We start from the raw sequence: 104684 nt of genomic DNA on the forward strand, positions 1-104684 counted from the left end.
GTGTGTGTGTGTGTGTGTGTCTATGTGTGTATATGCTTTGGGTCAAAAAAAAAAAAAAAATGAGCAGCTCCTCCCATCAGTCAAGGATAAATAGATTATTGATCTGTGCTTGTTAAAGCAAGACACTTTCCTTTAAAACCACTGAAACTGACTCAGAGATTTAAAGAAGCTACTTTCAGCAGTAATAACAATAAATAAATATGAGTCCTGTGTATGTAAAAGATCTCACAAAGATAAAGACTGATTTCTCTCTCCCTCTCTGTCTCTTTTTAGATTCAGAAAAATATGTTTTATTGACATGTCAGATATTCAGCCACAGGGAAAATGTAACATTAATAAATGTCAAACGCCAAATTACTCAAATGCAAGTTTTCCTCAGAAATGTTTCAAACTATTAAGCATTAAACTATTAAAACAGAGCAGTATGCCCCTTGGCACAACCTGACCTGCACTTCTTCTTACCCTTTTTTTTTCACCTTACCCTTTTGTATTTTTTTTCATTATCTCTCCCTGCTGTTTAGTTTTGTGTGTTGTGGTAATTGGAGTGACTCAATCTGGTGACAAACTTTCCAAACTGCTGTGACAAAGCTGAATAATTTGCTAACCTTAGAAACAATTTATGGTTCCATCAGTATATAAATATTTTACTTGAATTATTAAACATGATTTTATGAGTGCGAATGTATTTCCAGTTGAAACATTTGACAACAAAATGTTTTTGGTTAAAATTAGATATTTGAGAGCTAATGAACAGTTTGCTGTTAAACTGTTTTATTATAATTCCAGTTATTTTTCTTTTTCCAAATCACAATAATAGATCATATTTATAGCACTGTAATAAAATCATCTTGCTGAAATATCAGTTTTTAAATCAATTTGTTTATTGTCACTTGACATATCACGCTTTGCCCAGGGTGTTTCTGAATAGACATTTTCCCAGCCAATTTAGCACATTTTCTCAGTCTGCCTTGAGCAGATCAATATCAGTACAGAAGACTCCTTCATAATTCTGCATACTTTTCTAATTGAAATATACTGGTGTCTGCAATAAAAAATAAATAAATAAATAAATAAAAAAAAGTTAAAATTTTTTGAATGTTTGAATGTTGATAAAAATGTACATATAGTTTGTCACAAGAACTGTCCACATGCACTATTAACATTTACACAAACTGTCACACTATTTAATGGGATAATTTCCAGGAATATTTTGATTTCAGTTAAATACAGATATATCCAATTAGTATCCAGATTCTCCTGGCCTTTTCCTTTCCTTCAGAGATAATGAACTTTCCCGTGGCCAGTCTTAAATATGGTGAGTTGTCAGATAAGAAGAGCAGCAGCTCCGGCTTACGGAAGCGTCAGTGGTTATTAATGAGTTCCGGGTGAGAGCGGGTCAGTGTAACGACTGCTTAATGAGCACAAGAGGTTCTGTTTGTCTTCAGTTTCTGCTAATGGTAGACTCTAAACAAAAGAAATTCACAACAGTGCTGGAGCATTTTTAGATCAGAGCCAAGTCTGACGCCAGCGAGGTATTTATGAGCCCCAGAGACGAAATTTTAGACTTTTGTGAAAATGTATAGAAAAAAAAAAAAAAAACAGCAGAGAGACAAGATCATTGTAGCTAAAATTCTGTGAACAAACTTGTTCCAAACCCTTGTGCACCATGCAAATGTACATAATTTTGAGACTTTATTCTCAACAGATGCACAGGCTGTTTTGAAATGTAGTATGAAGTAGCATTATTCTGTATCAATATTGAAAATGTCCTTAAGATCTCATTAAAGATAATGTTTTAAATAAAGCAACATGCTAACATTAGACTCAAAGTAATCTACGTGAACATGCATAAAATGGACGCATTTGACTATTGTTTCAGAGTTTAATGCCATTAACTGCTCAACTAAAAAAAAAAAAAAAAAAAAAAAAACATACACTAACAGTTTAGAATAGGGAATACATATTCACAATTAACTATGACTTTTCCCTCAAACTACTAATGTGATGCTTATTAATTAGTACGGTAGTTGTTACTTTTAGAAATGGGATCTATAATATTGTCAGAATAAGGCATTCATATGTGTTTTATATATACTAGTAAAGGGCCAATATGCTGGTAATGTGCATGCTAATAAGCAACTAATGTAGCAAGAGTAGGTCCTTAAAATAAACTGTTAACAGACATTCTGGTCCATTCTATTGTGTGTTTCTGAACAACAGAAACGATGTTCCTCCTTAGAAAGTTAGTTTAAGGTGATTGTTAATATATTATAAAGGCAAATAAAAGATAAATGTAGTAATATGCCTTTATTAACATTATTTCAGTTAAGGGGTTGTTGCCGTATTGTTGCCACAAATTGTATCACTTTACTTCAGGGACCAATTTGCACTGACTAGTTGCTTAGAATGGCTATTATTAGCATATTAGCTATTTATTAGTACTTACAAAGCACATAATCTGTATTCTACATCCGTAACCCTACCCAATACCTAAATTAACCAGCTACCTCACTAACTATTAATAAGCAGCAAATTTGGAGTTTATTGAGGCAAAAGTCCTGGTTAATAGTCATTTAACATTGAGAATTGGACCTTAAAATAAAGCGTGACACCACAAATTTAATAGATTTAAGGTAGAAGACAAGCAGCATGAAAAGAATGACAAGAATCTCAGGTTTCTAGTTACTTTGTGGCAATAGGTCAAACACAGTATGACACACTGTACCCCCCCCACCCCCCCCCCCCCCCCCCCCGCACACACACATTCCATCAAAGTAAAACAAACACAACACATTTCCTGGCAAGACTTCCCATATCACCTTGACCTTTGTAATGCTCAAAAACAAATGTAATTTAACCGCTGTTATCTCTGAGCTTCACTCTTAAGTGGTGCATAAGGACAGTCTAAACTGATGCGGTCCCCTCTGAGCTCGGCAGCATAAGGCGAGGAGCATCTTGCTATTTATGGCCAGCCTCCTGCAAGAGCTGTGAAAGAGGACTCTTCGGGCACAGCTCCAGCAGAACAATTATTTTAATTGTGCATATTATCTCCAACCAGCGAGGTGCAATTAATGCATTTTAAACTTTCGCTGTTAACACAGGAGCCAAAAAATCTTCCAGTGATGAGGCAGTGTGGTGGGTGAAGAAGGATTCTGTGGTACAGACAAGCTTTGTAAATGATTACATATTTGATTCTGTCAGAAACATGTTATGAACTATTTGCCAGACAAGAAAAGAACATAAAATGAGACAGATTGATTTCGCAGAAAAAATAAACAGAACTAGAACTAGATTTTAATGGTGCTTGTGCATCACAATACTTTTCTGATTGGGGGTCAAAAAAAATGTGACCACATTCTAAGAACACTTTAGAAGCTACATAGCAACACCCTGACCATCAGGGTGTTGCTATGTAGCTTCTAAAGTGTTCTTAGAATGTGGTCACATTTTTTTTTTCTCAATATAAAAACAGGTCCAGTGTCTATTGTCGATAGTGTAGTGATGTATGAAGCATTGCATGCACAAGTCACTTTCCAAGCAGCTTTATGTTGATCAGTGTGGTGAATATTAGCATGATAAACTCGAACATAAGCTATATCTGTGTGTCAAACCTTTCCATCCTAACACGAAACTCCCAATTGCACGGATCCCTACTGGGGTGACTGGATTTCTCCTGCAAAATGTTGTGACCACACTTTTACTGGTTGGAGGCCACCTCAAGTCTATAGTATAGTCTAGTTTATAGATATGCTCGGATTATTTGCATATTCATGGAAATGTTTCACCCATTGCATCATCCACCAGGAAAAGAAACTAAACACTCTGCTTGTCAAGCCGCATGATTTGAGGGATCATTTATGTCCGTAGCAAACACCACTAATTAGGTCTTCGTCACTCTGGGGCAGAACTGGCTACCCCAATTCTATTTATTTCTGACTTTGATTTGCCGCCCCATTTCTATCTATTTCCAATCACTGACAAATCCCATGAGAGCAATGACCCTTTATACCTCCTCTCCAAAACTGATAATCTGCTCTCCAGAGGCCAGTGAAAGAGATTTGTGTAACCCATTTCATAAAAATAGTCGGGTTAAGGCCTGGTGGGGGATCTTGGATTTATCTTATTAATATAATCAGCAAGGAAAGGGGACACAAAATGCAGCACTTCCATGCAGGGTCACTCAGCCAATCATTCCAGACAATCATCCTCTCGTTTCCCACCATGTGCCTTAATCACTCTCATCAGAGTTATTGCATGAGGTTGTTTGCCTCCATTGTGAGCTCAGAAAACGTCTATTAGAGTCTTCCCTAGTGCCTCTCAGAGACTGGTTGGGGTAGTGTGGGAGTAGCTATTTCACATATATTGGAATCTGTTGTTCTGTTGTGAAGGTATTGATTACCAATAACAGATTTCTGGATCACAATTTCTCATTTTCAGAGAGGAAATGCCGTAGAAAACCCATTTACGAACCTCTTCGAACCGTTATTGGCTGTTTTGCTGACCCTGATTTGTGAAGCCGAGTAAACAGACGGTTTTCTGAGACAAGTAAAAGACACTGCATCTGTGGCAAATTATTGTGGGTATAAAACTTTCGCATGTCACAGAGTTCAGTCATGGATTTGTGTGAACAAAGCATGCCTTTTGTGTATGTCTGAGCACATGCACTTTGATCGGTGAGGAATAGATGCAAGTACATTGTTTACATGCCTGTTTTTTTGTTTTTGTTTTTTTGTGATTAAAACTAGCATACACCACATATTTTAATACGATTATGGTTACTACGAGTTTGATGGAATTATAGCTGCTAAATATGTAAACGTTTAATTGCAGTTTTGCCTAAATCACATTATGATGGTGCATATAAACATAGTCATTGCAATGTGACCTAACAGCATCAATCAGATGAATGCTTCAGAATCTCACTGGAAGTAGTAAGTCTTCCAGGTTCTTTTCATCTACAATATACAGTTGTAGAGTAGTATGCAATTTTGGATGCAGTACAAAATTCAGTAGAAAGGTAACATGCCTTATTCTATTTCTGTTTGTACATTGCACAGCATTCACTGTAGTGCCCAGGGTGCCCGAAATTGTGCTCACTATCATTTATTCCAAAAATGTGAGAGGTTATGTTAAATATGTATGATTAGCACCATCTGGCACACTTTACTTGGACTGTAAAGCATCATCCTAAATGTTTAGATTTTATCCTCATATATAAACATTTTTGCCACTGTTAAGATTAACTTGCATTAAGTCTGGCTCCATTCTGGTTTGACAATTTTCTCAAATCCAGTATGAAAATACACAGCTATGAAAACAGTGCATGAGGAAATGGCTCAGCAGTCTTAATGAGTTTCTTAGTGGGCTACTTTTGGAGAAGCAGCCTCACAGTGGTCCATATCTAGAGCAGTGGGCAGTTTGTTTATCACAGTGCCCAAAGAACCACAGATGTTCGGTCTTTTCAGTTGACTGTGAACTGATATACTCTGTGAAACAATATTATATCCATTAAGAGCTCACATAAATGCTAGTTTTTTGCTACACTGAGGATATAGAGAATGTGTCCAGCTATAACCCTTCACTGTCGCTCAGAATCTGCCTTTCCCATGAGACTCGTGCTTGTAACACCCAATAATTAAAATGCTTTTGTTCTCTGGAGAAACAGAACCACAACACCCCACCCCCAAATAAGACCAGCAACATTTCTGAGATCAGCAGAAGAGAGAGAAAGATAGAGAGAGAGATGAGACAAGATGAGACACTGACCTGCCTCGGCTTCTTTTACACTTTGACAATCATCTCACATTTATGAAATCACATTACCTAAGGTAGACACAAACACACACATTTTTTATAATTTATCCCTCTGCCTTTCACTGTCTTTCTCTCTGGAGAAATAATCTATAGCAGTTATTTTGCAGTGTTATTTAAAGAAATACAAAACAAGTCTAAACATGAAGCAAAGGGTCTTATTTACAGCCTGATTTAGAGAGAAGGTTCAACCCAGTCTCATCAATCTGTGTATAAATAATTCGAGTTTACACTTTCCAATTCCACGTAATGCATATGCCAAAGTCCAATTTTGCGTGAATATGAGATGCCAAACCTTCCCATTAACTTTGGTGGAGAGTAGAAGCGTAAAAATACCACACGTCATCTTCAGCCAGTGAGGCTCAGCTCGCCCAGTTCACCTGATGCGTGTACACCTTCAAACAGGTAAGTGAGAAATGAGAACAGTATGGGGTTAACAGTATAATTTTAATTATATCAGTGTTTCTGCATTACGTTAGGTAGGGTCAAGTATTAAATGGCAGCATATGCATTCAAATGAGTTGTTATTGGAACAGTGGGCTGCTCAGTTAGCACAGCTGGTAGCCTACCCTTCACATTATCCTAAGCTAACTTCTACTGTATATTATAGATATTTTGCAGTTATAAATAAATCAATAAACCCATTTTTAATCATGTTGTGTCATGGGTATTCAGATTTTAGACATGGCTGATGACAGCACAACAAAACAACAACCCAGTATTGGATGATAAGCATGGTTAGGTAAAAAGTCCACACATTTACCATATTTTTACCATAGTAACAGATACTCGACCATAATATGTGTAGTCAATACACAGAAACTACAACATATACCATGACTCTCCCTCCGTAACTGTAGTTTTACTGTGGTATTTGTAGGAATGGTAACTACAACACCTTTTTATGATTTTACTATAGTAAATTGACTGTGTTTACTATCTACTCAGTAAGCACTGAAACACAAGTAACTGTAGTTTTAGTTTTAACCACAACACTTACTATGGGTTTACCACATTAACCGTCATTTTACTTTGGTGTTTGTAGTGAAAGCACAGTAACCACAATGCTTACCATGCTTTTACTACAGTAAGTATACACTGTTTACATTATATATTAGAATAACTAAAAAAACATACATAACAAAGACAAATCTGTTGTACATTGTTGTTACTAATTTTAGGCCTTGGAAAATAATACTATGTTTTGGTCTCATATAAGGCATTAACATGTATTCATTTATCAGATGCTTTTATTAAAAATTAGGCAAAAATAAAACTGTTTATAAAGTAGAACTAAATTTAACACTACTTGAAGATGTGGCCACATTAGTTTTCTGCAACCAAAAAGTTCCATTGGCAATATTATAGCAATGTTTGAAGCACATCTCACAGTCCCTTACAAAACTAATCAGCTTTCTGTTGATCAACTTGGCAAATTTGAATGACCAATTTGAGCCCATTGTAAAATCTGCACAGGGAAAACATTGTCCTTCTAATTATATTCCTGAATGCATAAACTGCTGTTGAGATGACTGGATATTGCCCTGAAAATTTTCTGAACAATGGTAAATGGAAATGCAGAAGAAAAGAGGGAAAAATGTGTTTGTTAAAGTTATCGAAAGTTGAAATAATCGGCAGATCATGGGTGAAGGCTGGAACACTGTGCTGATAGAAGGATGCGTTGATAAAGAAAATAAATAAATAAAAATGAGTGGTGGTGTTGTATATATATATATATATATATATATATATATATATATATATATATATATATATATATATATATATATGGAGATGAAGAGGGTGCCCAGCAATTAACCCTGAGGCATCCAAGTGGTTAGCTAATGTGACTTAGACACCAACCATTCAGAAATCTTTAAAGGATCTTGAACTTGGACTCAAACCAATAAAAGCAAAGATGGTAAATTTAGAGAAGGTGGACAGGAAGATGTGGTAGCAAAGAAAGTCAGGTACCAGGCAGGTCTAGAAGGATGAGGACGAATGATTTGAAATTAACTCTTGTCACAGAGTTTGACAGACAGCAAGCAAATAAACTACTTTTGGTCCAGTTTGGCTGTGTGTGTTTTCTTCCCCAAGAATTGTGGGTTCTGTCTGGAAAATATTGTTAAATTACAACAGCTAGTTTTAACCATTTAGCTCCTGGGTCTTTGGGACATGTGTCTATGTGTGCATCATGCAGCATGATGAATAATACATACTGTATAATGTTCCTGTAGTCTTGTGTAATAGATGTTTGAACAGACTTTATAGGGATTGTTCAATACCAGGGTTCATCAAATTCTTTCGCCAAGCTTTAACTGTGATTTTTCTAAGGATCCTAAAGACCTTGGTGAGCTTGCTCAGGTGTGTTTCATTAGGGTTGAATTAAACCCTGCAGGGTATTGGCCCTCTAGGCCAAGATTTGAGAAACCCTGGTCTATACTTATTCTAATTACCAATTAATTTGTTTTTCCATGGCCGTCCCCTCATTTAAATTTCATATAAACTTACATAAGTATGAAAACAAAATGTTCATGCCAAGTTACATGTCAGTCAGACAATCTCAAAATAAGCTGGATCAGACTTCACACAGAACAGGATAGAAGACTAAACTCTATAAAGCAAATTCACTGCAGTAAATAGTTTGCAACTATATCACACAGTAGAAGTGCTCAGTTAGAGTTTCAGAAATCCTGCTGATGATAACATACCTGTACCTCCAGTTGAGTTGATTATGGACTTTAGCTGACTGATTCTGAAGCCTTAAAGTTGGCACAGAATGTTAAGAATGATATTAATGCCACGTCTCCATGGAGAAATGGTTTTAAGGCTGGATAATCATGGATAAGAGGACGAAAAACGCTGGGCTTCCATGATCAAAATGTTTGGCACAGGGGGATGTTGAAAACCATCAGATGAAAGAAATGTTACAATTCCCTCCTAAACAGACTTTTGATTTCTTTCAGGGAGCTTTTATGAGATTTATGTGTGTGTGTGTGTGTGTGTGTGTGTGTGTGTATGTGTGTATGTGTGTGTGTGTAAGAGGGAGAGAGAGAGAGCTGTCACAGTGGAGTGTGTGTTAATCATTATGGATAGATTGGGGAATTGGATTGTATGAGCACTCCTGCAACGAGTTAGTGAGCATGTGTATATGTGTGTGTGTGCTTCAACAGTCATTTTATCTCTAAATTGTATATCGTAAGGGAAACAGGTCAATTTAGCTCAAAGGGAATCATTTAAGATTTTAAAGGGAATTTGGACAGAATCGCTGGTTTATGGCTGATCACTGAGATGGCCAGCGATTCATTGAATGAGCTGTATAACATCAACTCTGCAATGGATATTAATATCCAAAGTATAGTGAAATTAGCACAGTATTAATTAGCACAGTAACAAGATCAGCAGTTTAAGACTAACTTGTAAGAACAAAACACAAGATACTTCATTTTTCAATGTAAATAAGGCTTTATTAGATAAATCTAAGACATATAAACTAATCTAACACATAAGCACACAAGTTGCAGGAAGAGCGAAAGTTAGGAAAGAACATGTTCAAAATAATAGAAATGTGAAATCCCAAGTTTACAGCAATATGTGAAATTGCATAGACATGAACAACCATCAATCACTTAATTAACCCTTGCATTGAGTTCCTCAATGAGGTTAAAATTATATTAGATATCTACAATAGTTTAGATCAGAGTCTGGAGGTAATTTACTTGTATTGCCTGTGGAAGGGGGCTTCTCTATTTGTCGGTTACTATAAGTTATGTCTAACGACATATGGGGTCTCACTTGGGAGGCCAATGGCTAGTGGATTTAACATTCCTGAGCCACTCCCCGTGCCCACAGGTATAAATAGGCCACAGGTGCATCCACTCATTCAGATTCAAATTCAGATTCAGGGAAATTGCTCTTTTATTGAAAATGAGCAATTTTGGCGGAACAAAAATTATTCTCCACCTGGCTCTCTTCCGGGTGAAGGAGTGGCACTGTCTCCACCACCTCCTGAAGAGCAGTCTCCCACATCTCTGAGTTGCCTGTGTCAGGGCCACTTCGTCATCTTCTTGGACGATTTCGCAGCTGGATGTGACACAAGGGGGTGGGGTTGTGCGCCACTCTTCAGCACAGGGCTCGATGCCATGCGCTGACCATGAAGAAATCTCAGTACGGGGCGGAGCCAATGTGGACAGTGCAGTCGGGCGCCAACGGCAATGAGCAGGCTAAGGCACAGGCCACAATGGAACGGTGGCAGCCAGAGGATCGTGTAAGAGCAAGATGCAATGTATGGCCTCAGTCTGCTGTTGTACTGTCAGGAACTGCTGGGCACAGTCCTCAACAGCATCGTCGTACAGGTCTGCCTGGGAGACGGGAGTGTTGAGAAAGTTCACTTTGCCACATCTCTCATCCTGACAAGGCTGAACCAGAGATGGCACTACTGGACCACCAGAGTGGACATCGCCTTTCCGAGGGACTGCGTTGTGACTTCCGTCACCCGGAAGGATGAGGTCAGTCACCATGGGCAGCTCCTGCATCAACCTCGGGTTTGATCTACCCTCGTGCATTTGTCAAGGCCATTGCATGCAGGGCAGAGGCAGCTTGGCCCGCAGCACTGTAAGCCTTGGGAGCTAGAGTGGCTGACACCTTACAGGCCTTGGACGGGAGTTGCGGGCTATTCCTCCCAGTGGCTGCATTTTGCAGACACAAGTTCACCACAATCAAGGTTTGTGAGGACGGAGGAAGGAAATGAGCGGATTCTGGCTGTAAAAAGAGGCCATCCATGACTATGTAACTTCCCCATGCACATCCGGGAAGAAAGGAACCAGAGCAAAATGTGGTTGTGAGCCACGCTCTACACCGAGAACCAATCGAAAAGCCATGAGCATTCAGGGCTGGGCAGTATATTCACCTCAAACCTTATGCTCACAGCTGCCCGGGTAAGCACAGCTGTCAACTCTGGGTGTAATTCGTCAGTAGCGACAACACCAAGGAGGGGGCAGCCCCGCACCAATCTTCATCCACAGAGGCCAATAGTCCATCCCCCGATGCTGCAATCAACATCTGATACTTGGCAGCAAACAGAATGACCAGTTGAGACTGCCGTAAGACAGCCCAGCAGAATCACCCAGCAGCTGCACAGGATAAGCACTGTGGAAGGGGTGAGGGGTCTGTGGGACGTGGCCCGGCAGAGAAGCTCTCACTGTCACCTTCAAATCTCCCAGAGCACTAGCCGGCAGCAGAGGAACCAAAAAGGGTAGTGACAGAGGGGTCTGTATCTCCTTTCTTAAAGGGAAAGGAGCAGACCCCTCTGTCACTACCCTTTCCGGCCACGTCCCACAGACCTCTCACCCCTTCCGCAGTGCTTGTGGCTGTGACACTCCTGAATCAAATGTACTCACCTGTCTACGATCCATTCTCCTGTGTTCATCGTACTGCCAGCACTTGAGAACAATAAATATTCACCGAGCACTTGAATCACTAATAAACACTTCACCTACCTTTGTCTCCCATGTATATCCTGACAGAAGGCTCGACGCAAACCGATATAAATTCAGCACAATCAAGATGGCACTTCTGCAAACGCCGCTCCCATGCTGGTGTACATGGTAAACTCTCGTCTCTCGACCAGCGCCCTTCTCCTGCCTGGAGGAGGACAGCAATGGATTCCTATTACAATGCTTGCTCATCCTGGATCAACACACACATCAATACCCTACAGAAAGGGTGAAAATCTCATTCATTATCCTGCAATTATGCGGGGCTGCGTTAAGATCAGCTGAAGCATTGTGGTTTAAGGAGACTGCAGTCACCTCGTCCCTACCGAATTTCAGTCACCATTTTAGAGAGGTTTTTGGGGAACCCATAGACGATGACTCTTCCACAGATCTTCCCCCCATAGACCCCCAGTCAAGCCCAAGATGGGCTCCCGATCCCCAGTTAAGCCCCGAAGAGGTTCCCGATCTCCCGTCAGACTCCGAAGAGGTTCCCAGTCTCCCATCAGGCCACAAAGAGGCTCCCGATCTTCTGTTAGGCTCCGAAGAGGCTCCCAATGTCCCGACAGACCCAGAAGAGGTTTCCCTTTCACCAGCTCAGGATTGTGCAGAATCCCCTGCTGCACTGCAGCCCTCCAGACCCATGTCTCCACCTCGGCCCATCAGCCCGCCAACTCTGCGCTGGCTCTGCATCCCTTTGGCTCCACTGAGGCCCGTCTGCCCAAGGACTCCTCTGGGCTCCCTCATACATCCAGACAAACCTCGAACAGTCGTCGCTCAGCTGGCATGGACCATGGGGGGGTAGTGTCAGGATCCTGCCAAGCTTTTCACCCACACCTGTTCCTTATCAGCATTAACGATCTCATCAAGGAACTATAAAGCAGTCACCTCAGCCCCAGTTCTAGGTCGAGCCTCCAACAGGAACAGACCCTCCACACTTGTCTCCTGAGCTCCTGACACTTCACTGCCAACCAAATGTAGCGTATACTCACCCTTTTGTAACACTTACCTGTGTCCTTGTTCTGCTGCCCCCAGGACCCCGGAACACTCTATCATTACCTGTGATCCAACGGTCTCTGTAGTCTCCTGTGTATGTCACCAGCTGGTATAAACTTCGTCCTATGTAAAGGAAGAGAACATATATGAGCGATCTGTGGCTGTGACACTCCTGAATCAGATATACTCACCTGTCTATGATCCAGTCTCCTGAGTTCATCGTACTGCCCGCACTTGAAATCACAAAGTATTCACCAAGCACTTGAATCACTAATAAACACTGTGTACTGAATTCACCTACCTTTATCTCCCGTGCATATCCTGACAGCTTGGAAGAAGCATGACAATTTTTAACTCCAAATGGACTCATCTGAAAGAAGAAAGTCATATACATCTATGATGACTTGAGAGTGAGTAAATTATTGGCTAATTTTCATTTTTGTGTAAACTAACCTTTTAACATCGCACCAGATGAGGATCTTCAGAAGTTTATGATGATGTCATCTATCTCTCTACATCAAATCCTCTCACTTCAAGGTGCCATCTGTCATGTCTGGCAAAAAAAATCAAGTCATACTCCACATTCCATACCAGATGGGGGCAGTATGCCTCACTAAAGTGAATTGGTCTACTCTAGAGTAACAAACGAGAAACGGCATAGTCTCTATACTCCGCCCCTACCTTCACAACAACCCTAGAGCCAGAGCCGAAGCCTAAGAGGACGTTTTGCCTCCAGAGGAACGTTGGGTGATGTCAAGTGATTTTGAAACATGACATCTTCAAGCTACTCCCCTACACTTTTACCAGTGAACATGTTCATATTTGTTTTGTTCATATTACATTTTGAGTTGTATACACACATTATTTAAATTAAATTAATTTGACAGACAGCATTCTGTCAACATCATTGGTCAACATCAGACAGCTGATGTTGACCAAGCTAGCGCCAACCAACATAACCAGAGCTGCCAACTCTCAAGCATTCACCGTGAGACACACGCAATTGACTCTTTTCACACGCTTTCACGCCACACATAAATTTTTTCACGCACAGAAAAACCACGAAGCAAAGAGGACACGGAGACCAACAGACTAAACAGAGCAGGTTAGATATGATATAAAAAAATGGGTAAGTTAAAGCTAGCTAATTATCAAACACAGCTACGGTTAGCCTTTGCTAACATTAGCACGTTTATAGAACAGCCTTCGATACATTTCTATGTTATAACTTCCCGGAAAAAAAAATACACAAACATTTAAAACAAACTTCTAGCGAAATACTAACAGCATCTAACTTACCAATACAAAATAAATTTTGCAAGTTCGGAGTCGAACCTCATTTATTTCAGGTCCATCAGTTGTCTCCAGCGATTGAAAGCAGTGCCGATGTTTACTCTGGTTCGGCTCCTTTTCTTATCGGATTTGATTTGTGATTCCGAGCGTTGTTGTTTCCCTGTAGCGGGTGGTGGTCTCTTGCCAAGGGCTTCAGCTATCCTTCCGCTCTCTTCCCTGAACTGAAAGTAGTGGGCTGTACTTTCCACACGATTGATATCAGGTTCAAGTACGCCCACAAGCCGTGCGAGTTATTCGTGTATTGCAGGTTGGCTGGTGGTTATGTTGCCTGCATACCGCCTCCCATGGCCGAAACTGGTATTACGACACCTGTCGGGCCGGGGCTAGTAATGCTAATGTTAATTAGGTTGATATCTTTGCAGCACTATAACTTGACTTTTTTAATGACATCATCGCCCTTTTTTCTTCTCATTCTTTTGATGTGTGTAGGTCATTTTCTGGATAATTTTACCTCAAGTTTTGCACATGGCACCTTTAATGGCCCCATGCAACAGTTTGAAGAACACAATTTTCACAATTGTGACCCGTCACGGAAACCAGTGACACAAGTCGGCAGCACAACTTTCGAGCAAAATGAGAAAGAAGCATTTTTTCAAAATTTGTGATTTTCGTTTTTTTGCAGAATCTGTTAGTTGAGATCACGAAGAAGCCTCTCCGTGTTTGAGATAGCAGTATTGGTATATTTAAAAGCGTACATTTTGAGGTTGAAATCGGCTTGTTTTTCAAAGATTCTAGCATGCAAAAGGGGCGTATCATTGTCTCTGTGTATTTCCATACTGGATAAGCCGGCTTTTGTTTCTTTTGTTATTGCCCCCACCGTCCGAGGGAAGCGTGGCTACTTATTATGCAGCGCTCTGGCCGGCTCTAACTGATGTCAAAAATCAATGAAGATGGACGCCGCAAAGATGATCGCAGACGAGCTGAACCGTGGCCGTTACACCGAAAATGTTTTGAAGTACTTCTTCGACAGGCCGGATGCTTATGAACAAGCGCTCACTGATTCTGAAGACCATCTGAGCGATGATGAAAGCGGCATAATAAGACTGTATAATATCCCTAATCTACAACTGAGCGAAGATGAAGACGAGGAAGAATGTATCGGACTGGTGTCAGACAAGTTGGACCGTAAGCTATCAGAGGCTATATCGATAGCAACATTTGATGGGGATAAAGACAGAGAAATGGGGAAAATCCGTGAATTTGACTGTAAATGCTACACGAGGAGAAAGGTGGCCAGAAGCTTTTTCCAGACATTATGTACAACATACGGCTGGATTCTTTAGCTGCAGAAAAAGAGTGGCAGGACATGCAAATTATTGGACATTTAGTGGCAAACAGACGCACAGTGCAAACTTTGGAGATGGTTACTTATTTCATTGAAGGCAACAAGATCTGCAAGAATACTTTTCTGTTTCTTATGGGGTGAGTTTCCATAAACATCAAAGTTTGTCGTTTTGTGTTCATTCTAAGAACACATACAGATTATTTCATGTTTCTGTCAGGTATTGGTAAGGGAGGAACTCAGGTGCAGACAGGGATTCTCAAACAAAGGGTTTATTACAAAAAGGGGAAACAAAAACCCACGAGGGGGAAAACACGGAGCAAGGTAAAGACTAAATAACTAAAACAGGACTGGACTGACAAGATAAACAAGGACTCTAAATACTAACTATAAACAAACACTCACGGTAATACAAACACTTCTTAAGGAACAATCACAGAGTGGAACAATCACAATCACAGGTACAAATCTCAATGACAATGAACCGACGCAAGACAGAGCACACTAGGAGATCTAAATAGGGGTACTAATCAAGACGCGACAGGTGTTACAGATAGGACAATCAAGACACGACTAGGTTAACAAGGGGGGCGGGGCAAGGGAACGAGACAACACAAGCACATGGCCCAAAGACAAGGCCATGCGCTTGTACACAAAACATGGGTCTGTCATGATCCTGCCTCAAGACTAGGAAAAATCAAGGACACGAGGGCAGAATCATGACAGTTTAGTCCATATTTAGACCTTACATTAGTTACTTGCATTTACGCATTACGTTAAGTGTTTCCCGCATGAGGTAATTTTTTGTTGTGTGTTGCCATGGTGTTCACGCTTGCACAAAACTACTACGGTACCTCAGCATTTCACAGACGCACTGTGAAATGACTGGTTACATGAGCCTAAGCTTTTTTCAATAAAATCCAGGCAAAAGTTAACATCAGATCATTTTAGAATACAGCATAGGATGTACCGAATATTCTTCAGTTTTATGCAAAACAGAAATATGACGTTATTTACAATGCACAAGTTCAAATAGAGTTTTGAAAAAAAGGTTTTATAAAAAGAGAAAACTCACATATTTCAGCTTCTAAATCATTTTTATAAAAGTCAAAAAAGATAAATATACATTTAAAATTTATTTTAAATTAAAGATACATTTACAATGCACATTATCATTTATTATTAATAGTATGCGGTCACATTTTTCCCATTGTGTCTGTCTTTGCTATGCAAACATGCAGCATTACAGGGGGGAGCTTTACAGGGGGTATGGCTTATGTAAATGAGATGTAATTAGATGTAAATGAGCCCTATTGTCACTCCCAGCAGTGAGAACAGGTGAGAACTGCACAATCTTTAGAGGCTATTTTCTGCTTTTTGAGCTTTTTTGAGTAACTACCTTCAAATGGCCACAACTTCTTCAAATATTATCAGATTTCCATATCAGATTTCCATGTGTTATTTCCATGATTGTTGGAAAGCTTGGAGACTACACTTTCAGAATCTGCGAATAACTCAAAATGCCCCAGAACCGACTTGTGTCCCCACTTTCCGTGATTGGTCACAATTTTGTGTCCCATTTAAAAAAAGTAACCAAAGTAGCATGTGCCAAAAGTGGAGGGTGGGAGATATGTTAGCTAAAACCAATTCCCTATAAAGAACCGGCCTAAAGTAACCTTAGCTAAATTACAGAATCAAACAAATTCAGTTTTGGTCAAATATTTATCTCTCCTCATTTCTGAAACCACAATACTCTCATGGCATACCAAACAGCCCCCACCCAAAGAGTGAATCAAAAGATAAATCAGCCCTATTAGATGCATATTTATGATTTTCAGTGCTAATCATAATAATAACAAGATGATACATTACACAACAATGGTTTATTAGATTTAACAGTTATTAATCTATTAAACATGAGGTCAGTTGAGACTTTAAAAAAAGAAAGTACAAACACTTAACATTAAGACCAGTACAAAGTCACGCATTTTCAGTTTTTATGAAGCTGAAAAAATACAGAAAGGTGCAGACTGTAACATGCATGTGAAGATGATAATAGCTCATATTATTAAGTTATACTTTCATAAAACTGCTTAAAATTATGTTCAGTTTTAATTAGTTTTAACTAAGTTCATTCATTTTGTGAATGCATTAAACATGTGCATGTTAAACTTATCAAATAACTAAGAGAGATTACAAATCTGTAAACCCCCCTAAGAATTTATATTGATTGAGTGCATTATAACAGACATTGATATAACATTTTGGATTGATTAGATGTGTACATACAGTAGCAATGCATAGAGCTGTACAGTATTTTTTAAACATATTTTATATACACCAAGCAGTATCACACAATTTTTCCTCTGGAGTTTTTGGATTTCATCTTAAAAAAATATTTCATTTAATATGTACATTAATGGTCAAAAAGGCCTAGTTCATAATTTGTACAGATGTGTCCATGACCATCCATTAATAACAGCTCTATTGTGGAAATGATGAATGTGGGAGGTTGGTAACACTTTAGAATAATGTTGCACTAGTTAATGGTAGTTAACTACTTTAGTTAACATGAACTAAGCAAGAAAAATAATTCTACAGTAATTACTAATCTTAGTTAATGTTAATTTCAACATTTACTAATGCATTTTTTAAATCAAATGTTGTGCTTTTTAACATTAGTTAATGCACTGTGAATAAGTGTGAACTAACAATGATTAACTGTATTTTGATTAACTAGCATTAACAAAATGTAATAAATGCAGTAATAAATTTATTGTTCATTGTTTGCTCATGTTAATTAAAACATTAACTATCATTAATGGAACCTTATTCTAAAGTGTTACCAATTTGTTTTAGTCATAACACTTTACAATAAGGTTCATCAGTCAGTGTTAGTTAATGCATTAACTAACATGAACAAACAATGAACAATATATTACAGTATTTATTATTCTTTGTAAACGATATTTAATGCTAATGCAGTCATTTGTTTTTAGTTCATGTAATCCACATTGCATTAACTAATGTTAACAAGCGCAACTATTGATTTGAACAATGCATTAGTAAATGTTAAAGTTAACATTAAGTAAGATTAATAAATGCTGTAGAAGTATTGTTCATTCTTTGTTCATGGTAACTCAAATAGTTAACTAACATTAACCTTATTGTAAAGTGTTACCATTTTAATTTCTATAAATTAATATTAAATATAAAATCACCACTTGAAGGATGAATCATCAGGTCTTATTGTAACCCAAAATAAAACATAAAACAACAACAACAACAACAACAACAACAACAACAACAACAATAATAATAATAATAATAATAATAATAATATGATGATGATGATGATGGTGATATTTTGATTCATTAGGCATTATGACATTATATTAATTAAGCAGTGTATTAAAATGAAAAAATGAAAAAAATAAATAAATCCCCCAATATTCTAATATTCTAATTTACATCTAAATTCAGATTCAGAGAAGTAGATACAACACAGATAAATCCTCCATGAACTAATGAAATGCACTTCAGTACAGTGGAAGCTGACACAATCACTCCATCTCCAAAAAAATAAATAAGGGCTACTGTCAAAGATATGATGTGTGGGATATTAAGAGGCACCAGAACTTCCACACAGGATGAGCAGCTTAGGTAGCCAGTGACACATGCTCAGATCAGAGACGGCAAGCGTTTAAACTTCACCAAGAGCTGGTCATGGGCTGTGTTCTGACCCCAGTCTAGATAATCTGAGAGCTAAAGGAAGCAGTCCAGACATGAACAGAGACACAAGCCTGGTCACAAATGGGTCAGAAAATGTGCTGTGTGTGGTTCTTCAGATCAAAGCCTTGCTGAACTTGATCATGAACCAGAAAATGACATGACTCCAGGTCCCATGTTGTGTGGTTTGTGATGAGATTCAGGACTGAGCTGGTTATTGCCGGCTCTGTCAGACACTCAGTGTCATGTTCCTCAGGATCCACTGCTGTGATCGCCTGCCGCTGCAGTCTCTGAGAGTGGGAACCATCTTATCCTCTTCAGAAGGCATGTCCAGACACTGGTTACTGTTCACATGGAGCAGAGTCAGCCGCTGTGGGCAGACACAGATTTACAGAGAAATTAAAAACAAACAACACTTGAAAAATAACATGTTGTGGATAAATCTCACACTTTAAATATATTAAAATAAAAAAAATATGTATTTTATATTTTACAATCAAACCATGGCTTTATGATTGGTCAGATCACCTGTCAATCAAGCTTCCTGTGAAGGGTCGATGGATGCATCACAGATTTTGCTATTTTGTTTAAATCGCAGTATGTCAATGTATCTGCAGGACTCAAAGTAATGATGGGTGCTTTCCAGGCACTGCTTCATGAAGCTTCAAAACCTTTGCAAATCATTTGTTTTGAATGGTTAACATCAACTGGCTAACATTATTTAAATACTGTATTTAAACAAAGAAAGAAAGAAAGAAAGAAAGAAAGAAAGAAAGAAAGAAAGAAAGAAAGAAAGAAAGAAAGAAAGAAAGAATCAATTGCAAAGTATAAGAATTTCCATGAATTTCCAAAAGCAGTCACACTGTAAAATCTAATAGTTTCAAAATGACAGGGAACATACAATAAGTATATTTTTTCCAATTCTCTAATTGTGTAGTAAAGGATCTTGCATCTTTAAAGATGAGTAAAACATAATTTGGGTTTGTGATTTTTGCCGCATGTTAAATTTGAGCCCCATTTTAACTCTGTTTAGCTATTTGAGCCTTCAGAGTAGCTATTTTGCACAGTCTCTGAAAGCATCGTGCCATCCAGAGGCGGATAATGAGAGCTGCTGCCCTGCTGAGTCCAGACACCCTTCCAAAAAGCCTGGAGACTGCGGGTGACTGCTCCTCGACAGCTCTGAATGAAAGTAATCAGTCACTGTCGCACACTGAAAGATAGGTGAGAATATGCTGTTCTGCCTCTACTCAACTGTAGGCTGCTCAGACTCTGATGCTATTTTACAGTTCATCCAGCAGACAGCATGACAAATGAGTTGACCGCATGCAGTCTCGTGTCTGGTATGAATCACTGAGCATTTTGAGTTCATAATGAACAGCAGCTTTTCAGCAAACAAGAATCCTTGATTCCTCGATAGCTATTGTATAAAGCTTAGATTTGTAATACAGCACACAAGTCAAAGACTTTTATTATACTTTTATGGTGCTTTTTGAAGCTTGACAACCCTTGCTTGCTGTCTGCTTTACCTGTATTTATAGTGAAGTATTAGTTTGGAAAGAGTGTGATAACAAGTAGTGACAGAATTAAACGTTTTACTAGATAAACTATTAATTCAACATTTTAACCTACTTACACCCCCCTCCCCCATCAAACACACACACACACATGTTTTGAGTAATAATAACTACATTTAAACTCATTTTGACCATGTGAGGAAAATTATTGTAGCCATTCATGTAAAACCATAGTTTTAAGTTTAAAAAAAATATTCATGAGCCCCACAGCCTGTCAAGCAAAAGCATGACAGACATGGATATGCTGACAAAATGTATTATAAGGCCATAATCCACAATTTGCAATCAACCAGCTCACAATTCTGAAAATAGTTTGAAAAGTATGTATTTTAATTCATGTTTGCAATCAGATCATTGCAGTTCTATTATAATAAAATGGTTGCTTTACTGATGTTTTCTTAAACAGTTTCTTTAGGTGTTATGCTTTCAAATTAAATTCCATATAAATGTATCATACTGCATGCATTTAACCCTCTGTATTTTGGGGGCCTGGAGAAGTTTTGTCATGCCCTGACATTTGTGCCTTTTTTCAGTTTTTTATAAATATCTAAATGGGCAAAGTCTAATATCACTGTAATCAGCACAAACTGGGCTTTAATAATATGTGAAATGCATGCATGTACATGATTGTATTTTTGAGAAAAAAAAAATGTGTGGTTAGTGAAAAACTAAAAATGTTAAATCACTTGAATAAGTCCCTAAAACACATACAGAACTGTTCCCGGGATTTTTGAGAACTGGAGCTTGTACTGTGCTGTGTTGTGAAACAATGCCTGATGAGATTTAAAATCACTTTTCACATCATTCTGATGCTTCTGTATCCAGCTGCACATCAGTGGCTCTGTTACATATACAATAGCTAAATGCATACTTTTATAACTCAATTTATCTCTTCCCTATACTTCTTAATTTTTCATTACATTCTTCTTCATTCTTAATTTTTACTATTAACTTGAAGTAATGAAGTAAACTGTTGCTGCAAGCCAAAAAATTAAAATAAATAAAACAATTTAATTTGTATTTATCATAAAAAAAATAATAAAAAAACTCCATTACAAAAACTCAATTATATCATAACAGCTGAAATATTTCCACCCATTGGAATAACTCAGATTCAAATTAGGTCCCTTACCTATTATATCTGACCACTGCAATCAACAATTACAGACTCTATTAAGTACAACATGCGCAATAAATGAATCAAGTCTGCATCATGAGCAAAGTGTTTCTAAAATCTTACATTTTTTATAATTCTGTTTAGCATATCAAAGAAAGTATTCCTACATGACAGTAGCTCAAACACAAAACAACAACATAAAAAAATAAAATAATAATAATAATACTAATTTTCCATCTGACATAATGTGGACAGAAGATAAAATACTATCTGGGCATAAACATAATTTACCACCAAATGATGCCAATGCCCAGATCAATTTCTTTGTGTATTTATTTGCATACTACTTAAAGGGATAGCTCACATAAACATTTTAATTCTGTTAGTAATTACTCACCCTAAAGTCTTTCCAAATCTGTAAGACCTTCGTTCATCTTCAGAATACAAATTAAGATTTTTTTTTTCATGAAATCTGTGAGCTCTCTGACCTTCTCATAGACAACAAGGATCCTAACATGTTCAAGGTACAGAAATGTAGCAAGGACATCGGTAAAATAATTCATGTGATATCATGGGTTCAACAGTAATTTTACAAAGCTTAATATTTTAGTGCGTATTTTTGAAAGTAGTGCATAGATACGATGTTTATGTTTTATCTGATTGAAAACAACAATTTATTTCACTATATTTCGTTGTAATTACATTGCTGTCTATGGGAGGGTCAAAGAGCTCTCTGAGTGCATCAAAATAATATCTTTATTTGTGTTCTGAAGATGAATGATGGTCTTATAGATTTTGATTTATTATTATTATTATTATTTTTACTACATATTTAAGATAACATCTACTTGGTAACACCTATTTATATGGAGAAAAATAAAAGTTATGGACAATATTAATATTAATAAAAATACCAATTAAACACTGATAAAATGGGTTATCCATTTCCAGTTTTTTTTACCTGTACTGAAAACAGTCCAGTATGCTGCTTGATACTGCAAACTGGTAGTTGTTATATCATTTTATGTATCATGGTAATCCTAAATTCTTTGGTTTTTGTACAAATCATTGTCCCATTATCCCATTAGAAACAATTGTGTGAATCTGAGTAGCAAAATAAGCTGGATATAGTGACGATCTATTGAACTGGCCAAAAATAGAATGTGTTGGAAATGTGTTAATGCTGTATGTTTGAGAGTAACACAATGTCCTTTGTCACAGTAGGGTGGAGAAATGGATGGGGGTGAGGAAAATATTAAGCAGTAATATATGGAGCTATTAGATTAGATATGTTTTTGCTACAATGGCTGTCAAAGGCTGGGTAGTTCTCAGTGATTGACGTTGGATCAGTGTGAGGGGGTTGCAGAGATCTCTGTGTGAGGTGCTTTTATCTGTGTGCATCTGAGCAGACACAGACAGCTGTGAGCTCTTCACTAAAGTCAATAACACTCCTCCAAACTCGTGCCTCTTTTACCAATAACATAAAACATATATCATTCCTATATAATGATGGGGTGTTTGAAGAGGAGGTTGATTATAGCCTTCAGAACAGGACAGCTAAGATAAATTTGCAAATAGGTAGTTTAAACAACTACTCTTTTTAAAAGTTACATGTTTTCATAAGCTTATATCAATGCATATTATATAAATATATATACTGTATATATATATATATATATATATATATATATATATATATATATATATATATATGTGTGTGTATATATATATATATATATATATATACACACACACACACACACACACACACACACACACACACACACAGTACAACTTTACGGTAACACTTTAGAATAAGGTTCCATTAGTTAATGTTAGTTAATGTATTAATTAACATGAACAAACAATGAATAATACATTTATTACTGTATTTATTCATCTTCGTTAATGTTAGTTAATGAAAATACAGTTATTCATTGTTAGTTCATGGTAATTCACAGTGCATTAACTAATGTTAACAAGCACAACTTTTGAATTAGATAATGCATTAGTAAATGTTGAAATTAACATGAACTAAGACTTATAAATGCTGTAGAAGGATTGTTCTTGCTTAGTTCATGTTAACGAAAGTAGTTAACTAACATTAACTAATGGAACCTTATTCTAAAGTGTTACCAACTTTACTTTTAAAATCGATACTATTAGAGATAAAATTGTAACCATTCAGCCGTCAGCTACAGTATCACATCAGATCAGACAGTGAGGAACCTGAGGATCAGTTCCACTCATTCTCTACTAAAGGAGAGGAAGAATTGTATAAACTTGTTAAATCATCTAAACCAACATGTTCAACATGTATGTTCAACAGCTAGTCCAAAATGCAGCAGCAAGAGTTCTTACTAGAACCAGGAAGTATGACCATATTAGCCCGGTCCTGTCCACACTGCACTGGCTCCCTATCAAACATTGTATAGATTTTAAAATATTGCTTATTACTTATAAAGCCCTGAATGGTTTAGCACCTCAGTATTTGAATGAGCTCCTTTTACATTAATAATCCTCTACGTCCGCTACGTTCTCAAAACTCAGGCAATTTGATAATACCTAGAATATCAAAATCAATCATATCCTTTTCCTATTTGGCGCCTAAACTCTGGAATAACCTACCTAACATTGTTCGGGAGGCAGACACACTCTTGCAGTTTAAATCTACCCAGAGCCCCAGATACAGATCCCCTGTAAAGACCTTGTCTCAGAGGAGCACCAGGACAAGACCACAGGAAACAGATGATTCTTCTGCACAATCTGACTTTGCTGCAGCCTGGAATTGAACTACTGGTTTTCGTCTGGTCAGAGGAGAACTGGCCCCCCAACTGAGTCTGGTTTCTCCCAAGGTTTTTTTCTCCATTCTGTCACCGATGGAGTTTCGGTTCCTTGCTGCTGGCTTGCTTAGTTGGGGTCACTTCATCTACAGCGATATCATTGACTTGATTGCAAATAAATGCACAGACACTGTTTAAACTGAACAGGGATGACATAACTAAATTCAATGATGAACTGCTTTAACTATCATTTTGCATTATTGACACACTGTTTTCCAAATGAATGTTGTTCAGTTGCTTTGACGCAATGTATTTTGTTTAAAGCGCTATATAAATAAAGGTGACTTGACTTGACAGTAGTCAACATTTGAAGTGGATCAAAAGCATTCATCAGTTGTCCTAAAGCCTAAAACCGAAAGGTGTTTTTGTATTAGGATAATTTTAATTTACCTTTTTTATCCACTTCAAATGCTGACTATTGTATATATAAACAAAAAAGTGGATATGGGTATGAATGTGTGATATATCTGACATGAATGTGTGATATATTAAATGTACTGTAAATTCAGAAATTCAAACCAATAAATGTTGTATCCTTTGGAAGATAGTATCTATGTGTAGAAAGTATACTGTACTGCCATCATTCATTTGCTAATCCTTGGTGAAACGAAAAAACCTCTGAGTGTAAAATACTTAAAGACACAGGCATGAATGAAACGTTGGTTGCCAAACAGATGCAAAAAAGAAAAAAGAAAAAAAAAAAGAAAATGCAGATTAAAAATGATGAAGTGGCCATTCAAATTCAGGGTTTAGACAATGAAAGCCCTTCATTCTGTCTTTGCTGAGCCCAGCTGCCATGTAAGCGTGACAGCGTATTAATGCAAAGGGTCCGTCTTCACAAGCCCGGGCCATGAAAGAAACATTCACAATGAGATCACTTCAAAAGAGCTGGTAAACAAAGACAGACCCATTTCAATCCACCACGGACAGATAATCAAGCCGCCTTCTCTGATCTGATGCTAAATAAAAGCTGGAAAGGGTGGCCATGCTGGCTGCCAGTAAATATTCATTTCACCATAATTCCACTATGTTTATGTAATAAAAACACATATGAAATTTAATTTGACAAAAAGGTGCTCTGAAGGTCCTTGAAATAGCGTTATATATCTAGCAGCTCTTGTGATGTCTGTTATTGCATTTGTGTGTCTCTGAGTTGCTGTCCCATTTCTCTCAAAAGGTCAGCAATAATTGCTCCTAAACGCATGGAAGCCTGCGTTGAATTTGGACTCACAGGAAAGCCTGAGCTCCATAAACCAATTTCACATCAAAAGGCCTCACATTCAATAAATACTATAACCACAAAACTATTTCACAATTTAATATTAAATTAATTTATGTGAGGTTCATTCTCAGGAAGCCATCAGCATCCCGTGCTTCTTCCCATGATTTGGGATTTTATTTTAAAATGAAATATATTGTGTTACATTTAAATTATACAGGATTTTAAATAAATTTATTTCAGCTAACATTAGTTACAAGTTACAATTGTTAAAAAAAAAAAAAAAAAACAAAAAAAAACACTTCAACATCAGATAAACATGTAAACAAGCTACAGGTAGTCCAAAATGCAGTGGCTAGAGTCCTTACCAGGTCAAGAAAATATGATCATATGACCGCCAAGCATTTGAATAATGCATCTCATAATTTTGGACTGCAATTAGATCTGATCAAATGCACATTATTATGCTTTAGCTTGGGTTAAACTAATTAATTTTACTTGGTTGGAACAGCAGCGACCCTAATTATGTCTCTATTTGTTTCTCTGTTTTGCCACGGGATGTAACTTGGATTTACACAAGCTCCAGTCTGGATCCAGAACACCTGAGAAGAGATGATGCTGACCATTCAGAGGACCTCAGATGATGCTAAACCTGAATCAACATACACAACTAACAAATATTGCTATAAGTGTGATTGCATCACATAATAATTGCTGTTAATAGTGTTCATCGTCTGGTTGACTATGTCTTGTATAAATTTTTCTGAAAATTCCTGTCATTTGCACATAAACTGATCACCACATATAATCTACTATTAAATATTGTAAATATTTATAAGCTACTTATTTTCTGTAAAGTTGCTTTGCAATGATTTGTATCGTAAAAAGCGCTATACAAATAAACTTGAATTGAATGCGTTCCCACTTCTGTGTGACAAAATAAGGAGTAATTAAGAACTTTGCTGAATCTAGTCCTTTATGTGTGTGTGTTTGTTCAGGTGGCAAACTTAGGAAAAGTAGCCAAGTCTTGAACTGCTCAGATTACGGAAACTATATATATAGTCATATATAGTGAAGTGAAGTGACATACAGCCAAGTACGGTGACCCATACTCAGAATTTGTGCTCTGCATTTAACCCATTCAGATTGCACACACACACACACACACACACACACACTCTCTCTCTCTCTCTCTCTCTCTCTCTCTCTCTCTAAATATATATATATATATATATATCAAACTAAATAATTGTATCCAAGTTAGTTTTGATGTTTGAGGGTTGAATGATACACCATTTCCTGAGAATGGCCCTTGCATTGCATCTTTACATATCCAAATCTCAAAAACACTAAAGAGAGACAAATTAAAGTAGCAGGCAAACTAAACCCACAATGATGTGCAAGATACTCAGGCTTTTCAGATACACCTGTTAGTTCCCTCAACAACATGTGGTGTAAAGCACACTATTCACTACGGCAGTTCTAATAACTATCTACACCCTCCTCACCTCTACAGACTGATTTTGGATTGGGCTACTGAGACTTTCAAAACTGACCTGCCATCATCAGGGAATTGTGGTAGTTACAGAAAGTAATCAGTTGGGCTGTAGTAGAGCTTCTGAAAAACCTCCTGTCGGGTGAAGTTTCGCAGGATCCAGGCCTGAAGGGGACTATCGTCACAGTACTCCACCGTTGGGCCGTATGTCCCGTCCTCCAGCCGACTGATGGTCAGACATGACTGGGTGATGATGTGCAGGAAGGTGTGTTTCTGATGGTTTCCATGAAAACACGATGACAATAAACCAGGGATGGGTATTGATGATAATGAAGTCAAAATGTGTCCCAGTCTTTAACCTTATAAATCTTAGTTTTAATAGAAGAACACTTTCTTTAAAGTCTGACTAAAACATTAAAGCACATGCAAAATATTTGATTATAATTATACTTGATTATAAAAAAAATAGTATGTTTCAGTATTACATTTAAAGACAATATATTTTAATACTAAATTCATCATTACAAATGTGTAATTACAATTATGTTACAAATACATGAGATTACATTAAAGTATGTTTTAGTTTCCAAAAAAACACTTGACAGCACAATTGGCACTTTACACCATATTACAAAGACAACAGAAGTTATAATGATGAAATCAGGTATGAAAATGTACTTAAGTCCTAATTTTGAGGATCGAAAATCATTCTACAGGTCAGCTAACTGGATTTTATATACATTTAAAACTATACTGTAATTAATTTGTATTTAATTACAATTAATATGGAATTAAGTGTCCAAAGGGTATATAAACTATATTGAGGCCACAAATGAAAATTATTTTAAAGGGTTGTTCAAACAGTTGGTGGTTTCCATCAGTGAAAACAGGAAAATAAATACTATGGAAGTCAATGGGAACCACTAACTGTTTGATTACCAGCAATCTTCAAAATTTCTTCTTTTATGTTCAACAAAAGAAAGCAACTCATACAGGTTTGGAATGACATGAGGATGAGTAAATGATGACAGAATTTTAATTTTAGTTAAATCTATCCCTTTAATGCATACAAATCATTAAATCTTAAAGTAAATGAAATGATTTTGCATTAATGGCAGCGGTACTTGAGCTGACATGGACAAAGCCTGATGATCCATGTTAACTTGTTTATTTCCAGGTTTAAATTTGGCCTTTGAATCCAGATTTTCAATGTGGTCTCAGACTCCACTGTACACTATATACACACAGAGGCTCTAAACAAAGGCACAAACTAATGGGGGTCACAGGAAAGGGTCAGATGCGGAAATTTAAATGTAGGGCTGGATTGTCAGGCAATAAGTGTGGGTGTGTAGTTTGTGTCCACTGGTGTCTGGTAATGACAGAAATAAACTGGAATGGGGCTGACTTAGGTGAAGCAAGGCTGCATTGATGTCTCTGTACCTTCTAAAACAGCTATTTAATTGGAAACCAGAAAACTGAGCAACTGGCTCAATCTCAGTAAACCCAAATCATCAATTTCCACATGCAGTACGAAAAACCTGAGAGCTATTTTTAAAGCAAATGCCTATCTATCTGGTTGCCAGTAGTTTATGGATTAATGGGAAAAATAATCACAATTTAATAATGGGAGATTCTAGAATGTGGAATGTTGTCAGTATCATCTTTCTTTATATTTTGATCATTAAGTCCTGCAGCACAAGCCTCCAAGTGGTAGAATAAATACAATGCCCTGCCTTACAGACAGCTGAGAGGTAGAAACCAAGCACTGGATACGTCTTTGTGTCCAGCATCAAAATCGAAGCCACCGAGGAGATGGAGATCTATTTTTAGACGGCTTCTGATTTCTTGAGCCCCTTTGTTTTTCCAACACTAAGGTCCCTTATGGCTCAAGTGTGATGTCCTCTTTTAAGTCAAATAACTAATTTATTTGGAAATATAAGCACTGGAATCAACCCAGCTGACAAAGAAAAGAAATATGAACAGCACCAATAATCTCTAAAGCTTCTTCTTTATTCAGCTTGTATGTGATTCTTGATATCTTGAGAATGCTGTAATGAATCTCAAAATCAATTTCTGCAGAGGCTTAAGAAAATGTTATAGGGCTGTATAGTAAACAAATATATAGTACCTCCTTGCTATGTATCTACAAGTAAAGGGCTATAAGTGTATGTCTGTATTTACGCAAATGTGTTTCTAAACCACTCACAGTGTGACTCAATTACAGCAGGGATCTACTTCACAAACACCTCTATTACAACATACAGCAAAACACAGTTCAGATGATCTTACCTTAAAGTCATACTCCCATTTGCCAACATACTAAGACATGTTAAGAGAGAATAGTTCATCAATTTCCAGTTAAATTCACAGTGTTTCAAATACACAGTACTACACCAGGATGATCAATATTCAGAGAAGAAAGAAATATAAGATAAATTCACAGTGTTTCAAATACACAGTACTACACCAGGATGATGTAGTAATATTCAAAGAAAGAAAGAAATATAAGATATTCCCAAAATATAGAAGCACACAAAGTGGATAATAATGTGATATGCAGCACCATCTGGTGGTTAAGAACATATATATATATATATATATATATATATATATATATATATATATATATATATATATATATATATATATATATATAATTTTTTTTTTTTTTTTTTTTTTAACTAGCTGCAGTCTAATGTGATAGGTAACACTTTATTTTTGAGAACCAATTCTCACTATTAAATATCATGCTAGCACACTGGCTGTTTATTAGTACTTATAAAGCACATATTAATGCACAATTCTGCATGACTTGGCTATATTTTGGATCCCTTAATCCTACCACATACCTAAAGTTAACAATAAGCAGCAAATTAGGAGCAATTATGTTCATTAATAATGTACTGCTAATTGACTAATTACCTCATCGAGTCACCAGGTAAGCAAGTGAATGATTTTACTTCATATTTGAAAGAAAACATAGCCTATTTACTGAACAAATCAAATATCAAAATATGCAGAAAATAGTACAAAATGTGCTAAAAGTATTGTTTTGAACAAGTATTAACTTACACATTATTAATATATAGATACAAGAGCCAAGATTGTATTGGTCATGTACAAGTTATAGAACATACAACAAGCAGTGAACTGTACGTCTGGCATACTCTTTTTAGACTGTGTGAAAAAATAAATAAGAGAAAATTAAATACAAATAATGAAATATCCGGAAAAAAAGGAGAAAAAAATAAATAATAAGAATTAGATATAAATAATCAACTATACACAATATATTTAACTACTACACAGATGCTGTGTAGCAATGCTACAAGAACTGCTATACAGATGATGTGCAGATGAGTTGCATAGTTGTCATAAAAAGTGCAGTGTGCAAAGAGTTATTGGGTAACCCTACACAACCAGAGTCTCTAAAGTGTAGTGTGGTTAATGTCGATTGTTTAGTAATCTGTGAGGGAAGAAATTCCTCCTGTGCTTCTCTGTTTTTGCAATCAGACTGAGGTAGCGTCTGTCACGTACGGTGATACAAGAAACACAGGAGAGATACAAATGCAGGTACAAGTTTTATTGAGGGGGCAATCCAAAAGGGGTAAACAGTCCAGGCAGGGTCAAAACCAGGATATCCAATACACATAACAAGAACATACAGCAAGAGCAGACTCAGGGAAGTATCACGCATACAACAAGGACTCCGTGACAAAGACTCAGACAGACCGGGTATTTATACACAGAAGGATAATGGGGAAACAGGAGACAGGTGGGGGAACAATCAATTAACTAAAACAAGGAGGAAGGTGACCAAATAAGGGAACAGGAAGTGATAAGATGACAGACACCGTGGGAACGGAGGACACCTAGTGGGCACCCAGGGAACACAACCCAGACACTGTGACAGAACCCCCCCCCAGACACTGTGACAGAACCCCCCCCCCCCCCTCACCCCCCCTCTACGGAGCGGCTTTCAGACGCCCCACGATAGACCACACAGAGACCAGGAGGGAGGCGGATAGGCGGAGGCTCAGGGGGAGGGACGGAGGGCCAGAAAAGAAAAACATGGGGAACAGGTACCAGAATGTAACACAACACAGGGAGACCAGGAGGGAGGAGGACAGGTGGAGGCTCAGTGGGAGGGAAGGAGGGCCAGACTAACAGAGGGGAACAGAGACAGGAGTGAAGACACAAAACAAAAAACAAACAGTAACATGAAGCCCCCCTCCCCAGGGCAGAGCAGCAGACCACCCAGTGACTTGACTTGACTCTGGAAGTTCAACGGTGACCCGCCTTGTCTCTGGAAGGTCCCCGGTGACTGGCCCCGGCTCTGGAGGGTCATCGGTGACTGGCCCTGACTCTGGAGGGTCATCTGTGACTGGCCCTGACTCAGGAGGGTCCACAAACACCTGACTCGACTCTGGAGGGTCCGCTGGCACCTGACTCTACTCTGGAGGGTCCGCTGGCACCTGACTCGACTCTGGAGGGTCCACTGGAACCTGACTCGACTCTGGAGGGTCAACTGGAACCTGACTCGACTCTGAAGGGTCCACTGGAACCTGACTCGACTCTGGAGGGTCAACTGGAACCTGACTCGACTCTGGAGGGTCAACTGGAACCTGACTCGACTCTGGAGGGTCAACTGGAACCTGACTCGACTCTGGAGAGTTCACTGGAACCTGACTCGACTCTGTAGAGTTCACTGGAACCTGAATCGACATCTGGCACCGCCTCGGCCTCCGGAACAGCATCGGGATCCTTGATAGCATCTCGAAGTAATCGAGAAGGGTGTCAGCGGCCATCTTGGGCGTTGGTGCTGAGCTGGCAGCCATCTTGCACTGTGGGGTGAGGCTGGCTTCCATCTTGCCTCGTGGTGCGGGGTTGGTGGTCATGCACCGCAGCGGCGCTGGGTTGGCGGCCATCTTGGGCAGTGGTGTTGGCTTTCTTCTTCTGCCCTGGCGAGATGGCAGCTCTGGTCACTCCCACGTGAGCCCCGAGTCGAAGGGGGGCCATGGTGGAGAGCGATGCTGAACTTCCTCTCGCCCACCTCCTCCTCGGCGACCTCCCCTGGTCCCGCGAAACACGACCAGGCGGGTTCCCTCAAACCGACTATCTCTCTCCCACTCGGTGGCTGGGGAAGAAGCATTAGTCGACATACCGCTGGATCTCAAGGTTGTGTCGGAGTCCTTCTGTCACGTACGGTGATACAAGAAACACAGGAGAGATCCAAATGCAGGTACAAGGTTTATTGAGGGGCAACCCAATAGGGGTAAACAGTCCAGGCAGGGTCAAAACCAGGATATCCAATACACATAACAAGAACAAGAACATACAGCAAGAGCAGACTCAGGGAAGTATCTTGCATTCGACAAGGACTCCGTGACAAAGACAAACCGGGTATTTATACACAGAAGGATAATGGGGAAACAGGAGACAGGTGGGGGAACAATCAATTAACTAAAACAAGGAGGAAGGTGACCAAATAAGGGAACAGGAAGTGATAAGATGACAGACACCGTGGGAACGGAGGACACCTAGTGGACACCCAGGGAACACAACCTGTGACAGCGTCTCCCTGACTGTAGCAGATGAAACAGTGGATTTCTAGGGTGGGTGGGGATCTTTAAGGATCTTTACAGCCCTAGATTTACATCTCCTGGTGTGGATGTCTTGCAAAGAGTGGAGAGATGATCTGGCGATAGCACACTACTCTTTGCAGGGCTTTAAGATTCTGGGCTGAACTGTTCCATACCACGATGAGATGCACTGAGTCCAGATAATTTCTATAGCCCCGATATATAAAGTTTTCAGGATTCTAGGGGAAACCTTGAATTTTCTCAGGAGTGTCAGATGGTACAGTCGTTGTTTGGCTTTTTTTAACTTGAGCTTGAATGTGGTTAGTACAAGTCAGTTCCTCGGAAATGTGTACACCAAGGTATTTGAAGCAGATCACTCTCTCAACTGGAGTCCCGTTAATGATGAGTGGGGTATAGATCCGCTGCTAACTCCTCCTGAAGTCCACAACCAGCTTTTGCTGTCATTCAGAGAGAGACAGTTTGTTTGGCATCATGATGTCAGACTCTCTACCTCATCAAGATAGGCAGCCTAATTGTTGTTGGAGATGAGGCCCATCACTACTGTACCATCCGCAAACTTGATGACAGAAGTGGAGGTGTGAGTGGACACGCAGTCATATGTGTAGAGCAGTGGTTTTCAACCTGTGGGCCGTGGTATTACAGGTGGGCCGCCAATTACTAATACAATATATATATATATATATATATATATATATATATATATATATATATATATATATATATATATATATATATAATTAAATAACAAAAAATAAATATTAAACTGTAACTATGCTTCCACTATTCGAGCTTGCTGATTGGTTTAAGAATAAACCGCCAATTTATATTAGATATTTTTGCTGCATATGCTACAGAACAACAAATTTTAAACATGCATAAATGGCAGTTGTGTTTCCTCCTGACTTCTTGGTCCGCTGACTGTCTACCCACTGCCGAGCTCTGCCTGGATCTGGTTTTCCCGTTTTGCTGAGCGGTGCCAGTCTGAGTTATTTTCTGTTCATTTCCAGTCCATTCTAGGGCTGTGCGATTAATAGAAATTGTCATAAAATAACGATTTTGGTCTGCGTGATTTCTAAATCACTTTATAGCACATTTTTTTTTGCGGCCCTGACCTCCCGCAGTATGCTATCCGATCCAATCAGAATGAAACGCGCCTAGCACGAGAACAGAGCAGACTGGGCATATGCCTAACTCCAGGTTATGATTGACGGATCAGAGCGTTCACACTGCACGCGGTAAAAGGCTAGAAATAAAAACGTGCGAAAATAATTAATGTCTAGCACATGAGCATAGATAGTGGAGTGCACAGGACGCAGTTTAAGTGAGAGGAGACATGTTTTAAGTGTGCACACTCTCTCCGGGTGAGAGCAGCTTGCATCTGAGCAATCACGTGTGGTTTTGTGACAGAGCAAAAGGAAATCTGCGTGCGAACAGAGAGATTCGCTCTCGTGCATTATTTTAATGTGCTTTCGCGCAACAATAAGGTGCTCTCGCTGCTGCTTCTGCCCCGCACACACATACTGTATATATTTATATTTTATTAATTTTTTTGCCATAAGTCTATAAATGTTGTTACACCTTTACTATAGTGATTATTTTGACTTATGTCTGTTCAAGAGACGTTACAACTTTTTGATAAAGCTCTAAATGGTTTTCTTTTGGAAATATGTTTCAAATTCATCCTGTTTTGTCCATATAGCACAGCCCTAGTTCATTCAATAAATACAGTTAACAATCTAGCTTCTGAGTACTAAGTTATTAACCCAACAATAGCCGGGTCAATTATTTATTTCTTTTTTTTTGCAGTGGGCCATGCAAACATATATGTTTGGTTGTATGGGCCACGAGTTGAACAAGGTTGGGAACCACTGGTGTAGAGCAAGTAGAGCAGTGGGCTCAAAACTTATCCTTTTGGGGCTCCTGTACTCAGGTGGATGATGTTGGAGGTTGTCTGACCCACCATCACTACCTGAGGTCTGCATGATAGAAAATCAAGAACCCAGTCACAGAGCTTGGAGACTAGATTGTGGGGGACTTTAGTGTTGAAGGCTGAGCTATAATCTATAAACAGCAGCCTCACATAGTTCCCTTTATTGCTGTCGATGTGGGTGAGAGTGGCGTGCGGGAGATGGGACACAGCATCCCCAGTAGACCTATTAGGGCGATAGGCGAACTGAAGTGGGTCAATGTTGTTAGGGATAGAGGAGCAGATGGTGTTCTTGATAAGCCTCTCAAAAACCTTCATAATTAGTGATGTGAGTGCCACCGGTCGATAATCATTTAGGCAAGATGGATTGTTGCTTTTTGGTACAGGACCGATAATAATTTTTTAAAGCATGTAAGGACGACCGACTGCGCAAGGGACTAATTAAAGATGGATGTTAACAATCCATCCAGCTGATCAGCGCATGATCTTAATACACGACTGGAAATCCTGTCTGGGCCAGCCACTTTCCTTTTTTTTGCAACATATTTTTATTGAATACTGAATCGAGTTACATAGAATTTACAACTTTTTCAATTTAGATTTTAAACACAATAATAGAAAACAAGAAAAGAAAAAGACATAACCAAACCACCCCACCCCACCTCACCCCGGCTTACTTAAAATCATATACAAATATAAAGTATAACAGGACTTAGTCTGGTAAGACTTGCAAGTCTGCAAAATATGATAGAAAAGGCTGCCAAACATAAAAAAATTGTCAGTGTTTCCCTTCATTGCGTACTTGATTTTCTCAAGTTTTAAGAAATGCATAGCATCAGTAAGCCACTGTGAAACTGATGGAGAATTTGGAGATTTCCACTGTAAGAGAATTCGACGTCTGGCCAATAAAGATGTGAATTTGAGAATTTCTTTCTGCGCCCAATTAAATTGATCTGATTTGTCTGGGGTCCCAAAAATAGCAATTAAGGGGCAAGGTTGAAGGTGTATTCCTAATATAATTGAAATTATGTTGAAGAAACCAGACCAAAAGTTGTGTAACAGTGGACAAAGTAAAATCATGTGGCTCAAATGACAACATGTGTTAAGACATCGTTCATCTTCTACTCCAGGGAAAATTGCAGATAATCTTGCTTTGGAGAAATGGACCCTGTGTACAACCTTGAAATGAATCAGTACAAGCCGTGCACAAGATGATACAGTACTCAGTCTATCAATGACCTCTTGCCACCACTCCTCACTGAATTGTTGTCCCAGTTCCTCCTCCCAAGCAGTCTTTGTTTTTGAGTTTGAGTAGTTACAAAGATCCAGAATACAATTGTACATTTCTGAGACAATCCCTCTTTGTTGTGGCTTAAAGTCAAGCAATCTATCCCATGGTTGTTGAGGAGGTAAGAAGGGAAAATTAGTAAAACTTTTTGAAACAAAGGGTCGAACTTGGAGGTACCTAAAAAAATGGTTCACAGGTAGTCCATACAATGATGACACATTGGTAAAACTTCCAAAGATACCACTGGAATACAAATCAGCGAAACAATGTATACCTTTGCTATGCCATATTAAAAAAGTAGAATCAAGAGATGAGGGAGGGAACAAATGATTCCTACACAGTGGACCAACTGGAGATGGTGTTACAAATTTGAAATGTTTCCTTAATTGATACCAAACTTTTAAAGTGTTAAGCACCACAGGGTTTTTTAACATACAGCGAAATTTTGGTTGGAAGAGAGGAGTATATGAGGGCAGATATAGAGGATTTCGGACAGCAAGAAAGAGCTTCCAGTTTGCACCAAGGTAAATAAGGAAACTCATTCCAGCATCGTATTCTATGAATATGAATAGCCCAGTAGTAAAATTGGAAGTTCGGTAGAGCAAGACCACCACCAAACTTACATTGCTGAAGTAATGACCTGCGGACCCATGGAGGCTTCGCGCACCATATAAAGGAACTTATCATTTTGTCTAAGGAGTCAAATAAATATTTACGTAAAAATAGAGGGATTGATTGAACCAAAAAAAGAAATGTAGGTAAAACATTCATTTTAATAACATTGATCTCCCAATAAGGGAAAGAGATAGATTATTCCATCTCTGGAGATCGGATTTAATTTTAGCCAAAAGCGGGGAAAAGTTAGCAGACAGAAGACCGGAAAATGTCAGAGTCAGATTAATACCGAGATATTTGAAGCCAGAGTGACTGATATTAAAGGGCAAGTCAGTTTGTTGAAGTAATAAACCCGCTGTATTCATAGGATAACATTCGCTTTTTTGTAAATATATTTTATATCCAGAAAAAGAACTAAACGCTTTAAGAGTGGACACAATGGTAGGAAGACAGGATACTGGGTCGGATACATATAACAATAAATCGTCCGCATATAAAGATAAACGATGTTCAATGTCATTGCGAAAAACACCTTTAAAACAGGTAGAGGATCGTAACATAATGGAGAGCGGTTCAATAGCCAAGGCGAACAAAGATGGTGACAGGGGACAACCCTGACGAGTCCCTCGTTCTAATGGAAAATATTCAGAGCGGATGTCATTTGTTTGAACATAAGCTTGTGGTGATGTATATAATAATCTCACCCAATTTATAAATTTATCTCCAAAGCCAATTTTTTTTAATACGGCAAATAAATATCCCCACTCTACCCTGTCAAAAGCCTTCTTCGCATCTAATGATATTACAAGCTCAGGTAAATCTGTTGTTTGTGCCGAATAAATTATGTTTAATAGAGTACGAATATTATAAAATAAATGGCGTCCTTTAATAAAGCCATTCTGTTCTTCAGAAATAATACTAGGCAAAACCTTTTCCAAACGAAGAGCAATAGTCTTAGCCAATACCTTTACATCCACATTTAGTAATGAAAGAGGTCTATAAGAACCACAGAGGTTAGGGTCCTTGTCAGGCTTTAAGAGAAGAGATATTGATGCTTGAGTAAGTGTGGGAGGTAGTAAACCGTTTTCCAAAGATTCATTATACATCTGCAAAAGTAAAGGGGCCAATTTATCACTGAATTTCTTAAAAAACTCTACTGTAAATCCATCAGGACCAGGGGCTTTATTTGACTGCATTGCTTTGATAGAAAGCAGTAATTCTTCCAAGGAAAGAGGAGCATCCAATTCCTTCACACGGTCACAATCAATAGTAGGATTTTCAAGGTTATCCAGAAACTGATTCATCTTAGTGGTATTTGTCGGAAATTCGGATTTGTACAGAGCAGAATGGAATGACTTAAACGACGCATTAATTTCCTTAGCATCTGCGACAAGTATACCAGAAGAATTCTTAATTTGGGGTATGAGACGTGAGGTGGATTGCCTTTTTTAATGGTGTGCCAATAACCGATTAGCTTTAGCACCGTGTTCATAAAAAGTACCATGAGTTAATATTAACATTCGCTCTGCGCTGTTAGATGAAATTAGATCGAACTCTGTCTGGAGATCAAGACGCTTCTTAAATAGCTCGGGGGAGGGGTCAGATGCACATTCTTTATCAAGGTTACCGATAGCTACTAAAAGTTATGACAGCCTTGTTTTATGTTTTTTATTGGAGTAGGAGGAATACGAGATAATCTGTCCCCTGAGAAATGCTTTCAATGACTCCCAAAGCAGTGAATATGATGTATCCTCATTCTGATTAAAAGAGAGAAACTCATCAATAGAATTGGAAATAAAATCACAAATTGTTTTATCTGCCAGTAATAAAGAATTTAGTCTCCAAAGCGGTGCAGTACATTTATGTATGGATAATTGAACATCAAGAAACAATGGAGCATGATTGGATATTAGAATGGCTGAATAATCAGTGGAAACTTTTTAGCTGAGGGATTACGATGCCTCCAAGGATCCACCAAACCACTCTGAGTCATGAAATCAGCGAAGGATCTGGACATAGAAGATTGGGATATTGTGCGGGGACTAGATCTGTCTAACACTGGGTCAAACACACAATTCAGATCACCTCCAAAAATCAACAAATGGGTGTTTAAATGAGGTATGCTGCTAAGTAGTCTATTGGCAAAATCAACATCATCAAAATTAGGTGCATAAACATTAACAAGCAACACCTTGGTCTGCATTAATGTGCCTGCCACTATGCAATACTGTATCTGACATTTTTATCTGCAATAACCTCACTAGATAGAAATTTAACTTTTTTACCAATTAAAATAGCAACTCCTCTGGCTTTGGAGTTAAAATTGGAATGGTGGATCTGCCCTATCCAGGAAGACCAGAGCCTATGATGGTCTTTAAGTCTAAGATGGGTTCCCTTTCAGTCGGTCACTCTCGACGCCACGTCGGATGACCGACGAATATGGGATATCGCTTCGATAGACCAATCTACTTCGAGTGTAAACTAAACGAGCCAATGCACATTGGCATGCAATTATTACATCCAGCTGCCGCTGATCACTGCGTGAGTATAAGAGGGCAGCAGGTGCAATGCATACCAGCTTTTCGCTTCGGAGCCGAGCACTAGTATCGCTCTGCTCAACTGTGTCTGTTGTGAACTACGAGTTCAGCACGCTCTCGGAAGCTTCGTGTGTTGGCGAGACGGCGCTTCAGCGGCAGTCGTTCCTGTGTCGAGTGGATTGCACACTTCAGGTTGCACTACCCCTGTCGTGTTGCAAGCGGCCAATTCCCCTGTGCGCCTCAGCACTAAAAGAGCATTTCCTAAAAGAGCAAATTTCTCTAAAAGAGCTTCACGGGTGCGTCTTTATAAAGACGACGGATCGTCCTTATAAGGATGCCGTTTCACCCGTGCATTTCTGGGTGCGGTCGTTACCTGGCAACGGGTGATGGTCACGATCGCTGCCTCACGTGTCTGGGCGTCGAGCACGCTGAGGTGGCTTTCGTGGATGAGTCATGTTCTCACTGCGGGAATATGACCATCTCGGAGCTGCAAACCAGGCTCCGCTACCTTCAGGGCAGTAGCGCGAGTGGTTTGAGGGTCACAGTGCCACACCGCCACTGACCTTGCGCTTCGAAAGACGAAGGTCACCGCGAGTTCGCTGGGTCGCGCGATGTCCACATAGTGGTCCAGGAGCGCCATCTGTGGCTGGGTCTGGCAGACATGAGGGACACCGACAAGGTCCGGTTTCTTAATGCCCCAGTGTCCCAGACCGGCCTCTTCGGCGACGCAGTCGAGGTCTTGGCCCAGCAAGCCTCGGCTGCCCAGAAGCAGACTGAGGCGATCCGACACATCCTGCCCCGGCACGCACACGCACCCTCTGCCAACCTGTGGAACCAGGTGAGCCCTGCACCCCACACTCGCACCACACTCCGGCCTGCTCACAAGCCGCCCGAGTTGGGTCCCTGTGTTCCACCGCGCTGCCCCACTGCGGGTACGGCTGTGGTTCCGCTGGTTCCGCTTGTACGGTTCTTAGGCACCTGGTCAGCGCTACCCAGCCCGTCTCGCAGGCTTCTGCGAACCATCAGCCTCGGCTATGCGATTCAGATCGCCCGGCTTCCCCCCAAGCTCTGCGGTGTCCGCTACACTACAGTGAAAGCGTCCGATGCCCCTGTCTTGCGGAAGGAGATCGCAGTCCTACTGGCGAAGGCCGCGATAGAGCCGGTCCCTCCAGCCAATATGAGGATGGGGCTCTACAGCCCGTACCTCATTGTACCCAAGAAAAGCGGTGGGTTATGACCGATCTTGGATCTGCGAGTTTTGAATCGGGCCCTCCATCGGCTACAGTTCAAAATGTTGACACAGAAACGCATTTTCAGGTGCGTCGGTCCCCAAGATTGGTTTGCAGCAATCGACCTGAAGGACGTGTACTTTCATGTGTCCATACTTCCGCGCCACAGACCTTTTCTGCGGTTTGCGTTCGAAGGACTAGCATATCAGTACAAGGTCCTGCCCTTCCGGCTGTCCCAGTCTCCCTGTGTCTTCATGGAGTTGGATTCGGTTGAACAGACAGCACGCCTTACAGAGGAACGTGCGCGGTCGGTGCTAGCCTGCTTGAATACGTTCAAGAGCAGGACAGCGGCCCCACTGAAACTCTTTCAGAGGCTCCTGGGGCATATGGTGGCCACAGCGGCACTTACACCGCTCGGCCTATTACATATGAGACCGCTCCAGCACTGGCTTTATGGCTGAGTCCTGAGGTGGGCGTGGAAGCGCGGCACTCACCGGGTCCAAGTTACACCGCCCTGTCGCCAAACCCTCACTCCGTGGTCAGATCTGACATTCCTATGGGCAGGGGTGCCCCTAGAGCAGATCTCCAGGCATGCTGTGGTTTACACGCATGCCTCCACCACCGCCGGGGGGCCACGTACAACGGGCATGCAGTCTCAGGGGTTTGGACGGGCCCGCAGCTGCAGTGGCACATCAATTGCCTGGAGTTTTTAGCAACGCACCTTGCCTTGAACCGTCTCAAAGGTCTCTTACGAGGCAAGCCTGTGCTGGTCCGATTGGACAACACTGCGAATGTTGCGTACATCAACCTCCAAGGTGGTCTGCGCTCTCGTCGCATCACGCAACTCGCCCGACACCTCCTCCTTTGGAGTCAGAAGGTTCTGAGGTCACTTCGTGCCGTTCACATTCCAGGCCTGCTCAGTCGTACAACCGATGAGCTGTCTTGAGCAATGCTCCCGGGAGAATGGCGACTCCATCCCCTGACGGTCCAGCTGATTTGGAGGCGGTTCAGAGCCGCTCAGGTAGACCTGTTTGCTGCTCCAGAGACCTCTCACTGCCAGGTTTTCTACTCCCTGACCGTGGGAACTCTCGGCACGGACGCACTGGCACACAGCTGGCCGCGGAGCCTACGCAAGTATGCGTTTCCCCCAGTGAGCCTTTCTCGCACAGACATTGTGCAAAGTCCGGGAGGACGAGGAGCAAGTCTTGCTAGTAGTGCCATATTGGCCTACTCGGACCTGGTTCCCCAAACTAGTGCTCCTCTCGACAGCCCCTCCTTGGCCAGTTCCTCTGAGGAGGGATTTACTGACTCAGAGATGGGGCACCATTTGTCACCCACGTCCAGACCTTTGGAAACTCCATGTTTGGTCCCTGGACGGGACGCGGAGGTTCTAGGTGACCTACCCCAAGAGGTAGTTAACACCATCACTTCGGCAAGAGCACCGTCTACGAGACACGCCTATGCCTTGAAGTGGATTGCGGTCGTGCTATCCTTTCTGCAGCAAGGGTTGGAGCGAAGGCTGTCTCCCTCCACCCTCAAAGTCCAGGTTGCCGCTATTGCTGCGTACCATGACCCTGTGAATGGGAAGTCTTTGGGTAAGCATGACCTCATCATCAGGTTCCTTAGAGGGGCCAGGAGGTTAAATCCATCCCGGTCCCCCTGTATACCCTCTTGGGACCTGTCTCTAGTGCTTAAATCACTACAGCAGGCCCCATTCGAGCCTTTGCATTCAGTTGAGCTAAAGTTTCTTTCATTTAAAACTGTGCTCCTGCTTGCACTGGCCTCCATCAAGAGGGTAGGGGACCTGCATGCATTTTCGGTCGACGATTCATGCCTAGAGTTCGGGCCGGCTGACTCCCAGGTAATCCTGAGGCCCCGGCCTGGCTACGTGCCCAAGGTTCCCACTACACCCTTCAAAGACCAAGTGGTGAACCTGCAAGCGCTGCCCCTGGAGGAGGCAGACCCAGCCCTGGCTTTGCTTTGACCTGTTCGAGCATTAAGGTGCTACGTGGACCGGACGCAAAGCTTCAGGACCTCAGACCAGCTCTTTGTCTGTTACGGAGGCCGGCAGAAGGGGAATGCCGTCTCTAAGCAGAGGATGGCCCACTGGATTGTGGATGCCATAACCCTGGCTTATCAGGCTCAGGATGTGCCCTGCCCGTTCAGGTTGCGAGCTCACTCAACTAGAAGTGTTGCATCCTCCTGGGCGCTGGCTCGTGGCGCCTCGCTGACAGATATTTGTAGAGCTGCGGGCTGGGCGACCCCTAACACGTTCGCTAGGTTCTATAGCCTTCGTGTATCCTCCTGTGTTCTCACCTCAGACGGGTAGTGGCACTGAGAGGCCCCGGTTAGTGTTGGCTTGCTAAAACTGCTCCAGAGTGTCCGTACTGTAGACCCTGTTGAGATCCTCCATCACCCTAGGCAGCTGGACGCGGCGGAACGTCCGGCGCCAGGCCTTCATGATGAATCTGTGAGAACCATGGAAGGCTGGGCTCCATATTGAGACCTAAGCGGTACTCGTATGTGTATAGTCCACGGTATAGCCTTAGAGCCTGTGTTTCCCCGGCAGACTTCTGCCTTCCCAAGAGGGTTTTAATCACCTCAAATTTCTCCGTATACTCCTAAACGGATGCTATATGTGTATTTGCCTCCGAGACCTCCTTCGGGAAGGATGGGGCTTCCGCAGCTTCCCGGCTCCAAGCGGACCGGGTACGTTTTCCCAGTGTTATCCAATCTCACCCAGTGAGGTAGTGCTTTGACAATGGTGAGTGGAGCTACTTGTTCTGAACCCCGGCCTACACCTAATAGGGGCGCAGGCGGCTCGCACAGGGCACTGGAAGGGGCAGCACCCATGGCGCTTTGATAGGGATCCCATATTCGTCGGTCATCTGACGTGGCGTCGAGAGTGACCGACTGAAAGGGAACGTCTCGGTTACGTATGGTAACCCTCGTTCCCTGAAGGAGGGAACGGAGACGCCACGTCCCGTCGCCATGGTTGCTGTACCGCCGCTGAGCTGCCGGGTTCGAAGCGAAAAGCTGGTATGCATTGCACCTGCTGCCCTCTTATACTCACGCAGTGATCAGCGGCAGCTGGATGCAATAATTGCATGCCAATGTGCATTGGCTCGTTTAGTTTACACTCGAAGTAGATTGGTCTATCGAAGCGATATCCCATATTCGTTGGTCATCCGACGTGGCATCTCCGTTCCCTCCTTCAGGGAACGAGGGTTACCATACGTAACCGAGACGTTTCCTGCAAAAACACAATGTCAGCGCTAAGCCGCTTCAGATGGGTAAAAACCCTGGATCTTTTAACAGGATTGCTCATACCTCGTATATTCCAAGTGAGAAAACGAATTGGCTTGCCCGTATTGGGATTCAAATTAACATTAGCAGAACACATTTAGAATAAATAAGAAAACCAAAAAGCCAGGGTGAGTGACCTCCCCAAATTCCCACCCATACACACACATAACCCCATGTACCCACAAACACCAAAACAAAGTCTCCATAAGGGAAAACCAGGAAAAACTGTCGCCACAACAGTGACAACTCGGAGAATCACTTAAGGTAAACCTAAGAGACACTCCCACGGACTAAATTGGCATTAAGGTTCAGCTAATACTGATATACCCCATAACGGGTCGATTTAACAGTAATAAAATATCAAGTGCGTTTGGTAACTAGGCCTAATTTAAATTGTAAAAAAAAAATATAAACACTTGGCTCATCATAACTAAACTTATATTATAAACATAACATTGAGCTAAAGTAGAGCGTTATTGCACCTCGATTTAAATTCTCCAAAGAAATTATAAAGAGAGATGAAGGAATCTTAAATTAAGAAATAAATAGGCCTAACCTAACGTTAAATATATAAACACAGAATGTAAACAATATTCGAATGTTCTAATTAAAGATGGACGTTAAGAATCCATCCAGCTGATCAGCGCATGATCTTAATACACGACTGGAAATCCTGTCTGGGCCAGCCACTTTCCTGATGTTTACACACTTCAGACCTCGACGAACATCGTCCTCCGATACAGTGATTGTGCTCGCGTCACTGACGCCGCTGTTGTCTTCCTTCGTGCACGTCGGCAGACGGTTGATATTGCCAGAGTCGTTTGCTACGAAACATGCATACAAGTTGATTGATGACTAATATGAGGCAGGACAACAACTTACTGCATGATGGAGCCTAGAGAATATCCCTAAAATGCAAGATATGGGACAAAATGCCAGTTTGCTATTGTGTCCCATATTTACATCACATAGTTAAGAAATATCACACTGATAGAGCTGTGCAATATCACACTAGTGCAATTATGGTACTCATCTTATACAAGAGTTCATTAAGAAGTTAATATTGTGTTATTTTGTTGTCTGTTTTGCTCAGTTTTGCCAACCAAAATATAAAGACAAATCAGAACTGTTCGTCCCTGAGCAACCCACAGCGGCATTTCATTTCTTAATCCACATTTTGAACAAATTTGGTGAACCATTTGGCACGCTGAACCATTGGCATTTGCGTTGGCTTTGAAGTGGCGCTGCACAGACCGATCGGAGTATGACTAAAAAGTACCGTGAAAGCAATTAAAAAGCACAAGGAGTCGTCCGCTCCCTAAACTCTTGTGGTTCACATCGATCAGTCTGATGGTGATGATCCACTTCAAGTCGAACAAGCCTAATGATTCAATGAACCATTCATAAAGAACCATTTACTTCACTCCTGAATGAATCAGCCATTTGAATGAATCGAATGAATAAATTACTTAATCATTAAGCAGTTTTAAATTATTAAAGTTATAGTTCACCCAACAAAATATGACAATTCTGTCATCATTTACATAAGAGTATATGTAATACATTTTATCAAACAAAATATTTCTTGCTGAATCTACTTTTGTGATCTCTGTTTGATGCTTTGCACAACAATGACCATAAATGATCTTTTCAGAGAAATTTCTCCAAATTGATATGTGATTAATCATCCTGTAATTAATTAGATTAAAAATGTTAATCGCTTACTAGCCCTAATAAAGTATTTGTATCTGTCATGATCTGTTCTTCGAACTGACATTAATTAACCACACAGACTTTCACACTACACAGTACACCCTGGACAACATTTCCCATGATCCACTGCACCAATCACAAATTTACCTGATAACAATGCACCTCAGAACAATCACACACACAGCACAATCATCAGACACGCTTTATAAGCACTGGACTTCTCACACACTACAGAGTATTGTTCTCCACATATCCCTTCTCTAGCGATAGCTGTGATACCAAGACATTCTGTGTTTGTTTTCATTGTCTTGTCTTAGTTTCTAGTTTTCATAGGCTTGTTTTAGTTTATAGTTTTCATAGTTTAGTCTTTTTCTTGCTTTGCCCTGTTACTTGTGTTTTCACCCTTTGCTCTGGATTCTGGATTACCCCTCTTGCTTAGCCCTCTGGATATTGTTCACTCATTGAAGACCCACACTTGACCTAGGATTATTCTTGTGTCTTGCCCTTTATATACCTGTTGACCATTGTTTGACCAATTAAAAAACTTGCACATGGATCCGCACATCTCGTGTCTCTCTTTTTTTTGTACCAAATTAGACATTTGTGTGATTTATTTTCACACAAAATGTGTTGCTCCATATATGTCATAGATGTTCAATACAAACCTATATATTTTTTCTTCAATCATACATGAAAAGCACATGTCTTGTTTGGTTCGACTGAATTGAACTCTTCTGGGCATGTGTGAATACAGCAATCAAACCAAAGACTGCATGACCTTAGCACATGTGTAGTTTTGTTTACAATTTCTGGTTCATTTGCAAGAAGGGCCGTGTGAAAGCGAACCACACCAGACAAAATGAAATAAAATTATGTATTTGGTCTGGACCAAAGCAAGTGAAATAGCTTGGAGAAAATTTCTGGTGCGAATAAAACCTTCAAGTCTAACAGAAGTTAAATTTGGATACATAACTAGTTTGCATCTTAAACATCTCACATCTTAAATTAGTTTTTTTATTTTTTTATGTGGTTTTACTGTGAACTACAAGGTATACTGTTAACTACTGTATACTGTTACTGTTAGCTATAAATGTCTAGCCCACTTTTTACTTTATATAAGTAAACTTTGAAGTATACTCTGAAGGTTTAATATTATTTGACACTGCAGATATACTTTATTTATTTATTTATTTATTTATTTATTTAAGTAATCTTATATTTTTTTTTCCTGTACAGTTTTCTATTTAAGTAAGTAGACTTTCAGTAAACTCGTGTTCAAAACCAGTGGATTTATACCTTTGATTTATGTAGTACATAAAAAGTGTAAATTCTTTGTAACTAAATTTAGTAGAAGTCAGAATTAATCAATATATAATATATAATATATAATAAATATATATTCTATATTTTTTGTTACATAAACAGTGAACTAAAATATACAGTCTTATTTAAAAAAGTGTACTAACATCACAATTGAAATATCTTATTTTTTCTGTAAGGGAACCCATGTGTAATTTGATATTTTTATTGCATTGATTTATCGGTGTGCAAGAGTGATGTTGCTGGTATGTGTGATATTTTCCGTGTGATATGTACCTCTGCATCGTACTCAAACATCTGGTTTCCTTTCATGTGGTGGCACTTCAGCATAACAACAGGTCCATTAAGCCGCGATGCATCCAGACACAGGTCATCGGTTCGGATCTCTTTGTCAGCCGTATATGAGAACACCTGCAAACAGATTCATCAGCTGGGAATTAATTACTGATTGTTAATTTGTGGGAAATTACTGACTTTATTTATTTTTATACTTTATTACTTTCATATATAATCTACATTTCAGCACTTGTGTTACCCAATCTTTAAATTTAGCAACAAGAATTAAAAGGATTAACCAAAAATTCAGCTATCAAGCTGCACTGTCCACTCTGTTGTGTGATATTTATTTATATACATTGCCATACTGTAGACTGGTTTAGATCGCTATGACTAATGTTGACCAACAATTTCCATTTTTGGTCGAACTAATCTGTTTAGTACATTTTTTTATTAGTTTTATGTTACATTTTAAAAGTGTTTGTACAGTAACCCTTTAATTTGACAACCTTTTTACCTGGTTTCCGCCCATTCCATGACAGTTGAAGAAGCCAACCTTTTCATTCTCTTTCCGGCCCATGTTATCCACACACTGATTTGTCTCAACATTTCTGATCTAATAAGATAAAAGGAAAAAGTCTGATGATTTCATACAATGCACTGTTGTTTTAATCAAGTGCTGTGTGTAAGTCATAATTTTTTTACAGTTGAACATTAGGGATTTATGAGACAATAGAACTGGTGAAAAGAACTGCTCAACATAACTATAACAACATTGGCTGGACAGAAAGTTTTGTATTGCAGAGGTCTTGGCATAACCACACTCTTAAAGCTGCCTATTCAGTGTTCAAAATGACAAACTCAAGCAATTTATTAACAACTCTGATTATTTTAATGGCCATGTCAAACAAGAAAAGTGAAACTCTCTTACCTCCCCGAGTGAGTAGTATCTGCGTGGAATCTGAGAGTCGGGGTAGATGTTTTCCAGGTACCATGAGAAGGGTTTACACTTCAGTGATTCTCTTAAAGCCTTCCGCGAAGAAACATCACCATAATCCACTCGAACCACACCTGGAGAAACACACATCATCAGCCTCCATAACATTCATCATATACAGGCCTTTCAAATCAGTGAAATGTGAACGCATGACCCTCTTTTGCAAGTCATTTGGGATAAAAGCGTCTACTAAATGAATAGGTTTAAATATACCTACAAACATGACCCAGGGAAAACAATGAAGAGATAGAAGAGGTCATATATAGAAATAATGAATTCACAGAAGCATCTGAAAGACCATGATCCATATTCAACCCAAATTAAACATGTTTAAATCATGGGACGGGGGGTGTTGATGGGTCTTGAACTGTTAATTCAAACATTCCCCAATGTTTTTCTTAGACTCATATTATATGCCTAAAATACAATGCAATGACATATTAAACCATTTTCTGTCTCAATTCAAAAGCAATAGATCTTTCAGTACAGACACTAGAGGGAGCTTCAACATCACGTTTTATCACGTTTCTCAGTAAATGCTAAATTGATATAAATTGATGGAATAAAATTACACCCATCCAAACTGCATATCCTCTTGAAGGTCGCAATGATAGCAGAGCCTTTCCCAGTGTTACAGTAAAACTGTGCGTGTGTATACGTGTATGTATACATTCAGACCCATCAGCAACCAAATTTAATTCTGTTTTTCATTTAATTTCATATTAAACAAACATGCACATTTTGGGATGATGTAGATGGCTGGTCTCTTCTATGTATGCGACTGCAGAGAGGGTAACACCCCCCCCCCCCCCCACACACACACACACATCCACAGAGAGAGAGCTGCCTCGGCGATCAGAGCACACACTGATAGCTGAAGCGTCAGGCATTTGCGTCTTTCTGCTGAGTGTTGTCTTTCTGCATTTCTTCCTCAGTCTGGTGTTTTCTCTCTTCATATCTTTGCTGCTTTGTTTTGTGACCTCTTCTCTCTCTGTCTGTCTTTGTCTGTGGTGCAGATGATAAATGATCTTGTGTATTTCAGTAGAAGCCTTGGGGCAGAGCTGCTCTCATATGCGGTCACTGGGTCTAAGGTATGTGCTATCTCTCCCCTCTGAGCTCAGTCCACATTTAAAAGAATACTTCATACACACATTTCACAATAATTTACAAACCCGATTCCAAGAAAGTTGAGACACTGTACAAATTGTGAATAAAAACAGAATGGAATGATGTGGAAGTTTCAAATTTCAATATTTTATTCAGAATACAACATAGATGACATATCAAATGTTTAAACTGAGAACATTTATTATTTTAAGGGAAAAATAAGTTGATTTTAAATTTCATGGCATCACCACATATCAAAAAAGTTGGGACAAGGCCATGTTTACCACTGTGTGGCATCCTCTCTTCTTTTTATAACAGTCTGCAAACGTCTGGGGAGTGAGGAGACAAGTTGCTCAAGTTTAGGAATAGTAATGTTGTCCCATTCTTGTCTAATACAGGATTCTATTTGCTCAACTGTCTTAGGTCTTCTTTGTTACATCTTCCTCTTTATAATGCACCAAATGTTTTATATGAGTGATCTGGACTGCAGGCTGGCCATTTCAGTACCCGGATCCTTCTTCTACACAGCCATGATGTTGTAATTGATGCAGTTTGAGGTCTGGCATTGAAAATGCAAGGTCTTCTCTGAAAGTGACGACGTCTGGATGGGAGCATATGTTGTTCTAGAATTTATATATACCTTTCAGCATTGATGGTGCATTTCCAGATGTGTAAGCTTCCCATCACACACACACTCATGTAACCCCATACCACCAGAGATGCAGGCTTCTGAACTGAGCACTGATAACAACTGGGGATGTCCTTGTCCTCTTTAGTCCGGATGACATGGCGTCCCAGTTTTCCAAAAAGAACTTCAAATTTTGACTTGTCTGACACAGAACAGTTTTCCATTTTAGCACAGTCCATTTTAAATGAGCCTTGGCCCAGAGAAAACACCTGTGCTTCTGGATCATGTTTAGTTATGGCTTCTTTTTTGACCTGTAGAGTTTTAGCCAGCAACGGCGAATGAAACGGTGGATTGTGTTCACCGACAGTGTTTTCTGGAAGTATTCCTGAGCCCATGTTGTGATTTCCATTACAGTAGCATTCCTGTATGTGATGCAGTGCTGTCTAAGGGACAGAAGATCACAAGCATTAACTGACAGAGATGTCAGTTCCATCCAGTATGGTTTTCCAGCCTTGACCCTTACGCACAGAGATTGTTCCAGATTCTCTGAATCTCTGGATGATGTTATGTACTGTAGAAGATGATAACTTTTCAAACTCTTCACAATTTTTTTTCTGAGAAACTCCTTTCTGATATTGCTCCACTATTTTTAACCACAGCATTGGGGGAACTGGTGATCCTCTGCCCATCTTGACTTCTGAGAGACACTGCCTCTCTGAGAGGCTCTTTTTATACCCAATCATGTTCCCAATTGATCTAATAAGTTGCAAATTTGTCCTCCGGCTTTTCCTTAACTTTTCCAGCCTCTTATTGCTACCTGTCCCAACTTTTTTGGAATGTGTAGCTCTCATGAAATCCAAAATGAGCCAATATTTGGCATGACATTTCAAAATGTTGCATTTTCAACATTTGATATGTTATCTATATGTTGTATTGTTAATAAAATATAAGTTTATGAGATTTGTAAATTATTCCATTCCTTTTTTACTCACGATTTGTACAGTATCCCAACTTTATTGGAATCTAGGTTTGTACTTACTCTCACTGTGTGTGTGTGTGTGTGTGTGTGTGTGTGTGTGTGTATATATATATATATATATATATATATATATATATATATATATATATATATATATATATATATATATATATATATATATATATATATATGAATAATTACTTGTATATTTCAATCTGTTCTTTTCGGAAAGCCATCATATGGGTTCAGAATACTTTAATATTGTCCATGAATTATATAAACAACTTAAATACTGGTTTAACGGTGCTGTTTAGTCCTTTTTATAGCTTGACTGCATAAATAACTATTTTATTGTATGAAAAATACTGTGAATAAACTGTCTTCATAGGTATTCTTGTACAGAACTTTGACAGGTGCCTCAGACAAAGTGCAGCCTTGTGTCTTTGGGTGTTTTAAATAAATGTGTTTTAGACCCAATAAGACCTTTTTTTTTTGTCCTATATTGACTGATTACAGAAAATCATTCGAAGCGTGACAACATGGGTAAAAAAAATTTGCTAACATAAAATATTAAAAAGAAGTATGATTGTGTAAAAAATATAAAAAAATATTATCTATAAAAGATAAAGCATACATTTAGAGGGCATCATTTGAAAAGATGTGCATAATAAGACATAATTTTACATCTTTGCTTGTAATTTTTAATTTGTCATCTCTGACTCTGATCTTGTTTTTCTTTAAAAAAAATAAATAAATAAATAAATTGTGATTAATGAAATGGAGCAAAAAACAACGGAGCATGCTGTTGCCAGATAATGAATAGAGAAAACAATCTAAATGCAACTGATACCATACTACTCAGATAAATCAACCATAACTGTATTTTTAATAATTAATTAAATTAATGCATGGGGGGAAATCTCCCAAAATTGTGACATACACAAAGGCAACATTATCTGGAAACATGGGTTAAAATGTAGCTAAAATACGTACATGCAATGAGTCTACAAATAATTTAAAAAAAGATATGCATACTTTTACATATAATTTGTCAATATTTTTTAATTTTTCATCTCTAATTTTGGGATCTAATTTTGTGTTATATCTGGTTGAAAAAGTCTCTACTTGCCAGGCTTTAGGTTTCCTTTTTAAAAATGTACTAATGCACCAGGGGTTCAGCTGAAAAGTGATTCTGGTAGAAGATTTTACACAATACACATCTAGTGTGAATATTGTTCTAAACATCTGCTTGTGTAATCCAAGTGCTGAATACAGGATGTCTTAAACATTAGAAATAGCTTTCAGGTACATGCAGGTAAATATTGACTGAACCTTCTTTGTCAGGTGGGCTATTCCTATAAATGTGTAAAATTTGACACAAAAAATCTCTTCAAATCATTTTTTTTTTTCAGAACAGCCATTGCCATAGACTGACCACACTATTTATTCATCACACACATACACACACACCTCAGTCCGCAGACCACGACACAGCACCACTGGGATAACTTTCCAGGAACAAGCTCCGCCTGTGCTCCACATTACCACAGAGTTCCTCCTGAATCTTACCCTCTCAAGTGAACTGACAGAGGTTTCAGTAAAGACTAATCTCATTATTGCCCTTGTAAAGGATACTGAGGCTTTCTAACCCCACTATAGCACTACATTTCCCAGTCTCCCTAGGGGCGAGATGCAGATAGAAAAGCAGAATGATCATGAATACGTGAGCAGGAGAGCAGAACTCCGACACTTAGCACAATGCCAGGCATGAATAAAAAAGGGAAAATCTCTCATCAGGGTGAAATATCTGTCCCTATAGCAGAACTGCTTGTGGACTGTCATCAAAACGTCCGTATCAGCAAATATGAGCAAGTAAAATTGTTTTAGGGGGATGTGGCACTGTAGTCACTGTTAAAGTTGAATGGGGATAAAATATTGATGTTTCATGGTAGGAAAGATGTTTTGTAGAAGAACTATATATATAAATTATATACGAAATATATTTATTTATTTTTCCCCATTGTTCTTCAAAAGAAATATGAATAAAACTTTCACTTCTGTCTTTCATTTAAATAGCTTGCAAGGATCATATTTTATTCAATTTCACTTTTAAATTATGTTTTTACTTTTAACTTTTATCTTAACTGTTTTATTTACTTATTAAATCTTGCTTGGTAAATGTTATTTTCAGACCTTGATAGTAAATAAACCTGAACATTTGTTTGCATATTGTTTGCGTATTGTTGTGTCATCAACAATAAAGAACCATCAAGCTGGCACTTATTCTGGCACTGACTTACACACTATAGCATATGTATACTTGATTCAAATGTAAACCGCAGATTTATTTGTTATAATTTCTAATATTTCTTTGTTTCTAAGTTGGTAGAAAATGCGCCTCTGGGCGGGTCCATGGTGTGCGATGATTTGCTTATTACACACAACATGACAAATATTATAAACGAGGATTGCAGTGTAAAAGAATATTATTGTGTAGGCTACATACATATAAAAATGTAATGATGGATAATTTGTGTATTAGAATTAGGCTACCTATTTGCAATTCAGCCTATTACTACTTATAATGATGAATGAAATTGGCTAATTAATTGAACAATCGTGCCAATACACACACATACTGTATATATTAACTGACTCATCGCGCCGAGCTATTTGAAAGCCAGAAAGATTGACTGGCCACTTAACAGGTAATTTCAGCAAAACATCACTCGTTGTACTCCTCAGTTTAATGTGTTTAATAAGTCAGTGTATTTTATAATGTTATGCATTTTCAAAGATGAGGACACAATCACTGCTACTTCATCCCACGCCTTCTTCACCTCGGGAAGCTTTGGTGGATGCCTGCTTGTCCCGTAGATGATCTGCTCGCGCGCTTTAACTTTACGCAAGAGCAATCCGATTTCTTCGCTTGAGAAGCATTCAGCTTTTCCACCAACAAATTCCACCTTGTAAATAGCGATCCGCCCTGGCGCAAGTGCATGTTGCTCTTAGAGGGAATGTGAGATGACACTCTGATTGGTGTATTGAACGTTACTCAATAAGAGAATAGGGACAACCTATTCTAAAACAGACCGTTTTTCCATCATTAAAATAGCAAAAGTGGATTTGGACACGCCCTGAGTGCACCTGCGCCGTGCGGCTTTACACTTTGCATTTAGATCGTTAAAATAGGGCCCCTAGACTGAGAGACCTTTAAAGGCTTTGCAGGTGAGTTAATTAGCTGATTAGAGTGTGGCACCAGGTGTCTTCAATATTGAATCTTTTTAAAATATTCTAATTTTTTAAGATACTGATTTTGGGATTTTCCTTAGTTGTCAGCTATAAACATCAAAATTAAACGAAATAAACATTTGAAATATATCAGTCTGTGTGTAATGAATGAATATAATATACAAGTTTCACTTTTTGAATGAAATAAATCAACTTTTTGATGATATTCTAATTATATGACCAGCACCTGTATATAATCTTTTTTTCTTTTTTTTTTTTTTTTCTTTTTTTTACGTTTTCTGTAAGGGTTAGGTTTAGGAGTAGGGTTGTTGTAGGCCTGTGAGAACACATTTAGCTTTAACGGGTCATATTCTGAATTCACTAGCTCACAATTGTGAAAGAATTGGCTTGGCAGAATTGTTGTGTCATCTCAATTTCACTTTTACCCTTTATTTTACATTTATCTATAAAGATATACTTGAAAGTAGTCAAAACAACCAAACGTAAAGCCACAAAGATTATGTGATGCTGCATCTCAGTAAATGAAATGTCATTCATCGAGTATCACCTGGTGAGATGATGTAGAAGAAATCTTTGAACTCATCCATCCAGACTTCAGCCAATCGTCTGTTGTTCTTGTTGATCACCTGACCAGTTCCACCAGGAAAGCTGTACGGTGTGGCCTTCCTGAACACATGGCCTACATGAGAACACGTGACTATCTCCAGAGATCCTCCACACTGCCAGATCTATTCACAGACAAACAAAGGAAAAACAGAATTAAGATTCATCAAGAATCTTGTCCACATACAATTACAACATACAAATTCCAGCATGTATTTAAGAATATAATATTGCAGAACATCATAGTTATGTAAGACACTTATGACCCCTGCTACTTTAAAATGTTTTAAACTACTGAAAAATGTAGCTCTCACCCTAAAAGACATCTCAAGGTTTTCCCCTCCCCATATGTCCATGCCTGAATCATAGGTGCCAATCTCTTCAAAATAAGTCCTGTCAATAGAGAACAGACCTCCTGCCATTGTGGGAGTTCTGTGGAAAAGATTCAAACAAAACCTAATTAGTGAGTGACATAACATTCAGCCAAGTATGGTGACCCATACTCAGAATTCATGCTCTGCATTTAACCCATCCAAAGTGCACACACACAGCAGTAAACACACAACCGGAGGAGTGGGCAGCCATTTATGCTGCAGCACCCAGGGAGCAGTGCCTTACTCAAGGGCAACTGAGTCATGGTATTGCCAGCCCAAGACTCCAATCCACAACCTTAGGTTAGGAGTCTAACCATAAGGCCATAACTTCCCAACAAACAATTTTTGGTTCCACTGGGGCTCAAACCCACAAACTTCTGCATGTAAAGCAGATATGATAACCACTACAATATGGAGCCACTTACATCACAACTAAAAGAACCTTACACTTATATATATATTATACCCACCATCAAGTGATGTGAACCACTGTAGCTTGTGTAAGAGAATCCTCTGATCAACAACCTTCTTTATATGGTTATTTATTCTTTGTAGAGGATCAATAAATATCAATCAAATGACTACTAATATGATGTATAGATGCAATGTGTAATATACAGGTGCATGTCAAAAAATTATATTGTGGAAAAGTTGATTTACAGTATTTCAGTAATTCAACTCAAATTGTGAAACTTGTGTAAAAAATAAATTAAATGCACACAGACTGAAGTAGTTTAAGTCTTTGGTTATTTTAATTGTGATGATTTTGGTTCAAATTTATCAAAAACACACCAATTCACAAAATTAATTCTCAAAAAATTAGAATATGGTGACATACCAATCAGCTAATCAACTCAAAACACCTGCAAGGGATTGATTCCTGAGCCTTGAAAATGATCTCTCAGTGAGGTTCACTAGGCTACACAATCATAAGGGAAGACTGCTGACAGTTGTCCTGAAGACAATCATTGACACCCTTCACAAGGAGTGTAAGCCACAAACATTCATTGCCAAAGAAGCTGGCTGTTCACAGAGTGCTGTATCCAAGCATGTTAACAGAAAGCCGCCACACATCAAGAGCCACCACACACTGACGTGTCAAGGAATTTGGCTACAGTTGTCGTAGTCCTCTTGTTAAGCCACTCCTGAACCACGGAGAAAGTCAGATGTGTCTTACCTGGGCTAAGGAGAAGAAGAACTGGACTGTTGCCCAGTGGTCCAAAGTCTTCTTTTCAGATGAGACCAAGTTTTGTATTTAATTTGGAAAGCAAGGTCCTAGAGTCTGGAGGAAGGGTGGAGAAGCTCATAGCCCAAGTAGCTGGAAGTCCAGTGATAAGTTTCCACAGTCTGTGATGATTTGGATTGCAATGTTATCTGCTTGTGTTGGTCCATTGTGTTTTTTGAAAACCAAAGTCACTGCACCCAATTACCAAGAAATTTTGGAGCACTTCATGCTTCCTTCTGCTTACCAGCTTTTTGAAGATGCTGATTTCATTTTCCAGCAGGATATGGCACCTGCCCACACTGCCAAAAGCAAAAAGTTGGTTAAATGGCCATGGCGTTGGTGTGCTTGACTGGCCAGCAAACTCACCAGACCTGAACCCCTTAGAGAGAATCTATGGGCTATTGTCAAGAGGAAAATGAGAAACAAGAGACCAAAAAATGCAGATGAGCTGAAGGCCACTGTCAAAGAAACCTGGGCTTCCATACCACCTCAGCAGTGCCACAAACTGATCACCTCAATGCCACGCCGAATTGAGGCAGCAATTAAAGCAAAAGGTCTTATGAAGTATTCTTTTTCCTTGAAATAGTGAATTGTTGGGTTTTTGTTAAATGTGAGCCAAAATCATCACAATTAAACAAACCAAATACTAGATATTAGATGTACATTTGTATATAAATTGCATGCCTTATGCCCTAATGTGGATACTAGATGTACACATTTTAGAGGGTACATAAAAATGACAGACTTTCTTCACACCTGCCATTGCTTGTCCCTTTGAACAAGCCAATGATGAGCTGTCATCAAACGACTGCTGATCTCAAGCATGACTAAAGGTTTAGGTGCTGTTATTTTGGTTACATTTGTGAGTTATGATAAAATTTAACTGTTTAAAAACAACAAACAAGTTGATTACAGGTCTGGCACAGTATGTTTAGATGTCCAAATACAAGCCTTTTGCTTATTACACTGACAACTCTTGACTTTTGTTTTTGGAAGACATATACAACATATAAAAATGTAAAATTAATTCAGTTTAAACATTCCTTAATAAAAATCCTCATAATAATGAAATAATTTGTTTAAAAAGTTGACTATATCAGATGTTAGATTCTCATCTTACTTCATGATAATGTAACTGGCAGCGCTGCAGTGACAACAGCTAAACCATTGTGGCACCTACATAACATGCTTTCTGCTCAATTAACCAATAAAAATCAGACGTTATGTGAAGGTTTTGATTTATTTGGAATGAAGGCTCTGTGTCTTTACCATTGTCATGAATGGTGTATTTAAAAGTAACAATGTAGCACAGATGATTTCATGGGTCAGCCATTTGTGAATAATTAACAGAATAATGTACTTACATCAATCATGTCAAAACATGTCATGTGAAATAAAATGCTTTAAAGTCTATTACCTAACAGGAAGGGTTCTGTCCCCTTTACGTCGGTCCATCTCTCTCTGAGGAACTGGATACCATCTGAAGTTGAGCTTCCAGTTGAATCCCCCATAGGTCATATCTGAGCCGGCCATGTACTCGAATGTCTCATCACTGATGACATCAATGATTGGACAGACCACAGCCCTCCTAGAATGACAAACAAAAATAACCCTTTCACCTTCAGCCCAGTGTTGTAATGGAAAAGTGGGTCTCCATTTTTTTTACATATCAAATGATAGGCTTATACAAATGATAATTGAGGTAAAAACGTCCCTCTCTGCCAAATAATATAACAACTTTTTAGTTTACTTTAAGTTTAATACATTTTTAACAAACTCCAATAAAAAATGGCTGGTAGCAATCTTGTATAGGGACCAATTCTCCCTTGTTGCTTATTAGCATGCCTATTAACATATTGGCTGTTTATTAGTGCTTATAAAGCAGATATGCCGCATGCTCTCACAGACAGGTTTACTGTATCAGAACAAATGAGGCTGAGCAAATGTGAGAGTCTCAGTGAGTGTGCTTGTAAGAGTAAGAAGATATCCTTAGTAATGTAATTCTGAATCTGTGTTCTGCACCTGAATCTGTGTGAACGTAATAAAGATCACTTTACAAATGGAGGACATGTCATACTTACTGATGGGTATAACAGGATTATAATTTGAGAGACCATGAAATAAAGCAGCTGGAAAGGTAAGCATTCTAAGCAAGCAGTAGAACAGGTTTGTGCTTAAGTCAATTACGCACTTGCTACTTACATATCAATTACAATTTAATTGGGTAGGAATGTTTCAGTGGACTTTCACCTAAACTTCAATACATTTACCCAGACACCTATTTTTCTACATTAAACCACAGGCAGCATCACCACTGAATTTGGAAATAATCTTAGTAGTGATGCATTTTTTTCTGAACCAGTAGTCCAGGACCCACTAGGGCCACAAGATGACTTAAAATGATTATAAATGAGACAAAAACACTTTAAAATAAGCTAAAACAGCTAAAAAAAAAAAAAAAAAAAAAAAGATGCAATCTGACTTTTCATTTTTTATTGTAATTCAACAACTGCCATATTTATTGAATAACCAGGGTTTCACAGTTTGGGTAAACCTGTAATTTAATTTTAAATAAATAAATCATATAATCCCAAATGACTGGGAAAATCAAGTAAATAAAATAAATGGTAATAAAATCACAGGTGTGACTTGGGAGTTTAATATATTGCCAATCCAAGTGTAAATAAAATAATAATACCATAAATATCATGACTTACATGAGGGTCTGGGACAGTGTTAATTTCGTTGACTAAATATTTTCGTCATTATTTTCGTCACGAATATATTTTTGCCGACGAAAACGAAACGAAAACTAAAATAGAAGGCACTGATGGAGACTAAAACTATGACTAAATTGATTGACATTATCGTCAACGAATAAAGGACGAGACGAAAATAGACTGTGACGAAAATCAAATCAGCAGACGGGAGAGATGCGAGGAATGAGCAAAAGAACCGGCAAAACAGAACAGACTGCATGAGAGAAGAGAACCAATCAGAGCCTGACTTATTGAGACGTGAAGCGAAGGTTTTCAGTTTTTATGAGCTCCCGGGAAGACGGCATTCGATGAGGTGATAGGGACTTTAAGCAACAGCCTCTGGTGGAACGGCAACGCCATTCTGGCGTTGTATTGCGCCTGCGCGAATTTAACTGCTACTTTGTGACGTTCTAATTTAACGGTCTACTACGGGCTACAACGTGAGAGGTTAGGTAAATAAATGTTATGTTTTTAGACTTATTTACATCATACAATATTAAAAACTCCTCTTCTGACAAAAGATTGTCATTTAACGCCAAAAGCAATCCTTCTCTTGCTTTTTTAAATTATATATTTTTTTGGATCTCAATAAATGAATTAATGCTGCGTTGCGCTGTTCTGTTTTACCGTTGCTTAGTGACTTTTACCTTCTTGGCTACAGCGGTGTGACGGCAAACTTCCGGTCGCTGTAGCCGTTCCATTTGCAGCTGTTGCTTAAAGTCCCTACTGTCTAAAAGAGCGACAAAATGTCCACAGCTCACTTCACGTTTGACGACGAACAAAACAAAACAAAGTGTAAAGCACGCAGAGCGCTCATTCGTGGCAAGAACACAACCAATTTGAAAAGACATTTACAGACGAGCCACCCGGACATAGTGCAGTGCGTAGATGTTGTAGCATTAAATATTACGAACTGAAAAGTACTGTAAAATAGCCCCTTCTTCAAGTTAGATGAGAGCACAATACTAATACGTAATATCATGATAAATACATTTGATTAATACTAATGTTTAGTATATTTTATAATGTTCTACTTGTTGACAATATCACAAATGTTTCTATATTAGTCATGTGAAACATGAATGTTCACATCCTATCATTATACATACAAATCTAGCAATATTGTAGTATTTAAAACATACAATATTGCTAGACAAATGAATACCTTATAAAATCTTGTTACTTTTTTTATCCACCTAGCTGCCAACTTATTAAATATTTACTTTAAATGACACAGTTGTGTTGAAATAAAGTTGAATTTGTGTTTTATATATTTTGGTTAAGTTTGTTTCCTATACCAGCTGTAAAAAATTGTCTAGTAAATCTGTTATTGATTTTAGTCTTATTTTAGTCGACTAAAATACCAAGCAATTTTAGTCGACTAAAATACCAAGCAATTTTAGTCGACTAAAATAAGACTAAAATTAAAACAAATCAGATGACTAAAACTTGACTAAAACTAAAAAGAATTATAGTCAAAAGACTAAGACTAAAACTAAATTAAAATTTTGTGTCAAAATTAACACTGGTCTGGGAATATTGTCTTTGACAACAGAGTGCCTTTGATTCAAAGAGGCTGAGAACCACTGCTCTGCAGTACATTCTCGGCTTTCTGACTAGAAGTTTATTGTAAACATATTTTGCCAAATATTATGTTTAGTTTTTCTTATGGTAAAAAAGCAAAAGAAAGGAAAAGCAAAAATAACTTGGAAACAGTCTCAAGTCTTTAAAATGTAAAAGTTTTGGGCTCAGGAATAAGTTTTCTGTCAAGCAAAGTCAAGCACACTCACCTGTCCTCTTTGATCCGGGCCAGCAGTGGCTCCAGCCACCCTACAGTGCATTCACAGTGGGCATCCAGGAAGGTGATGACCTGTCCTCGCGTGGCGGCCGCCCCTCTTAGTCGTGCTCTTATCAAACCAGATCGCTGCTCCATCCTTAAAATTCGCACTGGAACCTCCAGAGTCCCAACATGGTCCACTAATTTTTTCTGAAGAAAATCTGTATTCAACCAATCAATAAAAGCAGAGGTCATCTACAGAGATGAAATTGACAGCTTCATATTATACACATCTTAATATTTCTTCACTCAGATCTCTAAGAAGAATGAGATTTATGGACTACATAAACTTTAGAGAAGATTGATTAGCAATTTTCACATAAACAATGACACTGATGGTATTCTGCCATTAACTGGTATAGTGATACTGAAGGAATAACTCAACATGCAAAAGTAATTAAAATGATCAGTTAATGAATTGATGTGATTATGACCTCTCTCGCTAGCATCATCCACCAGTAGTATCTCGAGCAGCAGGTGTCTGGGCGAGCGGTTTATGGCACTGTGTATGGTTCTCAAAAGTGTACTCCAGGCTTCATTATGAAACACGATCACAATGCTGGTGTTTGGAAGGTCATCGGGGTACGTCTTGGTTTTACAGCTGAGAAACATGCAAGAACTTAAGAGTTAATAATACATTTTTTTTTTTTTTTGACATACAGAGTCAAGTAAAGAGTCAAGTTTCTTTGCATAGTGCTTTTCACAACGCACATTTTTTTTTAAAGCAGCTTTGTAGAAAACCCTGATGTTAATGCTTATTATTAGATGGATCTGTGGAATACTTGATTCTGATTAGTCAGCCACCACATTTTGAGTATAAAATTATTCCCTAAAAAAAAACGGTAATAAACTAATATTAATGGGTAACAGCAATCGGCGCTATTTGCTTGCTGGGATTTTTTTTTTTTTTTTTTTTTTTTTTTTTCTATGCGAAAGCTTTGTGTTTGGTTGGTTAATATAATATTACATCTCAAATCAATATTTAATTATGTCATCCTGGTATCGCAGACTTGCTGTCTCACGTTTCATAATGCAGCTGCTGGCATTTTGTGACAGTTGTTTTGCACACTGTAATGGACTATAAGCTAACAAACTGGTAAGAATTTAAAACTGTTTCATCTTAAATCAATATCTTTTAACACCATAATTATTCATGTATATAAATGTTATAGATAAGTAGAATACTATACCATATCCCTTAATGTCCATCTAAGTTTTAACCTGCCACTTGCTAGCAACTTTTTTCACGGAAGGTTTGCCTTCAAATATTTCAACTCAAATCAATATTTAATGTCTAATTATTTAGTTTTGTGGCAAGTAGTCATGTAATAAGCGGGATAAATTACATCCAGCTGGTTATTATTGCAAAATAAAGCCCTTCAGTCGTATACAGAGCCCTATTGGTCTTCATTCTACAATAACAAGTGGCTGTATATACATTATTCTTTACTTATTACATGGCTCTGTAGAATACTTTATTCTGATTGGTCAGTCACGACATTCTGAGATATATTATCAACAACCAGTAAAAGCTGATGACACAGGCTTATCTGGGTAACAGCAGTCCGTGCTGTACTCTTGCTTGAACTATTTTTCCTTGGTGGAAGCTTTGCGTTTGTTTAACTAATAAAATATTAAAACTCGATTCAAAATGGTGTACAATTATTTAATTATGTCACTCTGATATTGCGGCCTCACTCTTTTTGCTACGATTGTTTTGTATGCTGTCATGGATTATAAGAAAGCTAACAAACTGATAAGGTTTAAAAACATTTTTGTTAAATTTTTAAATTCTTTTATTGCCTTAATTATTTTTGTGGAGGAATGTTGTGTAATAAGTGGTTTGACTGCATGTGACTGCATGTTTCCCTTAAATGTGAATCTAGTTTGAAACTGAAAAATAAAGTTTAAGTTTGCAGTAAAGATAATGCAATATTTTTTTTTATTGTATATAAAATAAATGCTTTATAAAATATGTTGAACTTCAAATTGAAAAAAAAAAAAAAAAAAAAAAAAAAAAAAAAAAAAATTCCATATGTCTAACCAAGTTATGTTCCAAATTTGAAGTTGATATCACCAAAATTGTGGTACCTATGAGATTTTGTTTGGGACCTAAAGCAAATAATAACCACTGGGTAACACCCAAACTCTGCTGAATTCTTTTGATGCCGTTTTCTGTCACAAATCAATAATTTCCTGTCACAATATCACTTTTATTAAAAAACAGTCATCAAATATGGAACCTTGACTTTTATACCTTTCCAACGATATGTGTTTTGTCAAGATTACAAAACAAATATTTCATTTTCTAAAACACAGGCCACAAAATCACAGAGTATATATATATATAAAACAAGACAGATTACAAAAAATGTAAGCATTTAATTCATACAATTTCAATGTAAACTTAATGAACGAATGCATGCTGAACAACAGCTTTTTAAACAGCTGTGTAAACATGTGTAAATATGTGAACGAGATCACCTTTTATAGGAGGGTGAGTAGATTTCCCACTACAGTTTTGCAGTTTTAAATGCTGCCTGTGAGCTAAACAAAGAGTGTATGAACAAAGTTCATTTATCTGAATATTCACAATAAACACCCTTTCAACATGAAACCAAGAAATGAGACATACACTTTCCCTGCCTCTCCCCACAGCCTCTCTAATATTTGTATCCTACAGAATATGTTGCCAGTTTTAGGGTTAAATATATCACTGGATGATAACATAGTGTACATTCTGAAATGGCATTAATAAACAAGTAACTGAAAATTGATAAATAGTACAGGTGCTTCTCAATAAATTAGAATGTTGAGGAAAAGTTCATTTATTTCAGTAATTTAACTCAAATTCTCATCAAATCAGAATACTTCATAAAAACAATAAAAAAATAAAAAAAATAAAAATAAAAATAATAATAATAATAATAATAATAATAATAATAATAATAATAATAATAATAATAATAATAATAAAAATACATTTAGTGAATTATTGGCCTTCTGGAAAGTACGTTAATTTACTGTACATGCAAGCGCACCAAAACCATGGTCATTTAACCAACTTTTGGTGCTTTTGTAAGTGTGGGTAGGTGCCAAGTCCTGCTGGAAAATGAAATCAGCATCTTCAAAAAGCTGGTCAGCAGCAGAAAGCATGAAGTGCTCCAATTGTTTTTCAAAAAACACAATGGACCGACATCGGCAATGGATCTTCCACACTTTTTCGTTCCACTCAACTTTCTGTTAACATTCTTGGATATAGCACTCTGTGAACAGCCAGCTTATTGGCAATGCATTTTTGTGACTTACACTCCTTGTAAAGGGTGTCAATGATTGTCAGAGACTGTTTTGAAGGCTCAGGAAACCTTTGCAGATGTTTTGAGTTGATTAGCTGATTGGCATGTCATCATATTCTAATTTGTTGAAATCTTGAATTGGTGGGTTTTTGTTAAATGTGAGCCAAAATCATCACAATTTAAAGAACCAAAGAGTTAGACTACTTCAGTCTGTGTGCAATGAATTTATTTAATACATGAGTTTCACAATTTGAGTTGAATTACTGAAATAAACTTTTCCTCTCCATTCTAATTTATTGAGAAACACCTGTATATATGGTTTAAAAATGGGTTTACTGTATTTATACGTGTGATTGATAACATCAGGGCCTCATTTTGTGCACAGTTTTCAAGGCACAATTGTCCCAGTTTGATCATCAATACAACATAGAATAATTATTGATCTCTGATATAAATACAACACTGATTTATGTTCATTACTTTTAAATATTGATTCAACCATACAAGCATAAAATCAAATATTCAGCAATTACTTTCTTCTTGATCAAAGCTTGAAGCAGACAGTCTATTAAAAATAGGAGTCTATGTCCTGCTATTTAGAGCCATAAAGTTATTTGTAATACACAAACAAGAAGACAATTTGGGGTTACACAACAGCTTATATAATTCAGCAACAATTAGATTATCCATTAAGTGGGTGTCCTTACATTGCCTCTAATAGGGCTACATAAATAAATTAAATTAAAAAAAAAAAAAATTCAGCAGTCAATCACATTTTAGTGTCTTAAAACGGACACATTCATACAGTACATTTTTGTGAAAATCTTTATCTTGAAGTATTTTTTTATTTTATCAGTAGCTAGCAGCTGAGTGTCACCAAGAGAGCCTAAATAAAGCATGAAGCTTCACTGGACATGGAGTGAGCTGAAAAACAGAGAGAATGGAAGAGGGAATGAAAAGAGATAGGGGGATAAATGAGCAGCAGAGGAACAAGGTTTATAGTTCTGCTTCTCTTTGTGTGCACAGACAGGATGGGGGCAAAAGAGCACAAACTGGAGGCAGATTACAGATGACGGCAAGCAGCATCTATCTATGAATGTCACCCAACTGCGAGCAATGGGGGATTTTGGCTGTAAGCAGTGAGTGAATAGGAAAAATAACAGTGCTGATGGGTTATTTTACTGCAATATCACACCAGTGTTGTTCCTCTGGGAGACAAATGTATTTAATCTCACCCCAAGTTGTTTTCATTCATTCATTAATTTGTTTGTTCATTCATTCTAAAACACTCATTAGTAGTGTTTGCTATGGGGAAACATCATTATTACTATCGCTCGTAGCTATGATTTAAACAATTCCAAAAGGAGAAATGCCAGATCTTTGGTAAAATGTAGAGTAAATGTTTCTTCCAAGAGAAACATACATCAGTGAATGCAGGGAGGGAAAGAGTGAGTGTATGTGGGTGATGGCCTTCAGTGTGCTGAATGGTGGCATTACTCAAACACACCAGATGAATGTGGCATGTTTTGCCCTAACAGCTCTCTGGGATTTCATTATGTAACTTGAATGGCTCTTTAGATTCCGTAAACACTGCACTGAGACAGACAGAGGGATGAAAACGGGAGCTTTTACGTAATAACAATAATAATAATAATAATAATAATAAGAAGAAGAAGAAGAAGAAGAAGAAGAAGAAAAAGAAGAAGAAGAATTATTATTATTATTATTATTATTATTATTATTATTATTATTATAATGAACAGTAACGTATTGGCTATGTATGGTAACCCTCATTCTCTGAAGGAGGGAATGGAGACGTTACATCAGATGACCAACAAATTGGGATATCACTTCGATAGACCTATCTACTACGAGTATAATCTAAACGAGCCAATGCACATTGGCATGCAGTTATTGCATCCAGCTGCAGCTGATCACAGATGCAATGCATACCAGCTTTCCGCTGAGAAACCGAGACGGTGACCCGGTCGCTTAGCAGTGGTACAGCAGCCGCGGCAATGGGACATGACGTCTCTGTTCCTTCCTTCAGGGAATGAGGGTTACCATACATAACCGAGACTTTCCCTTTCAGTTGGTGACACTCAGCGTCACGTCGGATGACCACGAATTGGGATTCCTACCAAAGCGCCATGACCTTACAGTGCCCTGTGTGAGCCACTTGTGCCCCTTTTTGGTGCATGCCGGGGCTCCAAACAAGAAGTTCCATTCACCATTGTCGAAGCACTACCCACACATATGAACATCCATTAAGGTGCTGTGGGATTACAAATTTATAAAATGTTAAATTTAGGTTCCAATATAATAGTAGACTTTTTGGGGTAAAAAAGCTGACATCCAAGAAGCTCAAATCAGGAAAATCAAGGGTCTGAGACATTCACCTTTTGTCTTCATGCACTTCCTGACGATTGGGCAAGGTCCCAAGATAAAAGTGCCTGCTAAACTCAAGGCACAGCTGTGCTTTTGTCTCTATGATAATGTGAAGGTATGGGTGATACTATCAGGCACCTCTGTATTTAAATGACACTGTTATGCTGACAAGATCAAAGATGGGAAAATGGCCAGTATCAGGCTGATCCTTGTATTGCATTTGCATGCTTTGTTTAGGTTGTCTCCACCTCTGTGTATCCCACCCCCTTAAAATGTATAAAAACTACAGTGTCTTAAGGACAAGTTAGACTTTTGATGACTACAGCGCCACGCAGAGCATTCTCAATAAAGAATCCTGCTGAAGATTACCCAAGAGTCTCCTGGTCTTCGTTTCTGAGTTCCCAACAGTGCATATGGAAAATTGGAAGTGATTGTAACCTTCTTGGGAATGGAAGAAGTCAACCGGTTCTTAAGGATTAAGCAAGTGAAGGCCTGGTGCTGGACGCTCTGCCATGTATGGCTGAAGAGGGGATGGAGGATCTCGACAGGTTCTACAGTACGGACACTCTGGAGTAGTTTTAGCAAGCCGAGACTAACTGGGTCCTCTCAGAGCTGCTACCCATTTGAGGTGAGAACACAGAAAGATACTCCTGGGCCCTCCTGGGACCCAGAGATAGAGAATACCGCACTCACATCAAGATTTTCCAGATTCTCCACCCGGCCCTCATCCAGAGGAGGGAGAGGTGCCTTCACCATCCCTCAAAGAGCTTTCTCCCTCTCTGGGTCACCTGTCCCAGAGCATCTCACTTTTCTGCTCACTGCCAGGTTAGACATGGGCCAGGACAGGTGGGGCCGGGCGTGCCACAAAAGCTACACTTAAGGTCGTAAACTTCCCAAAGCCCCAGTGCAAATTCACTGACCTTGATACCGAAGGGGCCAAAAGGGTGAGTACATCGCTCCTGGAGAAGGCCATGCTGCTGTTCCGTCCACAAAAAGTTTGTGGAAGGGATTTTAACCTTCAGTAAAAGATTGTTTCAAATCTTCCCTATTTGTTCTTTCAGCTTGGCAGAACGATGGGGAAGCGAGCCTTAGAAAAAGTCTGACTACCAAGGGTGTTGGAGGTTGCTCGACCAGAGTACGACAACCGGGGAACTCTACTGGGAGAAGAAAGGTGCTCGCGTCCCCGTGTTATGGGGAATGGCACAGCAAGCATGACACCGAGCCAGCCCTTCCTGCCAATTACCTGTTACCCAACACATAGGAAGAAACTGGCTCTACACGAAGGTTGTAAAACTTAGCGCAGGTATAAGATGTCGACCAGCCCGCAGCTCGACAGATGTCTGCCAGGGAGACACCATGCACCAGCGCATAGGAGGAGGCCACACTCCACGTGGAGTGAGCCCTCACCCCCAGGGGTACAGCTCGCCTTGGAAATGGTACGCCAAAGCAATGGCATCCACTATCCAGTGGGCCATCCTCTACTTGGAGACAGCCTTCCCCTTCTGCTGATCTCTAAAGCAGACCAGGAGCTGCTCAGAGCTTCTGAAGCTCTGGGTGCGGTCCACGTATATGCAAAGCGCTCTTACATGACACAGCAATGTCAAGGCTGGATCTGCCTCCTCCAGGGGCAGTGCTTGCAGTTTCACCACCTGGTCTCGGAAGAAAGTGGTGGGAACCTTGGTCATGTATCCAGGCTGGGGTTTCAGGACAATGTGAGAGTAGGCCGGCCTGATCACAAGGCACTCTTCACTTACTGAAAATGCTTGGAGGTCCCCGACCCTCTTGATGGAAGTGAGCGCAATCAGGAGTGCTATCTTGAGAGACAGGAACTTGAGATTGACTGATTCCAGCGGCTCAAAGGGACACCTCTGAAGTCCACCCAGAACAATTAGCGAGGTCCCAGGACTCTATCAGGGGTGTCCTAGGAGGATTTAACCTTCTGGCATCCCTCAGGAACCTAACAATTAAGTCATACCTCCCCAGGGACCAGCCGTCCACTGCATAGTGATGGGCTGCAATGGCAGCCACATACACTTTCAAGGTTGAGAGTGACAGCCTACGCTCCAACCTAGCACGACTCTGACCAAGCAACTCCAGAGGTCTTCTCGGTGAGAAAAACACCAATTTGTGAACACTCCACTCCACTTCAGAGCATAGGCCTGCCTTGTGGAGAGGGCTCTAGCCTGAGTGATAGTGTCTACCACTGCCGGTGGCAGATCACTTAGGATAGCCACCGTCCAGAAGCCACATGTGGAGGGTCCAAAGATCTGGACGTTGGTGCCATATGGAGGAAGTCCCTCCTCAGGGGGATGTGCCAGGGAGTGACGTGCTGTGTTGGAGGCACCTGTCATGATAACAACATGCTTGGGACACTTGTTCTAAGGGCACGCCAGCCCGTAGAAAGCCAAGGTCTAACCAGGGGCTGAATTGATGGCGACACATTGTCTTTGTTGTCTTTCTAGAGGATTCGCGGCCAGAAGTGACACAGGGGGCTTGAGCTGGTGAGGAGGATGCAGTGGGGCGCCCACAGCGACGAGCAGGCTGAGGCACTGCCCACGATGGAATGGTGGCAACCGGAGGATCACGTAGGGGTAAGATGTGCTGAATGGCCTCAGTCTGCTATTGCACCACCGAGAACTGCTGGGCAAAGTCCTCGACAACGTCGCCGAACAGGCCCGCCTAGGAAATGGGAGCTTTGAGAAAGTGAGCTTTGTTGACGTCTCTCATCTCGGCCAGGTTTGGCCAGAGATGGTGCTCTTGGACCACTAAAATGGACATCGCCTTCCCACGGGACTGCGCCGTGACTTTCGTCACCCGTAAGGCGAAGTCAGTTGCCATGCGCAGCTCCTGCATCAACTTCACCATTTATAGTGCCTTGGCTTGATGTATCTGCAGGATAGCCATGGCATGCAGGGCAAAGGCAGCTTGGCCCACAGCACTGTAAGCCTTGGCAGCAAGAGCTCCCAACAGCTTGGCCTGCAGCACTGTAAGCCTTGACAGCAAGAGTCGCAGACAGCTTACATGCCTTGGATGGCAGACGTGGAAGATTCCTCCAAAGTGGTGGTGTTTTGTGGACACAGGTGAACTGCAACCACTTTCTCTACCTGGGGAATGTCCACGTACCCTCTGGCTGCCTTGTCATCGAGGGAGGTGAGGAAGATGAGGAAGACGAGCGGCTTCTGGTGACTTAGTCACTTATTCATGCACCTTCGGGAAGAAAGGAACTGGAGCAGAATGCAGTTGTGAGCCACGCTCCACACCGAGAAAACCAATCATCCAGTCAAGAGCGCTCAGGGCTGGGCGGTGAAGTCACCTCCATCCCGATGCTCACGGCTGCCAAGGCAAGCATGGCCGACAACACCAAGTCAGATTCAGCACCAGTGACAACACCTGAGGGGGGCAGCCCCGCCGAATTCTCATCCTCAGAGGTGATAGCCCATCCCCCGATGCAGCAATCAACATCTGATCCTCGGGTGGTTCACCGAAAGACACGCTGGGGCTGCCATGAAAAGTCTCAGCAGAATCAATCCGCAGCTGCACGGAACATTTGCTACGGGAGGAGTAAGAGCTCCATTGGGTGTGGCCCGGCGGAGAAGCTCTCAGTCTCATCCTCAGATCTCCCAGAGCGCCAGCCGGCCGGTCCCCTGCTCGAGCCAGAGAAACCGGGACGGGTGGTGAAAGAGGGGTCTGCTACACTCCCCTTGAGGAGTGAGAGATGCAATCACAGCTATGCCATGCTCATACGCCCACAATAGACGCATGAGTCATCCATGAGCGTGTTGGACCCCAAGACACGAATCATCCGTGATTTGCTCTTTTAGAAACTGCTCTTTTAGCCAGAGCGCCCAGGGGAATCACAGCAGCAGGGACACCGCTATACTGCGCCATCACGCCAACCAGGAACAGCTCTCCAGAAACACAAAGATGAATGGCTTTGTAGTGACTATATATCATCAACTACTCGGCTCCGAAGCAAAAATCTGAAAGAGTGGATGCACCCAGAGATGTATAGTAACGAAGTAGAACTACTTCACTACTGTGCTTAAGTACTAAAAGGCGGTATCTGTACTTTACTAGAGTATTATTTTTTTCTCCTACTTCCACTTTTACTTCAGTACATATTTTCACTGAATTTAATACTTTTACTCCGATATCTTTTTTATGTGCTGCATCGTTACTCGTTACAATTATAAAAATGTTACGAATCATTCCATTACAAACCACTGCCAGAACTGTAGATGGCATGGCAGGTTTGATGAAGCTGGCACATCATTGAGTGAATCAAGCGATTAAGAAGACTGCGCATGCTGACTGAACTGCTGTGAAGAGAGAGATGAACACCAAGCCAAGCCAGATAATGACTCGTTCACGAGTCAAGAACCGGTTGCATCGGTTCTCGGATGACCAGTAACGTTAGTTCTTTCTGACAGTTCGATTCAATAAACCAGTTGAAGAAAACAGTTCACCGATTCTTTTGCGCTCGACGCAATGGCGTCATTGGCGTTGACTGCACCTGGGCTCATAACATTAACACATAATTAGTTCAGAATCAATCACTAAAATAATCATTTCGGTTCAGATGCTCTGTGTGTCGGTTTGCTTCACGCTAAATCACACATGCGCAGTATCATCAGCTCCTCGGTTCCCGAATCAGACGTGTCTGACAGAAACGGTTCTTGACTCGTGAACGAGTCATTATCTGGCTCGGCTCGGTGTTCATCTTCAGTTCTCTCTTCACAGCAGTTCAGTCAGTGTACTGTTTGAGTCAATGAATTACTCCGGGATATTGGTTTGTTTTAACTCAGAGGGAGTGTCAGACACATTAAACAAGTTAACAGCTTAATTCATCTGTGGATTAATGCTTATTGGAGACGCAAACCGTTTAAAACGATTCAGTTCGATTTGGTGAACTGTTTCAAAAAGACATTACATCGAATGATTCGTTCGCGAACCGGATATCACAAACTGCTTTGTTTTTAACTGTCTTACAACAGACACGGAAGAGAAGACAATGCTGAATAAAGTCATAGTTTTTGCTATTTTTGGACCAAAATGTATTTTCGATGCTTAAAAAAATCCTAAATGACCCTCTGATGTCTTACGGGTTTGAAACAACATGAGGGTAAGTTATTAATGACATAATTGTGCAAATTGGGCTAACTAACCCTAGTAACCGTTTTTTGTTTACAAGAAGTTACAGTCAAAGGAATTGTGATGGTCCTTTAGGTTAATCCTTTGAAATAGTAAAAACAATATGTTCAAACTTTTGACTACTTTCTTTAATAGCTACATAACACAATACTTCTACTTTTACTTTCAGTACTTGAGCAGTAAATTTTAAAATAGACTACTTGCAATACTTAAGTACAAAAAATGTTGAATACTTTAGTACTTCTACTTAAGTGTGGTGCTTAAAGAGCACTTCAACTTCTACTCAAGTCACTTTTTTGATAGAGCACTTGAACTTTTACTCAAGTATGGGTCTCTAGTACTTTATACATCTCTGGATGCACCTGTCACCTATTTATATCCGTAGGCATGGGGAGTGGCTCAGGTATGTTAAATCCACTAGCCAATTTTCATTGCCATTTTCTCTTAAACTCAGAGATGACTGGCCTCCCAAGTGAGACCCCATATTTCATTCGACATAACACATAGTGACCGACAGATAGGTAACTAAAGTTTATGTTTACCACCTAAAAAGTTCATTTAAAAAAAAAATCTCTCTATATATGAGATGCACATATTGACTAGAAAATAAATCCAGACTTTTTTTTATCTCATTATGCCATCTCACGATGAAACTTGTGCTGGGCTTGTGCATTTGTGGTTAATATATTAATCTATAATATTTTAGCTCAACTGACACAAACACAACTAACTGTCAGTTCATAACCTTGTCTGTGCTCCTGGTGAAACTGCTAGCTTTCAAATGTGTCTTCAAAACCACAACTTGTACCAATGCAATGATAAATACTATACTGCTTCAATGAGAGTCAGAAAATACAAATATATCTCTCTGAAACTGCTGAAGTGTCTTTAGCCTGCTGCTTTTACTGTGAATAAGGTGCAAGCTGAGTCACTTTTTTAGAAAAAAAGAAAACTTAGAAACTGCTCTTTTAGCCAGAGCGCCCAGGGGAATCACAGCAGCAGGGACACCGCTATACTGCGCCATCACACCAACCAGGAACATCTCTCCAGAAACACAAAGATGAATGGCTTTGTAGTGACTATATATCATCAACTACTCGGCTCCGAAGCAAAAATCTGAATGAGTGGATGCACCCAGAGATGTATAGTAACGAAGTAGAACTACTTCACTACTGTACTTAAGTACTAAAAGGCGGTATCTGTACTTTACTAGAGTATTATTTTTTTCTCCTACTTCCACTTTTACTTCAGTACATATTTTCGCTGAGTTTAATACTTTTACTCCGATATCTTTTTTATGTGCTGCATCGTTACTCGTTACAATTATAAAAATGTTACGAATCATTCCATTACAAACCACTGCCAGAACTGTAGATGGCATGGCAGGTTTGATGAAGCTGGCACATCATTGAGCGAATCAAGCGATTAAGAAGACTGCGCATGCTGACTGAACTGCTGTGAAGAGAGAGATGAACACCAAGCCAAGCCAGATAATGACTCGTTCACGAGTCAAGAACCGGTTGCATCGGTTCTCGGATGACCAGTAACGTTAGTTCTTTCTGACAGTTCGATTCAATAAACCAGTTGAAGAAAACAGCAATTTGTAACACAATAACTCACTTGTATTATAACATATAATACATGTTAAAAAAATGTGTTGATGCCTGTTAAAGACCTTCAACCAAAATAAATTCTCAGATCTATTGGCTTCATGAGAGAAAAAAAATAACTTGAAAAATAACATTTATACTGAAAATGTATCATTGTGAATTGTCCCTGAGCAAGACACTTAACCCCTAGTTGCTACAGAGGCATGTGACCTCTGACATATATATACAGCAATTGAAAGTCAATTTGGATAAAAGCATTAGCTAAATGATTAAATGTAAATGTAAATGTATAAGTCCTTGAGGCAGACTTGTTTCCCAGGTCAGGGAATCTCAAATAAAAATTATTATTATTATTATTATTATTATTATTATTATTATTATTATTATTATTATTATTTTGTTTAAAAAATATAGTGGTGCAAATTTAACCATTAATTTCTAGGTAACTATCCATGCCATAATAACAGTAAATGCAACTAGCCACAAAACCTTCATGTTCTATGTTGTATGAGGAAAACAAATTATGGCTTATCATAAATGAAAAAAAAAAAATCCTAAAAATAATATTTGTGTTTCTTGACATTGTCTTTCTAATGAATGCTGAATTGTGTTGTTGAGATGCCATGGCAGCTGATTGGATCCTGTGATCAGTGTCATTAATGTGATCATGGTGCATTTGTCTGTACAGACACACACACTCACCCGTCCAGCCGGACATCTGGCAGACTCCTGTTGAGTGCGATCATGTCACTGGCCATAAGGTTGAATTGATTGATTTTAAAGAGCTCTTTCATCTTCTCCTGCTCATCTTTGGGAATTACCACAGCCTTCCCCATTTCACCTGGTGCCTCATGGGTGCGGGACATCACCGCTGGAACACAGAAATCAGGAAGGCAGTCGGTATGAAATATCCAAACATGTGCCCAGGTATTTATTCCACACATTTAGAAGAATGTCATCTATGACATCTAATAATGTGTAATGTGCAATCACCATACCCATTCCCATGCTAATAGTTGTTATAATAATAAGTTAATCTTTATAGTATTAACATCCTCATAATCTTATTGTGCAATAACCTGCTATGCCTCTGAAACTATACTTTCTATTTCAGCTAACATTACAAAACCTTCTGTCATATAGACATTTTTCAGTTGTCCAGTTAATTCCTAATGTATAAAAAGTATCCCGCCTTTCATTATTTCTTTTTGAGTGTCCTTTTGTCACCAGGACATTAATATATTTACAGTTCACATATGGAAATAAAATTGGTTGCAAAAAATGTTGACTTAGATATAAGAAAACTTAAATGGAAATTAAAATAATTATAACATATATTTGAATTAATATACAAGTTAATATAGATAGTAATCATTTAAACGAATAATATAATAAAATAAAACAAATAAGCTCAGAAAAGCACAACTGTCCATTTGACTGATATACCTGTACAGTGTGGTTTGAGCTGATCACAAAGCAGATTTTAACTGGCTCTGCTGCAGGTAAAACCCATCTAAACTGACGGCAGTGTTCTGAACCATTGATCCATGTTATAGGATCTGTCAACACTGACACTTTCTGTCCTTTAAATTTGACCTAACACTGTTGTCAAACAGAGACTACAAAGACAGCAAGAAAATCAACATGAAAACTTTCAGAAAAACACTCTCAACATTTTTTGATCATGAGTTTTATTACTCCTCATCAGTAACCGTAACATTCCTTACATTTTCATCTGAAATATTCAGAAGGACCGTAAAGCTATACATACATGTAATAATTCTCCAAAAATGTATAAAAACGCATACTCTATGTGTTTGTGTTGTATCATATCTGATACATGAGGCTTTTATTGTACAGAAAAAAAAAAAAAAAACTTTATTTTATTCAGAGGCAATATGATGCAGATGCTGTTATTTATATGGGAAAAATGTAAGATGAAATTCTGATCGTTACTAAAAGCAAATTATCACATTTTTATAACATATCAAAATTAATGTGAATATTTGTAAGATACTGTTTATACTGAATATACTCCAGTACTGTTATGACTACGCAACTGTGAAGAGTGAGGAATGGGGAATGAGGAAACGCAGGAGAATTCACAGTAAACACAGTCTTTAATCCTTCCAACAAAGGCTACACAGAGGGGACAGGAACACACATAGCACAAGATGTTCACATTTAATACTGGAAAAAGACAGACTGCACTGCACCTATATTAAGATTCACTCAATGTATTGTATTCACAATAGAATGTACTAATTATGATCCTTTTCTTATTTAGTGCCTAAACTCTGGAATAACCTACCTAACATTGTTCGGGAGGCAGACACACTCTTGCAGTTTAAATCTAGATTAAAGACCCATCTCTTTAACCTGGTTTACAAATAACATACTAATATGCTTTTAATATCCAAATCTGTTAAAGGATTTTTAGGCTGCATTAATTAGGTAAACCGGAACCGGAAACACTTCCCATAACACCCGATGTACTTGCTACATAATTAGAAGAATGGCATCTACACTAATATTTGTCTGTTTCTCTCTTATTCCGAGGTCACCGTAGCCTCCAGATCCAGTCTGTATCCAGACCAGATGGAGGATCAGCACCTAGAAAGGACCTCTAAATCCCTAAAAGACAGCGGAGACCAGGACAACTAGAGCCCCAGATACAGATCTCCTGCAAAGACCTTGTCTCAGTTGACCACTGGGACAAGACCACAGGAAACAGATGATTTTGCTGCACAATCTGACTTTGCTGCAGCCTGGAACTGAACTGCTGGTTTCGTCTGGTCAGAGGAGAACTGAGATACTGCGATACAGTGTAGGCTTTATAGGGTTAAGCCAATGTTTTCCTTTCTGTACAGAAGATGCTCTTCTAAAACTCTAAAGTAGCGCATGTCAGAAATGACTTGAAAATCTGTAAATCATCTCAAGGAATATCAACCTTCAACATACCACTGTGCATCTGATTACTAGGAAATAACATTTATTAAATTAAACACAAAAACAAATTAATCAATAAAACCACCAACAGATACAAACTCATATTATTTTTTTATAATTCCCTTGCAAAACTCACCATAATAGGTTGCATTCTAAGTGATTTATATTCTACAATATTATTAGAGGCTGCTCTCTGTCACCTATATTTATCACCGTCTCCATCTATAAACCAATATTCTCAGCTCTCCCAGTGCCATACATCCATCTGCGGCTGACCAGGTTAAGAGGGTTCAATCCAAACCACTCACAGACAATCACAGGCCACATTAATAGCTTTTCTGATGTGATGGGTTTCTCAGTTAAGAGGTCAGGGTGAACCTGGAAGTCTGCATAGGTTCAGGCAAAATCACCCTGCTTTATGCATACTGACAGAGAACTAAACATGATACAGTGTGCAGCAAAACACGCCAATAAAACCAGGAGTGCTGTGACTGCAGTATGATGAAGAGCAACTCATCAGAAAATAACGGGAAGAAAGAAACTCTGCAGCACTGCTTCAACCTTCCCAGTATTCAAAGCAGAACACCGGGGAATTTTATATTCCCTCACACACTGCTGTCTTACTTAGCTGCCTGATCCAAAAATAGCATCCATTTGGACACAAGGACAGCCCATAATATCATGTCATTGAAAGAAATCTGGAAGCATTGTCCCATTATGGACACTTATCATTCTGTTCCAAAACATACTGAGCTGTTTCCATAAGCAGTATTTTAAGGCATAGTAGTCACAATCCCAATGCAAAAGCCACCACATTTTGAACCAATCTGAAGGCAGCAATGTTCGTAGCCTTCGTGGAGAGGACAATATACTGTGCTCGGATGTAATAAATAAATAAATAAAAATCTTATTTTTTGTTGTTGATTAATTTAGATTAAAACCCACATTTTCTTTATTTTAATTTTATTGACAAAAACACACTATTCCACATTTTGTCCAGTGTTCTTAAAACAAATGTGCCAGCTGAATGCTTTCAAAACATACAGTGCTTAACAATTTATTAGACCACATGTCATAAGACAAAACACAAATATTTTAGGAATCTGTCATAAAAAATTATTCAAAATATTATATTGTAATTTTTGGACAAATCAAAAACAACTAAATAGTATTTATTCACATAATAACAAAAATGGCCTTCATTACCTTTGATAACAGCTCACTTGCTTGCATTGTTTATGTACTTTTTCACAGTTCCTACTCTCATAAATTACTCTCACTGCATGTTGACTTTAAAACCTATATATAAATGTTAAACAACAGATATTTCAGCACAATGAATGTTTTTGCGCTGAATATTGTATACCTCGCCTCTTTGTGTTCTGACTGTTTAACGTGCGCCTGCCGCGCCAGCAATCTTTCAGTAAAGATTTCAACTTAATGCAGACTGCCAGGGCGGGCCTTTATGCAAAAATGGAAAAACCCACCGTATGAGCTCCTGCAGGAGAAGTACATGATCCAAGCTGCCCAAAACGTTTTGGGCAGCTTGGATCATGTACTTCTCCTGCAGGAGCTCATACGGTTTCCTCCAATAATTGTAGATGCATTTTGTCCATATAAATGCATTAATCAAGTTGGACGTGCACTGTGGGCAGACTCAACTAATCGATAATAAGAATCAGTATCGATGATTTTCATGAACGATAATAATCTATTTTATCGATCAGTTGTTGCAGACCTAAAGTTAAGGCTGGAATACACTACACAACTATTAAAAAAAGAATGCAGTAACAGAATTTAAAACACTATGCATCAAATAATTTCCAGCGTCGCAAAATTTTTAGGGGGAAAGTGTTTAAACAAATCATACAAGATGATTAACTAAGGTTTGTAGTAGTCAGTTATTTCCTCCATTATTTAACGCCCCCCAAAAAAGCATCTTAACCCACCTTTCGGTTGTGTTGTTAGATTCCGCACACATTATTTTACCATTGGCTTTGATTGTTTGTGACCCAGCACTTATTTGTGATGTTCTTGATATATTGGGTTGATCATTATACATGTGAGCTGGCAGCATCTGTGTTTTTTAATTACTTTTTTATTTTTTAACTTTTTATTTTTTAGTCTGTTTCTCTCTTATTCCGAGGTCACCGTAGTCACCAGATCCAGTCTGTGTCCAGATCAGAGGGTCACTGCAGTCACCCGGATCGAGTACGTATCCAGACCAGATGGTGGATCAGCACCTAGAAAGGACCTCTACTGCCCTGAAAGACAGCGACTGAGCCTGGTTTCTCCCAAGTTTCGGTTCCTTGCCGCTGTCGCCTCTGGCTTGCTTAGTTGGGGTCACTTCATCTACAGCGATATCATTGACTTGATTGCAAATAAATGCACAGACACTATTTAACTGAAAAGAGATGGCATCACTGAATTCAATGATGAACTGCCTTTAACTATCATTTTGCATTATTGACACACTGTTTTCCTAATGAATGTTGTTCAATTGTTTTTTTTATTGTTTTTTTAACTATATTTTTTGTTTAAAAACACTATATAAATAAAGGTTACTTGAGTTGACTTAGGCAGCTCATTATGTTTAGGAATGGAGCCTAGCTGACATTTTTAAAGAGATTCCCTGCAGTTATTCATAAAAGAGCATTAAATAATTAATATCCATTAAGTATAATGTCTTTGGTTTTATTAGAACGTAAAGTTGTTGCATCATCAGTTTAAATGCAGTCTGGGAAGAGGGTGATGTATACTTGATGTGGCAATTAAAGCGGCGATGTCTGCACGTCTGTATTGATCCCAGTACAGTATTCATTTAGCAATAAGATCATATTTGAAACAGCCTCTGTGCTCTCTTTAAGTGGCTGTTTAAGTGATGCATCCATTCAAAGAGAGAACAACAGAACAATTGGCTGCATAGTAAAGCTAAACATAAACCGAAGGTTATGAACAGATCAAAAGCAAAATGATCTTCCTTGGACATGATATTTGAAGATCTGTCTCAGTAAACTGAATTCTGTACAAGTGTGGTGCTGCACAGCAGGAATGAAGACTGAAGTAGACTGGATCTATTTTTACAACACAAAGCAAAACGCTGCAAGATTCAGGATCATCTATTTTTGATACAAGTAAACACACTTTTATCTCCGTTCAGAGGATGTTATACTTTGAAATTGTCACACGATGTGCAAGAAACAACGTAGTATAATTTTGCTAAAATGGCACCCCAGGCACTCTTTCCCAATGAGCTTGTGTTGCTGTTTAGTTTTGGGTCAGTAAGTAAACAACCTAGAATATCCAAACCAGCTAAAACATTTAAGACCCCTATATAGCAACCTCATATTAATAGGGACTGCAGTGCTAGTCACATTTCTAGTTTGAAAACCAGTTGTCGGTATCAACTAACTATTAACTACAACTTTTAATAAATTCTTAATTTGCTGCTAATTAATAGTTAGTAAGGTAGTTGTTAAATTTAGTTATGGGGCTGGATTAAAGGGTCAAAAATACTGTCATGCAGAAAAAGGCATTAATATGTGCTTTATAAGTAATCATATATGGCCAATATGCAGTGCATGCTAATAAACCACTAGTGAGTTATAGTGAGAACTGGTGTCCAAAATTGGTCCAAAATTTAGGCTTTATGTAACCATGCGGTTGTAATATTGGTAGTATCTGAAATGGATCACAACACTGACACTACACACTACACTGCAAAATAAGGAAAGATCCATATCAGAACATTAGTAATATACTGTGCCAATTATATTTTATTTGCTAGTCAAAAGTTAAACTTTGTAATTATCTAACTAATTAGGGCAATTGATATGTAATAAGAAATTAGGCAAAGAGATAAATATCATAATTATCAAGCAATTATGGATCCAAAATCTTTATTGTGCACTGTGGTTCATGCACTATATGTGCATTACTGAAATTCGCTGTTTGAAACTGAACTTCCAAGTTCTGTGTTTGGACCTTGACCTCTAGATAACCACCCCTCGCCATCAGGACTGAGCTAATCACTGCCGATAACCCCAATAAGAGAAGATCTTCAAACTGGCTCGACCTCATAAAAAACGATCTAGCATAAATAGCCAACAGACTGTAGTCCTTCTAAGCCCTGCTCTTTCAGCACTGCGGCTGCTTAGACCTCATCTGACTGTTTAATACCCTAATTGCTTTCCTGCCATTATTAAATCCTGAATGCATGGATACAAATTGTATTCCAGGAAGACACAAGCTTCCTGTTTTGTCCACTTCATTAGAGGCAACAAGCAAACCACAGAATTTAAATTCATAAATAATAAAAAAAATAATTAAAAATTGCTGTAATTGTGCTCTAAGGTTTTCGAGTAAGACTGATTACGGTTGCTGGTGGACCATATCTAAACCTGAAAGCAGCTTACGGCACAAGTTAAACCTGTTTACCACACAAAGCATTGAAGTGAGGACAAGGATCTGATAGTGCTGGGATTAAACAGTAAGAAATGAGCAGCTGGTGAACATACTTCAGAAGATTTTACGATCCGAATACAATGAAAAGTCATTTCATTCTCAAATAGGAAAGGAAACGGAACAAATAATGAATGATTACTTAATGTTGTGTAAAGTTTTTTTTTATATATATTTTTATATATAGTATACAGTCAACAAAAGTGTTGTGAACCATTGTTGTTTGGTTTCAAAAATTCTTCAAAATTATGACAGGTTAAGATCGACATGACACTTAGCAAACGATGGGGGTGTAGAGTATACCTTAAAAGCCATATACTTTTTTTTAATGTAAAAAGCTTTAACTGAATATTTAGAAGGTTTTGGACCTGGATTTAACCAATATTCTAGAAATGCATGTGCAATAGTGCATATTTATATAATGCACATTTAAACATTACATTTCAGAAAACTTGTAATACTAAACTATTGTTTTTAAGGGGTCATTGCAACGTGTTTATGTGGTTCAAGGTTCAAAAAACACATTCTTTTCCACATATTGTACATTATTGTTTCTTCACTATGCCCCGCCTTTTTTAAACGCGTAAATTTTTACGAAGCCCTTTGTTCTGAAAAGCGAGGTGTGCTCTGATTGGCCGGCTATAGAGTACATTGTGATTGGCCGAATACCTCAAGCGTGTGACGGAAATGATACCCCCCTTACCATACTTTGATGATGTCTCCCAGCACTTTGAGACAAAAACAATACAATCTTTTACAAATGAGGCATTTGTTTCATCCAGTGGGGACATAATTACTGATTATAATGACTTATACTGTCTTTTTACGTGTTGTGTTGGGTATCGTGCTGCTAAAACATAAAACCATCTCTGCATTTGCGATCGGAGAAAGGAGAAACAACATGAGCTACTCTACACTGCTTAAAACTTTCATTTGAATCGTCAGTGGCAAATCCTTTGCATATGTAAAAATACTTACAGGCTGAGTCAGAAACACCAGACTGTCCTTGCGGAGTTGGAATTGTCACATTTTATAGAAACAGACACCAGCATTGTAGGCTACTCTCTCAGGAAACAGTCCTCATTCTCCATAAAATGTGCTGCTGCATCTGAATATTTGTGTTGAACTGTTCTGGAACAGTGTTATAGTTACAACTTAACCACTGATTTCTAGTTGTGTCCTCTTTTCGAAAGCTAAACAAAGAAGCTTCGCTTTCACTACAAACAAACAGCGTATCCACAACGTGGCGCCTGCGGCAACGGCGAGAAAGAAAGTTATGCTTCTTTCTTTGTGTTAACATTTAGGCGGCGTTATGCAATTCTTCCCACATCGTGATGTAGACATGTGGGGGCTTGTTAGAACGAGCCGTTTTAGGAGGGCGTGGTTGACTCTTAACTTTTATAAAGAATATCTCTTTGGATTTGAGACTTTAGTCTTTGCAACTTTACATATCTTCTTTATGCACCAAGAGCTTGTAACACTCCAAAGAGAAAGTAAAATTTTAAATCACATCATATCACCCCTTTAATATACCATAGGCAAGACTGGTGATTTCTATAAGTTTAAAAATTTTATGTTAAGCATTAGTTAAATAATTATTTTTAAAAAATTATAATAATAATTAAAAAAATGCTGTCATAGCTCTAAAATATTACTCGTGTTTAGCACATTCTAACTTCGTGATGCATTGCAAGGTGGGCATTTGCCCTCACAGACATTACTTTATAATATATATAGTATAAAATAGAGCAATTTGAATAAATTGCAAAACTTATGACATCTCAAACTCAGGACGCGTAAAGCACACCATCATTATTCATCAGCCCACAAGGCTATCACAGGTGCGCAATAGGTGGAATGTATGAAGAGTGGACACCTGCACCCCATGCAGGTAGATATTAGATAATGCAACTCTGTGGTCTGTTAAACTGTCAGACTCACCTCTGAGCGCAGGCAGGAGTGAATGGTCCTTCTTGTTGTCACATTTGTTGCACTCACTGAAGTACAGCAGCAGGAAGACGTCCACTAGCACCCAGACCAGAGAGGTGGTCAGCACCACCTTACAGTACACAAAGCGTCTCATGAGCCCCTGCTGGCGTCAGGACCCCACAGATGGACAGAGAAGAGGGACACAGGAGATGGGGCAGGGGGCGATGTGACAGGACACACTCTGAGACGTCATCCCACTGAAAGAGGACAAGAAAACCAAAAACATTAGTTGGATCTTTCTTTGCGAAACTATTATATAGAACAGATACACTATTAATTTCGCCTTTAGGAAAACCTGCTGAAATATGCTGTACCTACTATAGCCCTTCTTCTATTTATATGGCCTTTTCTGGGGCCATTATAATAATATTACATCTGTCTACCAAAGTAATATTGCAAAAGGATTTAAAAGTAATTGCAAAAGGATAATAATTATATCACCCCTTGTTAGTTCCCACCACAGTAAGACAAAAACAAACAACCTAGGATAACTAGAAATACGAGTCTCTGTGCATAAAATCCATTAGTTTCCAGCTGATATGTCCACTAGAGGCAATAAAACACCAACAAGCTTTATTCCTTTTCCCATAAATTCTGAATGCAAGTGCAGATTTGAGCAGATTATCGGTTTTACCATAGTACGACAAGTTCGACTTTTGCATCACGTAACCAGGTCCTCATTTACAGCTTTTCTGATGTGGTAAACTTGCTTGGAAGCTAACCTGGTACAGCATAAACCTTTTAGTGCGACTCATGGGACATTTAATTTCCAAACTGCTGCGATACATTTAACAACTAACAATTTAATGATCAGAGTCTGATGGCCCCTCCCCCTTCGCTACGTAATTAAAGCTGTGCCGATTTAGTGCATGAAGTGTCCAACATTCCACACTTCTTTTACGGTTATACAAGTGCATCATCCGTGTTATTTAAAGTGGAAGCTACTCATCATTTGTTATAAATAACAGCACTGCAGCATTTAGTCACTGTACATTACACTACTTAATGGGGAAAAACAATAAAGTTTCTCAACACTAGAAACTTAACTATTATTGAAGACAGCTCAGCTATTATTAAAAATGTTATTATTATGAGCTTGTTTATTATTTTAAATCTTTGATGTCTCTGCTGCAAGTGAGGGATGTGACACAATAAGATCACTCCTTTCGGCGTGCTTCTCTTGTTCTGTCTGTTCCTCCCTTCCCCCATCTCTAGGCTCTATCCTGCAGTCTGGAAACCGTACACTTGCTCCAGACTGTCTGTCCTTTTCCTCAAGGGAATGCCTGGACAGCACGCAGTGAACACAAACTCCAGAGTTCATTCTGTATACTCAAAAGCACACGCTGAGAATGAACACTGGAAAGAGTAATAGCTGTCAGACAAACACGGAGAGCAGATGATTTCATAGCACTGAGACATGTTTATTAAGGGATATACTGTATTAATATATCTGTGATGTGCTGTCGATTACCAGAGAAAATTATTGCAATTCATCCCACAGTTTTCAAAAATAAAAGTCTATTGGAACAGATATTCCAGATGGTTAAAACGAAAAAATGCAGCTTGTATAAATTATTGGTAACACTTTATAATAACTGCATGCTATTAATCATTAGTTAAGCATTAGTAAACAGATGATTCATAATTTATAAAGCATTAATAGACAATAATACTCAGTTCATAAATACAGATATAAATGCTTTATTCTTGATTTAAAAGCATATCTATAGTGTGTAATTTCATACTTTATTCAAGATCAATTTATCATTTCTCAATGAAGTATAGCATTATTTACAAACCAGTTATTTAGGAGTTGCCAGTGATTCATAAGATCACAAAAAACATAGTAAATTCAGGTAGTTATAAAGCATTTAGTAGTGGTCAGTTAACTATTTATGTAACCTCATCTAAAGTGAGGACTAGTTATGCCTTGTAAATTATTTATAAAGGATATTTAAAGGCTCAGTTATCTTCTAAACAAAAAAACAGAAACAAACACAACACAGTGATACAGAACATAGAAATATTAACAGCCTTTAAATCTCATTTGTAAAAGCTTTACAAGGCATACATAGTCCTCACTTTAGATGAGCTCACAAAAATAGTTAACTAACAACTACATATGTTTTATAACTACCTGAATTAACCCTGAATTACAGTAGAAATACATGTTAATAAACCTTTTATTAACACTATAAGTAACTATTACTATATGTCTGAATAAAAAGATGTATGAATGGACATTTAAATAGTTTATTAATCATTTACTTACAATTTCTAAGTGATCTTATGAACCACTGACAACTCCTTAATAACTGGTGTGTAAATAATGCTATACTTAATTTAGAAATTATAAATTGATCATTAATAAAGTATGAAAAAACAATTATTAAATACATTATAGATATGCTTTTAAATCAGGTATAAAGCATTTATATCTGTATTTGTAAACTGCTTATAAATGTCTATTAATGCTTTATAAATGATGAATTAACTGTTTCCTAATGCTTAACTAATAATTAATAGCATGCAGTTATTATAAAGCGTTACCAAAATATTTTGTGTTATTATTTATTAATTTATTAATCTGTTTATTTAGAAAGAAAGAAAGAAAGAAAGAAAGAAAGAAAGAAAGAAAGAAAGAGACTGAACTAAAGATTTTACATCATTCCTCTTCAATGTGATTCCCCACAGACTTCCAATTTAAATACATTATGGTGCACATGCAGGACCTTTATTTGTTTGACTGTGATAATAGAAATCATGTCTCAGAAGCTGTGAATTCATGTTGAACTTAAAATATATATTTAAAGGTAACGCTTTACAATAAGGTTTGATGTGTTAACATTAGTAAACTACATTATAACAAACAATGATCAGTACATCTAAAGCATTTATAATGTTAATTTGGACATTTAGTAATCCATTGTTAAAATCTGGCTGTTATTATTATTAAATGGACCTGAGCTAACATGAAAAAAAAACAATCCAATGTTAGTTGATAAAAATACAATAGTTACATTTTTATTAACTAGCAATAACAAATATTAATAGATATTGTATCAAAGTTATCATAAACCAATGTGCTTAACTAGTGCTAATCTTTAAAAAATAAAACTATAGAGACTTTCTGGTAACACTTTAGAATAGGGAACACTTATTCAATACCTATATTTAACAACTATCTTACTAATTTGTGGTTGGTTGCACTTTATTTTACATCTTTATTGTAGTTTATATTTCATAAGATGTTTGAATGGTTTGGAAAGAAGTCCCTTATGCTCAACAAGGCTGGATTTGTCTGATTAAAAGTTCAGGATAAATTTAATATGTCTGAAAGTACACAATTCTGAAAGCAGAAAATTTGGACCTGGGTCATGCAGTAAGCAACTGCTTACCATTGACCTAGCAACCAACCAGAAAACCTTAGCAACTTATCAACACCTCTCAAAAAAAAAAATATATATATGTGTGTGTGTGTGTGTGTGTGTGTGTGTGCGTGTAAACTTCAAAACACTTTCATAACTAATTAATTACTGCTGGGCAAATCTATTTAAGCAATCCAATGAAATGTCTTAAGCATGTATGGATGCAGTCAATGCAAACATTTCAAATCTATACGTCCTTCTGTCGGATGTAGCAGTGTAGTCCTTCAAGAATAGAATGGGCCTCTGTTTTCTTTTGGGACTCCAGTATAGACAAGTTCATTGATTATGATGAATTTACTTTTGTGCGACACTCTTATCAGGTGTAGACTTAATCAGGTAATCACATTTTCTTTGAGAAGTTTAAAAAAATTATAAAAAACTGAGTGTGAAACTGAATTCTCTGAAATATTCCAGGTCCCTTTACTTTTACATCCATGCACTGTTTGATTCGTTTTAGAGATTTAGTTAACCAGCAGACTGGTGTAAAGTCTGAAAACTCAGCCCTTCAGATTGGGGTGTACAGTTACCTCTAAGCTATTATCATTAGTCTCCTGAAACTCAAAACCCAAGAAAGCATTGATTGAGTCTTAATTAAGAGCCTTTCACTTAACATTGGGCCTTTGCAAAGTCTGTTATTCAGAGTTTGTAGCGAATGAGACCTTGTTCATTTGAGGCCATAATTATTTACCATGCTTGCTACGAGTTTACCAGTAACAAAGTGACTATTTTAGCTATGCAGAATTTTAAGACATTGTCTCAATGTCAGATGCCAAATAAGCAGAACTTAAATAGTGAAGTGAAGTGAAGTGAAGTGAAGTGACATATGGCCAAGTATGGTGACCCATCCAAAGTGCAAACACACAGCAGTGAACACACACACACACACACTGGGAGCAGTGGGCAGCCATTTTTGCTGCAGCGCCCTGGGAGCAGTTGGGGTTCGGTGCCTTGCTCAAGGGCACCTCAGTCGTGGTATTGAAGGTGGAGAGCGCTGTACATTCATTCCCCCACCTCCAATCCCTGTTGGTATGAGTCAGACTTTCTAACCATTAGGCCACAGCTTCCCGTCATATAACAAGTTGCCTTACCTGTGGAACTGAATAAATGTGCAGTGAGATCTTTCACATATTTGCTGACGTTTCCGAAGTTTCATAGAGTCATAGAGTACTGAAATTAGCAAACAAGACAAATAAGTGGTTTATGACATACCCTAATGTCTACACCGTGTTTTAGAGATTAGGAAACTCACTAAACCTCAAACATGGCCTTTTGATAGTGCTTTATTTATTTTCCTTTCTTTTTTTTCTTTTTTTTTGTGCTTGAATTCCTGAATAAGCTGCTTTCACAACAAAAGTTAAAGATTTTTCATTGAAGCATTAAAGCATTTTTTTCACGCTTGCCTGCATCCATCTGTGCATCAGATGACACAAACACACCTGTTAAGATTCACATAACACTGATGACATCAGATGCCTGAGGCTACTTTTCTCTCTCTCTGAATAAATACAATTATTAAAAATATATATGTTCTGAAGATCCATAAAATCTATTTATTTTTTACCAACTTTATATATTATATAGAGATGAAGAGAGAGAGCATGAGTTTTCAAAACGTTCGAAAAGGTTAAGTAAATTCAAGCAAATTGGGCCACCTTTTTTTGACACTGAGAGGACTAAGAGAAATGTCCCAGTTATCCTGAATTAACCTCTATTTTTAGCATAGCGATACCACTGTACCTCATCACATGCTAAAGATCAACACTCAGCAGGAAATCGGTTAAAATGTCAGTCAGGGTACGGTGATTTGTAAATGTGCATTTGTACATTGTACAAGCCCCAAAAGCGCAGGTTTAGTTGTTAACCCATAACACACACACACACACACACACACACACACACACACACACACACACACACAGGGTCTTTTAGCCTGTATGTCTTTAATTTTGGATCGCACAGGACATATACTGGCATGTGCGCTTATTATTTAAAGAAGTCTTTTACATGTAAGGCAATGGCACTTCTGTACTTACTGAATGAAGACTGAAAGACACCTTGAGCTCCTGATGATCAGCAAACAACGTGTTGCGTCTGTTTCTCCTTATTTATAATCCCAATACGATTTCATGCGTATCTCTTGTTACGAGTGTGAACACCGAACGATATAGAACCAGTAAAACATGAATAAGGAAATACAAATAACAGGCCGGATTTACTGAGCCCCAAAATCTCGAGCTGTCCCTTTCAGCACTGCCTCTATGACAAATGATGCTGCATGCATTTAGCCCACTGCATCACTGGACAGATGTCATCCCTGGAATCAGATGCCAATGCTGATGCTGTGTGTCTTATGCCAGGTCTTCGTCTGAAGAAACATTTCCCTGCTCTAAGAAACGGATTCATATGATGTAAGTATCGTTCCGCTTGGGCTATTGGATTTGGGATGACTGGAGACAAGAGGCGTGTCCACATAAGACACCAATGCGCAAGTGCGCCGAGGACATCTGGTACATGTAGGCTATTTCTGATGACAGATCTCTCGCGTATACGTATTAATTGATTGAATCACCTTTTCACATCCTTTTTACTTAAGGACATGCTAAAATGTATTGACAACATGTTTTGATCATGCATCGTGTGTGTCGTAGCCTGTAATGATTACAGTATTTAATTGTACACATAACTGGTAAGACATCGCCATACAGGGAGCGTATTTGTTGTCCAGAGTAAAATTTAGAGGTACAGCAGCGACACCTGATGTATGCAAGAGAAATGAGACGATGTGATACTAAAAATAACCAACGTAACCATATTTAATGCAGTTCAGTTGCATTTACACTGCAGTTGCATACATAATGTTATGAGATCCTTTAAAGTACCTTTAAAACTGCCTTTAAAAAGTTGTTTTAAAGGAGAAGTGTGGTCATAATAATTATAATAATATTGATGTAGCCAAGGTATTTGAAGTTAGGGTTAAGTGGGGGGAAATGTCCTCCCTTAGTTCACCTAAAAATGAAAATTAGCCCATGAATTACTTACCCTCAAGTCATCCTAGTTGTATATAACTTTCTTCTTTCAGATGAATCGGAGTTATATTAAAATTGTCTTTTCGAGCCACTCAGCAAGTGTTGCATGCATCGGTCCAAGAGAAGTTAAATAAAAAGTACCCATCCATTAAAAGGGGGGTGAACAAAGGCCTCCTGTAGTGAATTTATGCATTTTTGTAAGTAAAATATCTCTATTCAAAACGTATTAATCTCTTTAATCCTGTTTATGCCAACAGTTGTACACAGAAAAAGCTCTGGGCGGATGACATGAGGTCAGCGTTGTGCATGCACCGGTGAGTCTCCTGAAAAACAACGTTCGTTAACAGGAGCAAATTAATCAAAGCTTCCTTACTTTAGCAAAGGAAAACCAGTCTCCTCTTGGCTTATATCAAAATCCTCCGACATTCTTTCTTTAAAAATCCTCGTTTTGTACTTCTAATTAGTGACCAGTGATTTAACCTCTCCACTGCGTTTCTGCATCCGTCACTTCTGTGTGATGCAGACACAAAGCTGACCTCATATATCATTCCCTTGGAACTAGTTAGAATAAATTTGATGGGAAAACAAAGGATTTGATGTTTAGAACAGAATAATTACAGTAATTGCTCATAGCCCGGGGGTGTTTAACCCACAAAAAAATAAAAATAAATAAAAAATAAAAAAAATACAACAACAAAGTCTTTCTGAAATTACATTTATATTTTTATTAAATAACACATACTCCCTATGTACAGGCATATATAACTGTGATTTTCTACGAAACAACAAGATTTAAAACGCCTTTATACCCCATGGGGGGTTTCCCCCCACTTTATCCTAATTGATTAAATGTATTTATGACATTATTTTTGATTATTTTATAGCATTTCAAATGTCAGATTTCTCCAAGTGTCTTGGAGATGTTGCCACAGTAAGCATGTCTCAGTTACTTCTGTCTCTTCTTGTAATCCCAGATGGACTCAGTGACTTGATGGTGTTAGGGTCATACCATCTGTTGCAGGACTCAAACAAACACTCGCTGGATTATTACAGTATTTGCCAAAGGAATGTTCAGAAATATACAACTGTGACAGAAACTATATGATTGATAGGATAACTATAAACTCTAATGTCACCTCTTACTTTTTATATCATCCCTTGTGGAGAAAAAAAAAAAAAATCCATATTATGAAGTAAATATGACTAGTATGACTAAATTTAGCACATCACTGCTGAGTCCAGCGCACACAAACTACGATGGGGATCCTCACCAGTCCCAATGTCTTCCAGTCACCATCATCATCCTCCATGATCAAAATCATACTGATCTTAGGATAGGCAAGTGTGCAGTAAAGGAATGATAATAATAAATAATGTGAATAAATAAATAATGAGTAATAGTTTCAGTAATACTTTAACAACACTCTGATGAAATGTATAAACCCAGTCCAACCCAGGTTACTTTTAACAATTAATACTAAATTTAAGAGTAGTATTACTTCAAAGAATTTTGACACTTTCCAATTGTTTTTAGATCATAGATATCATAATGGAATTATGAAATATAGGCCAAATCAAAAATACATTTCGTCCAAATAACTACATTGATTGCTACATCCATTGTGTGGTTAGTTTGCAATCTATTATTAGACTTTTCCTCAAATATGATCTAAGCTCGAGTTTGACTCAAATACAGTCCCTGTTGTCTGTAGGATGACTGGCCAGCAGATGGAGACAGTGGGCTGTCAATGATGTCCTGATTATAGAGACCGGTACAAGAGTCAACTCATGTGTCTTGGCTGTTGACTTGTGGGTTTAACAACAATCATTTAAAATAAATACTCAGTGCACAGTAAATAAACGCTACAACGGTTTTTTTTTTTTTTTTTTTTTTTTTTTACAACAATATTATGTATACACACACAGGACTTTATTGTGAATCTTGCAGGCAACATTTGATCACAACTGAAGACTGAGGGCCCTCTTCCCATCTGTGGGGTCTTCAGAGGTCGTCATAGATGCACCAGTCTTCTAAAGTAGTAGATGGATACAGCAAATATGATTCAACTTAGAAGCATCATGTTTGTAATTTAATACCAAGGCAAGCTGATACAAAATATAGTGTATAGAAATTGTATAGAAATTTATAAAAATGTGCTGTTTTCTCTGTTATTATCATTATTATTATTATTATTATTATTATTATTATTATTATTATTATTATTATTATTATTATTATTATTATTATTATTATTTTCTTTTTTCTTCTTTTTTCTTTTCTTCAAGCTCTATGTACAGTACAAAAAAAATAACATTTTAATTTATCAAATTTAACATATAGCAGTACAATAAAACTGATATAAATATATTTTATTTTATGGCAGCAACATTGTGTTTTTATAAGATGGATGCTTTTAAATCTCTTTAAACTTTGTGAAACTTTGAAACCTTTCAAATTATTTTGTTTTCAAATTAGTGTTTTTTTTTTTTTTTGTGTCAAGTCAAGTCAAGTCACCTTTATTTATATAGTGCTTTAAACAAAATACATTGCGTCAAAGCAACTGAACAACATTCATTAGGAAAACAGTGTGTCAATAATGCAAAATGATAGTTAAAGGCAGTTCATCATTGAATTCATTGATGTCATCTCTGTTCAGTTTAAATAGTGTCTGTGCATTTATTTGCAATCAAGTCAATGATATCGCTGTAGATGAAGTGACCCCAACTAAGCAAGCCATAGGTGACAGCGGCAAGGAACCGAAACTCCATCGGTGACAGAATGGAGAAAAAAACCTTGGGAGAAACCAGGCTCAGTTGGGGGGCCAGTTCTCCTCTGACCAGACAAAACCAGTAGTTCAATTCCAGACCGCAGCAAAGTCAGATTGTGCAGAAGAATCATCTGTTTCCTGTGGTCTTGTCCTGGTGGTCCTCTGAGACAAGGTCTTTACAGGGGATCTGTATCTGTGGCTCTAGTTGTCCTGGTCTCCGCTGTCTTTCAGGGATGTAGAGGTCCTTTCTAGGTGCTGATCCTCCATCTGGTCTGGAAACGTACTGGATCCGGGTGACTGCAGTGACCCTCTGATCTGGACACAGACTGGATCTGGTGGCTACGGTGACCTCGGAACAAGAGAGAAACAGACTAATATTAGCGTAGATGCCATTCTTCTAATGATGTAGCAAGTACATAGGGTGTTATGGGAAGTGTGTGTGTGTGTGTGTGTGAAAATGTCTCTGGCTCGCCGTTAAAGGGTTCGCTATCGATCTCAAAGTGAAGACATTATCAGTGTCTGATATGTATTTTCAAATGATCTTGGCTCAGTTCATTGACAGATTGCAGATGTATCTGGCTTGCGTTCATGACAGGGAGGCCATAACTGGTTCAGAAGTGACAGAAAAGACTTTAGCAGGAGCTTCTAGAGTTGCTGTGTCTGTGCCATAAACTTTGAACCCTTAAATGTAAATATGCATTCTTTTTAATTATTTTTAACATTTATGTTAATTTTAACAATAAATCATTTTTAACCGTGCATTTTTAAAGTAAAGATCATAATTGAGCACTCGCTCAAGGCTTATTACGTGGTTATTCGACTGTCTGTTGTTTTAAATATTCCTAGGAGGTCTGTAATACTACTAGTTCTGCTGTAGGTGGCGCCACAGGGTATGAACTTGTGAGTGAGGAGAATAGCAGTCACCTCCCATCAGCTCTGTCGGTGCTTTTAACGGAGCAGGTGTGATGCTGAGCAGAAGAGGTCTGTGTAGTTACAGTGAATCAGAGCAGGAGCGCGTCATGGGACTCCAGTGCGCCAGAGAGGAGACGCCTGACTTACACACACTTTTCACGCAGTTTCTCACTAGTTCAGACTCGCAGATCGGATCCGTCTGATTTCTCTGACTTTTCTCAAAGTATTCTTTCTGGAAGCTCTTTTGATCAGCAGACATGAATTCTACATTTAACCAAACGGACAGCGGAATCTTCTCCAACCGGACTGAGGAGATCCTCCGGTGCTGTAACTTCTCGTCGGTGGTGACGGATAGCGGCTTATCGGCGGCGGCCCCGGATGAGAGGAGTCTCTTCATCATGAGAATAGTTCAGATAGCGGTGATGTGCGTCCTCTCCCTCACCGTAGTCTTCGGGATCTTTTTCCTGGGCTGTAACTTGCTCATCAAGTCGGAAGGAATGATAAACTTTTTGGTAACGGACCGGAGACCCTCCAAAGAGGTGGAAGCGGTCATCGTCGGTGCGTACTAGAGACATATGATTAGGATTATGCACTGCCATGTGTACCACCTGATGGACATGTATTTCGATGGCCTCTCTGCAAACAGGACACAGTGTTATGTCATGCTAAAAAAACAACAACTATTATTTGGAAATCAACTGAATTAACGCACTCTCTACATTCTGCGCACACGCCTTACATTCAAGCTCTTCATCATGACACGAACCAGCCAGGTTTAAGATCAGATACAGGCATGGAGTCTTACATTTGCCACTGAAAAAATACATATTTTTATGTGGAAACACAGGAGAGCTGTTGCACATATTGACTGATTTGTAATGGTCATGGATCTCCTATCTGTAAAACACATTGTAAGCACTGCACGGACTAATTATTTGTTGTTTAGCAAGATCAAAGCATCATGTTTAATACAATAAATTCATATTTCTAATATTTTTTTTTCTGTCTTATTTGTTTTTATTAAATAAATGTTGCTCCTTTTCACGAGCATTTCTGTGGAGATGTATTTACACTGTAATACTAAATGTGCTTCATGTGGTAACAGCAATTTTCTAAGCCAAATATATTATTTAAAAAAAGAAAAGAAAAGAAACAAAAACAACAATGTACTGGACACTGAAGGTCATTTTAAGGGTCCCAATGAGTGTCTCCCTAAGGTATAAAAACAACACAAATTCAACTTTTACATTTTAAAACAAGTCTCACTGAAACATAGTTTGCTAATGTGTTAAAATATATTTTCGTTTTAGATTTTATTGATGATGCATGTTGACGTAAATTTCAAGTATCACTTAATCTGTATACTGCTGCCGCAAAGTGAACTTTCTATTAAAGCAAATACAAAACTGTCTAGATTTCTGTTAGTATAATCTGTTTCTTTTAGTCTGCACATGATTTCACAGATCAGAATGATTGGCACTGTTTCTTAATGTGGTGTGGTGGTAATGGATGTGGTGCTGAACAAGTAAGTAGTTTCCTATTTGAACCTGTCCTTTTCGATCTTCCTGCCCTGTATAGACACAGCAAGATATTTGGGGACATTTATAAATAGCACTCTATAAGACAAGTATACACACAAAACACTGACAGACCTTTTTCAGACCAGATAAATCTAAAGAAAGTACATAAGTCCCAAAGGTTTTACATAGAGGATAATAATAATTTACTGTTTTTTATTATCCAAAACTGAAATTACAGCATACAGTTTAAATTCTTTAGGTGATCGTTTAGTTCAGGTTTGTGAAATGTTTGTTTGAATGCACAATTAAGCAATGCAACAGTGCATTTTATAAGCAAGCATAAATGGGATTTCTGTTGCGCAGGTTTGGATAATTAAATGAAATTCATCAGAGGTTTGAGTTCAAAGGTAAACTAATTAAATTCAGTTAGCTGTTACTTAATCAGACAGCAACACAGCCCATCCTGTTTCAGCTTGGCTATCAATAACCTGTAATTTTCATAATGTTGATATCACCAAGATTGGACTAAATTAGACTGCATGAATGGGTAAATCTCTTCTAAATGTGTTTACCAGTGCAGGCGCAGGGCTGTTGATGAAAAAGGCCTGCCACTTTTAAGACACATCTATTTATAAGAGTGTCTGTGAGAGCTTGTTAACTTCACAATGAATAATTTTGCAGCAGTCGCTTCAGTACGGAGCCAGACACTATGCAGTGACATCAGCTTTAATAGAGAGAACCGTCGTTTTGATTTTACACTTCCCGTGAGAGACACGTACATATTCAGTGTCGATCATTTTTGATTCTGACTCAATATTGAAGATGTCCCGAAGAAAGAAAATGATACAATACTCATTAGCTGATTCATAACATTTGCATTTGGTTTAACATTTGCAGAGATCTCTCAGCTCTATTTGTGTGATTTGCAAGTACTTCCAGGGCACTTAATGGCACCTCATATTGAAGTTGTGGATTTAGAGCATATTTATTTAACAACAGAAGGCCAGTTGCATTATTTTTAGGACATGATTTTTGTATTTGAACATTTACTTTGTTTGGGGTTTATTGCCATCTGGTTTTTAAAAGAAGTATGAAAAACTATCCTCAAAGCTATCCATGTAAAAAACATACATACATTTGCAGCATATAGGTGGATTTACATCTTAAAAGTATATTTTTAATTATAACAATAATACAAATTTGCTGATAATATGATATTAATGAAATAACAGGGCACTTAAGTGTCACTTTAAGAGAGCACACCTTCATGACGTTCACTTAATACACTTTTAAAATGTGCATGTACACTCTAAAAAACGCTGGGTTGAGGCCGTTGGATAGGACTTTGGGATGTTTTAACCCAAGTTTGGGTTGAAAATAACTCTATTTTTTAACCCAGCGGGGTGGGTTGAGGACGCGGACGTGAAGGAGAGCACGCACGTCACGTCAAAATCGTACGTCTCCAGTGCGAGCAGCCGCCATTTTCTCACCGTGATAGAAGCGAGAAGCGAGTGAAAGACTATGGTAAGTAACGTTAAATATTCAAAATGTAAAGTTATCTTTTATTGTTTACCCGGTTGTATGAAAGGCGGAAGGTTTTATGAAAGGCGGAAACAAAGGAGCTTAACGTTTTATATATATATATATATATATATATATATATAAAAAAACGGACGCGGTTTTCGCCTCGGACACGGAGGTCTTAACTGCCTCATGTAACGTTTCTGAACGGAGGATGTACTTTTAATATAACGTCTGTGAATGTATTTTGTCATATTTACATAAGATTTTACATTATCTGTTCTCTTTGAGGCGTAAACAGACGGTTATGGTCACGGTTACGCTCATGTGAATTTGTCTTTTTTTTCGCGGTTAAACTGAATGTATGTTTGTCTCCTAAAGGAAACGGCATTGTGTAGTAAAGACTAGCATAATTATTTTGAGGCTGTTGAAGTGGTAACTGTTAAAAGTATGTTTTACATGTAATATTTCAGACTTGTCCAGCTCCTGTCTTCATTGTCTTCGCGCTGAGAGTTAAAGACACCGAAGCTGTTTGTGTGAGGAGTCACAGACCTGTGTGAGGATGAGGAGGAGGTGTTCTTCTGAAGAGAGGGACAGACGGTTTAAGGAGAGTAAACTTCAGAATAACATCAAGTTATCTTTATTTTTACTAAGACTAAAATAATGTGTGTGTTTTTTTTAGATGTTGAAATCCAGAGACAAGATAACTTCATTCTTTTGAGACTGATGTAAGTTAAATTATTATTACTTTTTTTTTTAGAAAATTAATGTTTCTGTTGTGTCCTGCCTGTTAACTTCACATTTTGATGCAAAAACAGTGTGATTTTATATATATATATATGTATGTATGTATATGTTAATATTTTATTGAAACCATTGCAGAACTCAAACTAACTGGAGTTAAGGACACAGAAGGCTGCTTGTGTGAGGAAGTGGTTTTCTCAGCTTCTTCTGAAGAGAGGGAAAGATAGTTTAAGGCAAGTAAACTTCATAATTTCATGTTATCAGTTGTTGTTTTTTTACTAAGAGTAAAATAATGTTTGTTTTTTGTTTTTGTAGATGTTAAAAGCAAGAGACATGGGAGAGCATCATTCCTTTGAGATTTTTCTGTAAGTTATTTTTAGAAAATAAATTTTTTTGTTGTCTCCTGCTGGTTTACTTCACATTTTGATGCAACAACAGTGTGATTACGTGCTCATTTCATTAAGACCATTGATGTCTGTGTTTTTTATTGCAGAACTCAAACCAACTTTGGATTTGTCTGATTTGGAGAGTCATTATTCTTGGTCTTCGCTCTTAGAGGTAAAGTTCACACAAAAAATCATTTACTTGCCCTCAAGTCATTCCAAACCTATAAGACTTTTGCCTGTCTTTACAACATAAATTAATATATTTTTAGTTTTCTCATAATATTTGTTAATCCATTTATAGTTTAGATAATCAGTATTTTCAAGCTTCATAAATATAGAGTTATTGTAGAAGTAAATTCTGATATTTATATATCAAACAGTATTGCATGTCCTCACACTAGTGCTGCCATTATAGCATTCTGGAGCGCTGTGGTGGACTGAGACATTAAACAACCGCACAAAGTGTTGAAACTTTAACACCGATTATTTACCTATCCTTACGGATGTGAATACACCTCTACCTGAAAATGGATAGTTTAATTAAATGTTTAATTTTTTCAAATGTGTTTCTCTTAGGCCACTGATGAAGAGCAGGCGGTGACTGGGATGAATGCTGGTCAGAGAGGAGAATCTTCTTTCCGCTAAACAGCGGTGGTTTTAAAGGAGGACGCTGCCCTGGATGATGTAGAAGATGTCACATGCTGTGCTGATGGGGTTTCTTCATGATTACATCAGTTATGCTAAAGAGATCATGAAAATTGACCGTGATGCATGATCTGTATTCATGGACTTTGAAACAAACTGTAAGTGTACAATGTTAAAAAAAAAAAAAAAAGTTAAATGCTTTTTCTGTGTTGTTTAGTAGAAGAGTTTACACTCTGTCATTCATACACCTGCTCACATTCTTTCACACACACACACACACACACACACACACATGCGTCTGTTAAATGCTATAATATCAAAGTTAATGTTGTGATTTATTTGTGTACTGTCATGCCAGAGTAGTTGGGAAAAAACCTAACTAATTGTAAATTTATTGTATGTGTTTTCGTATATTTTTATACAATATATACAATTGAACAAAGTCCAATTTGATCTTAAGTTATATTCATCAAATGTTCAATGCTTTGTTTATGAACTCTGTAGCTGTTAATGCCATCCTTTTCTGCATTTCTTCTAACATGTTACTTTTTGACTTTTCTCTTGTTTTTAATAAATATTTTCCTTTTGATAATTATTATTTGTGTGTAAAAGTGATATTTAAAATGAACAACATTTGTAGGTTTAATGCCTAGCTCAATTTGGGTTAATTTTAACGTAGAAATGCATTGTTTCCCCACATGGCTGCACTCTTCGAGTTTATTTTCTGCCAGCAGGAGGCGCTAAGAGCGGGAGAGGTAGGTTTCTCCGGTAACGCCTGCAGAGCCGTGCTGAGCTCACAAACGCTGCCTTATCAAGCATATGCGAAATGATATCGAACATTTTCTAAATACAGTAGTTTTCCTTCTGAAATAGTGATAAAAAAACACCCGCTCTGTTTTTTTAAACCCTGCAATATAGTCATTTTAAACCATAAAAAAGGCAACCCAGCAGGCTGGGTTAAATATGATAACCCAACTGGTTGGGTTAAAACAACCCAGCGTTGGGTTCGTCCCTTTTTGACCCAGCGCTGGGTTGTCAAAATAACCCAAATTGGGTTGTTTTCAACCCAGCAGTTTTTAGAGTGTAATAATGTCAAATTAAACATTTATCTTTAAAGTGCATTTAAAAGGATTGTTTATGTAATCTTTTGGCATGCTTTAAACAAATACAACACATATTCTAAAACACGTTAAGTAGCTTACGTGATTACAATTGTAACTGTTGTTTTATTCAATGTTAGTTAATATTATTAAAATGCAAGTTCATATTGCAAATGTGTAACTGTGAATATATTTAAATACATAAAATAGTTTAATATATATATATATATATATATATATATATATATATATATATATATATATATATATATATATATATATACAAAATTTCAAAGACAAAAAAGTAATTATGAACTTCCATAAAGATGTACTAAATATTACAAAACTTAATATTAAATTTAAATAAATTAAAATAGCATCCAGTTGAGTGTCCAAAAACATAACCTTTCAGTTTGCATTTTTTTTTTTTTTTTTCTGTAGTAAACACTGTTTTTAGTATGCTTAAATGATAGACATCAGATTTCTCTTAAAAAAACGTTACTTCAAAGTTTAAATGTTTGGTATGGAAGGAAATGCTGGCGCATTGGCCTTAAAATAGAGCAGATATTGTCTTCCTGGTGTCATGTCCGCTCCTGTCATGAGTCTGATGCAAGGGTGGCAATCAAAAGAACGGGGCGGCGCTGACACGAGGTGAGGCGATCGTTTCATTATTATTCTGCATGACTACTTCTAACCACATCTCCCAAAATGTACAGTGAATCATTGTGTGTTGTGCTGAAATGTTTTATCTAGACATTGATGGCACATGACGTAGAAATAGACTGGGACATGTAGACCTCAGAGACAAGTGTCTGATACAAAAACAGGGGAGCACAATGAGTCTCATTTTCCAGACGTGAGCGATGATTACACGACGGAGCCCTGAGCTCCAGCTCATCCATCGGCTGATTGACAGATATGCTCAGAAGCTCAGCGGGGTTCATCAATGATCATGATGTTGATTGACAGCTCTAGACGGCACTGTGACAGAGACATCATTCCTGGCCCTGTGTTCTTCATGTACCTTTGAGAAAGAGAATTGTCACAAGTAATACTGTAAGAGTGTTAGAAAGAGTACGAGTTGGATTTCGTAGGTTTTAGGGAGTTTGACTGGAGAAGATTTAAAACATTATGGTCTTTTACTGCAGTGGGTTTTAAAGGGATAATTCAAAAATGAAAATTTGCTGTTAATCTCCCATCCTCAATCCATCCAATATGTAGGGGTCGTATTTCTTTTTATGTAGAACAAAAAAGAAGATTTTAATCATCAATAATGTTACTTCATGATTCAGAAAATCAAAATGAATACCTGTGACTCTTGACCATGTATTGAGGTCTTAAGAGACTGAACTTTACTTACATCATTAGATTTAGCCTCAGGCAAACAAGGAAGTCTGATTCTTGTTTCGAAGAACTGATTCACTGATCCATCATAGACTGGTATCTTGGCTCATTTCTTAACTATAAGAACCTTAACATATCATCAGGACCCACATGTATTCACTTTGCATTGCTTGATATGCATATTTGACTGTTAATGTAAGGGTAGCTGTTAACTTGCAGTTGTACAAATCACTAAAAATGTATTTAAGCTAAAAATCTTCTTTATAATTTTAATGAAGAAGTCTACCGAAGTAAATTAATAGCTAATTTTATTTTTATTTTTATTTTATTTTTATTTGTTTATTTATTTATTTATTTTTAGGGGGTTTGCTGGGGTGAACTATAATTTAATTGGTTTCAAAACAGGACCAAAACTGTTTGTGAAAATATATTTAAAAACTAACATTAAACTAAACCCAAACACAAAATCTTTAATAAGTCCATGATGTTAATAATGAATATAACACTATTTAAAATAAAGGTTCTAAAAGGGACGTTTTGCGGTGAGAAGTAATGGCACTTTTTTTTTTTTTTTTCACTATTGAGGAGCTTTTGTTAAATGAAAAGGACATTACATTTCTTCATGGAACCACTAATACCAAAAAATAAGAATTGTTTAGAGACTTATTTGTCTAACTACACTGTATTAAAGACATACTGAACTGAAGTGTGACTTTAAACCTTTAAATGCGTTTGGTTTATTATTGGTTTCTAACATCACAAGTTTTCCTGCTGTCTTTGTGCGGTCAGTATCCGGTAGTTCACAGACAGCACCACATCACGTTTATCCTATAGGTACAAGTGAATCTGTATTTAGCATTGTTTGAGTTGATTCTTCTTTTGACTTTGACAGTATCTTTGCCGGCATCTGCCTGATGTCATTTAACTTGTATGAAAAATGAATCTGTGGCAAAATGCCATGAAGTTTGAGGGGATATTATATTTCTTCTGGAAATGTTTTTCCTCAAATCGGCTTGCCATTTCCATTTTTTTTCCTGAACTTTCTTTAGTGGACAGTATTCTCCAAGATAAATGTGAAAAATATATGTGAGAAGACATCAGTAAAACAACAACATCATTTGTCTCTGTTGTTCCTGAGCTGCAGCAATCGCATTGTTGCTTTGAGTAATTTGTCTGAATTCAGCCATGATGTTTGATATTCACTCGTTTCACTTGAGGCGATGTTCTTTTGATTAGCTGCGCAGAAGCGACTGGCCTCGATCATAAAATCTATTTAGACTGAGAATCAAGCTCAGCCCTACTGCTCTTCAGCGCAGCATCTAAACTGATTTGGGCCTAACTTTGCTCCTGGTTCCTTCAAAGTTTTCTCCAAGGTTTCTAGAAGATACTTGGGAATGCCTTTTGACTTAAAAGGGACAAATGCTGCATATTGTTTACACAAGAGTTAAACATATTTAAAATGTTTAGTCTGTTTACTCACTTATGTTGGAATTGAGTTTATCACTTGTACTTGTTTGTTTACTTTAGGGATTGCAGTATTACACTGTGTGCCAACCAGGGACAATCTGTCTGTTCATACTAAAACAAAACTGCTGGACTCAGCTACATGATCACAGCTACTGTGATGTTGGACTTCACTGTGTTTAGAGATACCAAGCCATTTCCAAAACACAGAAGAGGACATTAGAAGAGTCAGATATGCCGTCATAGTGCCTAAACTCCTGGAAAATGACTGTTAATGGAAGATCTCATGCAGTCTGATAACAGAACAATCAGTCACAAATAGCATTTTCCAAATTGTTGTGGAAAGAAGTATAGAAGTATTTTCTAAGGTTACTGTTGCTCATATTTATGGTTGGGGATTTAAATTACCATGTTTTATAGTTTTATAAAAAAAAAAATAATAATAATAAAAAAAGATTATACTTGCAGAATGAAATGAATGAACTGTAAGTGTAAGTACACTTAAGTACACTTTCACAGCTGTTTCTTGAGTACACACTTAAGTACACAAATGAAAATTAGCCCATGATTTACTCACCCTCAAGGCATCCTGGGTTTATATGACGTTCTTCTTTCAGACAAATCCAATCGGGGTTGTAATAAAAAATGTCCTGGATGTTCCAAGCTTTATAATGGCAGTAAATGGTTGTTTTTATTTATTTATTCATATTTTCCAACAGTCTAAAAGAAGTGGAATAAGATGCATAATAAACAGTGCCTCACACAGCTCTGGGGGCCTTCTTATCTACTGTATGCATTTTTGTAAAAAAAAATAAAAAAAATAATAGAAATTAGAAATTACTAACATTTTTTATATATATATATATATATATATATATATATATATATATATATATATATATATATATATACACACACACAATGTTAGAAACAGTTTTATATAGCTTCCACTAACTGTTATATGCAAATCTATACAATCACAAGAAATTGCCTTTCCAGCGGATGACGTATGATATAAATATGAGGTATAGTATAGTATAGATATAAATCTATACAATCTATACAATCAGATTTGTAAAAAAAAATGTCAGAGGATTTCAATATAGAAATGGCCAGGACATTTTTTTTACTCTGATTAGATTCATCTGAAAGAAGAAAGTCAAATACACATAGGATGCCTTGAGGATGAGTAAAAAAGTGTATTTTGCAATAGCATTAAAATAAATGTTTAAACCATTATATCTTGACAGTTATTTTTATTGTGCTTTGAACAATTGCACTTATCTTGATGCGTTGACTAATATACTGAGACTTATGTTAACCGTTGTGTAACTACAGTCAGTGTAACAGTAAACAAAATTTACTAAACTGCAGCTTTTTCATCACAAATGTGCAATTAGAAATACATTTAAATACATGTTATAAAAGTTGTAATACTAATGGCATTATAGCACTAAACGTCAACCATATTTCAAATGCAATAAAAGTTATTAAGTCCACTTAAGTGGGTCAAAAACTAAATCTTCAGTTTTTCATTTAATAGAAATGTAAACTATATAACCTTTTATTATTATTATTATTATTATTATTATTATTATTATTATTATTATTATTATTATTATTATTATTATTATTATATAACATGCAATTAAATGTCCAAAAACATTGCTTCAGTTTTAGTTATTTTAAAGTACATTATTTCCATAGAATTTAATTATTTAATTTTTTTATCTATTTTCTTAATTATATCTATTTACTCCGTGATACATTTATAACTTTGCAGTAAAACTACTAAGTAACTGCAAAATCAATAAAAACAATAAATTGCAGAGTTCGCTTTCCCAGTCATCTGCTGAATAATAAATGATGAATTCGAGCAGTGGCCTCATCATTTACTGAGGTGTTTAATAGCGATATACATTATTCATAATCTGCTTGTCTCAGTCAACACGTCTCTTGTCTTTGTGCTGTTTGTGTTTTAGCTCATTCATATTTCAGCATGTTTGCCTTCCGGCAGGTCTTCGGCAGAAGCAGGTGTCATACTTGAGCTGTGAGGGACGACAACAGTTGATGACTTTAAAGATTAAGGTTGCTCTCCAGAGGGTCTGAGCTATGACAAACATACGGAAAAGTGCATAAATGTGTGTGTGTGTCCGGGAAATACTCGACTGCATCACCATAGCAACCCGACAGCTGTAACACAGATGGTTCACAAGAGAATCAGCAAAGATGCAGGTTTCCTGCAATAGTGTATCAACCTCCAAGAACTGAAATTGTTCTGCGTGAATAGAAACATTTGCTCATTGGCACTATCTGGCAGGCTGTTTATCTTTCTAGGTGATATTTACTTGCCCACCTGAAGTCTCAAGTTTTCTTGTCCTTAGATATTTAAATTAAATTAAATTAAATTAAATTAAATTAAATTAAATTAAATTAAATTAAATTAAATTAAATTAAATTAAATTAAATCAAATCAAATCAAATTAAATTAAATTAAATTAAATTAAATTAAATTTAGGTATTGTGTAAAGGTTAAGGGATCTAAAATATGTCCATGCAGAATAAACAGCCAATATAATAGTAATATATACTAGCACCTAGTTAACAGTGAGAACTGGCTCGTATATTAAAGTGCTGAAATAATAAATAAACAAATAAATACATACATACATAAAATAAATTGTAACACTTTATAATAAGAGTACATGAAAACCATGTACTAATGCCTAAATTAGTACTTAATTAATCAAATAGGCCTACTAATGATTATTAAGGTTGTTAATTAATCATCAGTCAATGAAGAGCTGTCCTTAACACAGTGTACCTGTGGCTCAGTGATAGAGCACTTTGTGAACAGTGTAAAACGTCGTGGGTTTGATTCCTAGGGGACACACATACTGGTAAAATAATAATAATTTTGTAGCCTGAATGCACACGTTGCTTTGGATAAAAATGTCTGCTAAATGCACAAATGTAATGCTGACTACAACTGGAGTCAAATGGATTCACGCATAAATAATGGCGGTTTCTGATTACGTTAGAACCTGCTTGATATTCAATGCATTTATACATAACATGTATGGGTAATCTAAATCAAACAGCTTCTTGAAGAAACACTATGGTTTTGAAATAAATTAATATAAAAATTTGAGCTTTTGACATCATCAGTTTTATTACTGATCTTGTCTGTTTTGTGTTGTTATTTTTTACCTTTAATTTTTCCCTACTGTCACTTATAATCAGCTAAATAAAATATAAAACCTCAACATTTGTAGAACAGTCCTGAAAAAATCCCTGGACACAGTTCCTCCGCTCTCTGACTCCACTTCTTAATTGGGCTGTGTTAGTACAAGTGTATTTGATAGCAAATATAAATAAATCGTGCTGAGTTTATTTGGTAGTTAACAGTGAATTAATTATGACTGGGCCCCCTAAAGTAAAGAAATGTCAATATAATGCATTACCAAGCCACAAGTTAATGTTAGAGTATGGGTAG

General features: G+C 38.0%; 2 protein-coding genes across 2 annotated transcripts; one reads left to right on the top strand and one right to left on the bottom strand.

Moving 5' to 3' along the window:
* Positions 1-18427: 18427 nt before the first annotated feature.
* Positions 18428-88227, bottom strand: galnt13 (polypeptide N-acetylgalactosaminyltransferase 13). Its single transcript, XM_026272743.1, has 12 exons — positions 87792-88227; positions 82283-82527; positions 73634-73802; positions 60921-61087; positions 60440-60647; positions 57308-57478; positions 54606-54723; positions 54236-54416; positions 47657-47796; positions 47243-47341; positions 46726-46860; positions 18428-19033 (listed from the first exon to the last, which is right to left on the bottom strand). The coding sequence occupies exons 2-12, from the start codon at positions 82422-82424 to the stop codon at positions 18893-18895; spliced, it is 1671 nt and encodes a 556-aa protein (XP_026128528.1). The 5' UTR covers positions 82425-82527; positions 87792-88227; the 3' UTR covers positions 18428-18892.
* Positions 88228-92721: 4494 nt separating this feature from the next.
* On the top strand, positions 92722-93033 carry LOC113108096 (protein reprimo A). Its single transcript, XM_026270913.1, has one exon. The coding sequence runs from the start codon at positions 92722-92724 to the stop codon at positions 93031-93033; it is 312 nt and encodes a 103-aa protein (XP_026126698.1).
* Positions 93034-104684: the final 11651 nt, after the last annotated feature.

This window comes from Carassius auratus, chromosome 9 (assembly GCF_003368295.1).
Source record: "Carassius auratus strain Wakin chromosome 9, ASM336829v1, whole genome shotgun sequence".
NCBI lineage: Eukaryota > Metazoa > Chordata > Actinopteri > Cypriniformes > Cyprinidae > Carassius > Carassius auratus.

Coding starts and splice junctions, on each gene's coding strand:
- galnt13 (XM_026272743.1), bottom strand. CDS start 82,424: ATGAGACGCTTTGTGTACTGTAAGGTGGTGCTGACCACCTCTCTGGTC. Junction 54,417..54,605: donor ACCTTGAGATGTCTTTTAGG/GTGAGAGCTACA, acceptor GTCTGTGAATAG/ATCTGGCAGTGTGGAGGATC. Junction 47,342..47,656: donor GATACTACTCACTCGGGGAG/GTAAGAGAGTTT, acceptor TTATCTTATTAG/ATCAGAAATGTTGAGACAAA.
- LOC113108096 (XM_026270913.1), top strand. CDS start 92,722: ATGAATTCTACATTTAACCAAACGGACAGCGGAATCTTCTCCAACCGG.